The 134,942-nt window shown below is 42.3% G+C and overlaps 2 protein-coding genes across 7 annotated transcripts; one reads left to right on the forward strand and one right to left on the reverse strand.

The window, feature by feature from the left end:
• Positions 1–20,846: 20,846 nt before the first annotated feature.
• Positions 20,847–63,794, reverse strand: LOC149432715 (sialic acid-binding Ig-like lectin 12). Of its 2 annotated transcripts, XM_089664980.1 has the most exons (12): positions 63,631–63,794; positions 59,162–59,264; positions 55,044–55,394; positions 51,371–51,724; positions 47,578–47,832; positions 42,867–42,896; positions 40,648–40,920; positions 35,977–36,106; positions 31,370–31,730; positions 29,939–30,058; positions 26,080–26,196; positions 20,847–21,288 (listed from the first exon to the last, which is right to left on the reverse strand). In XM_089664980.1, the coding sequence occupies exons 2-11, from the start codon at positions 59,226–59,228 to the stop codon at positions 26,101–26,103; spliced, it is 2,037 nt and encodes a 678-aa protein (XP_089521106.1). In that variant the 5' UTR covers positions 59,229–59,264; positions 63,631–63,794; the 3' UTR covers positions 20,847–21,288; positions 26,080–26,100. The 2 variants fall into 2 exon arrangements, with proteins under 2 accessions (XP_089521106.1, XP_089521105.1); XM_089664979.1 differs by lacking the exon at positions 20,847–21,288 and having other exon boundaries at positions 26,032–26,196.
• Positions 63,795–73,648: 9,854 nt separating this feature from the next.
• On the forward strand, positions 73,649–121,443 carry LOC149432716 (sialic acid-binding Ig-like lectin 12). 5 transcript variants are annotated; one of them, XM_089665066.1, is made up of 11 exons: positions 73,649–73,713; positions 82,464–82,549; positions 88,135–88,503; positions 90,763–91,020; positions 101,987–102,028; positions 108,863–109,114; positions 109,826–109,861; positions 113,462–113,509; positions 113,676–113,798; positions 115,273–115,325; positions 121,058–121,443. In XM_089665066.1, exons 2-11 carry the CDS (start codon positions 82,486–82,488, stop codon positions 121,094–121,096), a joined length of 1,284 nt encoding a protein of 427 aa, XP_089521192.1. In that variant the 5' UTR covers positions 73,649–73,713; positions 82,464–82,485; the 3' UTR covers positions 121,097–121,443. The 5 variants fall into 5 exon arrangements, with proteins under 5 accessions (XP_089521192.1, XP_089521193.1, XP_089521188.1 ...); XM_089665067.1 differs by lacking the exon at positions 73,649–73,713 and adding an exon at positions 79,101–79,240; XM_089665062.1 differs by lacking the exon at positions 73,649–73,713 and adding an exon at positions 79,106–79,244.
• Positions 121,444–134,942: the final 13,499 nt, after the last annotated feature.

Genomic DNA, 134,942 nt, shown 5'->3' on the forward strand with positions numbered 1-134,942 from the left:
CTTCTGAGTGAAAATACATGTTTATCTAAGAGATGCAGTAAATATCAGTCAATTATTACAAAATTTATATTGATTGTACCATTTGCTATTGATTTAATGGATTGAAAATGAATGCCTGCGTGGTATTCTTTAGGTTTTCTCTTGGGTATTTGATTGGCACAATCCTGTTTTTAAAGTCTGTTATTTTTAATCACTTCAAGTCCGGATGCTGTCACCCCCTTCCAGTCCAGGCCAATTTTCAGCTTTTTGCTATGTTTTTGTTACAAAATTTTGCAAATAAATAATCTTTCTTCATAAATTAGGACAAAATGTATTCTGCTACATTTTCAGGATAAAATTAACCAAAAGTGTATATTATTTAGTATGTGTGAAAGCTATAAAGTTGAGACCCTAAAATGCCGGACGCTGGTATGACATATGGCAGTAATCAGGATGTCAGTATGAGATATGTTGTGATCAGGGTGCTGGTATGGTGTATGGCGGAGATCAGGCGCTTGTGTGGCATATGGTGGTGATCAGAATGCTGGTATGGCAATAATCAGGATGTTGGTATGAGGTATTGTGGTGATCAGGATGATGGTATGGGGTTATGTGGTGATCAGGATGATGGTATGGGGTATGGAGGAGATCAGGGCACTGGTATGACATATGGTGGTGATCAGGGTGCTGGTATTACATATGGTGGTGATAAGGGCGCTGGCATGGCATATGGTGGTGATCAGGGCACTGGTATGGCATATGGTGGTGATCAGGGTGCTGGTATGGCATATGGTGGTGATCATGGTGCTGGTATGGCATGTGGTGGTGATTAGGGCTCTGATATGGCATGTGGTGGTGATCAGGATGCTGGTATGGGGTATGGTGGAGATCAGGGCACTGGTATGGCATATGGTGGTGATCAGGGCACTGGTATGGCATATGGTGGTGATCAGGGCACTATTATGGCATATAGTGGTGATCAGGATGCTGGTATGGCATATGGTGGTGATCAGGGTAATGGTATGGCATATGGTGGTGATTAGGGCTCTGGTATGGCATATGGTGGTGATCAGGGCGCTGGTGTGGCATATGGTGGTGATAAGAATGCTGGTATGGCAATAATCAGAATGCTGGTATGAGGTATCGTGGTGATCAGGATGATGGTATGGGGTATGGAGGAGATCAGGGCACTGGTATGACATATGGTGGTGATCAGGGTCCTGGTATGACATATGGTGGTGATAAGGGCACTGGAATGGCATATGGTGGTGATCAGGACGCTGGTATGGCATATGGTGGTGATCAGAGTGCTGGTATGACAATAATCAGGATGCTGGTATGAGGTATCGTGGTGATCAGGATGCTGGTATGGGGTATGGCAGAGATCAGGGGTGTGCTACATACAGAATGCAGGGTTCAGGAGTGTGCTACATGCAGAGTGCAGAGTTCAAGAGCGTGCTATGTATAGAGTGCAGGGTTCAGGAGTGTGCTACCTACAGAGTGCAGGGTTCAGGGGTGTGCTACCTACAGAGTGCAGGGTTCAGGGGTGTGCTACCTACAGAGTGCAGGGTTCAGGGGTGTGCTACCTACAGAGTGCAGGGTTCTGGGGTGTGCAACAGACAGAGTTCAGGGTTCAGGAGTGTGCTACATACACAGTTCAGGGTTCAGGAGTGTGCTATTACAGAGTGCAGGGTTCAGGGGTGTGCTACATACACAGTTCAGGGTTCAGAGGTGTGCTACCTACAGAGTGCTGGGTTCAGGCAAACAAGGCATTTGTCTAGGGCGACATTTTTCAGGGGGGCAGCACTGTCTCCTGAAAGAAGGATAGGAAAAAGAGACACATGCACCATGGGGGCCAGGTGGGATCTGAGAGAGGCTGCGGGCTGCTTGATGGTGTAAGAGCCTGACTCTGGTTCCCGGGGATGTCTGGGGCTGTGAAGGTGAGTGTCTTAACTCTTGCCAGGGTGGGGGGGTCAACAGTGTATGGGGCAGTGGTAGTGAAAGACTCTCTCAGATGAGGGTGGGGTGTTGTTTGTCAATGTCAGGCTCTCTTCGTGGGGAAGGGGTTGTGTTAGTTGGTGTCAGAGTCTCTCCATGGGGGGGGAGGCAATTTTTGTGTTGTCTAGGGCAGCACGAAACCTAAATACGCCACTGAGTCCATCCCTAGCATAGATATATAGTATCCAGTTATATTTTGTGTATCCAAGAAACAATCCAGGACTTTTTTAAAGCAATCCATTGAGCTGGCCACAACCAACTCTTCGGGGAGTCTATTCCACATTTCACAGCTCTTATTGTGAAGAAACCTTTCCATGTTTGGAGATTAAATTTCTGTTCCTCCAGACATAAAGAGCGCCCCCTTGTCCTCTGTGATGACCTCAGGGTGAATAGCTCTACACCGAGTTCACTATGTACACTGATGTATTTATATAGCAAATTTATTATATTCCGCCATATGGCATCACTGCTCTCCAAATAAAATGTATGTACGAGGGAAGTTCAAGTCAAACCAGGTCTTTTGAGTTGATATGATATAATAAAATAACAAATTTCAAGGATTGAAAACTGCATTCATTTTTTGGCATACTCCCCTGCTACATTTATACACTTATCCCAGCTTCGGCATAGAAAGATCTGTCAGTGCGTCTGAACCATCCTAGGACAGCCGGTTTCACTTCATCATCGGTGCTGAAATCTGACCTCAGAGGAACTATTTTATGGGTGCAAACAGGTGGAAATCATATGGAACTAGGTCTGGGTTTTAAGGAGACTGTGGCAATACCTCCCAGCCAAGTTGTTGGGAGTAATAATGCCATCCAGAAAATCCTGGCTTTTCCTGTCAAAACGCTCCTTCATTGCCATGCAGCCTTCAACTCTTCTGTGCCGGTCAAAAATGGAAAGCTGCCTTGGTACCCAGCGTACGATAACTTTTCGCAAAGTCCCATGAAGGATTGTGTTCATCGTTCCCACAGAAAGATTTGTCTCTTGTGCAATTTCATGACAGGTTATGTGGCGATTATCCAGGATCAGGCGTTCTGCATGCTGAATGTTCATAGGAATGATTGCTGTAGGCTGGGAACCACCACGGTCGGGATCGTCAAGATAGTGGCCGCGTATGTGGTGGACGTACAGCCATCTTTGAAACATTTACACTATTCAAATGTCTTACTACGGCTGAGTGTCACATCACCGTACTGTGCTTGATGTCTTCTGTAGATATCCGCGGGTTTTATGCCTTCGTTCACAAGAAGCTGTTCATGCATTCACCAATACTATGGTCTGCCATCTTGATTAACCCCCCCCGGCGGTATTCCCAAGTGTAGCTCGGGGTAAAGTTTCAGCACCACAAGCGGTAACCCCGAGCTACACTCGGGCTTACCATGCAGTGTTGCTCCGTGATCCCTCGATCACTTACCTTGTCCTGCGCTCCCGCGATGTCCTCCTGCAGTGTCCCCGGCAATGTCCTCCGGCGGATGCCGGCATCTGTCTTCCGGGTTCTGTTCCCTGCGACGTCGGGACGTACGGGGGGGCGGAACCGGCGGGAAATTTGAAAATGTAAAAATTTACATTCACTAAATTCACTAAAATCACATAGTAAAACATTCCTGTATCAAACCATTTCACATTCATTTTGTCCCGAGTGCTTTGTCCGGCGCCCTGCCTGCATTTTTACCGTTCTTTCTGCCTGGAAACTGAGAAACGTCCATGGCGTCCAAAAAGCGTCCCTTTAGGTCAAAAGCGGTTTTAGACCGGCTAGAGAACAGCGATAGTAAATCAAAACCACTTGCAGAATTGAGTGATAATGATTGGTGGGGGAAATTCCTCATCAGACACTGAAAACGATTCTGCGACTTTGCTCAGCGATGTGCGAACTTGGCGCTATATTTCAAATTTCAGTGTTTTTGGTTTGATTATATTATTGAATTAAATTTAATATTATTATATTATTATTTTTTTATGTTTATTTATTATTAGTTTTCAATGTGGACTGAGAACTTTCCTGGCTTCAGATATGTCTGAAATATATAAATATTTCCAACATATCTGAAGCCAGGAAAATTCTCAGTCCACGAGGCTCCACCTATAATGACGGGAGTGAATTTGGGTGGGGGGCCCATGGAACACAGCCCCCTTTGGAGGGATGGGGAGACCCCTGTCTCAGCTCCCCATATCCCTCCTATGTGTAAGTCACCCTGTGCCTGTTAGTGGTACAGGGTGGAATGCCCTGATATTGTGTAGACATGTATAGGTGGGGTGTGGGGGGTTGTTCATTGTTTACTGCCATGTGGTGCATCCCATTGTTCTATTGTGTGTATTGCTTGGGAGCAGGGGCGGACTGACCATTTGGAAACTCGGGCACTGCCCGAGGGCCCGGGGTCAGTAGGGGGCCCCATGAGATGCCCCTGGTACCTTTTTCATAGGCTTTTTTGAGTTTGGGCAAGGACACAGGGGCCCCATGATCCCCTATTGCCTGGGGGCCCCATGAGTTGTCAGTCCGCCCCTGGCACCACACCTGTATTAGGACGCACATGCCTCTTACTACTCTGCGTGGTACCACCACGCTGGAATCCCTTTTTATATAAATTAAAAGTCCTGGTTTGACTTGAGCGCTCCTTGTAATTCTGGAGTGACATTACTTATGTCCAAGCATAAAAACATCATTGTTCTCAAAATATAACTTACTTCACTTGAATCACAGCAATGTAAATATCAGTTATATCCTTTAGTAGTGACATCACTGCTCTTCAGGTATAAACTTGGACTATTTTTTAAATCAGATATCACCATTCTCTCAAGATCTCCAGATATGTGTCAATATGTTCTATCTGACTGCTCTCCGAGTATTATTTTAGAAGAGACCCCCTCCCCCTCCCTATAGACAGAAGTGCAATCACTATTCTTTGGATACCGATTATAATTTTGTCGCAGTGACATCACTACTACTAATATATTAGATAGCTGTCACATCAATACTCACAACCCCAAAGGAATATCATCTTACTATAGTCGGTGTGATGTGGTTGCTTCTTTCCTTCGTTTGAGTAGTCACATCGCAGTGTCACCCCTACTGATAGACAATAGTTATGTCAATTTGCATGTTCACAGGAACACCCAAAATAGAGGGTGTCATGATATTCTTTGACCACTTCCCAATACTCTTTGACTTCTGAGTGAAAATACATGTTTATCTAAGAGATGCAGTAAATATCAGTCAATTATTACAAAATTTATATTGATTGTACCATTTGCTATTGATTTAATGGATTGAAAATGAATGCCTGCGTGGTATTCTTTAGGTTTTCTCTTGGGTATTTGATTGGCACAATCCTGTTTTTAAAGTCTGTTATTTTTAATCACTTCAAGTCCGGATGCTGTCACCCCCTTCCAGTCCAGGCCAATTTTCAGCTTTTTGCTATGTTTTTGTTACAAAATTTTGCAAATAAATAATCTTTCTTCATAAATTAGGACAAAATGTATTCTGCTACATTTTCAGGATAAAATTAACCAAAAGTGTATATTATTTAGTATGTGTGAAAGCTATAAAGTTGAGACCCTAAAATGCCGGACGCTGGTATGACATATGGCAGTAATCAGGATGTCAGTATGAGATATGTTGTGATCAGGGTGCTGGTATGGTGTATGGCGGAGATCAGGCGCTTGTGTGGCATATGGTGGTGATCAGAATGCTGGTATGGCAATAATCAGGATGTTGGTATGAGGTATTGTGGTGATCAGGATGATGGTATGGGGTTATGTGGTGATCAGGATGATGGTATGGGGTATGGAGGAGATCAGGGCACTGGTATGACATATGGTGGTGATCAGGGTGCTGGTATTACATATGGTGGTGATAAGGGCGCTGGCATGGCATATGGTGGTGATCAGGGCACTGGTATGGCATATGGTGGTGATCAGGGTGCTGGTATGGCATATGGTGGTGATCATGGTGCTGGTACGGCATGTGGTGGTGATTAGGGCTCTGATATGGCATGTGGTGGTGATCAGGATGCTGGTATGGGGTATGGTGGAGATCAGGGCACTGGTATGGCATATGGTGGTGATCAGGGCACTGGTATGGCATATGGTGGTGATCAGGGCACTGGTATGGCATATGGTGGTGATCAGGGCACTATTATGGCATATAGTGGTGATCAGGATGCTGGTATGGCATATGGTGGTGATCAGGGTAATGGTATGGCATATGGTGGTGATTAGGGCTCTGGTATGGCATATGGTGGTGATCAGGGCGCTGGTGTGGCATATGGTGGTGATAAGAATGCTGGTATGGCAATAATCAGAATGCTGGTATGAGGTATCGTGGTGATCAGGATGATGGTATGGGGTATGGAGGAGATCAGGGCACTGGTATGACATATGGTGGTGATCAGGGTCCTGGTATGACATATGGTGGTGATAAGGGCACTGGAATGGCATATGGTGGTGATCAGGACGCTGGTATGGCATATGGTGGTGATCAGAGTGCTGGTATGACAATAATCAGGATGCTGGTATGAGGTATCGTGGTGATCAGGATGCTGGTATGGGGTATGGCAGAGATCAGGGGTGTGCTACATACAGAATGCAGGGTTCAGGAGTGTGCTACATGCAGAGTGCAGAGTTCAAGAGCGTGCTATGTATAGAGTGCAGGGTTCAGGAGTGTGCTACCTACAGAGTGCAGGGTTCAGGGGTGTGCTACCTACAGAGTGCAGGGTTCAGGGGTGTGCTACCTACAGAGTGCAGGGTTCAGGGGTGTGCTACCTACAGAGTGCAGGGTTCTGGGGTGTGCAACAGACAGAGTTCAGGGTTCAGGAGTGTGCTACATACACAGTTCAGGGTTCAGGAGTGTGCTATTACAGAGTGCAGGGTTCAGGGGTGTGCTACATACACAGTTCAGGGTTCAGAGGTGTGCTACCTACAGAGTGCTGGGTTCAGGCAAACAAGGCATTTGTCTAGGGCGACATTTTTCAGGGGGGCAGCACTGTCTCCTGAAAGAAGGATAGGAAAAAGAGACACATGCACCATGGGGGCCAGGTGGGATCTGAGAGAGGCTGCGGGCTGCTTGATGGTGTAAGAGCCTGACTCTGGTTCCCGGGGATGTCTGGGGCTGTGAAGGTGAGTGTCTTAACTCTTGCCAGGGTGGGGGGGTCAACAGTGTATGGGGCAGTGGTAGTGAAAGACTCTCTCAGATGAGGGTGGGGTGTTGTTTGTCAATGTCAGGCTCTCTTCGTGGGGAAGGGGTTGTGTTAGTTGGTGTCAGAGTCTCTCCATGGGGGGGGAGGCAATTTGTGTGTTGTCTAGGGCAGCACGAAACCTAAATACGCCACTGAGTCCATCCCTAGCATAGATATATAGTATCCAGTTATATTTTGTGTATCCAAGAAACAATCCAGGACTTTTTTAAAGCAATCCATTGAGCTGGCCACAACCAACTCTTCGGGGAGTCTATTCCACATTTCACAGCTCTTATTGTGAAGAAACCTTTCCATGTTTGGAGATTAAATTTCTGTTCCTCCAGACATAAAGAGCGCCCCCTTGTCCTCTGTGATGACCTCAGGGTGAATAGCTCTACACCGAGTTCACTATGTACACTGATGTATTTATATAGCAAATTTATTATATTCCGCCATATGGCATCACTGCTCTCCAAATAAAATGTATGTACGAGGGAAGTTCAAGTCAAACCAGGTCTTTTGAGTTGATATGATATAATAAAATAACAAATTTCAAGGATTGAAAACTGCATTCATTTTTTGGCATACTCCCCTGCTACATTTATACACTTATCCCAGCTTCGGCATAGAAAGATCTGTCAGTGCGTCTGAACCATCCTAGGACAGCCGGTTTCACTTCATCATCGGTGCTCAAATCTGACCTCAGAGGAACTATTTTATGGGTGCAAACAGGTGGAAATCATATGGAACTAGGTCTGGGTTTTAAGGAGACTTTGGCAATACCTCCCAGCCAAGTTGTTGGGAGTAATAATGCCATCCAGAAAATCCTGGCTTTTCCTGTCAAAACGCTCCTTCATTGCCATGCAGCCTTCAACTCTTCTGTGCCGGTCAAAAATGGAAAGCTGCCTTGGTACCCAGCGTACGATAACTTTTCGCAAAGTCCCATGAAGGATTGTGTTCATCGTTCCCACAGAAAGATTTGTCTCTTGTGCAATTTCATGACAGGTTATGTGGCGATTATCCAGGATCAGGCGTTCTGCATGCTGAATGTTCATAGGAATGATTGCTGTAGGCTGGGAACCACCACGGTCGGGATCGTCAAGATAGTGGCCGCGTATGTGGTGGACGTACAGCCATCTTTGAAACATTTACACTATTCAAATGTCTTACTACGGCTGAGTGTCACATCACCGTACTGTGCTTGATGTCTTCTGTAGATATCCGCGGGTTTTATGCCTTCGTTCACAAGAAGCTGTTCATGCATTCACCAATACTATGGTCTGCCATCTTGATTAACCCCCCCCGGCGGTATTCCCAAGTGTAGCTCGGGGTAAAGTTTCAGCACCACAAGCGGTAACCCCGAGCTACACTCGGGCTTACCATGCAGTGTTGCTCCGTGATCCCTCGATCACTTACCTTGTCCTGCGCTCCCGCGATGTCCTCCTGCAGTGTCCCCGGCAATGTCCTCCGGCGGATGCCGGCATCTGTCTTCCGGGTTCTGTTCCCTGCGACGTCGGGACGTACGGGGGGGCGGAACCGGCGGGAAATTTGAAAATGTAAAAATTTACATTCACTAAATTCACTAAAATCACATAGTAAAACATTCCTGTATCAAACCATTTCACATTCATTTTGTCCCGAGTGCTTTGTCCGGCGCCCTGCCTGCATTTTTACCGTTCTTTCTGCCTGGAAACTGAGAAACGTCCATGGCGTCCAAAAAGCGTCCCTTTAGGTCAAAAGCGGTTTTAGACCGGCTAGAGAACAGCGATAGTAAATCAGAACCATTTGCAGAATTGAGTGATAATGATTCGTGGGGGAAATTCCTCATCAGACACTGAAAACGATTCTGCGACTTTGCTCAGCGATATGCGAACTTGGCGCTATATTTCAAATTTCAGTGTTTTTGGTTTGATTATATTATTGAATTAAATTTAATATTATTATATTATTTTTTTTTTATGTTTATTTATTATTAGTTTTCAATGTGGACTGAGAACTTTCCTGGCTTCAGATATGTCTGAAATATATAAATATTTCCAACATATCTGAAGCCAGGAAAATTCTCAGTCCACGAGGCTCCACCTATAATGACGGGAGTGAATTTGGGTGGGGGGCCCATGGAACACAGCCCCCTTTGGAGGGATGGGGAGACCCCTGTCTCAGCTCCCCATATCCCTCCTATGTGTAAGTCACCCTGTGCCTGTTAGTGGTACAGGGTGGAATGCCCTGATATTGTGTAGACATGTATAGGTGGGGTGTGGGGGGTTGTTCATTGTTTACTGCCATGTGGTGTATCCCATTGTTCTATTGTGTGTATTGCTTGGGAGCAGGGGCGGACTGACCATTTGGAAACTCGGGCACTGCCCGAGGGCCCGGGGTCAGTAGGGGGCCCCATGAGATGCCCCTGGTACCTTTTTCATAGGCTTTTTTGAGTTTGGGCAAGGACACAGGGGCCCCATGATCCCCTATTGCCTGGGGGCCCCATGAGTTGTCAGTCCGCCCCTGGCACCACACCTGTATTAGGACGCACATGCCTCTTACTACTCTGCGTGGTACCACCACGCTGGAATCCCTTTTTATATAAATTAAAAGTCCTGGTTTGACTTGAGCGCTCCTTGTAATTCTGGAGTGACATTACTTATGTCCAAGCATAAAAACATCATTGTTCTCAAAATATAACTTACTTCACTTGAATCACAGCAATGTAAATATCAGTTATATCCTTTAGTAGTGACATCACTGCTCTTCAGGTATAAACTTGGACTATTTTTTAAATCAGATATCACCATTCTCTCAAGATCTCCAGATATGTGTCAATATGTTCTATCTGACTGCTCTCCGAGTATTATTTTAGAAGAGACCCCCTCCCCCTCCCTATAGACAGAAGTGCAATCACTATTCTTTGGATACCGATTATAATTTTGTCGCAGTGACATCACTACTACTAATATATTAGATAGCTGTCACATCAATACTCACAACCCCAAAGGAATATCATCTTACTATAGTCGGTGTGATGTGGTTGCTTCTTTCCTTCGTTTGAGTAGTCACATCTCAGTGTCACCCCTACTGATAGACAATAGTTATGTCAATTTGCATGTTCACAGGAACACCCAAAATAGAGGGTGTCATGATATTCTTTGACCACTTCCCAATACTCTTTGACTTCTGAGTGAAAATACATGTTTATCTAAGAGATGCAGTAAATATCAGTCAATTATTACAAAATTTATATTGATTGTACCATTTGCTATTGATTTAATGGATTGAAAATGAATGCCTGCGTGGTATTCTTTAGGTTTTCTCTTGGGTATTTGATTGGCACAATCCTGTTTTTAAAGTCTGTTATTTTTAATCACTTCAAGTCCGGATGCTGTCACCCCCTTCCAGTCCAGGCCAATTTTCAGCTTTTTGCTATGTTTTTGTTACAAAATTTTGCAAATAAATAATCTTTCTTCATAAATTAGGACAAAATGTATTCTGCTACATTTTCAGGATAAAATTAACCAAAAGTGTATATTATTTAGTATGTGTGAAAGCTATAAAGTTGAGACCCTAAAATGCCGGACGCTGGTATGACATATGGCAGTAATCAGGATGTCAGTATGAGATATGTTGTGATCAGGGTGCTGGTATGGTGTATGGCGGAGATCAGGCGCTTGTGTGGCATATGGTGGTGATCAGAATGCTGGTATGGCAATAATCAGGATGTTGGTATGAGGTATTGTGGTGATCAGGATGATGGTATGGGGTTATGTGGTGATCAGGATGATGGTATGGGGTATGGAGGAGATCAGGGCACTGGTATGACATATGGTGGTGATCAGGGTGCTGGTATTACATATGGTGGTGATAAGGGCGCTGGCATGGCATATGGTGGTGATCAGGGCACTGGTATGGCATATGGTGGTGATCAGGGTGCTGGTATGGCATATGGTGGTGATCATGGTGCTGGTATGGCATGTGGTGGTGATTAGGGCTCTGATATGGCATGTGGTGGTGATCAGGATGCTGGTATGGGGTATGGTGGAGATCAGGGCACTGGTATGGCATATGGTGGTGATCAGGGCACTGGTATGGCATATGGTGGTGATCAGGGCACTGGTATGGCATATGGTGGTGATCAGGGCACTATTATGGCATATAGTGGTGATCAGGATGCTGGTATGGCATATGGTGGTGATCAGGGTAATGGTATGGCATATGGTGGTGATTAGGGCTCTGGTATGGCATATGGTGGTGATCAGGGCGCTGGTGTGGCATATGGTGGTGATAAGAATGCTGGTATGGCAATAATCAGAATGCTGGTATGAGGTATCGTGGTGATCAGGATGATGGTATGGGGTATGGAGGAGATCAGGGCACTGGTATGACATATGGTGGTGATCAGGGTCCTGGTATGACATATGGTGGTGATAAGGGCACTGGAATGGCATATGGTGGTGATCAGGACGCTGGTATGGCATATGGTGGTGATCAGAGTGCTGGTATGACAATAATCAGGATGCTGGTATGAGGTATCGTGGTGATCAGGATGCTGGTATGGGGTATGGCAGAGATCAGGGGTGTGCTACATACAGAATGCAGGGTTCAGGAGTGTGCTACATGCAGAGTGCAGAGTTCAAGAGCGTGCTATGTATAGAGTGCAGGGTTCAGGAGTGTGCTACCTACAGAGTGCAGGGTTCAGGGGTGTGCTACCTACAGAGTGCAGGGTTCAGGGGTGTGCTACCTACAGAGTGCAGGGTTCAGGGGTGTGCTACCTACAGAGTGCAGGGTTCTGGGGTGTGCAACAGACAGAGTTCAGGGTTCAGGAGTGTGCTACATACACAGTTCAGGGTTCAGGAGTGTGCTATTACAGAGTGCAGGGTTCAGGGGTGTGCTACATACACAGTTCAGGGTTCAGAGGTGTGCTACCTACAGAGTGCTGGGTTCAGGCAAACAAGGCATTTGTCTAGGGCGACATTTTTCAGGGGGGCAGCACTGTCTCCTGAAAGAAGGATAGGAAAAAGAGACACATGCACCATGGGGGCCAGGTGGGATCTGAGAGAGGCTGCGGGCTGCTTGATGGTGTAAGAGCCTGACTCTGGTTCCCGGGGATGTCTGGGGCTGTGAAGGTGAGTGTCTTAACTCTTGCCAGGGTGGGGGGGTCAACAGTGTATGGGGCAGTGGTAGTGAAAGACTCTCTCAGATGAGGGTGGGGTGTTGTTTGTCAATGTCAGACTCTCTTCGTGGGGAAGGGGTTGTGTTAGTTGGTGTCAGAGTCTCTCCATGGGGGGGGAGGCAATTTTTGTGTTGTCTAGGGCAGCACGAAACCTAAATACGCCACTGAGTCCATCCCTAGCATAGATATATAGTATCCAGTTATATTTTGTGTATCCAAGAAACAATCCAGGACTTTTTTAAAGCAATCCATTGAGCTGGCCACAACCAACTCTTCGGGGAGTCTATTCCACATTTCACAGCTCTTATTGTGAAGAAACCTTTCCATGTTTGGAGATTAAATTTCTGTTCCTCCAGACATAAAGAGCGCCCCCTTGTCCTCTGTGATGACCTCAGGGTGAATAGCTCTACACCGAGTTCACTATGTACACTGATGTATTTATATAGCAAATTTATTATATTCCGCCATATGGCATCACTGCTCTCCAAATAAAATGTATGTACGAGGGAAGTTCAAGTCAAACCAGGTCTTTTGAGTTGATATGATATAATAAAATAACAAATTTCAAGGATTGAAAACTGCATTCATTTTTTGGCATACTCCCCTGCTACATTTATACACTTATCCCAGCTTCGGCATAGAAAGATCTGTCAGTGCATCTGAACCATCCTAGGACAGCCGGTTTCACTTCATCATCGGTGCTGAAATCTGACCTCAGAGGAACTATTTTATGGGTGCAAACAGGTGGAAATCATATGGAACCAGGTCTGGGTTTTAAGGAGACTGTGGCAATACCTCCCAGCCAAGTTGTTGGGAGTAATAATGCCATCCAGAAAATCCTGGCTTTTCCTGTCAAAACGCTCCTTCATTGCCATGCAGCCTTCAACTCTTCTGTGCCGGTCAAAAATGGAAAGCTGCCTTGGTACCCAGCGTACGATAACTTTTCGCAAAGTCCCATGAAGGATTGTGTTCATCGTTCCCACAGAAAGATTTGTCTCTTGTGCAATTTCATGACAGGTTATGTGGCGATTATCCAGGATCAGGCGTTCTGCATGCTGAATGTTCATAGGAATGATTGCTGTAGGCTGGGAACCACCACGGTCGGGATCGTCAAGATAGTGGCCGCGTATGTGGTGGACGTACAGCCATCTTTGAAACATTTACACTATTCAAATGTCTTACTACGGCTGAGTGTCACATCACCGTACTGTGCTTGATGTCTTCTGTAGATATCCGCGGGTTTTATGCCTTCGTTCACAAGAAGCTGTTCATGCATTCACCAATACTATGGTCTGCCATCTTGATTAACCCCCCCCGGCGGTATTCCCAAGTGTAGCTCGGGGTAAAGTTTCAGCACCACAAGCGGTAACCCCGAGCTACACTCGGGCTTACCATGCAGTGTTGCTCCGTGATCCCTCGATCACTTACCTTGTCCTGCGCTCCCGCGATGTCCTCCTGCAGTGTCCCCGGCAATGTCCTCCGGCGGATGCCGGCATCTGTCTTCCGGGTTCTGTTCCCTGCGACGTCGGGACGTACGGGGGGGCGGAACCGGCGGGAAATTTGAAAATGTAAAAATTTACATTCACTAAATTCACTAAAATCACATAGTAAAACATTCCTGTATCAAACCATTTCACATTCATTTTGTCCCGAGTGCTTTGTCCGGCGCCCTGCCTGCATTTTTACCGTTCTTTCTGCCTGGAAACTGAGAAACGTCCATGGCGTCCAAAAAGCGTCCCTTTAGGTCAAAAGCGGTTTTAGACCGGCTAGAGAACAGCGATAGTAAATCAGAACCACTTGCAGAATTGAGTGATAATGATTCGTGGGGGAAATTCCTCATCAGACACTGAAAACGATTCTGCGACTTTGCTCAGCGATATGCGAACTTGGCGCTATATTTCAAATTTCAGTGTTTTTGGTTTGATTATATTATTGAATTAAATTTAATATTATTATATTATTATTTTTTTATGTTTATTTATTATTAGTTTTCAATGTGGACTGAGAACTTTCCTGGCTTCAGATATGTCTGAAATATATAAATATTTCCAACATATCTGAAGCCAGGAAAATTCTCAGTCCACGAGGCTCCACCTATAATGACGGGAGTGAATTTGGGTGGGGGGCCCATGGAACATGCCCCCTTTGGAGGGATGGGGAGACCCCTGTCTCAGCTCCCCATATCCCTCCTATGTGTAAGTCACCCTGTGCCTGTTAGTGGTACAGGGTGGAATGCCCTGATATTGTGTAGACATGTATAGGTGGGGTGTGGGGGGTTGTTCATTGTTTACTGCCATGTGGTGTATCCCATTGTTCTATTGTGTGTATTGCTTGGGAGCAGGGGCGGACTGACCATTTGGAAACTCGGGCACTGCCCGAGGGCCCGGGGTCAGTAGGGGGCCCCATGAGATGCCCCTGGTACCTTTTTCATAGGCTTTTTTGAGTTTGGGCAAGGACACAGGGGCCCCATGATCCCCTATTGCCTGGGGGCCCCATGAGTTGTCAGTCCGCCCCTGGCACCACACCTGTATTAGGACGCACATGCCTCTTACTACTCTCTTACTACTGGAATCCCTTTTTATATAAATTAAAAGTCCTGGTTTGACTTGAGCGCTCCTTGTAATTCTGGAGTGACATTACTTATGTCCAAGCATAAAAACATCATTGTTCTCAAAATATAACTTACTTCACTTGAATCACAGCAATGTAAATATCAGTTATATCCTTTAGTAGTGACATCACTGCTCTTCAGGTATAAACTTGGACTATTTTTTAAATCAGATATCACCATTCTCTCAAGATCTCCAGATATGTGTCAATATGTTCTATCTGACTGCTCTCCGAGTATTATTTTAGAAGAGACCCCCTCCCCCTCCCTATAGACAGAAGTGCAATCACTATTCTTTGGATACCGATTATAATTTTGTCGCAGTGACATCACTACTACTAATATATTAGATAGCTGTCACATCAATACTCACAACCCCAAAGGAATATCATCTTACTATAGTCGGTGTGATGTGGTTGCTTCTTTCCTTCGTTTGAGTAGTCACATCGCAGTGTCACCCCTACTGATAGACAATAGTTATGTCAATTTGCATGTTCACAGGAACACCCAAAATAGAGGGTGTCATGATATTCTTTGACCACTTCCCAATACTCTTTGACTTCTGAGTGAAAATACATGTTTATCTAAGAGATGCAGTAAATATCAGTCAATTATTACAAAATTTATATTGATTGTACCATTTGCTATTGATTTAATGGATTGAAAATGAATGCCTGCGTGGTATTCTTTAGGTTTTCTCTTGGGTATTTGATTGGCACAATCCTGTTTTTAAAGTCTGTTATTTTTAATCACTTCAAGTCCGGATGCTGTCACCCCCTTCCAGTCCAGGCCAATTTTCAGCTTTTTGCTATGTTTTTGTTACAAAATTTTGCAAATAAATAATCTTTCTTCATAAATTAGGACAAAATGTATTCTGCTACATTTTCAGGATAAAATTAACCAAAAGTGTATATTATTTAGTATGTGTGAAAGCTATAAAGTTGAGACCCTAAAATGCCGGACGCTGGTATGACATATGGCAGTAATCAGGATGTCAGTATGAGATATGTTGTGATCAGGGTGCTGGTATGGTGTATGGCGGAGATCAGGCGCTTGTGTGGCATATGGTGGTGATCAGAATGCTGGTATGGCAATAATCAGGATGTTGGTATGAGGTATTGTGGTGATCAGGATGATGGTATGGGGTTATGTGGTGATCAGGATGATGGTATGGGGTATGGAGGAGATCAGGGCACTGGTATGACATATGGTGGTGATCAGGGTGCTGGTATTACATATGGTGGTGATAAGGGCGCTGGCATGGCATATGGTGGTGATCAGGGCACTGGTATGGCATATGGTGGTGATCAGGGTGCTGGTATGGCATATGGTGGTGATCATGGTGCTGGTATGGCATATGGTGGTGATCATGGTGCTGGTATGGCATGTGGTGGTGATTAGGGCTCTGATATGGCATGTGGTGGTGATCAGGATGCTGGTATGGGGTATGGTGGAGATCAGGGCACTGGTATGGCATATGGTGGTGATCAGGGCACTGGTATGGCATATGGTGGTGATCAGGGCACTGGTATGGCATATGGTGGTGATCAGGGCACTATTATGGCATATAGTGGTGATCAGGATGCTGGTATGGCATATGGTGGTGATCAGGGTAATGGTATGGCATATGGTGGTGATTAGGGCTCTGGTATGGCATATGGTGGTGATCAGGGCGCTGGTGTGGCATATGGTGGTGATAAGAATGCTGGTATGGCAATAATCAGAATGCTGGTATGAGGTATCGTGGTGATCAGGATGATGGTATGGGGTATGGAGGAGATCAGGGCACTGGTATGACATATGGTGGTGATCAGGGTCCTGGTATGACATATGGTGGTGATAAGGGCACTGGAATGGCATATGGTGGTGATCAGGACGCTGGTATGGCATATGGTGGTGATCAGAGTGCTGGTATGACAATAATCAGGATGCTGGTATGAGGTATCGTGGTGATCAGGATGCTGGTATGGGGTATGGCAGAGATCAGGGGTGTGCTACATACAGAATGCAGGGTTCAGGAGTGTGCTACATGCAGAGTGCAGAGTTCAAGAGCGTGCTATGTATAGAGTGCAGGGTTCAGGAGTGTGCTACCTACAGAGTGCAGGGTTCAGGGGTGTGCTACCTACAGAGTGCAGGGTTCAGGGGTGTGCTACCTACAGAGTGCAGGGTTCAGGGGTGTGCTACCTACAGAGTGCAGGGTTCAGGGGTGTGCTACCTACAGAGTGCAGGGTTCAGGGGTGTGCTACCTACAGAGTGCAGGGTTCTGGGGTGTGCAACAGACAGAGTTCAGGGTTCAGGAGTGTGCTACATACACAGTTCAGGGTTCAGGAGTGTGCTATTACAGAGTGCAGGGTTCAGGGGTGTGCTACATACACAGTTCAGGGTTCAGAGGTGTGCTACCTACAGAGTGCTGGGTTCAGGGGTGTGCTACCTACAGAGTGCAGGGTTCCGGGGTGTGATACATACACAGTTCAGGGTTCAGGGGTGTGCTACTTACAGAGTGCAGGGTTCAGGGGTGTGCTACTTACAGAGTGCAGGGTTCAGGGGTTTGCTACATACACAGTTCAGGGTTCAGGGGTGTGCTACCTACAGAGTGCAGGGTCCCGGGGTGTGCTACCTACAGAGTGCAGGGTTCTGGGGTGTGCTACAGATTATACGGAATGGGGCTGATCAGCTTCCAGGTTTTATTGTCAAAGCTTAATTGAACAAAGTGAAGTCAGAATCTGATTGGCTACCATACACAGCTGAACCAGATTTTGCACTCTCCAGTTTTATGGATCGGTTCCATTCGGAAATCTTTTCTAAGAATTTTCGTTCGAGTTTCGCACCAGCAGTGGGCAACAGCAACGACCAATTTTCGAGCGACCATCGAGTGATCGGGCATGTTGGAAATGTTTTGAAAAACAAAAGAATTTCTAATCAATGTTTGGAGAATCGTATGAGAAATATAATCGAAAAAGAAATGAGCGTGAGCCGTGACCTGGAAAGAAAAGAAATGTCTTGGCCACGAAAATTTTTTCTGCAGCAACATGAAGAGAAATTGGAGGCTTGGTTGGCCAAATTTCGAAATCAATGGAAATCATCTGATTACAAAATGCACTAAATTTCTGATTTTCTAAAGAAAATGTTTTCAATATTCGACCCATGTATAGCCTGCAGTAGTAAATCAACACCAATGGGTTCCATCAGAAATATCACTGCCCTCCAAATTTGATGAATATTTTATAGGAAAGATCTCACTGCTACCAATACACAGCAGTACAATCACTGTTCTCCAGATACACACATCATTTTATTAAATGTTTTACCGTGCCATCTCTACTCTATGAGTATGTTATATATAACACGTAAAATATTACCAGTAATAATATCAACTTCTTATTCTCAGTGGAATCCTCGAGGTTGCTTTGTTCCTTCCTTTGTGCAGTCACACCGCTTTATCACCTCTACTGATAGAAGTTACTGATAATATCATCTGCGATTTTTACAGGAAGCACAAATGAAGATGGTGTCATGATACTCGCATTTCTTTTTAAAATATAACCCCAAGCAAAAAAAATTGAAAATTAGCGACTGGCTAGCATGACTGGGAAACCGGAGAATCAGGGAAAGATAGGGTTAATGTTGTTTGAAAAAAGGTACTTACTGCGATTGGTGGTGGTTTATGGCTGAAGGGACTTGGGGGGGTCTTCCAAGTGGGACAGTAATTTCCCGGCATCAGGAGAAGAGCCATTGAAGAAGAAAGTTCCCACCCTCCTGTGTCTTGTCCTGGATTCATTGGTTGGTCATAATGGCATGGTGGTTGGGGTCTGTCATCGGGGTGCAACTATCAGACTGCCTGGATCCTGCGTCATTTTTTTTTCTTTTTTTTTTGGTAGCAGTGGTGGGCATCGTGCTTGATGTTAGATCTTCTTCAGGGAACATATTTTTTTACTTTTATTTTTCTTTAACAATGGATTTTATTATAGAATAGACAACATCATAGTAACAGTCAGAAACAAGAGCACTGGCCAACAACAAATAAAACTTACTGATGAATAGTACAAAAAATGCACAGAAGTATAGACAAAGAAATAAACTTAGTACACAAGTGCAGTATATGAAGAGATAAAATAAAGCATTACAATTTGCAAAAACGGCGGGCAATTAGAGACCAAGGAATTAGTACGCAACGATCAAAGATCAGCACACGATCCGCCGACAAAGAGCAGGAAAGGTGGAACACAGAGCCTCACCGGATGCACATTGGCATTCCACATTCCAGGACTCCCGAGCAGGGGCGGACTGACAACTCATAAGGCCCCCGGGCAATAGGGATCATGGGGCCCCTGTGTCCTTGCCCAAACTCATAAAAGCTTATGAAAAAGGTACCAGGGGCATCTCATGAGGCCCCTACTGACCCCGGGCCCTCGGGCAGTGCCCAAGTTTCCAAATGGTCAGTCCGCCCCTGCTCCCGAGGAAGTCCAACAGATAGATACAATATTGCTGGTTCAGTTCTTTTATATAAAAAAGAAAAGAGGTTACAATCAGCGCAAATATCATGAAGACAAACAGAACAGAGAAGAGGAATGGAAAGAAAGGAACAAAGAAAATAAATTTTAAAAAAAGAGAAAAAAAAAGGGTTCCATTGGATGCGGTGAAAAAAGTCTCATATTATTTCGACAAAAGGGTCTGATTAAATCTAGACGGGTGGGCTATATCAAGCCAGGGATGCCAGATCTGTAGAAACTTCGGGTGAGTGTCCAACAACATAGCCGTCAGTTTTTCATTAACCATTATAAAATTCATCCGATTTTTGACTGCTTCGAAGCTGAGGAGGGGGGGTCTTCCAAGCCCTCGCGATCGTTAGTTTGGTAGCCATAAATAGATGCAATGCCAGCTGCCGCTCAGGACGGAGTAGGCCCACTAATGGTTTAACCTCTTGGCGTTGGCCGAATGCAAAGCCGCACATTTTCGTTCTATTAAAAAAACAATATGTGCTGAGAGCATGCGCCCTGCGCGCTCCCAGCACACATGTACGGTACTCACGGAAAAGACCCAATCTCCTCTTTCGATTGGGACCTTTTCTGATCATATGACCGTCACGGCGGTCACATGACCCTAAACCCCACCCCGCCTCCCGGCTTCTGAAACCCTTAAAGGGCCAGGAGGCGACGGCGCCAAGGGGTTAAATAGTAATGCTTCGTGTGGGTTACGCTTAATGTTTGTGTGAAACATAGTGCAAAGAAGGGTATAGACCCTAATCCACAGCCTGCAAACCTTGGGGCGTGTCCACCAAATATGGGCCATGGTGCCTATTTGCTGTTTTACTTTTATTTTTAATAAAGAACTTGTCAAAGACTGTCTCCTATCTTTGTTACACTACACCTTTTTTTGTGAATGAGTAATGATACCATGTACCCCATACTCATTCACATGGGGGGGCCAGATCTAGGGACCCCCTTGTTAAAGGGGGCTTCCAAATTCTAATAAGCCCCCTACCACGAATGCTTCAACAACCACCGGCTAGGATTGTGGGAAAGAGGCCCTTGTCCCCATCAACATCCCTATTTTGAGCACTCAATCATTCCTTACGCAAAATTTCGCTCAAAGTCTCCAGACCACGCCACCAAGTTATGAATTACTCGTGACTTCCAGTGTTGTGGAAAAATTTGACTGGCGGCTATCAGGCAATAACTCAGAATAGACTGTTTCACAGATCTCATTGTGCTCAAAATCATGTTTAACAGTGCTGCTTGAGGGGTATTGTGGTATAGATGTTAAAAATTGGGTCCCGTAGTCATTTGATGGGTGGCTAGCTCCACCAAATATGAATATAAGTGCCTCCAACACCTGCAGATATTAGGTGACACTTTAATCACAAAGTCATTCTGCAATTTTTTACAGGAAGCACAATATAGAGGGTGTCATGATATACTCATATTACTTCTTTATTTTAATAAGTTCTTTATTTGTACAGAATGCCATACAGTATACAATTATACAGAGTATAAGAGTGAGACATACAGTATATATATATATATATATATATATATATATATATATATATACTGTATGTAGAGACACATATATATATATACAAATTGCTGACAAAACACGAATAAGTCATTACTTTATCAATGTAGTATAATGTCATCACACAATACGGCTATATGCTATATATATATATATATATATATATATACGGTATATATATATACAGTGTATATATATATATATATATATATACAGTGTATATATATATATATATATATATATATATATATATATGATATATGCGTGCGGTGTAGACTTTATGGGGGGGTTCTACGTATCTTTCATGATCCTATTGACATATTTCTATAAATGGTGTCTGGTCCCTCATCAACCTATGAAGAAGAAAAAAAAAAACGTATTAACCAAATACATAAATGTTTAGCATGTAGACTCCATGCACAATAGGAACATTAAAACGACGTAAAAACGCTGGATAAAGAAAAAACACTTTTCAGTTTTTGTGCTGGTGTTTTGCCGGCGTTCAGCAGTAAATAGCAGGTTGTTAAGGAGCGGGATTCCCCGCTGACAGCTTCATGCCTGTGCGGGGGTTCTCCCTAATCCTTACCAGGCCCTTTAGGTTTGGTACGGATTTTAAAAGGAACCCCACACCATATTTTATTTTTTAAAACAGAATGGGGTCCCCCCCCCAAATCCCTACCAGACCCTTAGCTCTGGTATGGATTTTGAGGGAAACACCGCACCTATTAGGCATGGGGTCACCCCTAAAATCTATAACAGACCCTTAGGTCTGATATGGATTTTGAGGGGAACACTATGGCAAAAAAAAGCCTAGGTCCTCAAAATCTATACTAGACCCTTATTCGAGCTTGCAGCCCATCAGGCTAGGAAGGGGGGGGATGAGCGATTTTAAGGGCTTCCACAGGCCAAATTTTTTTCAAAAAACAGAGTGGGATCCCGCCCAAAATCCATACCAGACCCTTAGGTCTTTTGAGGGGAACTCCACACCAAATTTTGTTTAAATAATAGTGTGGAGTCCCCCCCAAAAGATATACCAAACCCTTAGGCCTGGTATGAAATTTGAGGGGAACCTAACATCAAAAAAAAAAAAAAATATATATATATATATATATATATATTCTTCAGATTTTTTTAAACATATAAAAAGGCATTTTAACATATATTTTTACATATATTTGCATGAACTGGATGGACTTTTTGTCTTTTTTTCAGACAGACAAACTATGTAAACTATGCATTCCAAAAATGTAGATTTGTATTTTTAAAGACATACAGCATATTTAAAATGTATTTTGAAAAATATTTTTCATATATTTTGTAATAAAAACGCATTTCAACATGCAGTGTGTATGTATATATATATATATATATATATATATATATATATATATATATGTATATAGATTTATTTATTGAAATATATTTTGAAATATATTGATTATTGCCAAAATTGTAGTATTCCAAATATATGGCAATATTTAAATATATTTCAAATATATTTTTCCTCCATGTGGGAAAGAAGGATGCCTGACCATCAGGTTACTTCCTCCTCCACTGCCTTGTGGGGGGGGGGGGGTCTCTCTTCGAAAGAGCCCTCCACCCAGTCCTCATTGGTTGGCTTTGTCTGATCATGAGGAGTGGGGTCCATTGTTGGGCCTTTTGACTAGCATGCCTTGCCCTTCTCAGGAGTCTTGTGCCCCAAGAAGATAGGGGGGGACCAAAGACAAGCACTTGTTTACTTTTTTGTGTGCGTTCATGTGCACTTTTAGGTTCATTTTTTTGCTTTTTTTGCACTGCAGTTCAGGCTTGAAAAGAACAGCAAAAAATCTTATTGACCAACTCGGTAAGATTTTAAAAGACACTCTTATGCTTTACAAGGGGTGGAAAGAAAGTGAGTAAGGGAGATCGCTTTTTACCATTCCTTAAAATCACAGTCTGTCTCCAAGTTTGAAAAGGCAATGGGGTGGCCGATATACTGCTCAAGAAAATTTATATATTGTATATCAGGGCTTGAAAAAGCCGCTCTCCCGCTCGCAAATGCGAGGAGACATTCTTTAACGGGAAGCGGTGAGCACAGACGATGGAGCGGCTGCACTCCAAGCCTCATTGTGAAGCTGAGTTCCGGTTTCCAACTTCCGGTTTCCGGCTTCTGCGGCACAGCCACTGAGGGGACAGGTGCAGGAGAGGTCCGCTCTCCTCCGCTGAGAGGAGACACCCTCTCCACCGCCGCGGGGGACTCAAGGAGTAAGTACTGTATACACTTCATATTACTATAATGGAGTACAGGGGAGGGGGATATACATTACTGTATACATGTCATATCACCATAATGGTGTACAGGGGAGGGGGATATACATTACTGTATACATGTCATATCACTATATTGGAGTACAGAGGAGGGGGATATACATTACTGTATACATGTCATATCACTATATTGGAGTACAGGGGAGGGGGATATACATTACTGTATACACGTCATATCACTATAATGGAGTACAGGGGAGGGGGGATATACATTACTGTATACATGTCATATCACTATAATGGAGTACAGGGGAGGGGGATATACATTACTGTATACACATCATATCACTATATTGGAGTACAGGGGAGGGGGATATACATTACTGTATACACGTCATATCGCTATAATGGAGTACAGGGGAGGGGGGGATATACATTACTGTATACACGTCATATCACTATAATGGAGTACAGGGGAGGGGAATATACATTACTGTATACATGTCATATCACTATAATGGAGTACAGGGGAGGGGGGATATACATTACTGTATACACATCATATCACTATAATGGAGTACAGGGGAGGGGGATATACATTACTGTATACATGTCATATCACTATAATGGAGTACAGGGGAGGGGGGGATATACATTACTGTATACATGTCATATCACTATAATGGAGTACAGGGGAGGGGGATATACATTACTGTATACACGTCATATCACTATAATGGAGTACAGGGGAGGGGGGGATATACATTACTGTATACATGTCATATCACTATAATGGAGTACAGGGGAGGGGGGATATACATTACTGTATACACATCATATTACTATAATGGAGTACAGGGGAGGGGGATATACATTACTGTATACATGTCATATCACTATAATGGAGTACAGGGGAGGGGGATATACATTACTGTATACATGTCATATCACTATATTGGAGTACAGGGGAGGGGGATATACATTACTGTATACACGTCATATCGCTATAATGGAGTACAGGGGAGGGGGATATACATTACTGTATACATGTCATATCACTATAATGGAGTACAGGGGAGGGGGGGATATACATTACTGTATACATGTCATATCACTATATTGGAGTACAGGGGAGGGGGATATACATTACTGTATACACATCATATCACTATATTGGAGTACAGGGGAGGGGGATATACATTACTGTATACACGTCATATCGCTATAATGGAGTACAGGGGAGGGGGGGATATACATTACTGTATACACGTCATATCACTATAATGGAGTACAGGGGAGGGGGATATACATTACTGTATACATGTCATATCACTATAATGGAGTACAGGGGAGGGGGAATATACATTACTGTATACACATCATATCACTATAATGGAGTACAGGGGAGGGGGGGATATACATTACTGTATACACGTCATATCACTATAATGGAGTACAGGGAGGGGGGGATATACATTACTGTATACATGTCATATCACTATAATGGAGTACAGGGGAGGGGGGATATACATTACTGTATACACATCATATCACTATAATGGAGTACAGGGGAGGGGGGGATATACATTACTGTATACATGTCATATCACTATAATGGAGTACAGGGGAGGGGGATATACATTACTGTATACACGTCATATCACTATAATGGAGTACAGGGGAGGGGGGGATATACATTACTGTATACATGTCATATCACTATAATGGAGTACAGGGGAGGGGGGATATACATTACTGTATACACATCATATCACTATAATGGAGTACAGGGGAGGGGGATATACATTACTGTATACATGTCATATCACTATAATGGAGTACAGGGGAGGGGGAATATACATTACTGTATACATGTCATATCACTATAATGGAGTACAGGGGAGGGGGATATACATTACTGTATACATGTCATATCACTATAATGGAGTACAGGGGAGGGGGATATACATTACTGTATACATGTCATATCACTATAATGGAGTACAGGGGAGGGGGGATATACATTACTGTATACACGTCATATCACTATAATGGAGTACAGGGGAGGGGGGGATATACATTACTGTATACATGTCATATCACTATAATGGAGTACAGGGGAGGGGGGATATACATTACTGTATACACATCATATTACTATAATGGAGTACAGGGGAGGGGGATATACATTACTGTATACATGTCATATCACTATAATGGAGTACAGGGGAGGGGGATATACATTACTGTATACAGTTTTATATTTTGGACTCTTTATTCCAAAGAATAATGTAATTTGATAAGCTTTAACGGGGGGTGGTTGGGGGCAGGGCTAGGGCAGGGTTGGGGGATGGGCTGGGGGTGGGGTTGGAGGCAGACCAGGGCAAGGTTGGGTGGGGCAACTGGTGGAGAGTAAGGTTTGTGCCTGGCTAGTAGGTCTAGACTCGAAATTTTAAGCCCTGCATTGTATATATATATTTTACAAAGGTGGTTGGGACCAGGGGTGGACTGACCATTTGGAAACTCAGGCACTGCCCGAGGGCCCAGGGTCAGTAGGGGGCCCCATGACATGCCCCTGGTACCTTTTTCAAAGGCTTTTTTGAGTTTGGGCAAGGACACATGGTCCCCATGATCCCCTATTGCCCGGGGGCCCCATGAGTTGTCAGTCCGCCCCTAGTTGGGACCGAGTACAAAGTTGTTCAAATGACATCAAGTTTCAGCCTTGAGGGAAGGATCCATATAGGATCCTTAACAATTGTGGATGTAGAAACCAGGTAGAGCTCCTGCTTTGACCACAAGAGTAGAGTATGTTAGCCGATAGCATCCGTGATGAATACTGAACACTACACTCTATGTATGAAGGTTTTATTGTGCATTTCCAATCCACCGAAGCATACTTGAGATATCTTCAGGAAAACTCATGTGTTGGCATAAACAGACTCTTCTTCAAAATAAACAAGCTCCTTTTCGAAATTCAAATAAAGATTCTTGGGTTCAAAACTGGACTCTTTTTCCTACCAAAAGAAAAAGAAAAGAATGTATTTCAATATACCTATCACAAATTCAAAGTAAATTGAGGTTGGGGTGACGGATGCACTCCTACTGTACAATTGTGAGCATTTTATCCTTAGTGCTGAAAAATGCACTGTGTTTGTGAGCGAATTTACTTCCAGTCCGGACACTTTTACCCTCTTCCTGACCAGGGCAATTTTCAGCTTTCAGCGCTATCACATTAAATGACAATTGCGCTGTCATGCAACACTGTACCCAAATGAATTTTTTACCATTTTTTTGAGACAGATAAAGCTTTATTTTGGTGGTATTTATTCACCGCTGGGATTTTTATTTTTTTTGCTATGTAAATGGAAAAGTCCCAAAATTTTGAAAAAAAGTGTTTTATTTTGCAAATAAATAATATTCCGTCATAAATCTTGGCCAAAATGTATTCTGTTATCTTTTTAGTAAAAAAAAAAAATCCAAATGAGTTTATAACCAAAAATTATAATTTTTAAACATTTTTTTTTTATTTTAATTTTATTTTTTTATATTATTATTTTTTATTTATTTTTTTTTTTTTTACATACTGTCACCCTAGCAGTACAGTGTCACCATGGTGACACTGCACTACTTGTGGGGGGTGATGAAGATTTTTTTTTTTTTTTTACACTATTTGCTTTTACACCTACCGTATTTTTCGCTCCATAAGACGCACCTGACCATAAGACGCACCTAGGTTTTAGAGGTGAAAAACAAGAAAAAATAATATTCTGAACCAATGGACTGCAGTCACAGTACAGGGGATGACCAGAGACTGCGGACATAGTACAGGAGATGACCAGAGACTGCGGACATAGTACAGGAGATGACCAGAGACTGCGGACACAGTACAGGAGATGACCAGAGACTGCGGACACAGTACAGGAGATGACCAGAGACTGCGGACATAGTACAGGAGATGACCAGAGACTGCGGACAGTACAGGAGATGACCAGAGACTGCAGACACAGTACAGGGGATGACCAAGAGACTGCGGACACAGTACAGGAGATGACCAGAGACTGCAGACATAGTGCAGGAGATGACCAGAGACTGCGGACATAGTACAGAAGATGACCAGAGACTGCGGACAGTACAGGAGATGACCAGAGACTGCGGACACAGTGCAGGAGATGACCAGAGACTGCAGACATAGTACAGGAGATGACCAGAGACTGCGGACACAGTACAGGAGATGACCAGAGACTGCGGACACAGTACAGGAGATGACCAGAGACTGCGGACACAGTGCAGGGGATGACCAGAGACTGCAGACACAGTGCAGGAGATGACCAGAGACTGCGGACACAGCACAGGGGATGACCAGAGACTGCGGACACAGTGCAGGAGATGACCAGAGACTGCGGACACAGTACAGGAGATGACCAGAGACTGCGGACACAGTGCAGGGGATGACCAGAGACTGCGGACACAGTGCAGGGGATGACCAGAGACTGCGGACAGTGCAGGGAATGACCAGAGACTGCGGACAGTGCAGGGGATGACCAGAGACTGCGGACAGTACAGGGATGACCAGAGACTGCTGACCTTTGGGGAGGGAGGGGGAGTGGGTACCTGAATTTGACAGGTACCCGCTCCCACTTCTGCGGAGTTGCCTTCCCTCTTCTTCCCGGGCCGGCTTCTGTGACAGCCGGGTGCCCACTGCGCATGTGCGAGAAGCGCTGCGCTTTGTGAATGGCCCGGCGCCTTCTGGGACCTGTCATGTGTCCCAGAAGACACCGGATCATTCACAAAGCGCAGCGCTTCTCGCACATGCGCAGTGGGCACCCGGCTGTCACAGAAGCCGTCGCGGGAAGACTGCAGCGCTGGAGTGAGGAACAGGTAAGGCCCTGCAGGAGAGAACAGCTGAGCGGCCGGCCCGGTATTCTGACATGGTGGTGGCAAAAATACCGGACCGGCCGCTTTATATTCGCTCCATAAGACGCACTGACATTTCCCCCCCTTTTTTTGGGGGAAAAAAGTGCGTCTTATGGAGCGAAAAATACGGTATATAGGATGTAAAAGCAATCATTTCTCTTTCTCTCTGTGTACATTCTTGCACTCATTGAAAAGTACTGAGTCAGCTGTGAGTGGTCACAGCTTGTCACATGATACAAGGCTGTTGTGAACAGCCTTGTACCATGTGACCTCTGTGATCATTCACAGATTTCACACGTAGTAAGCAATGATGTCACATGTCACATGAAGTGACATCTTGCTTACTACTTTGCCTGTGATCACTGATTGGCCAATCAGTGATCACATGATCGGGACCTCGTACAGAGGTCCCGTCCAATGATCGGTGTTTCACTGTGTCCGGAGGACACAGCGGGCACTGGATCGCGGTGCTGTGCGCTCCCGGGAAGCGCGCACAAACAGGGTGCGGGGAGGCCGTTTATAAACGGCCACCCGACCCTGCAGTGCCACCGTCCGGCCGTTTATATGCAACGGCCGGTCGGGAAGGGGTTAAACAGCTTCACGCCAACTGTACGCAAATATTCAACCCCACTGGACTGGGCATTTTTTCTGTGGGGCCACATATTTGCGTACCTGTCTTTGTGCTGGGAGCGCTCTACAGAGACTGGGGTCTCATTGAGAGCCTAGGGTCCTGTAATAATGATGGGGACCAGGAACCCATTTCTCCCATTTCTGGGTCACCTGATCGCTGTGAAAGCCTCTGATTGGCTATCATAGTGATCAGTCACTGTGTAAACTGCCCTTTTGTTTTATCTCTCTGAATGAAGGAGATAGATGTATCTCTGAAAAAAAAAAAGTGTTTGTAGAAAAAAAATAAAAATAAATACAATTTAAAAATTAAATGAAAATACCTAGATCAAGGTCAGTGCCAGGGTTAGTGTTTGGGTCAAAGTCAGGGTCAAGATCAGGGGTCAGGATCAGGGGATTTTTTATTTTTCGGGTCAGGATTTTTTTTTTTGAATTAGCATCAGTTAGTGTCTGTGTCAGAGTATTTTAGGCAGGATAAAAAAAAGAAAAATGTACACTATTGTTCTGGGCCGTACTATGGGTACAAACAACAACTAACAACTAATGTGGTATTGCTGCGATAGTCAGGAGTAGGAGAATTTATTTTGGGCTATTCTTTGGTGGTAGGTGTAGTAGCAAAAAATATACAGCTACATTAAAAAATATATTTTTTATTATTTTGTACCAGTTTTCTTTTGAGAAAAAAAAATCAGGAGAAAAGTATTACCATTTACCATCAAATTAAAGCCCAATTTGTCCTGAAAAAGTCAAAGTATAATCCACCTGGATGTACAAAGTAGTTGTAATGATATGGACGGTTTTACTAACACATGTCAATGTTTCAAAATTGTGCTTAGGCATTAGGATTTATTTTACCCAGGGGCGGACTGACCATTTGGAAACTCAGGCACTGCCCGTGGGCCCGGGGTCAGTAGGGGGCCCCATGAGATGCCCCTGGTACCTTTTTCATAGGTTTTTTTGAGTTTGGGCAAGGACACAGGGGCCCGTTGATCCCCTATTGCACAGGGGCCCCATGAGTTGTCAGTCCACCCCTAGTTTTACCCTTAAGCGCAAAGGGGGTAAAGCATTTGTAAAGGCTAGAAATGTTTACCTTAACCCCCCTGGCGGTATTCCCGAGTGTACCTCGGGGTTAACTTTCAGTACCAGAAGCGGTAACCCCGAGCTACACTCAGGAATACAATGCAGCGCTTCTCAAGTGATCCCTGTATCACTTACTTTGTCCTGCATTCCCGCGATGTCCCCCCTGCAGCGTCCCCGGCCATCTCCTCTGGCAGATGCCTTCATCTGTCTTCTGGGTTCCGTTCCCTGCGAGCTTCGGGACGTATGGGGACGGAACTGGCGGGAAATTAAAAAATGTCAAAATGTGACATTCACTAAATACACTAAAATCTGATAGTATTCCATTCCTGTATCAACCCATTTCACATACATTTTCTCCCGAGTGCTTTGTCCGGCGCCCTGCCTGCATTTTTACTGTTCTTTCTGCCTGGAAACTGAGAAACGTCCATGGCGTCCAAAAAGCGTCCCTTTAGGTCAAAAGCGGTTTTAGACCGGCTAGAGAACAGCGATAGTAAATTAGAACCACTTGCAGAATTCAGTGATAATGATTTGTGGGGGAAATTCGTCATCAGACACTGAAAAAAATTTTGCAACTGAACTCAGCGATGTGCGAACTTGGCGCTCTATTTCAAATTTCAGTGTTTTTTGTTTGATTACATTATTAAATAAATTTTTTTATTATTATTATATTATTATTTTTATGATTATTTATTATATTATAATTTATGATTTCATGTTTCAAATTTTATCATACCCGGGATGTTTACTAGACTCTTGTTCGGACAGATTTCAGTGACTTATTCCTAAAAATTACAGGCCTATAATAAAAAAACAACAAATTTCCATTGAAAATAACGTACCACTTTGAGCACAGAAATACTGACATAATCAGACCGCTAGGAAGGTTAATGCATTCCCTGCATTAAGTTAAAAAATGTCCAAGTAGCAGTATTGCCCCCTCACCTCCTACGAGTTCTCACTTGATCCAGTGCTAAGCCCATGTAGGGTGTAGATCTACTCACTCAGTCTTCTGTCTGTGAGCTGATGGGTTGGATGCTGATCTCAGGCCTTCTGCTGGTCCACTCTTTTCCTACTGAGCAGGTGGTTCTGGGAGCCGATAAGGTCCTGAGTTTTACTCCCTTCCAGCACCACTGCCTGTAGGTGAGCCCCTTCCAAACCGGGCCCCCTCCCAGGCACCTCATCCTTCTCTCTCCATTCTTCCACCCGAGCTCTCCCACATTTAAGGGCTGCCCTGGTCCCATGCCAAGCCTCCTGCTTGAGGATTGGCCAAAGTACTCTGAGTGTGCAGGCCAGCTACTCCTCACCTCTGCCCACTGCTTCTCAAATCTTTTCCAAGATGCTAGAGCAGGGGAAGGTATCAGGGAACTGACCTGCAGAGCCTCTCATCCCTGACCCAAATTTGACCCTGCTGACTATTTCTCCAGGCTTCTGCTTAGATTTTCTAACTAACAATCAGCAACCAACTCTCCTTGGTTATCTAGAGGGGTGCTACAAAAGTAAAAAAACATTTTACCCTTACAACCACTTCACATATTAAAAAATAAGATCTAATAACATTAACTTCACCTCTTTAGCAATGATGGCAAATTCAGTGCTTCCATACAAAGAGTCTGGTTCGGTGTTTCCATACAAAGAGTCTGGTTCGGTGTTTCCATACAAAGAGTCTGGTTCGGTGTTTCCATACAAAGAGTCTGGTTCGGTGTCTCCATACAAGGAGTCTGGTTCGGTGTTTCCATACAAAGAGTCTGGTTCGGTGTTTCCATACAAAGAGTCTGGTTCGGTGTTTCCATACAAAGAGTCTGGTTCGGTGTTTCCATACAAAGAGTCTGGTTCGGTGTCTCCATACAAGGAGTCTGGTTTATGTTCATACTGGTTGTTTGTAAAAGTGGAATCCTCAGTTTTAATTTTTTCCTCAGTTTTCTTCATCCTAAAAGTTTAAAAATATACTAATGAATGGTATTAAAATTATGAATTAAACTTTAGTAACCTCAAAGGAACTTGCAAGAAACCTTTCACAAGACATTGTAACATTGGTAAATGTTCATGTTGAGGGCAAGTGGTTGATGACCAGAGTGGAGAGAGAAAGGTGTGGATTAGGGACATTCTCTGTGCAGTTCTATTTCTGTAGACATGGGATGACTGCTTTGGCTCTCTGGTGGCTCCCATTTTCCATTATTTTGGCCACTCCTCCCCTCACCTTTTTCCCCTCTCTTTCTTCTTCCATCTCTTCCTATTTTCCACACAAACCTAGTAGAAGACTTCCCCACCCCATTTTGTCCCATATTTGTGGTTCCTATTATAGGGATTTTCAACCCTAGATCCTTTTTTTTAGTTTGTTCTTTCCTATTCTCTCCTTTGGTCATTTGTTTCTTGTTGTTTTTGTTGTTTAAATTAAATTTTCATTACACAAGATGGTTCTATCCAATTGATGGATATTCTCTTTTGTAGTATAGATGGATAAAAACAGCAAATTGTCTTTATTACTATAGATTTCTTTATGAAGCACATGACCAACCACAGTATATCTATGCTATGTCTCTGTAATAAGACAATGGGATTTATTTGCTAAAGCTGCATGGTGCAAAATCAGATGCAGATCTGCACAGAAACCAATCAGCTTCTAGGTTTTATTGTCAAAGCTTAATTGAACAAGCCAAAGTTAGAAGCTGATTGGCTGCCATGCTCAGCTGCACCAGATTTTGAGTGCTCTGGTTTTAGTAAATCTTCCGCAGTGTAGAATATTCTCCATGGCTGGTAATATGTTTTTTTGTCTGTGTTTTGTTTAATCTTGTTGAATTCTATAAATATATATATAAAAAAAAACTTTAGACAATTTGTTATTCTTGTTTATAGCCTTGGAGACCAATCTAGAAAACTCTGTTTATAATTTTATTTTTGTACACATGCTTCCTAACTTTCTAATGAAGGCATGAGTTGTATGAAAATCATATTTTATATCCTCCTGACTTTGAAGGCTTTTAATCAGATAGGTAAGATGTGCAACAAGATACACTATATTGCCAAAAGTATTGGACCACCTGCCTTTCCACGCACATGAACTGTAATGGCCCCCCAGTCTTAGTCCGTAGGGTTCAATGTTGAGTTGTCCCCGCCCTTTGCAGCTATAACAGCTTTAACTCTTCTGGGAAGGTTTAGGTTGTGTCTATGGGAAGTTTTGACCATTCTTCCAGAAGGGCATCTGTGAGGTCAGGCACTGATGTCGGACGAGAAGGCCCGGCTCGCAGTATCCGCTTTAATTCATCACAAAGGTGTTCTGTCGGGTTGAGGTCAGGACTCTGTGCAGGACAGTCAAGTCCCTCCACCCCAAACTGGCTCTTGTCTTTATGGACCTTGCTTTATGCACTGGTGCTCAGTCATGTTGGAACAGGAAGGGGCCATCCCCAAACTCTTCCCACAAAGTTGGGAGCATGAAATTGTCCAAAATGTCTTGGTATGTTGACTCCTTAAGATTTCTCTTCACTGGAACTAGGGGGCCAAGCCCAACCCCTGAAAAACAACCCCACACCATAATCCCCCTCCACCAAACTTTACACTTGGCACAATGCAGTCAAGCAAGTACTGTTCTCCTGGCAACTGCCAAACCCAGACACTTCCATCAGGTTGCCAGACAGAGAAGTGTGATTGGTCACTCCAGAGAACATGTCTTCACTTCTTTAGAGTCCAGTTGCGGTGTGCTCTACGCCACGGAATCCGACGCTTTGCATTGCACTTGGTGATGGAAGGCTTGGATGCAGCTGCTTGGCCATGGAAACCCATTCCATGAAGCTCTCTACGCACTGTTGTTGGGCTCATCTGAAGGCCACACAAAGTTTGGAGGTCTTTAGCTATTGACTCTGCAGACAGTTGGTGACTTCTGCGCACTGTGCGCTTCAGCATGCGCTGACCCTGCCCTGTCATGTGACGTGGCCTACCACTTGGTGGCTGAGTTGCTGTTGTTCCCAGTTGCTTCCACTTTGTTATAATCCCACTAACAGCTGAGCGTGGAATATTTAGTAGCCAGGAAATGTCACAGATGGACTTATTGCACAGGTGGCCACCTATCACGGGACCACGCTTGGAGTCACCGAGCTCCTGAGAGCGACCCATTCTTTCACCAATGTTTGTAGAAGCAGTCTGCACGCCTAGGGGCTTGATTGTATACACCTGTGTCCATGGAGGGGATTGGAACACCTGAATCACATGATTTGGAGGACTGGCCCAATACTTTTGGCAATGTAATGTATTTGACTTAATTTTATTAAAATCTTTATCCTTTTACTAAGCCCTGGTTCACACCCGTGTGATTTGTCATGCGATCTGACAGTTCGAAATCGCATGACAAGTTGCACCCTATTTGTGCCTATGGAATCGTTCAAATCAGAGAGGGTTATTTACTAAAACTGAAGAGTGTAGTGCAGCTCTTCATAAAAATCAGTCAGCTTCCAGATTTTATTGCCAAAGCTTAACAAAATGAGCTGAAGTTAGATAATTGGCTACCATGCACAGCTGCACCAGATACTGAGTGCCAGGGGCGGACTGACCATTTGGAAACTTGGGCGCTGTCCGAGGGTCCGGGGTCTACTGACCCATGAGATGCCCCTGGTACATTTTTCATAGGCTTTTTTGAGTTTGGGCAAGGACACAGGGGCCCCATGATCCCCTATTTCCGGGGGGCCCCATGAGTTGTCAGTCCGGCCCTGCTGAGTGCACCAGATTTTAGTAAATCAAAACCATTTTGACTCCAACTTTGTTTTTGAGAAAGGTTCCTGCACTTTTTGTGGCAATTTTATGTGTGACTTGTATTGGCATCTGTGCATGAAGTTGACAGAAGTCAGCAAGCCACACATAAAATTGCACTTGCCGACGGCTTTCAAATCGCGCTACTTCAGCTGAAGTAGTGAGACTTCAAAGCCGCATTTGGTGTGAACCAGGTCTAAACCAAGTAAAAAATAAATAATAATAAAAAAGAAGAAACGGTTGCCGCTTGTCAGCTTCAGTTTATTCCTACATATCTGTAAAATAACAAAAGGCGTCCCCAGGGGTGGACTGACAACTCATGGGGCCCCGGGCAATAGGGGATCATGGGGCCCCTGTGTCCTTGCCCAAACTCAAAAAAGCCTATGAAAAAGGTACCAGGGGCATCTCATGGGGCCCCCAACTGACCCTGGGCCCTCGGGCAATGCCCGAGTTTCCAAATGGTCAGTCTGCCCCTGGGCGTACCCCATTACTTCAGTGCAAATGTTTCCATGAGGTAGCTTCTGATTGGTTAACCCCCCTGGCGGTATTCCTGAGTGTAGCTCGGGGTAAAGTTTCAGTACCACAAGCAGTAACCACAAGCTACACTCGGGAATACACTGCAGCGTTGCTCCGGGATCCCTTGATCACTTACCTTGTCCTGTGCTCCCGCGATGTCCCTCCTGCAGTGTCCCCTGTAATGTCATCCGGCGGATGCCGGCATCTGTCTTCTGGGTTCCGTTCCCTGCGATGTACGGGGGACGGAACTGGTGGGAAATTTGGAAATGACAAAAAGTGACATTCACTAAAAACACTAAAATCACATAGTATAACATTCCTGTATCAAACCATTTCACATACATTTTGTCCCGAGTGCTTTGTCCGGCGCCCTGCCTGTATTTTTACTGTTCTTTCTGCCTGGAAACTGAGAAACGTCCATGGCGTCCAAAAAGCGTCCCTTTAGGTCAAAAGCGGTTTTAGACCGGCTAGAGAACAGCGATAGTAAATCAGAACCACTTGCAGAATTGAGTGATAATGATTCGTGGGGGAAATTCCTCATCAGACACTGAAAACGATTTTGCGACTGAACTCAGTGATTTGCGAACTTTGCGCTCAATTTCAAATTTCATTGTTTTTGGTTTGATTATATTATTGAATTAAATTTATTATTATATTATTATTTTTTATGATTATTTATTAAATTATAATTTATGATTTCGTGTTTCAAATTGTAACATCCCCGGGATGTTTACTAGACTCTTGTTCGGACAGATTTCAGTGAGTTGTTCCTAAAAATGGCAGGCCTACAATAAAAAAAATACATATTTCCATGCAAAAAAATGTACCGCTTTGAGCACAGAAATATGGACATAATCAGACCGCTAGGGAGGTTAAAGTAGTTTCCTTTGCCAAAAAAAAGGTGAATTATAATGGCTTACCTGCTACTCAACAGAAGCTTCAGTGTTACAGCAACCAACAAGACGACAGCAATTCCAACTGCACCAGCAATTCCAACTACAACAGCAATTCCAACTGCATCAGCAATCAGAAGATACTTTGTATTATCCGCTATATTAAAAGACATGTATGCAATTATTGAATTAATTGAGAATTCTACACTCTATATTCTGCTAAATTCTAATTTAAAAAATACTAGCCATTAAAGCACAAATAAAGGCAGATTTAAAAAAAACACCAATTTAAACAACATTCATCAAAAAGAAAACTAATTTTTTCAAAAGCCTCTAGTCTAAGGGGAAGATTCATTTTAAAAATGTGCTTTGAGAACGGCGCAACATTCGTGAAAGCTTAACAAATAGTTCCTGTAATGTCTGTAATATATGTGCAATAGTTTTCCTTGTTGCCAGGCGAAATGTAACCCATAACCTCCTAAAGCAGGAGTTCCACCCAAAAAGTGGAAACTTTGCTTGCAAAAAAGGGGGGGTGCAGCGCTAAGAAGTTAAATATCAATAAATAAATAGATCTATAAATATGTTTCCAATATAAAATGCATAAAAATGCATAAATGGAATAAAATTAGACCAGTTCAAATAGTGAGTGAGACAGTTCAAAAAGGTGACTCATGTGCTCTGGTTATTCTGGAACCGGTGTCCGTGCAATTGTAGTGTAAATAATGCGCACTCACTGGACGCGCATGTAAAATGCGCCTTATATCAATATTCCAGATGTCATCAAGGGGAGTCAGGAACTGGGTGGTCTTCCCTCTAAGGGATGGTAGGTCATCAGACAGGATCATTGGGGCTTTACAGGTGATCCACATCCCCCGGAGTTCCCCTTAAGGGGTTAAACCGGTATTGCTCCCTGGGTAGGAGATTTCCTCTATGGTTGTAAAGGTTCGTCCTGAGGCAATATATATCGAAAAATTATTTTTCGGCAACTACCCACTGAAAGGGTTGACCAGAGTTCATCCTCGCTCTCCCCGGGTTGGGATGTGCTGGGAAGGATCCAGGGACGGTCGGGTTGTTTTCCTCCTCCAGGGCGGAGATCTCCTCCCAGAGAGGTTCCAGTCCGGCGATGTCAGGCAGGCTGAGCACACAGGGCGCTCCTCTAGTGCAGCCTCATGGTGTCCCCGTTTCCCGGAGGGGGTCCCGATGGGCGGTGGGGTGTCTAGGAAGCTTTGCTTGTTTGCCTCCTCCCCACCTACACTGCCATATTTGGCACTTTTTTGGGGGGGAGCAGATACCTGTTTTTGATGGGTATCCGCTCCCAATTCCGGCTCAGATCGCCACAGCAAAGTGAGCCAGAAGTCTTCCTTCCTCAGTCTTCTGGGACACTTCACAGGTCCTAGAAGACTGGCAAACCAATCACGATGCGCAGTGCGACTTATGCATGCGCAGTGGGCACCCGACTGTGAAGCCACAAGCTGTCAGAGCCTGGTGCCCACAGTTGAGATGCCGGCGCCAGGGAGAGAAGAAGAAGAGAAGGGACGTTGCAGGTGAGCACATCGCTGGATCCTGGGACAGGCAAGTGTGTGTTATTAACCCCCCTGGCGGTATTCCTGAGTGTAGCTCCACAAGCGGTAACCCTGAGCTACACTCGGGAATACACTGCGGCGTTGCTCCGGGATCTCTTCTTCACTTACCTTGTCCTGCGCTCCCGCGATGTCCCTCCTGCAGTGTCCCCGGCAATGTCCTCCAGCCGATGCCGGCATATGTCTTCTGGGTTCCGTTCCCTGCGAGCCTCGGGACGTACGGGGGATGGAACGGCTGGAAATTTAAAAATGTGAAAAAGTGACATTCACTAAATACACTAAAATCACATAGTATAACATTCCTGTATCAAACCATTTCACATACATTTTGTCCCTACTGCTTTGTCCGGCGCCCTGCCTGCATTTTTACTGTTCTTTCTGCCTGGAAACTGAGAAACGTCCATGGCGTCCAAAAAGCGTCCCTTTAGGTCAAAAGCGGTTTTAGACCGGCTAGAGAACAGCGATAGCAAATCAGAACCACTCGCAGGATTGAGTGATAATGATTCGGGGGAAATTCGTGATCAGAGACTGAAAACGATTCTGCGACTGAGCTCAGTGATGTGCGAACTTGGCGCTATATTTCAAATTTCAGTGTTTTTGGTTTGATTATATTATTGAATTAAATGTATTATTATTATTTTTTATGATTATTTATTAAATTACAATTTATGTTTTCGTGTTTCAAATTTTATCCTACCCGGGATGTTTACTAGACTCTTGTTCGGACAGATTTCAGTGAGTTATTCCTAAAAATTACAGCCTACAATAAAAAAAATACAGAGTTCCTTGCAAAAAAATGTACCGCTTTGAGCACAGAAATATGGACATAATCAGACCGCTAGGGAGGCTACAAGTCAGCAGCTACAGTTTTTGTAGGTGCTGACTTTTAATAAACACAAAATTGACTAGAACTAAGCTTTAAGAACATTGGACCAGAAGAGTTTAATCGGCTAAAAACATTCAACCAGCAGGGGACTAAATATGAGATTTCTGCATAGGAGAGGGGGGGGTCCTTTTGCACTTCTATATGGAAGGGGTGTTCCTTGCCAGACTTCCAATTGAACAAAAACAGCAACAGCACATTTACTTACATTGCACTTTCATGGTACCACCAGAGACATTACAACGTATAGAATTTAAAACCAATATACTTTATTATAAAGAGTATATAAAATGCATAAAAATATCACGCCCAAATATCACACTGATAACTCTCTCAAAACTGGACTATTACACAACATACACAATTTTGATTTCTGCTTTAGGAACCTTAGGTTGTCACTTGTCCGTTCTTTATGGTCCTCTGGCTACTTTTATCGCACTGTTGACCCTTTGTGGCTGCTGAGAATATCATAAATGATACCATTTGAGGTGAGAACCATGTGACCCTTCGTGGACTAGCTATCTATGCCTGGGTGCGCCTTTTTCAAGGGTCCTGGGTTTAGTAACACTTTAACTTTGAGTAATAACTTGTTGGTTTTATAAAATAATGTCATGTATGTATTATGCTGTACTCAGGGGCGGACTGACAACTCATGGGGCCCCGGGCAATAGGGGATCATGGGGCCTCTGTGTTGGGGGCAGGGGCGGACTGACACCTCATGGGGCCCTCGGGCAATAGGGGATCATGGGGCCCCTGTGTCCTTGCCTACACTTAAACCACACCCAAAAAAGCCTATGAAAGGTACCAGGGGCATCTCATGGGGCCCCCTACTGACCCCGCGCCCTCGGGCAGTGCCCGAGTTCCCAAATGGTCAGTCCGCTCCTGGTTGTGGGTATCTCTAAGCTTCTCTCTGCACAGCCAGGCAACAGGTATTTCTCACACCAACTTGCATCCAGGAGATGGTAACCAGTCCATGGGCTTGGTTTTGTTGCTTTATTAGGGGTATTCAACTTGGATAGGGAAATAGAGATTATGCCCAGTTGGCTTGAATCAATGGAAGTGGGATACTTTCTTCCTATGCACATGGGCAGGGGTGGACTTAAAACTCATGGGGCCCCCGGGCAACAGGGGATCATGGGGCCCCTGTGTCAGGGCTCCCGGTAAGACCAGAGATGCGTGAACTGACACATGGAAATGCAGCCTCAAGTATGGTGTAACAATATAATTTATTAAAGGTTATACACAAATATAACGCACAATATAACAAAACCAAACCTCCAACTGATAACGGAATGTACACAGATAAGAGCAGTCAGGACTGGTGAGGTGAAGTGGTCAGGCGGGCCGGGTCAGGAATCATCGGGCAGACAAGACACAAAGGAGTAGGCAGAGGGTAGTCAGACGGACCGGGTCAGGAACAATCAGGCAGACAAGGTACCAAAGGAGCAGGCTGGAGAGTGGTCAGGAATAGCCGAGGTCAGGACAGGCGGAGTTCATTCAGGGTCAGGATCAAGCAGAATCAGGAATAAGGCAGGAAGCAGACAGGATGCAGGTACAGGGGCTCATGGAAAACATACACCAAGGCACTGACTGCAGGTCTGGCCATTCCTTAAATACACCTCCTGCAATCAGCCTCAGGTGATGGCTGACTGCAGGAGTGAGCTTCTGGTTTCTGAGAGCACCCGCTGGCCAGCCCTGGTGCTGCAGCCCACAAGGCAGGTGAGTCCCACCACCGTTGGCAAGTCCATTCCTGACACCCTGTGTCCTTGCCCAAACTCAAAAAAGCCTATGAAAAAGGTACCAGGGGCATCTCATGGGGCCCCCTACTGACCCCGGGCCCTCGGGCAGTGCCCGAGTTTCCAAATGGTCAGTCCTGGTTTCCTGTAGATAAAGTATGCTCTCAAATACTACAGGCGAAGTAGAGGAACCGCGAAACATGTTGACAAGAACTGGCTAAACACGTCTAAGAATTTACCATCTGATCTATGGTGCTCAAAAGTACCATTTTATGGCAATACTAGTCCAGTTTTGAGAGAGTTATCATTGTGATTTTTGAGCATGATATTTGTATGCATTTTATATATAATAAATTTAATGTAATACATTTTATATGTTGTAATATCTATAGTGGTACCATGAAAGTCCGTATTGCCTCAACTATATTTCTTCCTAGTCATTTTGGGACGTAGGTACCTTTTTATGAGTATACATTTTTCGGCACACTTTACTACTTACATTGCACAATGATATTGATGGTTTGATTAATGGCCGAAAGATTATTGTGAGCCAAACAGTGATAATTATCTGCCCCGCTGGATGATATATTGCTCAGATAGAGCACAAGCTCACTTCCATTGCCCTTGCTGAGCACATTCTTCTCTCCCTTCATCCAGGTCACCTGAGCTCCAGGTTTGCTGTCCACCGAACATTTCAGAGCCAGTGAGCTTCCTTCTTGTACTGTCAATTCCTGTTGTATGGTACAGTTAGTGATGGTGTGGTTTTGTATTTCTGTAGAACAGACAAAAAAGCAATTATTAAAGAGGTGCTGCCATGTCTGTGAACCCCATTCCATCCCACTGATAGTTACCTCTCCAATAATCCCCTAACGCTCCTTCATCCATCACTGCCGATACCAAGCTAACAGGTAGCAGCTAGCATCAAAGCCTATAAGAAGGAGCAATGGTGTATTTAGGTTTTGTGTTGCCCTAGGCAACACAAAAATCGGCCTCCCCCCCTACGGAGAGACCCTGACACTGACAAACACCCCCCTCCCCCATAACAAGAGACTGACATTGACCAACAACACCCCACCCTAGCCCCCCACCCAAGAGAGCCTTCCACCACCGCCCCCCATACACTGGCAACCCCCACCCCGGCGAGAGAGAAGACACTCACCTTCACAGCTCCGGACATCCCTGGGAATAAGAGTCGGGCTCTGCATACACCAACAAGCAGCCCGCAGCCTCTCTCAGATCCAACCTGACCCCCATACTGCATGTGTCCTTTCTTCCATCCCTTCTTTCGGGGGGCAGCTCTGCCCCCCTGAAAAATGCTGCAGCCCCCCTGAAAAAAATGCTGCCCCCCTGAAAAAAATGCTGCCCTAGGCAAATGCTTTGTTTGCCTTGTGGTAAATATGCCCCATGAGAAGAAGTGATGTCCTTGCTTTCATAATGTGACTATTGATTAGAATTGATTGATTAGGTCACTTGCTCCCCCGTACCTGAAAGCACCGGGTATTTTGTGCCAGTTAAGGTAGATAAAACTATGACGGGTGAATTGCTGAAGATGGGAGTGCCAGTGGTCACCCTAAACTGCCAGTGTCTTTAAACAAATTCTCCTGACAAAAAAATTAATTGTTAAAGTAAGTTTTTTGTCCCCGGGAGTCTCTGCTCTGACTTATTTACTTGTATGTAAATTGCAGCTTGAGCTACTGAATTCTGTAGGCAACTGGAACTGGCTTATGGCTACAGGAGATAAGGAGACACAGGAAAATGTGCACAAGAAATGAGAATAGCATGTGCTGGCTTCATGGAAGATACAAAATATTTATATAAGCCCTTTGTCTCTCATGCCCTCTGAGGAAGATCTAGAATGTGGAATGATTGAATCGGGTCGGGGTATTTTCATTCTTTTCTGTGTGGTTTCATATTCTTGTATTAAAAATTCTCATGTAAGAACACTGTCAGAGCAATATTCTTTTTAGAACCCATATATATTACAATGGCAATGTGTATGTTATAAAGGTGATACAAATCTCTTTTAACAAAATGTCTCTTTCTATATATGTATCATCCCATTGCTGCATTAAAGTCCCACTGGGGATTCTTTTTTTTTTTTTGCAGTTTTATTGATTTTTCATACATCAAATTTGCTAAAGAAAAAAGAGAAAGAAGCTCATCGATGGTAGAAATCTGCAAGGGTACAGAACCCACTGGGGGTTCTTTGGGTATATGCAAATATTTATATGTAATATTTCATATTTATAGTTATATTAACCCCTTCACCCCAGCCGCACACAAGTGTGCGGTCTCCCGGGCATCTGGGCCTAGACGCCGAGCGGCCGCACATTTGCGTTCATGTAACAAAAAACATATGTGCTGAGAGCGCGCGTCCTGCGCGCTCCCAGCACACATGTGCGGTACTCACAGAAAGGTCCCAGTCCGCTCTTTCGATCGGGACCTTTCCCGATCATGCGACCGCCGTGACGACGCGTCACGGCAGTCACATGATCCCTAAACCACGCCCCACGCACGTCTGAAACTCTTAAAGGGCCGGTTGGCGCCGGCGGGAAGGGGTTACAGAAAAAAAGTTAAGGTAATTATAAACCCTGACCCTAATAAAATCCAATTTAGTCTGCTAAAGCACTATGCATCATGTTGATATTATATTGGAGACAGTTGTTCTTATTACAAGATGAGTTAATGTGATAAAATATATGAAATGTACAACAATACCTAGGATGGTAATACAGATGGAAGGTGGATCTGTAATATAAACAGAAATAAAAAATAAACCAATATACATTGATACAAAGCATTCATTATTCCATCAGGTGCTCAATGTTGTGTAAGTCGATTATTCTTTGGCTACCTTAACACAATTTTAAGTAAATAAGTCACTATTTTAAAACCCAAAACCAAAGGCGTGGCTGCAGAGAAAAAGATTTATTCTTACCACTCCTCTGTAGGTGACAATTTTTTAGCATTTGCCACTTCCAGAAGTGTCGGATACCTGATACTCCTCTACAGGCTATTATTATTATTATACAGTATTTATAAAGCGCCAATAGTTCGCTCAGCGCTGTACATTACAGAGGGGGACAGAACATGTGACAGAACAATACCAATACAATGCAAAACATGAGGGGTTCGAGGGCCCTGCTCTTTCAAGCTTACAATCTAGGAGGGAGGGGATGGTGGCACAGGAGGAGATAGCTGTGGGGGATGGAGTGGTAGGAAGAGTGAAGGAGGTCGGCAAGTTAGCAGGGGGTGGGGTAGGCTTCCCTGAAGAGGTGGGTTTTCAGGGTGCGCCTAAAGGAGAGGAGAGTAGGTGATAATCTGATGGGTTGGGGCAGGGAGTTCCAGAGGATGGGTGACACCCTGGAGAAGTCCTGGAGGCGGGCATGGGAGGAGGAGACCAGGGAACTAGAGAGAAGGAGGTCTTGTGAGGAGCGGAGTGTGCGTGCTGGGTGGTACTTGGATATTAGGTCAGTGATGTAGTTCGGGGCAGTATGGTGGACGGCTTTGTACGTCAGCGTTAGGATTTTGAATTTGATCCATTGTGCAATCGGAAGCCAGTGGAGGGATTGGCAGAGGGGGGTGGCGGAGACAGAGCGGTTGGAAAGGTGAATGAGTCTGGCAGCCGTGTTCAGGATCGACTGAAGCGGGGATAGCCAGCGGCAAGGCAGGCCAGTGAGGAGGGAGTTGCAGTAGTCTATGGTTCCTTTCTCCGGCCCCTGTGTCTCTGTAGGATAAAATAATGATTTAAGGAAGGAACCAAAGAGATTTACGTATCTGACACACCTGGAAGTGTCCTGGAAGATGTTTAAGCCACCATAGCTCTTAAAGAGAATGGAAATAGGCAACAAGGACTGTACCTTTGGTTGTGGTTTTTATAATAGTGGTAGAGTTACTTTATGCCCTGAATTAGCCTTCAAGAAGTGGGGACCGGCAAAGGGCTTAACTGCCTAAATAAATGACTATTTAAAAAGCTTTTATTGCCCAACCTCTGCAGCCAATGCTGGTGTCATTCCTCTTTGTTGGAATTGTAATGTAGAATATGAAAATACACTGGAAATATAATTAAAAGAATAATATCTTTGAACTAGCAGAAGAAGAAGAGGCAATGGCTACTGTTGGGTCTCTAAGAAATAGGTGAGTGATTCAACCAAATGGTGGACACCCACAAAAAAAAGCTCTAGTGCTTTTCTTTTGTGTGCTATAACACAGAAGTAAAAATGTATCTAAAGCCAAAACTTTTTAAATAAATAAATATTTAAAAATCTTTTCTTACCAATTACAGACAGCTCAAGATATTTACAGGTTCAAAACCTTGAACACTTAATTGCCCAACTTCTGCAGCCAATGCTGGTGTCACTCCTCTTTGTTGGAATAGTAATGTAGAATATGAAAGTACACTGGAAATATAATTAAAAGAATAATATCTTTGAACTAGCAGAAGAAGAAGAGGCAATGGCTACTGTTGGGTTTCTAAGAAATAGGTGAGTGATTCAACCAATTGGTGGACACCCACAAAAAAAAAGCTCCAGTGCTTTTATTTTATGTGCTATAACACTGAAGTAAAAATGTATCTAAAGCCAAAACGTTTTATGTTTTGGATTAAGTGGGCAATGGTTTGGTTAAATCCTTTGTGGGATTTATATTGTCATAGACAAAAACATGGGCAGCACATAAAAAGAGGACCTCAAATATCAACTGAGATCTCAGTTACCTTCATTTACCCTTTTTGATGTGCTGGGCTTTTTTTTTTTTACCTTTGGATTTGAGCCATGTCTCTATTGGTCATGTATCTGAGATCAGAAGAGAAAGGTGAAGGTGCCAGGTGCCTGTATTTCCTGGGGAACATTGTCACCAAAATTGAAAGTGAAGGAAGATTTAAACATTTTGAATTGTGACCAGAACAGAAATAGAGGACAAATCCTTCCATAAGGACACTTGTTCTAGTGACAATTGTCTAAGAAGGATTTCCCCCACTTTAGAGGGGTCTTTTCAGGAACTGAAGGGTAATCTCTCTAGTGTTGTACAGACAGGAAGAAGAACCTGGAACATGTATGAGTGAGACACTGGATTTGACTCATAAATATTTTGTGGTCAACGAAGGTCACTAGCATTCAAACGGGGCTTGAACAGTGGCTTTGATGAGGCTTCTCTCACCACAAATAGGGTACCTTTCAGCTAGGGGAGCCAGAGTTTGGAAGCCAGTTATAGGTCTAATGAGAGCGCCAGACCAAGAAGCCAGGGGTCCAAAGCTCCTTAAATACTGATGAAAATTCATACAAGAAGACATCATTCTTCAATGCATTTTGGGGGCTAAATTATCTTCCTTTTTTTTCAGAGCTATAAGACAAATACAATGGTGGTTGTATGCAACTACTGTATATGAACTTCTATGCTAGTTAAACATTGAAGTTCTTCAACAATCATAATAAACCCAAAAAATTGACATCATAATAATCTGAAAACAAATATAACAAACACTATATTAAAATTAATTTGATTATTAATACATTTTGAAGAAAATAGATTGCATTAACAATTCAAAATTTATTTTGATTTCTATAAGTTGCATCAACAATGGAATTAATTATAATATAATAGTTTTTATATGTTTTCATATCTATAGTTATACATCATATGGAAATATATGAATCTGACTATGATTTGATTAACATTCAATGTCATTTTGTCTTGTAGCTCCCGATAAAGAGAGAACACTTTGAGCCCCTGACATGTGATAGCTGTTTTGACTTTTCCTTAGGGATGAGCCAATGGTTTCACCTTCTGTTCGAAAGGGCCTGAGCATCATACAGTGTATAAAAGTAGTACTTCCTGCTGTCAATGGTTCCTAAGGAAACAGTGGGTGCTGGCACCCGATGCATCCCTAGCAACTGCCACTATCACTGGTACATTGCTCACATGGCCGGAAATCCTCAGCTATGTAAGCAAAGGGATGGGAATAGCAGTGATATCCCTGCCCACATATGGTAACTGGCCATATATAAGCAATGACATTGACCAAATATGGATAGGGCCGTATTTGGTCAATGATGTCACTACTATCTTCACATATACTATATTGCTGAAAACAGCTGAGGGAGTTGTCATTTCATGAGCAGTCCCATTAGGATTTGTCATGTTCACCAACCAGGAAAAGCTGGGGTAGGATCATGGGACATTTAGTCCCCTTGGGTGAACCGCCCACTGAAAGTAATGAGGTTTGAACTGCAGCCACCTCCAGGCCCTGCAGAAGAACGAGGGTAAAGTGCATCATTTCCCAGGCTGTAGAGGACACAGCTTCCTCTTGTCATGAGGGTGCTCAGACAGTGTATTTCAATGTCCAGTGTGCACCAACACTGCTACTTAACGGTGGCCTGAGCAGGATCCGGAGTGCTGAGTGTAGGACAGCCAGAGTCACCTGGGTGCAGAGCAGAGAGTGGACTAATTGCTGTGTATGATTGGATGGTGAGCTGCAATATTACTGGGACTAGTGAGCTGCTGCTGTGGGGTTTACCATGTGCTGCTAAAGAAAAGAGTCTGAGCCCTTTAGGAACTGCCCATATAGCCATCTAGTAGCCTTGTTGCTGCCTGCAGGCATGACTGGGACTATTCTCATGTGCACCAATGGTGCAATTGGGCCCCAACGCTAGCTGGCTAGAATTAGGACTAAAGACTGCCCCTTTACAGCTGCTACACAGAGACCTTTGCTTATTGCCTATGCTAAGAGGTATCTCTCAGAGGACATTGCACCATATCATAACCATTATTCTAGAGTGCACTCTAAACTGGTTATAGTATGATCATTCACGTTGCAGTTAATGTTTATATGCGCTGTTTATTTCTAACTCTCAATCTAGTGGCTTAAAACTCTATTCAGAGTTACTTTGGCTTAGTAATTATACTGACTAGCGGACTGTGTCCGAACCTACCTTCTGTGTGTTCAGACCACCATTTATTGTAACTCATACCAATACATTGAGTTCATTTACTGCTAAATGATCTTGTATCTATTTCCTGGTGCAAATTCACAGCCGAATTAAAGGCTTATCTTTACTAGTGTTCTTATAAGTGCTTGCAGTAACTTTCATTCAATCAAGTGCGTCAGAAGGCTGAGGGTGTTCTTGGAGTCAAGGTGCAGAACAGAGAGCCCAAATTATCAAGTGGCTCCTGAAGGGGTAGTGCTACATTTACAACAGTATTAAAAAATGTTCAGACTATTAATTCTTTTGTCTGACATTCTCATTAGAGCCACATAAAAAATAACTAAAAGAGATTTTAATCCTATCCTACTATAGCTAAAACTATAAAAAGGCTTGGTTTTGGATTTATTATAATGTGTAGGTGACAGTTTGTACAATTTACAACATTTTAGTTGCTGGCATGATTTCTTTTTATATTTTCCAACCACTTGCTCATATTTTATACTCACACTGAACAGATATTGTGATTTTATTTTGGGTATAATGCTTCGATGATGAGAAGGTCATCTGACAAGTTAATGAAGTTTGATCGTGACTCCGAGTCGGGACAAATGTCAGGTTTGTAGAATTAGTCCATATTCCCGTCTGATTCTGCCATGTTATTAGTGCGTTGGGGCAGCCTCTTGGTGCATTACATGTTAGGGTCACACTTTTACCTTCAGTCAGTATTCCAGGGTCCAAGATTACAGGTTTTTCATTAAAATCTACAAGAAAAGCCACCCCAAAACATATTTAAATTAGGTTTTAATGACAAGATATAACAAAAATGTTGGTGATATTGTAACTATTTCAAATTATAGCAAATTACGTGCTTTTTTTTATTGGTGTCTTCACACCTATTAGTTACCGGGTTCATTATTCCATTGGCCTTGTCACAGGGGTTCATAGCAAAGGGAAAAGAACCTTAAGAAACACACTGCAGTCTATAAAGACAAGAGTAATGGCAGAAAAGAGGTAATTCAAGATAAAATTATATATAGCCTGTTCATTCTTTCACATAAGCACACAGCAAATGCCAAGTAGAGTAACCAGACCTTCTGCTTCTGCTAGGACTCCTATATACCCGTTATTCAATCTTGACATTACAGCAAGTACAATAGCATTGCAGTGCGAGCATAGAACCATCAAGTTACCTGGAAACCATTCTAGATTTATGAAAGATAGGATATTTTGTCTTGTTTTATAGGACATAAATGCACAACATTTGCAATTATGTTCACAAGAAAAGTTTCTATGTTGTGAAGGGGAGTATTTACCACAAAGCAAACAAGGCATTTGCCTAGGGTGGCATTTTTCAGGAGGGCAGCGCCTTGGACAGAAGAGGGGAAACACACATTGCATGGGGTCCAGGAGGGATCCGAGAGAGGCTGTGGGCTGCTTGACACTGTCAGTGTGCAATAAACCTGAGCAGGGTGTCTTATATATATATATATATATATATATATATATATATATATATATACACAGTGGGGATCGAAAGTTTGGGCACCCCAGCTAAAAATTTGTATTAATGTGCATAAAGAAGCCAAGGAAAGATGGAAAAATCTCCAAAAGGCATCAAACTACAGATTAGACATTCTTATAATATGTCAACAAAAGTTAGATTTTATTTCCATCATTTACACTTTCAAAATAACAGAAAACCAAAAAATGGCGTCTGCAAAAGTTTGGGCACCCTGCAGAATTTATAGCATGCACTGCCCCCTTTGCAAAGCTGAGACCTGCCAGTGTCATGGATTGTTCTCAATCATCGTCTGGGAAGACCAGGTGATGTCAATCTCAAAAGGTTTTAAATGCCCAGACTAATCTGACCTTGCCCCAACAATCAGCACCATGGGTTCTTCTAAGCAGAAAACTGAAACTGAAAATAGTTGATGCTCACAAAGCTGGCGAAGGCTATAAGAAGATAGCAAAGCGTTTTCAGATGTCAATATCCTTTGTTCAGAATGTAATTAAGAAATGGCAGTCATCAGGAACAGTGGAAGTTAAAGCAAGATCTGGAAGACCAAGAAAAATATCAGACAGAACAGCTCGCAGGATTGTGAGAAAAACAATTCAAAACCCACGTTTGACTGCACGATCCCTCCAGAAAGATCTGGCAGACACTGGAGTTGTGGTACACTATTCCACTATAAAGAGATACTTGTACAAATATGGTCTTCATGGAAGAGTCATCAGAAGAAAACCTCTTCTACATCCTCACCACAAAAATCATCGTTTGAACTTTGCAAATGAACATACAGACAAGCCTGATGCATTTTGGAAACAAGTTCTGTGGACCGATGAGGTTAAAATTGAACTTTTTGGCCGGAATTAGCAAAGGTACGTTTGGAGAAGAAGGGGCACAGAATTTAATGAAAAGAACCTCTGTCCAACTGTTAAGCATGGGGTTGGATCAATCATGCTTTGGGGTTGTGTTGCAGCCAGTGGCACAGGGAACATCTCATGAGTAGGAGGAAAAATGGATTCAATAAAATTTCAGCAAATTTTGGATGGTAACTTGATGCCATCTGTGTAAAAAGCTGAAGTTAAAGAGAGGATGGCTTCTACAAATGGATAATGATCCTAAACACACCTCGAAATCCACGGAGGATTACATCAAGAGGCGTAAACTGAAGGTTTTGCCATGGCCTTCACAATCTCCTGACCTCAACATAATTGAAAATCTATGGATAGACCTTAAAAGAGCAGTGCGTGACAGACAGCCCAGAAATCTCAAAGAACTGGAAGACTTTTGTAAGGAAGAATGGGCAAAGATACCTCAAACAAGAATGGAAAGACTCTTGGCTGGCTACAAAAAGTGTTTACAAGCTGTGATACTTGCCAAAGGGGGCAGTACAAGATATTAACTCTGCAGGGTGCCCAAACTTTTGCAGACGCCATTTTTTGGTTTTCTGTTATTTTGAAAGTGTAAATGATGGAAATAAAATTTAACTTTTGTTGACATATTATAAGAATGTCTAATCTGTAGTTTGATGCCTTTTGGAGATTTTTCCATCTTTCCTTGGCTTCTTTATGCACATTAATACAAATTTTTAGCTGGGGTGCCCAAACTTTCGATCCCCACTGTATATATATATTTAATTATTATGAATTTGTGCCTTTAATGTGCCATTTCTGGACATTTTGGGAGTGCCTTTTCACCTTAATATTAGTTATTTAAAGTGCAATTGATGGGAAAAAAAAGATTGTGGATACCCACTCATAACACCCACCTGAGTAATCCAAAATTGTCTGTAAGATTATTGTATTCAAATGTTTCTGGTAAGGGCACTGTTAGTGTTACAGCATACAAAGACACGTTAGACAGTTTTGGCCTTCCAACCTTGAGGTAACAGTTTGGTGAAGGTCCTTTTCGGTTCCAGCATTAATGTGCCCCAATGCACAAAGACAGCTCCATAAAGACATGGTTTGATGAGTTTGGTGTGAAGGAACTCAAGGGTCCTGCACACAGCCCTGACCTCAACTCTAATGAACTTCTCTAGGATGAATTTGAATGTTAATAATAAGCCAGATCTTCTCAACCAGCATCAGCACCTGATCTCTCAAAGGCTCTTTTGGCTGAATGGACACTAATTCCCTCAAACAGATTCCAAAATCTCATGGAAAGCCTTCCCAGAAGAGGTTGTTGTAGCTGCAAAGGTTGGGAAGAAATGGTATGTTCAGCAAGCTTTTATGGTCAATACTTTTTACATATTTAGACTTCCTCCTGAATCAAATTTCCTTCATTTGATACCTGGATTCCTGTTATATTCTAGAAATCTTCAAAAAGTATTGGCTAGTCTACTTTAATACTTTCTAAGTCACTGACCAGGCATTATTATGTTGCTTGGGAGTTCAGTTTTTCCTTACTGCATGCTTGACTCAAGTCAATCACAAAAAGTACTGAAACCTAAGACTGCCAGTCAACAAGCATTTTAATAAGGAGTTGAGCAGTGACAGGCTGCCAGGTATCAGGCAACAGCTTGTTTCCATCAAATTAACTTAGAAGGTTCAAAAGGACCTGCAAACTGTTATTCAACAGAACCCGTGATTTCTCTTCTCTAGAAATTATTTTTCTATAATACAAAGCGTGCCAAAAAGCTTCCTGTTGGATTTTAAATACAAATCATGATCTACATAATTCCCAGTGTGTGGTGTCCATTTGAACATTTAAAGTCTCCATATTTATCTCAGAACATTTAGTCTTTAGTGAGTAGACCATTAGAGGGAACTGTTGACATTTTTGGGCAGTAAACCTACCTGTGACCTGTATGGTTATCATTTTGGTTACATAGGTGTACTTCCGGTTGCCTTGCCCATCTTCAAATCTGAAGTGATACTTTCCAGAATCTTCCTCTTTGGCGTCAGTTATCATCAGTGTACAATCTCCATTATCTGGATTTCCCATCAGCTGAAAATGTGGCTTTGTACCAACAATTGACTTGTCACTAGAGGCTACAAATTCATGGCAGAGAGTCTTCCAGTGACCTCTAGAGCCGGTAAAGGATTTCATGTAATCAGCAGTAAACGTACAAGGAATTGTGACACAAAGACCCTTTTGGACAGTAACGGTCTGATCCACCTGAATAGAATAGCCATCTACTTCTCTAATATCTGAAGGAAAAAGATAAAAAGAAAAATGGTATAACATACTCCCAAAGCATTGATAAAATGTATGTAAAAGCAAAGGTTTTTCTGAGAAGGGTTAGACCATCTCTCAAGCTTTTATTGCTGTTTATTATTAATGACTAAGCCCTGCTGGTAGGGTGGAACGCCTTGGAGGCATGGCCTGGACGGAGTATGGGCTGAGGTTGCTTCTCCTACTGTTATCTATGGGATATGTAGGATGTGGATTTCTTTCCCCTGCATACATTGTCACTCTCAGCCTCAAAAAACACATAGACCCTCCTGGCGTCTCCAACTCGCAATTCAAGCTCCTTATTCAAGTTACGACGGCAGCTAAGCAGGTTATAGCGAAATCCTGGAAATCCCCCACCCTAAGTGTTGCGGCTGTCAAAACCAGAATAACACAAGCCATGATACATGCAAAGGTGGAAGCCACAATTCTAGACAAGATTCCTAAATTCTTGCGCATATGGAGCCCATGGGTAGAGCGCTTCCTCCCGCCTAACTTTGATGAATCACTCCTTCTCCCTTGATTTGTATACTGTGTGCCAAGGATACTGTCAATAGCCCTTTGCAGGCAACACGTGGGGTCTGCTGTAAATTTGATGAATGCTCATGGAGTCATCGTTTTTGTTCCTCTTCCCCTTCCCTCCCTTCCACCCCCGTCTGACCCCCATCCAAACTTCCCCCTATTTCTTTAATGCACTTGGGAGACGTTACTCTGATTGGCTGGGACAATAATGTCATCTGTTGTCAACTCTTATTTACCTGTTTCCGCTAGAAAAGTATAGACATTTGTAATGTGATCCTCATCCATTTTTTTCTATGTCCTACTGCCATTTCAATGTCCAATGTACATTACCAAATTCTCCTTGTTTGTGTTATTATGGTTTTTTGTTAATAAAAATGTTTGAACAAGAAAAAACACATAGAATTTCCAGCTGTGGGTACCACAGTCTAAGTGGCAGCTGCCCAAGAGTGGTCATCATGGGGGCTTGAGAAAATCTGCGGTAACCCCTACATACACAAATTGCTGCCACGTTTCAAGTTAGTTTGGTGGGAACATGAACTATTCACAATAATTACTCTAATAGGTCTGTCTGACCATTGTGACTGTTGTTACTGGTGGGACGATGGTGCTCTCCGCTTCACCCTGCACAGATATTTCTCAGCTCACAGGAACACAGCCTAACTGCCAACTGACTGAGAGTGATCATCACTGGGGCTCAGGTAATACTTTGATTAAAGTGGTTTTAAATTTTCAAGGTTTTTTAAAAAACATTCTCTGTGCATTACCTCCCCCCCCATGCTTACCTGAACCCAGGGGCGGACTGACAAATCAAGGGGCCCTCGGGAAATAGGGGATCATGGGGCCCCTGTGTCCTTGCCCACACTCAAAAAACAAAGTCTATAAAAGGTACCAGGGGCATTTCATGGGGCCCCCTACTGACCCCGGGCCCTCGGTCTGTGCCCGAGTTCTCGAATGGTCAGTCCGCCCCTGCCTTATGGAGGTTCAAGGAGGCAAGCAGGAGGCATTGTCTGCAGGAGCCTCACATAGCACTTGCTATCTACAGATCGTGGGTGCAATGCTCTGCAGGCTCACATAAAAAAAAAATTCCCACAAACACATGTATTTTTAATTTTTTTTTCTTAATGCAGTAGTAATCTGCAGCTTTAAAAAAAAAAATAATAATCCCTCGACAAGGTAATTTCATAATGTGCTAGTATGTATACAAAACAAACAAACAAGTTGGAGTCAAAATGGTTTAGATTTACTAAAATCTGGTGCACTCAGCAGGGGCGGACTGACAACTTATGGGGCCCCCGGGCAATAAGGGATCATGGGGCCCCTGTGTCCTTGCTCAAACTCAAAAAAACCTATGAAAAAGGTAACAGGGGCATCCCATGGGGCCCCCTACTGACCCCGGGCCCTCAGGCAGTGCCCGAGTTTCCAAATGGTCAGTCCGCCCCTGCCTGAGCCCCATCTCAGTCCAGTGATGTGCATGAAAGCAGTGGCTCTACCGGGTCTCTCTCTCCTCATTGGCTCACACAGTAGGGGGAGCCATTGGCTCCTGTTGCTGTGACTAACAGCCAGTGAGCCAATGAGCAGAGAGCAGGGGGCACTGTCGAGCCATGCTCTGTTTGTGAAAAGAGCATGCCTGCTCAGTTGCCCCTGTAGCAAGAGCCTTGCTATTGGGGGGCACTTGGCAGGAAGGAGGAGACAGGACCACCGGTGGGGGGAACCCAAAAAAGAAGAGCATCAGGGCTGCTCTGTGCAAAACTATGCACAGAGCAGGCACTGTAAGTAAAACATGTTTGTGATTTTTTTTTTCCCTTTAAAATCACTTTAACCCATTACCTACAAAAATGGCTCCCACCACACATTTGTCAGAAACATGGACCTTTCACAATGATCAACTGTGATCAAAGAACAATCACTAGGTGAAAAAAAAAAGGAAAATTTCTGGTAATTCTTCCAATAACATACATGCTGTCCTAGAGTGACAATGATCACTCTTTGTACCAAGGGCGGACTGACAACTCATGGGGCCCCCGGGCAATAGGGGATCATGGGGCCCCTGTGTCCTTGCCCAAACTCAAAAAAGCCTATGAAAAAGGTACCAGGGGCATCTCATGGGGCCCCCTACTGACCCCGGGCCCTCGGGCAGTGCCCTGTTTCCAAATGGTCAGTCCACCCCTGCTTTGTACTGTTTTCATAGAGGAAGCTACAATCTGGACTACAGAAATGTCTTCCTTTATTTGGCCAGGTAATGGGGATGGGAGAGTATAGAAGAAGATAATATTGTTTTTTTCTTTCAATTCACTGGAAGTTAAAAAATGGCAAAAAAAGTCGCACAAAATGTGAAAAATGAAAAATATGCTGCTGGCAAAACAATCAGATAAATTGTGTACAGATCTACATAAATAAATTGCCGCCCTAAACTATCATTGATTACAAATGTGCACATACGTAAGTAAAGAAAAAAGTGTAAAAAAACCATCAACAGATAGTCCCAAATCATGTCCAAATAGAGAAAAATGTAGGGAAAAGTCCCAATATTCTGATTAATTTGGTACACATATTTCTTTGGCGCTGGGGATTTATGATTATAAAATGTATTTAAGTTTATCAATTCACTGGAAGTGACAAGGAGATTTCTGACAAGATCTACAAGTTTTTACTGTGCTTGATGCAAATGTTGATAGCCTGAAATAAAACAATGAAACCACCATATCCAAGGACGAGTAAGCTGCAATAGATTACATTTATGTTACTGGATTTAGTTACTCTTTAATTTGCACTCACCCATTACTTGTACCTTTACTTGCGTATCTAAATAATTATATTGAACTATACTGTGTTTGCTCTCTTCAAATCGGAAGAAGTAAGTGCCCTCGTCTTCTTTCCTGGCGTTGGAGATTTTCAGGGTGCAGTCACCATCGTTGGGATCTCCAATTGCTTGAAAGTTTTGGTTTGTCCCTGCTGAATTGTCAGTAGAAGCCACTATCCCATTCCCTTGTTTCCAATATCCTTTTGAGTTGAGGAATTTCTCTCTACTGTCAGCCGTGAATTTACAAGGAACAATGGCACACATAGACCATGGGATTTTCACTTCTTGATTAACTTGAATGGAGTACTTATGGGATATCACAGTCTCTGCAGGGAAAGAAAATTTTGAAATATTATAGAAATGGATATTCTTCATTAAAGAGTGGGTCTGCTCAAATATTAATTATATGTGGAGCCTGGTGGACTGAGGATATTCCTAGCTTCAGATATATCTGGAATATTCAAACAGTGAAAACTCTCTTCCATATTTCCCAAATGTTCTTGCCCACCTGGGAGTTTTGGCTGTTCCAAGCCACCTTTGTGTTCCATTTCCTTATGTTACAATCTGAATAATATAAAATATATAACGATCCAGCAGGGATGGTGAAAGCCGCTCATAATGGACACACTACGTGAGGATACTATTTCACATTTGCGCCATCTAATAGATGTATAGCTTCCCATCTTTTGGGTTCCTTCCCTTTTCCTTGGCGATGTTCCATCATGTGGGTGTGGGCTTGCATTATATGCTGCAGAGAACAACACTCAGTATATGAACATGTATTAGGAAAATGGATTATTTACTGCTTTCCAGGGGGATAGGAAGGAGTGGGACTTTGGGAAAGAGGGGTCTGGAAACATAAAGATGGGCTTTCATTTTACACTTTCATTTGACTGCAATGAGATTTACCAAAATGGTGACATTTCTCAAATATAAGGGAGATGTTGATGAAATGTTGGCAATGGGAACAATACAGGCTTATATTGTAGGGTATATGTTGTAGCGTGGGAATGCAGTCCTCAACCCTACAATCTCCCCTAACAATCCCAACCTACCACCCCCACCACACAATCCCAACCGACAATCCAACCTCACAATCCTAATCTACAATCCCACCACACAATCCCACCCCTCAATTCAACTCTACAATCCCATACCTCAATCCCACCCCTTAATCCCACCCTACAATCCCACCCCTTAAATCCACCCCACTATCCCACTCCTCTATCCCACCCCTTAATTCCACCCCACTATCCCACTCCTTTATCCCACCCCTCAATCCCACCCAATAAATATACCCCTCAATCCCACCAGACAATCCTAACCTACCATCCCACCACACAATCCCAACCGACAATCCAACCTCACAGTCCCAACCTACCATCCCGCCACACAAACCCAACCGACAATCCAACCTCTGAAATCCTAACCTACAATTCCACCACACAATCCCACTCTACAATCCCACCCCTCAATCCCACCCCACTATCCCACTCCTGTATCCCACCCCTCAATCTCACCCAATAATTATACCCCTCAATCCCAACCTTCAATCCCACCAGACAATCCTAACCTACCATCCCACCACACAATCTCAACCGACAATCCAACTTCACAATCCTAACCTACAATCCCACCACACAGTCCCACCACACAATTCCAACCTACCATCCCACCACACTATCCCAACCGACAATCCAACCTCTGAAATCCTAACCTACAATTCCACCACACAATCCCACTCTACAATCCCACCCCTCAATCCCACCACACAATCCCACCCTACTATCCCACCCCACTATCCCACTCCTCTATCCCACCCCACAATCCCACCCAATAATTATACCTCTCAATCCCACCAGACAATCCTAATTTACCATCCCAGCACACAATCCCAACCGACAATCCAACCTCACAATCCTAACCTACCACACAATCCCACCCTACAATCCCACCCCTCAATCCCACCCTGCAATCCCACCCCTCAATCCTACCCCACAATCCCACCCCTCAATCCCACCCCACAATCCCACCCTACATTCCCACCCCTCAATCCCACCCCACTATTCCATTCCTCTATCCCACCCCTCAATCCCACCCCTAAATCCCACTCCACAATAACACCCAACAATACCACCCTTTTAATCCCATCACACTATCCAACCCAAACAATCCCTTTTGTCCCGTGACTCTAACAAAATTCATGAGCCCCACTGGATGCTACATACTTGGAGAATGGGCTTCTAGAGTGAAATATTGAAGGGTCCAGTAGTACCTGTCCAGCAAATCAAATCAAGGCATCCACTACAAAGTCAATCCCCAAAATAACAAATTTTACAGAGATTTCCTCACCACTGGTCCAGAACTAGCCATCTGAAGATTACTTCAGACTACTTCAAAAGCAAAGTGCAGTAACCCAACTTTTTTAAACACACAGGAATTTGCACACTTGTGCTCTTTATAAAGCTCTTAGTAGAAGAGGTAAGAATGTTACACACTGGAAATAGTCCAAAGTAATTTCTTACTATTGCAAATTTGAACAAAAAAAGAAAGCCAATGTGTCTTGAGGTTTACACCTTTCACCTAGACCAGGGCTACAATACGAATGAATATTTCTAAATTCATGAAAGATGCAAAAAATGTATACTATATGTAAAAAAAAAGCACTGCATATTCCAAAAGCCTAACAGAATCTATTTCTTAAAAATGCAAAATTGCTCATAAGTGTCATAAAGAACATATCTAATAAATATATCAGTTTCCATGAAAACTGTTGAAAGGGAAAAACCATATTCATACCCACATGGAAGAGAAATATATTTCCAATATATTTAGAAAAAAAATTATATATGTGACATATATTTACAATATATTTGCCTGCGCTAATATATTTTAACATGAATTCTAAAAAATTTTTTAATTTAAATATATTTTCTAAAGGCATACAATTAAAAATATATATTTTTTAAATATATTCTTCAGATTTTTTAACATATAAAAAAGTACTTTTAACATATAATTTTACATATATTTCTAAATGCCTTCCAAAAATGCATTTACAAATATATTATTAATATATTAAAAAAATGCATTTCAAGATAAAGTATAGATAGATAGATAGATAGATAGATAGATAGATGATAGATAGATAGATAGATAGATAGATAGATAGATAGATGATAGATAGATGATAGATGATAGATAGATATGAGATGGATAGATAGATAGATATATAGATAGATAGATAGATAGATATGAGATAGATAGATAGATAGATAGATAGATAGATAGATAGATAGATAGATAGATATGAGATAGATAGATAGATAGATAGATAGATAGATAGATAGATAGATATGAGATAGATAGATAGATAGATAGATAGATAGATAGATAGATAAATAGATAGATAATATAGAGATAGATAGATAGATAGATAGATAGATAGATAGATAGATATGAGATGGATAGATAGATAGATAGATAGATAGATAGATAGATAGATAATAGATAGATAGATAGATAGATAGATAGATAGATATAGATGGATAGATAGATAGATAGATAGATAGATAGATAGATAGATAGATAGATATAGATAGATAAATAGATAGATAGATAGATAGATAGATAGATAGATAGATAGATAGATAGATAGATAATAGATAGATAGATGGATAGATAGATAGATAGATAGATAGATAGATAGATAGATAGATATAGATGGATAGATAGATAGATAGATAGATAGATAGATAGATATAGATAGATAGATAGATAGATAGATAGATAGATAGATAGATAGATAGATAGATATTTTTTTTTAAATATATTGAATATGGTCAAAATGGTAGTATTTCAAATATATGTCAATATATTTGGGAATAATATTTTTAAACTATTTTTAAAATATATTTTTCTTCCACATGGGTACCACTGCTTGATAGCAGTAGAAATCAGAAAATAAATAATTATACTAAGAAAGTATAGAAGTAGTAAAATATACAGTAAATAAGTCATAGAAATGACAAAGTAAATGGCTAATGCTAACAAAAATTAAGTTCTCTAAATCTCTGATATGTTTCTCACAGACCCTTTGAAATGAGGAAGAGAATTGTCGCCATCTGTATCCTGAGACGTCCATCTTTTCTTGGCCACATCCTTAAACTGAGAAAAGACTGTTCAATGAGCAGGACCTGTGAACAATCACGATTCATTTAGATGCATTCACAATCAAATTTATTTCATAGGACAGTGAAAGCTTAAGTCACCTGTCCCACCGCTGCGATTTAAAATTGCGCCATTTGTGTGCGATTTCTGAAGAATTTATTGTGACTTGTGAAGATTTTCAATGATTTCTTGGGATTTGCTTTGTGATTTCTATTATATTCTATGGCCCCTTTCACACGAGTGGACCCGTCAACGGATCCTCTTGCTCAGCAGGGGATCTCTCCATTGGTCCACGCTGAGAAAGCAGATGATAGGTCCGTGCTGCAGAGCGAACACAGACACAGCTCGCTGTCCTCTATATAAAACGGCCTGTCCATTTCCATCCGACTGCCATCCGATCCGATAGACGGAAGGGGAATGATCCCCATCCGTCTCTTTTTGGCAGATCAGACCAGGTTGGATGTCGGTGCATGTAAACGTACACATATCCGTTTACACCCGCCGCTCCATAGAGGAGAATGGTTCCGATCGGGTCTGCCTGCCTGTTTTTCAGGGAGCGTCCGTGTAAGACGTTCCTAGATATGTGAAATCGCAATACACTGCAAAGAAGGTAATGCAAGAACAGGGGCGGACTGACCATTTTGAAACTCGGGCACTGCCAGAGGGCCCGGGGTCAGTAGGGGGCCCCATGAGATGCCCCTTTTTCATAGGCTTTTTTGAGTTTGGGCAAGGACACAGGGGAACCATGATCTGCTATTGCCCGAGTTGTCAGACCACCCCTGGGCGTGCCCCTTTATGAAGCGAAATCTGTCCCCCATTTATGCCCCGGCATTGCTGCGAAGATTCAGGACTATCTTCCTTATTCGGCAAGAAATTAGTTTGTACATCAGTACATCAGGATTGATTGATTTTCAGATATATATCATTGTTTGTGGACTCTGAAGAAAGGTTATTTATTTGCAAAATGCTATAACAGAAAATTAAAAACAGAAAACTCAGCAGTGATTAAATACCACCAAAAGAAAGCTCTATTTGTGTGAAAAAAAATGATAACATTTTCATGACTGCGCAACTGTCATTCAAAATGTGACAGCACTGAAAGCTGCAAATTGGCCTGGGCAGGAAGGGGGTGACAGTATCCTGTATTGACGGGGTTAAGATGTGTAACATGCACCCTGCATTTACTATATCTGGTCTCCCTGGAACCTTCATTCACTATATCCGCTCTCCCCAGACACTGCATTCACTATATCTGGTCTCCCCGGACCCTGCATTCACTATATCCGCTCTCCCCGGACCCTGCATTCACTATATCCGCTCTCCCCAGACACTGCATTCACTATATCTGCTCTCCCCGGACCCTGCATTCACTATATCCGCTCTCCCCGGACCCTGCATTCACTATATCCGCTCTCCCCGGACCCTGCATTTACTATATCCGGTCTCCCTGGACCCTACATTCACTATATCTGGTCTCCCCGGACCCTGCATTCACTATATCTGGTCTCCCCGGACCCTGCATTCACCATATTCGCTCTCCCCAGACCCTGCATTCACTATATCTGGTCTCCCAGGACCCCACATTCACTATATTTGGTCTTCCCGGACCTGCATTCACTAGATCTGGTCTCCCCGGACCCTGCATTCACTAGATCTGGTCTCCCCGGACCCTGCATTCACTATATCTGGTCTTCCCGGACTCTGCATTTACTATATCTGGTCTCCCCAGACCCTGCATTCACTATATCCTCTCTCCCCGGACCCTGCATTCACTATATCCGCTCTCCCCGGACCCTGCATTCACTATATCCGCTCTCCCCAGACACTGCATTCACTATATCCGCTCTCCCCGGACCCTGCATTCACTATATCCGCTCTCCCCGGACCCTGCATTCACTATATCCGCTCTCCCCGGACCCTGCATTTACTATATCCGGTCTCCCTGGACCCTGCATTCACTATATCTGGTCTCCCCGGACCCTGCATTCACTATATCTGGTCTCCCCGGACCCTGCATTCACCATATTCGCTCTCCCCAGACCCTGCATTCACTATATCTGGTCTCCCAGGACCCCACATTCACTATATTTGGTCTTCCCGGACCTGCATTCACTAGATCTGGTCTCCCCGGACCCTGCATTCACTAGATCTGGTCTCCCCGGACCCTGCATTCACTAGATCTGGTCTTCCCGGACTCTGCATTTACTATATCTGGTCTCCCCAGACCCTGCATTCACTATATCCTCTCTCCCCGGACCCTGCATTCATTATATCTGGTCTCCCCGGACCCTGCATTCACTACATCCGGTCTCCCCATACTCGCGTTCACTATATCTGGACTTCCCGGACCCTGCATTTACTATATCTGGTCTCCCTAGTCCCTGCATTCACTATATCCGGTCTCTCAGGACCCTGCATTCACTATATCTGGTCTCCCCAGACCCTGCATTCACTATATCTGGTCTCCCCGGACCCTGCATTTACTATATCCGGTCTCCCCAGACCCTGCATTCACTATATCCGCTCTCCCCAGACCCTGCATTCACTATATCCGCTCTCCCTGGACCCTGAATTCACTATATCCGCTCTCCCTGGACCCCGCATTCATTATATCCGGTCTCCCCGGACCCTGCATTCACTATATACCGTCTCCCTGGACCCCGCATTCATTATATCCGGTCTCCCCGGACCCTGCATTCACTATATCTGCTCTCCCCGGACCCTGCATTCACTATATCTGCTCTTCCCGGACCCCGCATTCACTATATCCGCTCTCCCTGGACCCTGCATTCACTATATCTGGTCTCTCAGGACCCTGCATTCACTATATCTGGTCTCCCCAGACCCTGCATTCACTATATCTGGTCTCCCCGGACCCTGCATTCACTATATCTGGTCTCCCCGGACCCTGCATTCACTATATCTGGTCTCCCCGGACCCTGCATTCACTATATCCGGTCTCCCTGGACCCTGCATTCACTATATCCGGTCTCCCCGGATCCTGCATTCACTATATCTGGTCTCCCCGGACCCTGCATTCACTATATCTGGTCTCCCCGGACGCTGCATTCACTATATCCGCTCTCCCCGGACCCCGCATTCACTATATCCGGTCTCCCTGGACCCTGCATTCACTATATCCGGTCTCCCTGGACCCTGCATTCACTATATCCGGTCTCCCTGGACCCCGCATTCACTATACCTGGTCTCCCACAGTACACAGAACATGGAAATTAGATTATTTTAGTAAATATAAACTGCTCAATACCTTTTCTCATCAGCAGTATACAGCAGTCTTGTGACTTCTATCAGTGACCAGCAGAGCACTGGTTAAAGCTTGTAACAGGAGTTTTCATTTTGTTCTAGGAGGATGCAGAACCCATGACCTTTGCTTGGAAAATGCTGATTGGGCCTGTGCTGATCACATGCACTCTCCCAAGATAACAAAAAAACCTGTCTAGCAACACACACCACGCTTAGCATGTGCAGAGTGTCTCCACACGATATCTCTTATCAGGTGTTAAGAGGGGGATACTGGAAGAAGGGGAGGATCAGAGAAGACAGGATCAAACAGCCTTTTTACACAATGCAGAGGATTAACCCCTTAGGTTCCACAGTGAGTATAACAAGCATGCCTTACTGCATCTACAGACTGATTGTACTGTTGTGGGTTTAGTATCACTTTAACACTTCCTCCAGCATTGTACCTGTTTGCCCTTATGGCAGGGGTGGACTGACAACTCATGGGGCCCCCGGGCAATAGGGGATCATGGGGCCCCTGTGTCCTTGCCCACACTCAAAAAAAGCCTATAAAAGGTACCAGGGGCATCTCATGGGGCCCCCTACTGACCCCGGGCCAGTTCTCCAATGGTCAGTCCGCCCCTGCCTTTTAGAGGTTCAACGAGGCAAGCAGGAGGCATTGTCTGCAGAAGCCTCACATAGCACTTGCTATCTACTGATCGTGGGTGCAATGCTCTTCAGGCTCACAAAAAAAAAAATTCCCACAAACACATGTATTTTTATTTATTTTTTCTTAAAGCAGTAGTAAACTGCAGCTTTAAAAAAAAAAAAATAATAATCCCTCGACAAGGTAATTTCATAATGTGCTAGTATGTATAAAAAACAAACAAACAAACAATATTTTTGACTTTTTGCTATAAAACATATCCAGTAAAAAAATGTAAAAAATCAAATTTCATCATAAATTTGGGCCAAAATATGTTCTTTTCCATGTCTTTGCTAAAAAAAAATCCCAATATATATAAATTAATTGGTTATAGTGTCTTTTTTTACTGGATTTTTATTTTTTTACTACAAATATACATCAATTTACTTTTACTTTATATAATACTTGACTATTTCATATTTAAATGTAATTAAATTGGCACTCACTTTTCCGATGAGTTGACCAGTCGACACTTTCTCCTGCTCCTTCGAATCTTGACATTTAAGATTTCAGCAACCTTCCTCGTGTTATAGTTTTAGAACAGTGTGACTCATTCGTGTTACTTTATTATTATTTGTCCAATCTTTGCACTTCCTGTTTTATATGAAGTTCCTTAGATCACATAATGTCTTTGAGTTTCACTTGATTTTGGGAAACTTCAAGGGGGTTTCCTAAATGTGGAAAACTGAAAACTAAATATAGGTGTAACTTGGTATAAAAAGGTAGACTTAGCCTTTAAAGCCCAAACCTTGAGCCCAGGTTCACACTGATTCCGCACCGCATCAGAATCGCACCCCATTCATGCGAACCGCTGCGGGTGTGTATGTTAACAACACCCCGAAATCAGTCCGCAAAATGCAGTGCGATGTGCAGAATCGGATCACATGGATGTGAATACCCATGCGATCCGAATCTAGTGTGGACCAAAAAAAGGGGCCCACATGGAATAAAAATATAATTTAAATATATTTTTAAACTATTCTTCCCAAATATATTGAGATATATTTGAAATACTACAATTTTGTCCGTATTCAATATATATATATATATATATATATATAGATAGATAGATAGTAGAGATGAGCGAAGTATTCAAAAATTCGATTCGGCTGATTCGTCGAATTTGAGGAATAAATTCGATTCGAGGCGAATATATTCGCTGCGAATTTAACTTATAAAAGGGTGTTTCTAGGCTTCAGAGAGCCTTTATATTAGTGCAGAACACTGTACCTTTAATTTAAATGCCCTTGGAGTCTGCTGGGGAAGAGAAATAATACTGTCAGTCAGTATGACATGCAGATGAGTGCCGTCGATCTTAGAATCACCGCACACTTCACTCATTTGGGCAGTCACGGGGCCAAAACCAGAGTGTGGAGCCACAGTGTGGCGGTGGAGGCAGCAGCAATGGGAGGCCATACAGCACCCTATGACAAAATGGAACCCACCAGCAGTGTGAGGAGACCTGAAAGTGGCACATGGCAGAGTGTGGCGATGGAGACAGCAGCAATGGGAGGCCGTACAGGGACCCATGAGACACTCTGGACCTGGCAGCAGCATGAGGAGGCGGTACAGGGGCCCATGACAGATTACGGGCCTGGCAGCAGCATGAGGAGTCGGTACGGGGGCCCATGGCAGATTACGGGCCTGGCAGCAGCAATGGGAGGCCCGTAATCTGCCAGCACCCTATGACAAAATGGAACCCACCAGCAGTGTGAGGAGACCTGAAAGTGGCACATGGCAGAGTGTGGCGATGGAGACAGCAGCAATGGGAGGCCGTACAGGGACCCATGACAGATTACGGGCCTGGCAGCAGCATGAGGAGGCGGTACAGGGGCCCATGGCAGATTACGGGCCTGGCAGCAGCAATGGGAGGCCCGTAATCTGCCAGCACCCTATGACAAAATGGAACCCACCAGCAGTGTGTGAGGAGACCTGAAAGTGGCACATGGCAGAGTGTGGCGATGGAGACAGCAGCAATGGGAGGCCGTACAGGGACCCATGACAGATTACGGGCCTGGCAGCAGCATGAGGAGGCGGTACAGGGGCCCATGACAGATTACGGGCCTGGCAGCAGCAATGGGAGGCCCGTAATCTGCCAGCACCCTATGACAAAATGGAACCCACCAGCAGTGTGAGGAGACCTGAAAGTGGCACATGGCAGAGTGTGGCGATGGAGACAGCAGCAATGGGAGGCCGTACAGGGACCCATGACAGATTACGGGCCTGGCAGCAGAATGAGGAGGCGGTACAGGGGCCCATGGCAGATTACGGGCCTGGCAGCAGCAATGGGAGGCCCGTAATCTGCCAGCACCCTATGACAAAATGGAACCCACCAGCAGTGTGAGGAGACCTGAAAGTGGCACATGGCAGAGTGTGGCGATGGAGACAGCAGCAATGGGAGGCCGTACAGGGACCCATGAGACACTCTGGACCTGGCAGCAGCATGAGGAGGCGGTACGGGGGCCCATGGCAGATTAGGGGCCTGGCAGCAGCAATGGGAGGCCCGTAATCTGCCAGCACCCTATGACAAAATGGAACCCACCAGCAGTGTGAGGAGACCTGAAAGTGGCACATGGCAGAGTGTGGCGATGGAGACAGCAGCAATGGGAGGCCGTACAGGGACCCATGACAGATTACGGGCCTGGCAGCAGCATGAGGAGGCGGTACAGGGGCCCATGGCAGATTACGGGCCTGGCAGCAGCAATGGGAGGCCCGTAATCTGCCAGCACCCTATGACAAAATGGAACCCACCAGCAGTGTGAGGAGACCTGAAAGTGGCACATGGCAGAGTGTGGCGATGGAGACAGCAGCAATGGGAGGCCGTACAGGGACCCATGACAGATTACGGGCCTGGCAGCAGCATGAGGAGGCGGTACAGGGGCCCATGACAGATTACGGGCCTGGCAGCAGCAATGGGAGGCCCGTAATCTGCCAGCACCCTATGACAAAATGGAACCCACCAGCAGTGTGAGGAGACCTGAAATTGGCACATGGCAGAGTGTGGCGATGGAGACATGGGCCCCCTGGCCACGCTTGACTTTCTGGCCACATAGTCGACATACGGCTACGTTTACTTCCTCGGGCGGCTTGACTAAAAATTGCCACACCGCCGAGTAGGAAACTTTGCCCCCGATACTCCTCACTGGCTGACTGCTACTTCCTCCGTGCACACCGGCACCACTACTGGCCGTGGTGGTAGGCTGCAGTGGAGCTGGTGCTCTACTCCGTGGCCGTTTGCCTCCACTGACACTGCTGCGACCCTGCTGCCTCCTGGGCAACCCACCGACTGTTTTGCTCGCTGCCAAGCTGGCACCCTCTTCTCCTGATGATGCGGAAGCAATAGCCTGATGACGATGAGGCTGCCAAGTGCGATCAGCCTTATCATCATCAATTAGGGTCTCCGCCTCACTACTAGCCCCCTCGGCTGCGTGTGGGTCAGGAGACAGACCTGTCTCTAGACCGGCTACCGAGCCACTCTCCTCGCCACTACTTCTTCGCCTGGCTGCTGAAGAGGCGGATGTCTCCCCCCGTTCCTGACCGCCCTCTGTTAGCTCTTCCTCACTGTACAGTGGGGCTGAGCCCACAGCATGCGATACTTCGCTTGGTGAGGGAACACCAAAGGACAGGGGCAGGTAGAGGACATGTGATTTCAGTGGGCTTGCTCCCGGGCCATGCCAACTAACAGTTGTGTCTGACGTACCCACCGACCGTTGGCTGTAGGTGTCAGAGGTGACCTGGGAAGAGGAAGACGACCGAGCCAACCAATCGATGACGGCAGGGTTGTCGGTGGAGACACGACCGCTGGATGACACCGGGAGCACTGGCCTCTGGCTGCGACTAGTGCTGCCTCGACCCCTTCCTCTGCTGCCACGTCTGCTCGCTCCTGAAACATTGCCTCCTCTGCCACTCCTCTGCGTGTTGTCTGACATACTCTTTAATTCAACGATTCTGTGTCCCTGAGTAACGATTCTGTGTCCCTGAGTAAAAATTCTGTGTCCCTGAGTAACAATTCTGTGTCTGTCCCTGAGTAACAATTCTGTGTCCCTCAATAACAATTCTGTGTCCCTCAGTAACAATTCTGTGTCTGTCCCTGAGTAACAATTCTGTGTCCCTCAGTAACAATTCTGTGTCCCTCAGTAACAATTCTGTGTCCCTCAGTAACAATTCTGTGTCCCTCAGTAACAATTCTGTGTCTGTCCCTGAGTAACAATTCTGTGTCCCTCAGTAACAATTCTGTGTCCCTCAGTAACAATTCTGTGTCCCTCAGTAACAATTCTGTGTCTGTCCCTGAGTAACAGTTCTGTGTCCCTGAGTAACAATTCTGTGTCCCTCAGTAACAATTCTGTGTCCCTCAGTAACAATTCTGTGTCTGTCCCTGAGTAACAATTCTGTGTCCCTGAGTAACAGTTCTGTGTCCCTGAGTAACAATTCTGTGTCCCTGAGTAACAGTTCTGTGTCCCTGAGTAACAATTCTGTGTCCCTGAGTAACAATTCTGTGTGCCTGAGTAACAATTCTGTGTCCCTCAGTAACAATTCTGTGTCCCTCAGTAACAATTCTGTGTCTGTCCCTGAGTAACAATTCTGTGTCCCTCAGTAACAATTCTGTGTCCCTCAGTAACAATTCTGTGTCTGTCCCTGAGTAACAATTCTGTGTCTGTCCCTGAGTAACAATTCTGTGTCCCTGAGTAACAGTTCTGTGTCCCTGAGTAACAATTCTGTGTCCCTGAGTAACAGTTCTGTGTCCCTGAGTAACAGTTCTGTGTCCCTGAGTAACAATTCTGTGTCCCTCAGTAACAATTCTGTGTCCCTCAGTAACAATTCTGTGTCCCTGAGTAACAATTCTGTGTCCCTCAGTAACAATTCTGTGTCCCTCAGTAACAATTCTGTGTCTGTCCCTGAGTAACAATTCTGTGTCCCTCAGTAACAATTCTGTGTCCCTCAGTAACAATTCTGTGTCCCTCAGTAACAATTCTGTGTCTTTCCCTGAGTAACAATTCTGTGTCCCTGAGTAACAGTTCTGTGTCCCTGAGTAACAATTCTGTGTCCCTGAGTAACAGTTCTGTGTCCCTGAGTAACAATTCTGTGTCCCTGAGTAACAATTCTGTGTCCCTCAGTAACAATTCTGTGTCCCTCAGTAACAATTCTGTGTCTGTCCCTGAGTAACAATTCTGTGTCCCTCAGTAACAATTCTGTGTCCCTGAGTAACAATTCTGTGTCCCTCAGTAACAATTCTGTGTCTGTCCCTGAGTAACAATTCTGTGTCCCTGAATAACAGTTCTGTGTCTCTGAGTAACAATTCTGTGTCCCTGAGTAACAATTCTGTGTCTCTCAGTAACAATTCTGTGTCCCTCAGTAACAATTCTGTGTCCCTCAGTAACAATTCTGTGTCTGTCCCTGAGTAACAATTCTGTGTCCCTCAGTAACAATTCTGTGTCCCTCAGTAACAATTCTGTATCTGTCCCTGAGTAACAATTCTGTGTCCCTCAGTAACAATTCTGTGTCCCTCAGTAACAATTCTGTGTCCCTCAGTAACAATTCTGTGTCTGTCCCTGAGTAACAATTCTGTGTCCCTCAGTAACAATTCTGTGTCCCTCAGTAACAATTCTGTGTCCCTCAGTAACAATTCTGTGTCTGTCCCTGAGTAACAATTCTGTGTCCCTGAGTAACAGTTCTGTGTCCCTGAGTAACAGTTCTGTGTCCCTGAGTAACAATTCTGTGTCCCTGAGTAACAATTCTGTGTCCCTCATTAACAATTCTGTGTCCCTCAGTAACAATTCTGTGTCTGTCCCTGAGTAACAATTCTGTGTCCCTGAGTAACAGTATGTGTCCCTGAGTAACAATTCTGTGTCCCTGAGTAACAATTCTGTGTCCCTAAGTAACGATTCTGTGGCCCTAAAGTCTCTTTGGCCCTAACTCTGTCCCTAATACAGAGAGGTCTGTCTCTTTTGAATGACCGGAGGCTAATGGAGAATTCTAAGATGGCCGCAATTTATAGCTCGACCATTACACAGTGCTGGCTGGCTGGCTGCTGATTGGCTAATGCGATCACATGTCATGAATGAATGCATTATGGGTCAGCACGCCTTGTCTGCGCGCCTTCCCGGAGATCCCCGCTCCGTCACCACACATGTCGCCGCCATTTTTGGAAAATTTCGATTCGCGCATCCGAAGTCTGCTAATTTTCGGATTCGGCGCAAATTTTTCCTAATCTTCGAAACGAATTCCACTTCGCCAAGTTCGATTCGCTCATCTCTAATAGATAGACAGATAGATAATAGATAGATAATATAGAGATAGATAGACAGATAGATAGACAGATAGATAGACAGACAGACAGATAGATAGACAGACAGACAGATAGATAGACAGACAGACAGATAGATAGACAGACAGATAGATAGACAGACAGATAGATAGACAGACAGATAGATAGACAGACAGATAGATAGACAGACAGATAGATAGACAGACAGATAGATAGATAGACAGACAGATAGATAGATAGACAGACAGATAGACAGACAGATAGATAGACAGACAGATAGATAGACAGACAGATAGATAGACAGACAGATAGATAGACAGATAGATAGATAGACAGACAGATAGATAGACAGACAGATAGATAGACAGACAGATAGATAGATAGACAGATAGATAGACAGATAGATAGACAGACAGATAGATAGACAGATAGATAGACAGATAGATAGACAGATAGATAGACAGATAGATAGACAGACAGACAGACAGACAGACAGACAGATAGACAGATAGACAGATAGACAGATAGACAGATAGACAGATAGACAGATAGACAGATAGACAGATAGATAGATAGACAGATAGATAGATAGATAGATAGATAGATAGATAGATAGATAATATAGAGATAGATAGATAGATAGATAGATAGATAGATAGATAGATAGATAGATAATATAGAGATAGATAGATAGATAGATAGATAGATAGATAGATAGATAGATACATAGATAGATAGATAGATACATAGATAGATAGATAGATAGATAGATAGATAGATAGATAGATAATAGATATGAGATGGATAGATAGATAGATAGATAGATAGACAAATCGATCGATCGATCGATAGATAGATAGATAGACAGACAAATAGATAATAGATATGAGATAGATAGATAGATAGATAGATAGATAGATAGATAGATAGATAGATAGATACTGTATGTTGAAATGCTTTTTTTATATATTAGAAAATATATGAAAAATATTTTTAAAAGTATATATTTTCAAAATATTCTTCCCAAATATATTGACATATATTTGAAATACTACGATTTTGGTTGTATTCAATATATTTCAAGATATATATATATATATATATATATACATATTATGTATGGTCTCCTTTGCTCTTTATTTTACCTTTTCAAAAAACATTTTGTTGCAGGAAAAAAAAAAGAAAGAAAATAGGAAATGATAACAAAAGAAAAGAAAAAAACATAAAAGATTAAAAGAAAAGAGAAAAGAAGAAAAGGAGAAAAAAAGAGAAAAGAGAATAGAGAAAAAAAGAGAAAAGAGAAAAAATAGAAAATAATAAAAGAGAAAAGAAAAAAAAAGAGAAAAGAAAAAGAAAAAAGAGAAAAGAAAAAAAGAAAAAGAAAAAAAAGAGAAAAGAAAAAAAATAAGAGAAATGAAAAAAGAAAAAAAAGAGAAAAGAAAAATAGAGAAAAGAAGAAAAAAAAAAGAAAAAAAAGAAAAGATGGAAAAATAGAGAAAAGAAGAAAAAAAGAGAAAAGAAGAAAAAAGGAGAAAAAAAGAAAAAGAAGTTGCAGACTAAAGTTTGAGCAGTAATCTGTGTGTCTCAGGCTGATTCTCTTTTTACAAGAAAGTATAACTGGTTATTAAAAAAGAGAACGAGAAATAACAAATCTCTATCGCAGGGGAAGTGTGCACTTTATATATCGGCATACCCAGTTTTATTACTGTGGTTATCCTGATCTCTAAGGCAGATATGAAACAAAACAAATAATTGTAGCATTTTATTCAATGATATTTCCTTTCCACAGGATTCCAACTTAACAAAGACTTAAAGCTGAACTCCGCACACTAAGACTTTCACCTAATATATTTCTCGAAAGCCACAAAGGATATAAATCCACATTGTAGCACCAAACGTCTTTGGAAACCCAGTTTTTACTTTGTAAAAAGCAGCAGTGACATCATCACAGAGCTGTGAGGGAGGGGCCCAGCAGGCTGCACCCACTACAGGCTGCCTATAGAAAACTACAGGAGGGGGCGTAGACAAGACCAGTCACCCTGTACAAGGAGAGAGATCAGCAGTGACTGGTCTTTATTACAGGAAGCTCCTGCACAGAGGGGACGTTACATGCTGGATTTCTGCACAGATCTGGAAGAAAAACACAAAGCGCACCGAGATTCAAGGAGAATACACAGGACTCTTGTATTTACACATTATATGCTTATCCCAGGGTTCAAATTTTAGGTGACACGAAACAATATCCTTTTTCTCCAAAAATAATCTGTACATCTCCACTACTTAATCTGATTTTCATGAAATTGTTTGTTACTGTATTTTTCTGCCTCTGCAATCTCTTGAACCTCTCCTTTTCCCTCTTACTTCCCTTTGTTTGGAACAAACAGTGTATGTTTGCGGTCACAGGCACTAATCCATGCACACTACAAGGAGTCCAACAAAAATTCGAGGAGGAGAGTAGCTAGCGTCCTACATACCGTGGAGTTATAGAGAATGAACACAGTCACCACCAATGTCTTCGGACACAAATTTCATTCTTCCTTATTAATGGGGATCGTATCAAAATACCACGACCTCCAACATTCGGAAGTGTTAAAAAGTAAAAATAAATAAATAAATACATAAATAAATAAATACATGAATCATAAATAAATAAACACACATAAATAAATAATTACATAAATGCATTCATAAATAACTAAATAAATAAATACATAAATAAATAAACAAACACACACAAACACACACAAATAAACAAACAAATAAATAAATAAATAAATAGATAGATAATTACATAAATACATACATAAATAACTAACTAAATAACTAAATACATACATACATACATACATAATATATAAATAAATAAATACATACATAAATAAAAAAATACACACATACATAAATAAATACATGCATACATACATAATACATGAATAACTAAATAAATACATACATACATACATAAATAACTAACTAATTACATACATACATATATAAATAAATAAATACATACATAAATAACTAAATACATACATACATTCATAAATAAATAAACACACACACACACAAATAAACAAACAAACAAATAAATAGATAATTACATAAATACATACATAAATAACTAACTAATTACTTACATACATATATATATAACTAAATAAATACATACATAAATAACTAAATACATACATACATACATACATAATACATAAATAAATACATACATACATAAAAAATACACACATACATGCATAATTAAATAAATACATGCATACATACATAATACATGAATAACTAAATAAATACATACATACATACATAAATAACTAACTAATTACATACATACATATATAAGTAAATAAATACATACATAATAACTAAATACATACATACATATATAATACATAAATAAATAAATAAATAAATACATACATACATACATAAATAAATACACACATACATACATAAATACATGCATACATACATACATAATACATGAATAACTAAATAAATACATACATACATAATACATGAATAAATACATACATAAATAAATAAATACACACATACATAATACATGAATAACTAAATACATACATACATAAATAAATAAAAATACTAGAATTGTTTTATTTTTTTAAAATTTATTCATATATATATTATTATAAATAATTGTTTGTGGATAGTGATACGCACAGTTACTTTGTTATAACTTAGATCACAGTCTAACAGAACTAATTGTTAAAACAATGTTGATATAATATAGATCTCCGGGTTTGTTTTATGCAGGTATATCATGAAAATACAAAAAAACAAACTTTTAGGGCCGGTTGACACTATAGAAACTCAGTCCAGATGCGTTCTGCATGCATATTTTTGATGCGTTCCGGTGCATTTATGATGCATTTTACCGCGTTCCAGTACAGTTCTATGCAGGAAAAATGCAGCCTTTTTTAATTCTTTTTGTCTGAAACCGGAACGCACTGGAACTGCAAGCACTGATATGATCTATGACATTGAAAACCATATCACCTACTTTCTGTGCATTTTGGATGCAGAAAAAAAGCAACTAAAACGCATGTAGTGTGAACTGGCCCTTAAAGTGAACACCCTTTATAACAGTCAGTTTTTATACCACGTGCTATACCTACTATCTATCACTAGGTGTCCCATACCCCACTTCTGTTGATGTTTATTTACTCTGTTGCCGCCTACTAAGTTTTATTTTAAGCTTTGAACTCTGGAGGATCTGGGAGTGCTGAGGGTAAGGTCGACTTTATTTCTTCATTTCTCTCTGTGCCCCATGCTATGTTTTCTTATGATAATTATGAAGGGTTTCTGTGAAATGTTAGAGATGTGTTTCATTTTATTTTAATGTAATTATCAATATATATATATTAGTAATATACAAAAAAAGTATATATATATATATATATATATATATATATATATATATCCATTCAGTCGTATCCGACCCTTGGCGATTGCATGGACCGACTTTTTCCATGAATTTTTTCTTAGCAATTATTTTACAGGGTAAGTTGCCAGGTCTTTCCCCAACCCCCACCATGCAGGAGATCCTGTGTGGCCAGGAATATATATATATATAATATTATTTTTATTATTAATATTATTATTATTATACAGAATTTATATAGCGCCAACAGTTTGCGCAGCGCCTTAAAAAAATGAAGGTAGACATTACACTTACAATAATCCCCCCATAATTCTTTACAATGACCATTGAAAGCAGCACAAAAAAATCAAGAATAACACAGTGACACAAATTAATATACAGTTAAATAACGTGCTATAGCAAAAAAATATAAATAAATTAAATTAACTCATTAAAGGTCCATATTGTCAAAAATACTTCAAATGGGTCCACCAAGAAAAAAATTGTAAAAAATGTGTAATTTTTTCTTGGTGGACTTATTTGAAGTATTAGACTTTTACTGATTTAATTTTATTTATTTTTATATATTTATATTTATTTGCTATAGCACATTATTTAATTGTATATTAATTTGTGTCACTGTGATATACTTGATTTTTTGCACTGCTTTCACTGGTCATTGTAAAGATTTTTTTGGGGTGATTATTGATTTATTCACTATTTAAGACAGCAGCACTATATATGTTCTACTTATTGATTGATTTATGTGATTTCTTTGCTAATCACTTATTATGTTGTTAGGCAATTTAAAATTATATATATATATTTTTTGGTGAGTGGTTTGCACGATGAACATACTATTGATATATTTATTATTACAGTTACAATACAATTTGGTACAAAAGGAATCAGAGGGCTTACAATCTAAGATATATATATATATATATATATATATATATATATATATATACACAAATGTTGTATATATGTGTATATATATATACACACACATATATACAGCATTTGTTAAAGACATTCCCCTTCTGAATTCACTTGGTCAGGTTACTGTTCCTTCGCTAGGCGAACATCTGGACTTTCCATTCTTCACCGGCCTTAGGAATTTCTGTGGTATTCCTAATACTAGTCTACATGGATAGGTGGGTTTATGAGATCACTCATGGTCAATTGAAGACCAGTTAGTGCTTTGCTTTCATTGCTACATACCAGATTGCTTGTATATACAGGCGTACCTCGGTTTACGGACGCCGCGGTTAACGTAATTTTTGGTTTACGAATAAAAATCTATTAATAATAATACCTCGGTTTACGAATATTTTTCGCAATACAAAGGGATTAATTGGTTTTCAATGCATTTACGAATGAATGTTTAATGATGTCCCTGTACAGTATTTTTGCCTTTAAAGTGCACTTTATAAAGAGTTTTGAACAGATAAAAGACTTTCTTTTTTACTTTTTTCTGATCTCCGGAATGGATTAATTGGTTTACAAATGAAAATCCATTGCGATACGAACAGATTAATTGGTTTTCAATGCATTTACAATTTTTTTTTAATCATGTCCCTGTACAGTATTTATACTTTTAAAGTGCACTTTATAAAGAGTTTTGAGCAGATAAAACTTTTTTTAAAATGTTTCTGACCTCCGGAACAGATCAATTGGTTTTCAATGCATTTACGAATTCATTTTTAATCATGTCCCTGTACAGTATTTATGCCTTTAAAGTGCACTTTATAAAGAATTTTGAACAGATAAAAGACTTTTTTTTGCTTTTTTCTGACCTCCTGAATGGATTAATTGGTTTTCAATGCATTTCCAATTTTTTTTTTAATCATGTCCCTGTACAGTATTTATGCCTCTAAAGTGCACTTTATAAAGAGTTATGATCAGATAAAACTTTTTTTTTACTTTTTTCTGACCTCCGAAACAGATTAATTGGATTTCAATGCATTTACGAATTAATGTTTAATGATGTCCCTGTACAGTATTTATGCCTTTAAAGTGGACTTTATAAAGAGTTATGAACAGATAAAACTTTTTTTTTACTTTTTTCTGACCTCCTGAATGGATTAATTGGTTTTCAATGCATTTACTAATTCGTTTTTAATCATGTCCCTGTACAGTATTTATGCCTTTAAAGTGCACTTTATAAAGAGTTTTGAACAGATAAAATACTTTTTTTTACTTTTTTCTGATCTCCGGAATGGATTCATTGGTTTTCAAAGCATTCCTATGGGAAATCCCAACCATGGCACCACCTGCCTGGAGTTTGCATGTTCTCCCTGTGCCTGTGTGGGTTCTCCCTGTGCATGTGTGAGCCCACACTCCAAACATTCCTGTCTAAATTGTCCCTAGTATGTGTATGTATGAATGTAAGTTAGGGACCTTAGATTGTGCGCTCCTCAGGATTGGGAACTGATGTGAATGTACAATATATATGTAAAGCACTGCATAAATTGACAGCACTATATAAGTAAATAAATATGCATGCAGCCAGTACCAGGACAAGGTCATCCAATGCCCAGGATAAAGAAGCTCCCCCCTTCATTGTATACACGTTTAGGGAGTGCCAGGGGCAGACTGACCATTAGGGCCCTCGGGGTCAGTAGGGGGCCCCATGAGATGCCTCTGGTACTTTTCATAGGCTTTTTTGGGTGTGGTTTGAGTGTGGGCAAGGACACAAGGACCCTATGATCCCCTATTGCCCGGGGGCCCCTTGAGTTGTCAGTCCGCCCCTGGGGGGGTGCTGCCCCTAGCTGTTATCCGCTTGTATCAGAAAGAGCTCACTGCCACCCCCATCAATGCACTGTGCCCAGGGCAGCTGCCCCTCCTGCCCACCCTTGTCCCAGCCCTGCATGCAGCTCCCCCCAATACTTTCCTGCTGATGGCTCTCCCTCCTCATTGGTTCAGACACAGCAGTGGAAACCATTGCTGCTGTCAATCACAGTCAGTGAGAAGGAAGCAAGGGGGTGGGGCCAAGCAGTGCTCTGTGTGTCTTATAGACACACAAAGCGGGGCTTGGGAGTGAGCACGTGTGAGTGAGCAAGCAGCTTACTGTGGAGGGAGGAGGAGCCAGGAGCGCTGGCGGGGAATCCAAGAATAGGAGGATCAGGGCTGCTCTGTGCAAAACCATTACACAGAGCAGGTAAGTGTGACATATTTGTAATTTTTAAAAAAATTAAAAAAAGAGCCTTTAATATCAATACAAAGCTGAAGTCTGCTTATATTTTGCCTTCCCTGGTTCCTCCTTTCCTTCCTCATTAACATTCTAATGTCATTTTTAAAGAAAACCTTTCCATTTTTATTGCACGCTTTATTTTGGACCTGGCGATGTCATCACTGGGTCTCTGTGCTTTTCTATGCAACACAGGCAGATTGTGGCTGGTGGGAGGGGCTGGCAGAATGCTGGACATGGCCTCCTGAGAACATTCCAGCATCCTGCCTCAGTACTCTTTTGAATATTTCCTAGCCCTGGTGCTAGCAGTGGGCTGGATCTTGGGAGGAGTTGTGCAAATATTTATTACTATTTATTTATTACAAATACTTATATAGCGCCGTCAATTTGCGCAGCACTTTACATATATATTGTACATTCACATCAGTCCCCGCCCCCGAGGAGCGTACAATCTAAGGTCTCTAACCCTCAAGGGGCGTACAATCTAAGGTCCCTAACTTACATTCATACACATACTAGGGATAATTTAGACAGGATCCAATTCACCTACCGGCATGTCTTTGGAGTGTGGGAGGAAACCGGAGTTCCCGGAGGAAACCCACGCAGGCACAGGGAGAACATGCAAACTCCAGGCAGGTGGTGCCGTGGTTGGGATTCGAACCGATGACCCTAGTACTGCCAGGTGGATAGCAAAATGTATGGGAGCCGGGAGAGGACTGACAACTCATGGGGCCCCCAGGCAATAGGGGATCATGGGGCCCCTGTGTCCTTGCCCACACTCAAAGCACACCCAAAAAAGCCTATAAACAGGTACCAGGGGCATTTCATGGGACCCCTACTGACCCCGGGCCCTCGGGCAGTGCCCAAGTGCTCAAATGGTCAGTCCGCCCCTGATGGGAGCATGTCAGTCTGCAGGAGTGGATGTTGCTGGGCCAGCTAAACGTCTACACCCACATGTGATGCTAAGCCTCCATGATTGAAACCCAGGGACAGGCAGGTGAGGGAAAGAGCTAGATGATACCGGATGTCCTCCAGCCAGTAAAGCAGTGACTTCCTGCCGCTTCCAATGAACACTATGAGAAGCTCACAGTGTGCAGCAAAATCAATTTCAGTCCTGGAGAGGAGCCCATACAACTGGGCCAGACTGAAGGGGCGGCTCATATACATAAAAAAAAAAGAAAGAAAAATTAAAATAAAACAGATTTTTTTATACTTTGTTTCTTTATAACTGAGACTGAGAGTTGATCATTGCAGGGGCGGACTGACCATTTGGAAACTCAGGCACTGCCCGAGGGCCCGGGGTCAGTAGGGGGCCCCATGAGATGCCACTGGTACCTTTTTCATAGGCATTTTTTGATTTTGGGCAAAGACACAGGGGCCCCATGATCCCCTATTGCCCGGGGGCCCCATGAGTTGTCAGTCTGCCCCTGCAGGGGCCCCATGATCCCCTATTGCCCGGGGGCCCCATGAGTTGTCAGTCTGCCCCTGCAGGGGCCCCATGATCCCCTATTGCCCGGGGGCCCCATGAGTTGTCAGTCCGCCCCTGCAGGGGCCCCATGATCCCCTATTGCCCGGGGGCCCCATGAGTTGTCAGTCCGCCCCTGCAGGGGCCCCATGATCCCCTATTGCCCAGGGGCCTCATGAGTTGTCGGTTCGCCCCTGCAGGGGCCCCATGATCACCTATTGCCCGGGGGCTCCGTGGGTTGTCGGTCCGCCCCTGCAGGGGCCCCATGATCCCCTTTTGCCTGGGGGCCCCATGAGTTGTCGGTCCGCCCCTGCAGGGGCCCCATGATCCCCTTTTGCCTGGGGGCCCCATGAGTTGTCGGTCCGCCCCTGCAGGGGCCCCATGATCCCCTTTTGCCTGGGGGCCCCATGAGTTGTCAGTCCGCCCCTGCAGGGGCCCCATGATCCCCTATTGCCTGGGGGGCCCCATGAGTTGTCCGCCCCTGGATCATTGCTGAGGGAATTGCACTTTCCTGTATTGGCAGATGTCACTTCTGAGAGGTGACAACATCTGTTATAAATATCATGTGAGTACATTTATAAATAGACAGTAAAGGACAGCAGTTACAACTTACTACACTGTTGTGGCTGCTTCATATCCATTTTATTTATTATCCAATGACCCAATATTGTGGCTTTTTATGTTTTATGGACTACAAAGCATTACAGAACTGAAGACAGATAATTGGATTTTAACAAGCAAGTATAAAAATTTTATTAACAATTTTTTTTATTATTGGCAAATTTCAATATTTGTACTAGCACTGTAGGACAATTGTGCCTTGATAGCAGACAGTTTTAAAGTTAGGGGTTTGATTGCCTTTTACATTTTTTTTAACATTTTAATTGAAAGTTATTTTTTTTTATTTTTTCACAAATATTCTGCAACAGAAAAAAGTGCAACTGACAACTTTTTATTTTTAGTATAAACATTTTGACAGGTTTTTTTTTTTTATTATTGGCATTCAATATTTGTACTAATAACAGCACTATGGTACAATGCAGGGGCGGACTGACCATTCGAGCACTCGGGCACTGCCCTAGGGCCCAGGGTCAGTAGGGGGCCCCATGAAATGCCCCTGTTACCTTCTTTTTAGGCTTTTTTGGGTGTGCTTTGAGTGTGGGCAAAGACACGGGCCCCATGATCCCCTATTGCCCAGGGGCCCCATGAGTTGTCAGTCTGCCCCTGGTACAATGTGTGTCTTAATAGCAGACAGTTTTAAAGTTAGGGGTTTGGTTGACTTTTGAAATTTTTTAAAATGTAAGTTGAAAGTTATTTTTTCTTTTTTTCACAAATATTGTGCAACATAAAAAATTGCAACTGTCAACTTTTTATTTTTTAGTATAAACATTTTATTGACAGGTTTTTTTTTTATTTATTGGCATTCAATATTTGTACTAATAACAGCACTATGGTACAATGTGTGTCTTAATAGCAGAAAGGTTTAAAGTCTGGGGTTAGGTAGACTTTTTAATTTTTTTTTTATTTAAAATAAATTTTTTTTTTTTTACAAACTCTATATAAACAAAAAGAAAATCAGCATGCGGTGGAGTTTGAAATGTAAGTAGGTCTAGGTAGACCAAGAGGTAGACAAAATATTGTGCAACATAAAAATTGCAACTGACAACTTTTTACTTTTAGTATAAACATTTTATTGACAGGTTTTTTTTTTAAATTATTGTCATTCAATATTTGTACTAATAACAGCACTATGGTACAATGTGTGTCTTTAATAGCAGAAAGGTTTAAAGTCTGGGGTTGGGTAGGATTTTTTTTTTTTTTTTTTTTATTTGAATTGAAAGTTGTTTTTTACAAACTCTATATAAACAAAAAGAAAATCAGCATGTGGTGGAGTTTGAAATGTAAGTAGGCCTAGGTAGACCAAGAGTTGTTTGCCTCTGTCAAGAACCTTCCACCCTAGGAGGTTTGGGAATGCAGACCCATACTCTTCAGAGATCGGTCCTATTCTGTACCTTCATGCATTGCAGAGCTTCGACTTAGGTAGACCAAGAGTTCCTTGCCCCGTCAGGAACCTTGCACCTGGAGAGGTTCGGGAATGCCATCCCTTCTTCAGAGGTTGGTCCTAATCTGTGCCTTTGTGCACTGCAGGACTCTATAAACAAAAAGAAAATCAGCATGTGGTGGAGTTTGAAATGTAAGTAGGCCTAGGTAGACTCAGCGTTCTTTATCTCTGTCAAGAACCTTGCACCCTAGGAGGTTCGGGAATGAAGGCCCATATTCTTCAGAGATCGGTCCTATTGTATACCTTTGTGCATTGCAGGACTCTATAAACAAAAAGAAAATAAGCATGTGGTGGAGTTTGAAATGTAAGTAGGTCTAGGTAGACAAAAAGGTCTTTGTTGCTGTCAAGAACCTTGCATCATAGGAAGTTCGGGAATGCAGGCCCATCCTCTTCAGAGATCGGTCCTATTCTGTACCTTCCTGCATTGCAGGACTCTATAAACAAAAAGAAAATCAGCATGTGGTGGAGTTTGAATTGTAAGTAGGCCTAGGCAGACCAAGAGTTCATTGCTACTGTCAAGAACCTTGCACCCTAGGAGGTTTGGGAATGCAGGCCCATCCTCTTCGGAGATCGGTTCTTTTCTGTACCTTCATGCATTGCGGAGCTTCGACTTTGGTAGACCAAGAGTTCTTTGCCCTGTCAGGAACCTTGCACCTGGGGAGGTTTGGGAATGCCTTCCCTTCTTCAGAGGTTGGTCCTAATCTGTGCCTTTGTACAAGGCAGAACTCATCACTATAAACAAAAAGAAAGGCAGCATGTGGTGCAGTTTGAAATGTAAGTAGGCCTAGGTAGACCCAGCGTTCTTTATCTCTGTCAAGAACCTTGCACCCTAGGAGGTTCGGGAATGAAGGCCCCTATTCTTCAGAGATCGGTCCTATTCTGTACCTTCGTGCACTGCGGAACTCTATAAACAAAAAGAAAATCAGCATGTGGTGGAGTTTGAAATGCAAGTAGGTCTACAGTAGGTACACCAAGAGTTCTTTTCCTGTCAAGAACCTTGCACCCTAGGAGGTTCAAGAATGCAGGCCGATCCTCTTCAGAGATCAGTCTTATTCTATACCTTCGTGCACTGTGGAGCTCAGTAAACAAAAAGAAAATCAGGCATTTCTCTTTACAGCGTGGGCATAGCTGGACCCTGTAGTCTATAGAAAGCATGGGGCTCCTGTGTCCTTGCCCAAACTAAAAAAAGCCTATGAAAAAGGTTCCAGGGGCATCTCATGGGGCCCCCTACTGACCCTGGGCCCTCGGGCAGTGCCGGAGTTTCCAAATGGTCAGTCCGCCCCTGATAGAAAGGGTCACTTTACGGGGATCCCTTAAAAATGTAGGGCTAGTGATGGGTTAAGGTGAACTTCTATACTTAGCATTCATTTTTTAATATTCTACTACTTTTTCCTTCCAGTAAACTGATGCCTCCCCCCAAAGATGGCGCCAGATCATTTACATAAAGCAGCTTTCAATTCACGCCAAAACATCAATTTGCACAAAATGTGAATCTTTGTAAAAGACAAACATTTCTAGATCTAATGCAAAGTGAAAACCATGGAAACTTTTATATTCTTTTTAAAGCATGCTTTAAAAAAATTAGTTTTGCAAATGAGTTTGTATGATTAAAATACGGTGCTTTTTGTTATACTGCAGTGTATATAATTATCATAATTACATATATTTTGTACCAAAAGTTGCCAGATTTCAGGTTTTCCAAGTATTTTCATTTTCTTTTATTTATTTTCTTTTAACACCAATGAGAACATCATGACATCAAACCATTTACGTGGACACAAACGCTGGGTCTTCAGTAAGGGTCTAGATATGACCATGGTTTCATTAGTGGTCAGGGCCAGGTGAAAATGATAATAAATAGCATAAATACATTTATAACATGTTCATATAATCCACAGATCTCTTGTACTCTGTGTCAGGATGGAATTTGGCTCCGGGATCTGGATGTACTTTGTGATCACAGTGCTGTCTCAGGTTTGGATGGGTAAGCAAAATTAACTTCAGCCTAACTTTGGTTCAAGGGTTCCCGAAAAGGGTTCTATGGGAAGAGCTGCTCATTAACTCACAGCAACTATTAGCATTTTATAAATTGATTTCTTATTGGCTACTAAGGCCTACTGCATACAATATCTCTTTGTGTATAGTTTTGGGGGTTTTTTTTGCTGTCACATTATGGAAAGCCAACCTTCTGTGGTACGGTGTCACTTATAGGACACCATCCTTCATCCAACATCCAAGCCCATCTTAATCTTCTATCTGATTTTTATTATTATCGGGGCTTTTCTTCGCGACGAATAGGTGCAGGAACTCCCCCTTTGAGTCACTTCTTGTCTTTCCCTCCCTCTACCCACTTTCAAGCACAGTTCCTTGGTTCCACCCCTTACCCACCTCCCAGTACTGCTCCTTATACAGAATTCAGAGCCAAGTATCATTTAGTGGTGCTAAGAAACTTGTATGGAATTTGTTAACAATAAAATCAATAATCCCCCCAATTCTCCAGCAACAGTAGATTCCCCCAGCAACAACAGACCCCCGGCAACTATAGACTGCCACACAAAAATTGATCACCTCCAATGAAAACAGATCCCATAGAATCCAGCAGACATACAACTCCAGCAACAATAGGCCCCCAGCAGTAACAACAGATGTCCTGGCAATTAGCATCAATAGACTCCAGTAGCCAGAAACAATAGGACCCTGCCTCAACAGTAGATCCCTTCCAGCAACAATAGACCCCAGCAGCAATAGACTGCCACACAAAAATAGATCACCTCCAATGAAAATAGAGCCCCCAGGATCCAGCAGAAATACCATTCCAGCAACAATAGACCCCCAGCAGCAACAACAGATGTCCCGGCAGCCAGCATCAAAAGACTCTCCAGTAGCCAGAAACAATAGAACCCTCCCTCAACAGTAGATCCCTTCCAGCAACAATAGAGCCCCCAGAAACAATAGACTGCCACACAAAAATAGATCACCTCCAATGAAAATAGATCCCCCCCAGGATCCAGCAGAACAGACCTTCCAGCACACCCCAGCACCCCTTGCCATTACATATATTCAGTGATGGAGTTGCCGAAATCCCCCACGTTCCTGCTGAAAAATTCCCTGATTATTATTATTATTATAGAGTGGCAACAGTTTACGCAGCGCTTTACAACATAAGGGCAGACGATACAATTACAATACAAATTAATACAGGAGGATTCAGAGGGACCTGCTCATTGGAGGGTGGAGAGATACAAAAGATAATAACTGTGGGGGATGGGCTGATGGACAAAAAACATGTACAGTTGTTAGGTGGGTGCAGGATAGGCCTCTCTGAGGAGATGGGCTTCCAGGGATCGTCTAAAAGCGGAGAGAGATGGAGATAGTCAGACACACTGGGGAAGGGAGTTCCAAAGGATAGGAGAGGCTCTGGAGAAATCCTGGAGGTGAGCATGGGAGAAGGTGACAAGGGAGCTAGAGAGCAGGAGATCTTGGGAGAAACGAAGAGAGTCTATCAACTGACTCCAGCAATAGGACATAATCCCACACAACTACACCAATGATATGGCACAATTCCTCCCACTGATACCAACGATGGGGCACTACTCCTCCCACTGATACCAACGATGGGGCACTACTCCTCCCAGTGATACCAATGATGGGGCACTATTCCTCCCACTGATACCAATGATGGGGCACTATTCCTCCCACTGATACCAATGATGGGGCACTATTCCTCCCACTGATACCAACGATGGGGCACTATTCCTCCCACTGATACCAACGATGGGGCACTATTCCTCCCACTGATACCAACGATGGGGCACTATTCCTCCCACTGATACCAACGATGGGGCACTATTCCTCCCACTGATACCAACGATGGGGCACTATTCCTCCCACTGATACCAACGATGGGGCACTATTCCTCCCACTGATACCAACGATGGGGCACTATTCCTCCCACTGATACCAACGATGGGGCACTATTCCTCCCACTGATACCAACGATGGGGCACTATTCCTCCCACTGATACCAACGATGGGGCACTATTCCTCCCACTGATACCAATGATGGGGCACTATTCCTCCCACTGATACTAATGATGGGGCACTATTCCTCCCACTGATACTAATGATGGGGCACTATTTCTCCCACTGATACCAATGATGGGGGACTATTTCTCCCACTGATACCAATGATGGGGCACTATTTCTCCCAATGACACTAATGATGGGGCACTATTCCTCCCCGAAGACATCATAAATGGGGCACTATTCCTCCCACTGATACCAATGATGGGGCACTATTCCTCCCACTGACACCAATGATGGGGCACTATTCCTCCCATTAATACCAATGATGGGGCACTATTCCTCCCACTGATACCAATGATGGGGCACTATTCCTCCCAATGACACCAATGATGGGGCACTATTCCTCCCACTGATACCAATGATGGGGCACTATTCCTCCCAATGACACCAATGATGGGGCACTATTCCTCCCACTGATACCAATGATGGGGCATTATTCCTCCCACTGATACCAATGATGGGGCACTATTCCTCCTAGTGATACCAATGATGTGGCACTATTCCTCCCAATGACACTAATGATGGGGCACTATTCCTCCCACTGATACCAATGATGGGGCACTATTCCTCCTAGTGATACCAATGATGTGGCACTATTCCTCCCAATGACACTAATGATAGGGTACAATTCCTCCTGAAGATACCATAAATGGGGCACTATTCCTCCCCCAATTACCAAAGATGGAGTCTTATTTACCCTCCCTGTCACCAATACATTTTCTACTTCTATTCTCCCGAGTCCGACCACATACACTTTGAAAAAAACAGATACCGTATTAAAACACCTAATCTTTCTACTGAGTAAGTATCTTTTTTTTTCTTAAGTGATATGGAAAGTTTTTCATTTCAACGTATTTTCTCAAGGAGGCTGCCTTCATGTTAAATTCATTAAATGAGAATGAGAGTTTGATATTTTAAGAAGAATAATTCCTATTGGGTTAGATCACAAATCGGACCTCAGTCTGCAAGCATGGTCTTTGTGTCCACACCATATTTAGCTTTTAAATCCAACCATGATTCATTGTATTCCAATCTAGGAGCTCCACAAATACTTTGAAACACAAGTGTTTCCTTTGCGGACTTCTGAGGCTTAGTCATGCCCTGATAAATTGGGTATTTTTAAAGCCTTTGAGTTTTGCTGTGCACAGTGCATATTATATATTGTACCTGCATCTTTGACATACATTTGCCTGGTTTTGTTTTTCATCCTGTTTTGAAATTGTATTCATATATCTATATATAAATGTATAATATATGTATGAGATGACTGATGTCTGATCAGCTGCACAGTCAGGACAAACATCTGCCCCTCTACAGCACGAGGATCTGGAGATGCCGACCATTCCCCACGACCAACTCTGAGAGCCCCGTAACAGAGCACTTTGATTGGTTATGCTTATGTTCGTTTTGTGCTATGACACTTGGATTAGTTTTATTCTCATCTAAGAGCCAATGGAAGTTTAGTTCAGTTGAAAACAGTATTGATCTCTGTCACTTGAACTTATAGCTTGTGTGACCAGATTTGAAAAAGTTGAAACCTAATGGCATTGCCATCAATGCAAATTTCCAGATACTACAGAAATACTAAATAATTATTATTATTATACCGTATTTATATAGCGACAAAAGAGGATGCAGCGCTATGAAATTCTCAACAATATTATAAATCAAAATTAAAATTAAAAAATTAAAAAGAAAACACAGTGACAATGTGCACACAAAAAAGGCCACTATGCAGTGGCTATGAAGTGAAGGAAGTGTTGATAAAAATCAATAAGTCCAAACAGGAGTGCTCATGAGATCTCAGACGATCTTCAGACGTCTAATATGTGGAACCATAAAAAGGTGATGGATAATGTAAAGATTGCGCACTCACCAGATACGCAATCTTAATGCGCATTTGTATAGAGACCACTGAGCATCTGGTGTCATCCAACTGGTCTGGTCAGATCTGGTCATGTTACTCTCACTGCCTGGTGCCGTCACGCTAGAGTTTAGGTAGACGTGGCTGCTCTGTAAACCTGATTGGTTCTCAAAAGAACTCAAACAAACAGAGAGAGCCACATAGTGTAATATTCTTAAGGTATTTATTCAGTAAACAGGCATACATAGTAGCAGAGGTAACAAGAGATCCAATGTACTGACCAAGTGTATAATCAAGATGGCTGCCGGGGGGCCCCTCGTGGTGCAGGTGGCGTAGCGTCCCACCTGCTGTAGCTCCCTCTGACGCGTTTCGAGCGACTGCTCGTAGTCATAGGGGTGCAGCTTACAGTGGCGGACACTGATGTGACATTTAAAGCCACGTCTACCTAAACCAGCAATGGGCAAACTACGGCCCGCGGGCCGTATACGGCCTGGTGGACCTTTTAATCCGGCCCGCGGAGCGTGATTAAAAAAAAAAAACAGCCAGGGCAGGCAAACATTGGCTGTCAGGATGTGTGTAGGCGGGGCAGCGTGACGAACGTGAGGGGAGCTAGGCTCCTCTCACAGTCCGCCCTGAAGACCGGAACGGCGCGGGAACACGGCGAGAGGAACGCGCGGAGCAAAGGTAAGTAAATTGACACAGGGGGGGCTTGGCTTACTACTTGGGGGGGAATAGTACTATGGGGGATGAAATACTATATGAGGGATGAATTACAATATGGGGGATGAATTACTATATGGGGGATGAATTACTATGCTTACTATGGGGGAATATTACTATACTTACTATGGATGGCATGGTAGTGGCTGGGCCGGCCAGCAGCTAGTGGGGGGCATAAAAGTTTTGTAAAATAACTTTTTATGCTTTTCTACCTTAAATTAATCTAAACATTTAATGTTACAAATTTTAATTTAATTTATATTAATTCACACATACACATCAATCATCTACTCTTGGTCCGGCCCCCGGGTCCAATATATGAACCCATTGCGGCCCTCAAGTCAAAAAGTTTGTCCACCCTTGACCTAAACTCTTTACATTATCCATCACCTTTTTACAGTTCCACATATTAGACGTCTGAAGATCGTCTGAGATCTCATGAGCACTTCTGTTTGGATTTATTGATTTTATCAACACTTCCTTCACTTCATAGCCACTGCATAGTGGCCTTTTTTGTGTGCACATTGTCACTGTGTTTTCTTTTTAATATTTTAAATTTTAATTTTGATTTATAATATTGTTGAGAATTTCATAGCGCTGCATCCTCTTTTGTCTGTGTTTTTGAAGGTTTTATATGGTGCCTTTTGGTGTACAGCTGCTATTTTACTTTTATATGAATTTAAGCGCTCACTTATTTTGTTTTTACAGTATTTATATAGCGCCAAAGGGTTTGCTTCACGCTGTACAATAGCAAGAGGGACAGAACATGAGACAAGACAGAAACAATACAATACACGAGGGGTTCGAGGGCCCTGCTCTTTCGGGCTTACAATCTAGGAGTTGAGTGTTTGTAGAGACCCTACGTTCATCTGTCACTCATGTGGTTCCTCTTTCTCTAGGCAGCCAAGGTCAGAACGCTCAGGATGGGTATTCTCTCCAGGTGGACTCCAGTGTCATGGTCATACAAGAGGGTCTATGTGTTTCCATTCCATGCCAATTTACTGCTAATAACAGGAGGAAGTTCATGAATAGCATCGGCTTCTGGAAGGTGGATTTGGAAACTACTGTGGCCTCCAATGATAAGTCCATAGCGGTAACAAAACAAAACTTTCACCTCGAAGGAGACCCAAATGTTGGGGACTGCACGCTGCGCATAGCTGATGCCACAAAACAAGATTCCGGGATGTACTTTTTCCGATTTGAAGAGAGCAAAGACAGTATCAACAAGTTTAATTATATGGCTAACAAAATAACTGTCCAGGTGACAGGTGAGCCCTTCTCTATCCTAGATGTTTGATCACTAATTGTATCTCAAAACTTGCCCATACAAAATACATTTGATTATGCTGCATGCTATGACCCCAGCCCTGTCTCAAAAATTATATCAAAGGCTGTGCCTGTAAAAGAAGGTCGTAATTCCTCACCTCACCAACCATATGGATGTCCATTGCAGATATATTGTCTGTTGAAGTCTGTTCAGAGTCTGGCACTTCTAGAAATTCTAGAATCTTCTGGTCCTTAAGGAACTCAGTGATTCCTCCCACTAACCTTTAGCATCACTAGTGGATACAGTACAGGATACAATAGTGACTTGGAGGTCAGCAAAAGGAAGTGCAGGAGACCAACACCACCAGTTTCAGGACGTACGTCAACAGGCAACATATCTTCAACAAAATGGTGTTTGATGGCATGGGCAGTGGTAGAGGTAAGTATTTACTCTTTTTGTTTTACAGGAAAAGCATTTGGGGCAATTTTAGCTTTGCTACAGAAATTTGTTGGTGGCCATTACAAACCTTCTGAAAACTACCAGTTACCGGTTTTTCTCTGTCTTCAATACTTTGTTACCAAATCTGATCTTCAAACCCAGAAAGTGCCGAAGAATTTTGAGATGACATCTCCAGAAAGAGTTCACCAATGGCTATCAGCTTATGTCTCTATGTACAGGGTAGGGAACAGGGGTGGACTGACAACTCATGGGGCCCCTGTGTCCTTGCCCAAACTCAAAAAAGCCTATGAAAAAGGTACCAGGGGCATCTCATGGGGCCCCCTACTGACCCCAGGCCCTCAGGCAGTGCCCAAGTTTCCAAATGGTCAGTCCGCCCCTGGTAGGGAATGTTAGAACCCCTGTGAGGTTTTTACTGCTATGCTGGGATCTGATAAAGAGATTTACCCTCACTTTCTGTCAGTGTGACAACAGTTTCATGAGACAGGAAATGAGGGAACGTGTGCCACAGACAGCAATACGAAGGTTAACCAAGTGTTGATAACCTGTCTCTGGCTGTCATCTTTCGATGAGACCCTTTTATTGTGAGAAATAAAACTTCAGACCTGGATTGATTCCTAAAGTAGATGGGTAGTATTTTGAATGAAAATTTTTAGGAAAAGAAGGTTCAAAGAAAATTTGTTCATTTTTTTTAATCCTTAGTGGGTCAAATCAACATTTGTTATCAAGCATCATGAAGGGAAAAATCGAAGGAGCAAGAAGGAAAAGGTTTCCTTGAAAGAACAAATTTCTAACAGTGTATATTTTTAAACTTTATTGGGTCAAATCAACATTTGTTTTCAATCATCATGACGGGAAAATTCGAAGGAGCAAGAAGAAAAATGTTTCCTTGAATGAACAAATTTCTAACAGTGTATATGGTTTTTCGTCTGGTAAAGTCCATTCATTCCAATGTCAAATGATAAAAGCAAACAAAAGCTTTCAACTGACAAAGGAATGTTCTGAGAATTTTTATAAAATTTTCTTAAACTGTTTGTAAAGGCTCAAGTTTTTTTTACCTTCATGCATTCTATGCATGAAGGTAATAAACCTTCTCTGCTGTCAATCACAGCCAGTGAGCCAATGAGAAGAGAGAGGAGGCAGGCTGAGCTGCTGCTTCATGAGTGAACGGACACATGGAGCAGCGGGTGCCCCCATAGCAAGCTGCTTGCTGTGGGGGCACCCAACAGGAGTTAGGGGCCAGGAACGCTGACGGGGGACCCGAGAAGAGGAGGATCCAGGCTGCATTGTGCAAAACCACTGCACACAGCAGGTAAGTATAGACATGTTTGTTATTTTTAGAAAAAAAATCTAAGCCTTTAGTAACTCTTTATGACTTTTCCTAAGAACCTTTGTTCAAAATTCTATCTATCTTTGGCCAGATTAAGGATGGAGCTCTCATTTATTTAGTCCATACTAGCGGATTCTCACAGGAACCCCAATGGGGCACCAAGGGGTAACAAAGAGCTGTCACACTACAGCAATAATTTGATTTATTCAGAATCTCCACCAAGCTTGGAGACCAGGGCTCCACCTTGCAAATTTAATAATAAAAAGATTACAGGGGTTTTAGATTTTTCCTACTCTCCTGAAAATAATATTTTTTTTATTTCCACATGCCTTAATTTTAAAGTTTTTTCTTATTTGCTTCTGCTGAAATCCTTGTTACCACTCTACCCATTATATACAAAAAAATCTTTATTCCATGAGATCCATTATTTGTTATTATATTGCCTGTACATTGTATATGCTTTTTCCAAGGCAGATCTCACTCAGAAACCTGAGATCATTGTCATTGGGGAGATGGTCGCCAAAGAGGAAGTGAGATTGACCTGTATCCTTCCTGGAATCTGCTCAGCGCCAATAGTAAAATGGTGGAGGGACAATTCGGATGAAGTTTTGGAAAGCACATCTATGTCATTAACTCCAAGTCTGTGGGACCATGGATTGTCAATTACCTGCGAGGTGTCCTTACCAAAGGTGGACTCTTCTACTAGACAGACCCTTATCTTGGATGTTCAGTGTAAGTAGACCACAGTGGTTTTCCTTCTGCATACGTACCAAAAATTGATGGATTTCAATTGATTGTAACAATTTTGAGTTTAACCATTTGCTGCCCGCCCTATGGCCGAATGGCAGCCGGCAAATGTCATCAGCGTTCTTGGTGGACGCCACATGGCGTCCTCCCGCACATGCGCAGATTGCACTCCTGCAGAGCCGCGCAGAGGCGCGATCTGTCACCGGCCGTGTACCTCGGACACGGCCGATGACAGATCTGAGTATCAGCCCCCGTTGCCGGTACCATGTGACCTGCTGTGACCAATCACAGCAGGTCACATGACAGTTGTATACAATGGATGGCTTCATTCATGCCATCCATTGTATACTAGTGTCTAGCTGTGAATGGTCCCAGAGATCACATGCACATGTCATGTGATTAGCTGTGGCCAAATCACAGCTAAGCACAAAAAAAAAAAAAAAGCCCTGAATGAATCGATGTCATTCAGGTAAATGCTTGCTTACAGCAAAGCAATTCTTTGCTATAAGCAAATTGTGTAAAAAAAAAAATACTGATCACTTCCCCAAAGTAGTACAATGTTACTACTTTAGTCATAGTGAAATATGAAAAAAAATCTTAAAAAAAAAGAAAAAAATGTAATAAAAAAAATATATATATATTTTTTTTATACTGTCACCAGTCAGTGTCCATGATCACCGCCATGCCAGTTATATGATGACGCTGTACTGCACTGGTGACAATGTGTAAAAAAAAAAAATAGTGAAACTAATTTTTTTAATTTTTTCATTTTCCGAAAAATTATGACAAAACAAATACAACTTCAAAAAACTCGCCATTCCTCTTATGAAAGGGGTCATTTGGGGGATATCTGTACTGTCCTGACATTTGGGGGATATCTGTACTGTCCTGACATTTGGGGGATATCTGTACTGTCCTGACATTTGGGGGATATCTGTACTGTCCTGACATTTGGGGGATATCTGTACTGTCCTGACATTTGGGGGATATCTGTACTGTCCTGACATTCGGGGGATATCTGTACTGTCCTGACATTCTTGGACCTCAAGAAATTAGATTGGTCGTCAGTACTTCAGGATTGATCAATATTCAGATCTATCCCATAGTTTGTGAACTCTATAACTTTCCTACAAACTAAAAAATACATCCTAATTTGGGTTATTTTCACCAAATACATGTAGTAGAATACATCTCAGCCTAAATTTATGAAGAACTATTATTTATTTGCAAACTTTTATAACAGAAACTAAGAAAAACGTGTTTTTTTCAGAATTTTTGGTCTTTTTTGTTACTTTAGTAAAAAAATAAAAACCCCAGCAGTGATTAAATACCACCAAAAGAAAGCTCTAATTGTGTGAAGAAAATAATAAAACTTTAGTTTGGGTACAATGTTGTATGACCGCGCAATTGTCATTCAAAGTGTGAGAGCGCTGAAACCTGACAACTGGCCTGGGCAGGAAGGTGTAAAATTGCCCGGTATTGAATTGGTTAAGAGTTGGGATTCAACTGATGAAGTACTTTTTCAACCACTTCTGTGCTGTGAAGTTAGGTGCATATGAGCATTCATTCCCATTTTAAAGCTGATTGTGTATGGGGATTATACAGTAGAGCTATTAAGAAGAATCTTGACAATTTGCATCAATGTAGAATCAAGGATGCACACGTCTAGGAAACTATCCTTGCAGTAAGGTAGAACTGGAGCTTAAGTTTGGATTGGAGCTCTGTGTTCTACTGGGTCAATTTATCTTTACTTCTTATCCAAAAGACACAATTGGAAATTAGAGGAAATCCCTCCAAAGTAAGGGAAATCCTCTCCTAGAATGTTGTCAAGGTCTGTCCCCATTAGAAGACCTCTATTCCTCCTCAAGTGACAACTCATAATTTTTCATTTTCTTTCACTTTTAGTTCCTGTGAAAATAGTCAACAGGACAGATAGAAAAGGTGAATTTCTCTAGCAGGGATACAGAGAACCATAAAAACCCAACAGAGTTTCTTACCCCTCTCTACTTCAAAATTAAAAGTGGAAGTCCGATCAAAACCTAACTAAGTTTAACCTCCTTAGAGGTTTTCCAGAGTGTAGCTCGGGGTAAAATTTCTATACCACAAGCGGTAACCCCAAGCTACACTCGGGCTTACCATGCGGCGCTGCTCTGGGGGTCCCTGCAGCACTTACCTTGTCCTTCGCTCCCGCGATGTGTCCCCTGCAGCGTCCCCGGCCATCTCCTCCGGCCGATGCCGGCATCCGTGTTCCGGTCCCTGTGACGTCGGGACGTACGGGCGCCGGGACCGGCAAGAAATTTAAAATTTTTTAAAAATGTCATTTTTGCTGTTGTTACTGTTTCAATGCATTTCACATATATTTTGTCCCTACTGCTTTGTCCGGCGCCCTGCCTGCATTTTGATTGTTCTTTCTGCCTGGAAACTTAGAAAAGTCCATGGCGTCCAAAAAGCGTCCCTTTACATCAAAACCGGTTTTAGAACAGCGATAGTAAATCAGAACCACTTGCAGAATTGAGTGATGATGATTCGTGGGGAAAATTCGTCATCAGACACTGAAAACGATTGTGCGACTTTGCTCAGTGATGTGAGAACTTGGCGCTCTATTTCAAATTTCAGTGTTTTTGGTTTGATTATATTATTGAATTAAATTTATTATTATATTATTATTTTTTATGATTATTTATTCAATTATAATTTATGATTTCGGGTTTCAAATTTTATCCTACCCGGGATGTTTACTAGACTCTTGTTCGGACAGATTTCAGTGAGTTATTCCTAAAAATTACAGGCCTACAATAAAAAACTACATATTTCCATGCAACAAACTGGTACTGCTTTCAGCACAAAAAAAATTGGAAAGAACCATACCGCCAGGGAGGTTAAACGTGCTCCCATTCCCATTCTAAGGCCTATACCAAGTACCCTGTAAGGGAAAGATGTCTATTCTTAGCTAATCTTAGGGCGCTCTGGTCCGGTCATGTAGTTTCGCCAACATCCGGATTCAAGGTAGAGAAGAGAACAGCAACAACGGGTGCAGAGCTACCGCAACGACGTCACCCATAGACTTACTACAGTTGTCCATTGTCCCTCCTCTTCCCTGAAGCCTGTGCACCAGACCAGAGTGCCCTTAGATTGGGTAAGTATATACATCTTCCTTTACAGGATAGTTAGTATAGGGCAGTGTTTCTCAACTCCAGTCCTCATGGACCCCCAACAGGTCATGTTTTCAGGATTTCCCTCAGATGAAACAGCTGTGGTAATTACTAAGGCAGTGAAACTGATCAAATCACCTGTGCAAAATAATGGAAATCCTGAAAACATGACCTGTTGGGGGTCCATGAGGACTGGAGTTGAGAAACACTGGTATAGGGCCAGTGGCATATTTCGGTTTTGTGCTGCCCTAGGCAAAACAAAAATCATTTGCCCCCCATGGACACCGACCAACACAACCCCCCCCTTTTTCCTCCCGCGGAGAGAGCCTAACCAACAACACCCCTGCTGCCCCCCACCCGGAAAAGCCTTCCAGTACCCCCCCTTCCCCAGCAATAGAGAGACACTCATCTTCACAGCTCCACACATCCCCAGGATTGAGAGCCAGGCTCTACATACACCATCAAGCAGCCCGCAGCTTCTCTTGGATCCCACCTGGTTCCCATGTTGGCTTGTCCCTTCTTTCATCCCTTCTTCTGGGGAGATGTGCTGCCCCCCTGCAAAATGCCGCCCTAGGCAAGTGCCTTGTTTGCCTTGTGGTAAATACGCCCCTGAATAGGGCATAGAATAGGGGTGGAAGCAGGTTAAAGCTAGGTTTTGACTGGACTTGCACTTTAAAATAAGACTTTGAATGTAGAAACACTTCAACATCTTCCCAACCCCGATCATGAATTAACATCCTCCCAGCAAGTTCCCCCTCACAGGGGACCCTGTCTGATCTATCTGTAACTACTGTGAGTGGCAATGACAAACAGATTATGGGGTTTGAAAAAGATGGTCTGTGCCAAAGAACAACATTTCCTGCTGCCTGTTACATTGTAGTAGCTTCCCTTTGCTTGCTGCAGCCTAAGCTGGGAAAAGAGAAGGAGAGCTTTGTGACAGGCAGTATAGTGTGAAAAAGGGAAACAAAATACAATAAATGTACTACAAATAATATAATAACATAAACAGCATAACCTAATATAATTAACATAGCAATAAATAATATACCAACATAATAATATAAATAATAATTTTACTTATTGAAATCATCCATGAACTACAGGTATTAAAATGGTTTTAAATCTTCCCATTTTTTTATTATCAAAATAACAAACATGTCATACTTACCAGCCCCAATCCTCCATTTTTCTGGGCCCCTGTTCCTGGCTCCTTCCCCTCCAAGTGCATACTCTGCTCTGGGGGCACTCCTGCATGCTTGCTATGTATGTCGATACAGAGCGTGGCTTGGCCCCTCCCCCGATCCCTTATTACTGACTGGGATTGACAGCTGCGGGACCCAATTGACTCCCTCTGCTGTGTCTGAGCCAATGAGGAGAGGGAGACCAGGGAGAGCCTCGACTGCCATGCACATCGCTGGATCGAGATGGGGCTTATGTAAGTATTAGGGTGGCTGAGAAGGGAGCTGCACATTGAAGGTTATTTACCTAGAATTCATGACGGTAAAAAAACTTTAGCCTTTAGAACCACTTTAAATTGAGAGCACAGAATTGGAAAATACCTAATATTTTGAAATCTAAAACATATTTTTTGATTGACTATATAGCGTTGACAGATGTATCAAAACCTACATATGTCTGCAGTTCCTGTACTTAGAATAAATGGGAAAAAATATTTTGATGAAAATATTTTAAATAATTTTAAGTGTATAAAAAGCATTACAGATATAACAAACTAAAGTTGCATTTTTTAGCAAGTTTGCCCATTTCCGTCATATATTATGCAAAAAAAAAATTTATAATTTAGTAATTTTTTAAAAAAATGTATGTAAATAATATAAACTTTGGTAAATTATATTAATAGCAAATCAATATATTCCAAAGCCTACATCATCGCGCCTTAAGAATGTAGTATTGAGAAAGAATTAATTCTTTGAAATAGGAGCTGCTATTATACAGCAATAACCCAGAGATATATAACAAATATGTGAAAATAAATTTATTTATTTCAGGTACTTATACAGCGCCGTCAATTTACGCCGCGCTTTACATATATATTGTACATTCACATCAGTCCCTAACCCTCAAGGGGTGTACAATCTAAGGTCCCTAACTCACATTCATACATACACATACTAGGGCCAATTTAGACAGGAGCCAATTCACCTACCTGCATGTCTTTGAAGTGTGGGAGGAAACCCATGCAGGCACAGAGAGAACATGCAAACTCCAGGCAGGTGGTGCCATGGCTGGGATTTGAACCAATGACCCTAGTGCTGCTAGGTGGAAGTGCTAACCATTTAGCCACTGCGCTGCCCATGTGAAAATAAATATAACCACAATATTAGCGCTATTATTGCTGTTATATTTAGTAATTTTTTTTTGTTTAAATAATGAATTAATAATTAATTATACACAAAGTCTCACTGTTTGAACAAACAAAAACTGCTTTTTTTAAAAAAAAAATGTTATTTAACAAAAAAAAAAACCTATACTAAATAAACAAAATAAAAACATTGAGGCTATTTTTAAACACAAACCACCAAATGATGGTGCTTCATGTGGAACTCCTGTTGGTATGCAAAGCAGTTACGAAAATTATTGTTGCGTAAATCAGCTCATACCACCGAAACCTTAAAATTTGGTCTTCTCAGAAATTTTTTGATGACCCCGGGACTTATTTATTTATTTCAGGTACTTATATAGCGCCATCAATTTCTGCAGCACTTTACATATATATTGTACATTCACATCAGTCCCTAACCCTCAAGGGGTGTACAATCTAAGGTCCCTAACTCACATTCATACATACACATACTAGGGACAATTTAGACAGGAGCCAATTCACCTACCAGCATGTCTTTGGAGTGTGGTTGGAAACCCACACAGGCACAGGTCTCTAACCCTCAAGGAGCGTACAATCTAAGGTCCCTAACCCTCAAGGGGCGTACAATCTAAGGTCCTTAACCCTCAAGGGGCGTACAATCTAAGGTCCCTAACCCTCAAGGAGCGTACAATCTAAGGTCCCTAACCCTCAAGGAGCGTACAATCTAAGGTCCCTAACCCTCAAGGAGCGTACAATCTAAGGTCCCTAACCCTCAAGGGGCGTACAATCTAAGGTCCCTAACCCTCAAGGGGCGTACAATCTAAGGTCCCTAACCCTCAAGGGGCGTACAATCTAAGGTCCCTAACCCTCAAGGAGCTTACAATCTAAGGTCCCTAACCCTCAAGGAGCGTACAATCTAAGGACCCTAACCCTCAAGGAGCGTACAATCTAAGGACCCTAACCCTCAAGGAGCGTACAATCTAAGGACCCTAACCCTCAAGGAGAAAAAAATCTAAGGTCCCTAACCCTCAAGGAGAAAAAAATCTAAGGTCCCTAACCCTCAAGGGGCATACAATCTAAGGACCCTAACCCTCAAGGAGCTTACAATCTAAGGTCCCTAACCCTCAAGGGGAGTACAATCTAAGGTCCCTAACCCTCAAGGAGCGTACAATCTAAGGTTCCTATCTCACATTCATACATACACATACTAGGGACAATTTAGACAGGAGCCAGTTCACCTACCACCATGTCTTTAGAGTGTGGGAGGAAACCGGAGTACCCGGAGGAAACCCACACAGGCACAGGGAGAAAATGCAAACTCCAGGCAGGTGGTGCCATGGTTGGGATTTGAACAAACAACCCCTAGCACTGCCAGGCAGAAGTGCTAACCATTCCGCCACTGTGACTTGAATGGGTTAGCCGGTTTCTGTAGATAAAACCTGTTTTCTGTAAATATAATATGTGACAGCTTTTGTTTGATTTCTCCGCATTCTGTTCAGCATAAGATCCATTTACCAGCATGTTCAGAACTCTATACCAGATTCTAATCTTAGTATACGCTCATCTGCTTGCTGTTGCCAAACAGCCGTGTCTTAGGCAGCGAGCCATAGCTCAGCACATCTGTTATTGTCAATTACGAAGCGTGTTCTACGTAGCTCTATTATTGCCTTGTGCTGTATGTGTGTGCTTTGCCGTTGTAGATTATACTGCACACAATTCAAAACATAAAAAATTAAAAACGTGCATGCTAGAACTGTCCATAGAAAATCGCAGCTTCTATGTGTTTGCTGCTACAGATTTGAGAATAAAAGCTAAATTCTGATTGGTTGCTAATGATAAATAATGATAAGGACAGAAAGATACAAACTTTAAAATTACAGAAACTGGATCAGCTTGTGTTAACAGATAGAAAACAGAAAAGAGCAAACAGGTGGAGCAAACATCTAGTGCATTATCCAAGGTGTATTAAAAAGTAAAAATGATGAAAACATTATTATTATACAGGATTTATATATTATTATTATTATACAGAATTTATATATTATTATTATTATACAGAATTTATATATTATTATTATACAGGATTTATATATTATTATTATTATACAGAATTTATATATTATTATTATTATACAGGATTTATATAGCGCCAACAGTTTGCGCAGCGCTGTACAATATAACGGGAGACAATACAATTACAATACATGTCAGTACAGAAGGAATAGGAGGGCCTGGCTCGTGGAGCTTACAATCTAAAGGAAGGTGGAGGTGATACAAAAGGTGATAGCTGGGGGGGATGATCTGGTGGAGGTGATTCAAGTACAGTTCTTAGGTGGAGGTGGGGTAGGCTTCCCTGAATAAGCAAGTTTTCAAAGACAGAGTGCGGGCTGACCGGACATACTGTGGTAAGGAGTTCCAGAGGATGGAAGAGGCTCTGGAGAAGTCCTGGAGGCGAGCGTGGGAGGAGGTGATGAGGGAGCTAGAGAGGAAGATGTCTTGGGAGGAGTGGAGTAGGCGATTTGGGCGATTTTAATAATAATTGGAGGTGGGGTAGGCTTCCCTGAAGAAGTGAGTTTTCAAAGATCGCCTAAAGGCAGACAGGGTGGGGGCTGACCGGAGATACTGTGGTAAGGAGTTCCAGAGAATGGGAGAGGCTCTGGAGAAGTCCTGGAGGAGAGCGTGGGAGTAGGTGATGAGGGAGCTAGAGAGGAAGATATCTTGGGAGGGGCGTAGTGGACGATTTGAGCGATATCTGCAGATGAGGTTGGTGATGTAGCTAGGGGCAGTGTTGTGGATGGCTTTGTAAGCTGTGGTTAGTATTTTGAATTTTATACATTGGGTTAGTGGAAGCCAGTGAAGAGATTGGCAGAGAGGGTCAGCAGTCGCTGATCGGTTGGTAAGGTGGATGAGTCTGGCAGCAGTCGCTGATCAGTTGGTAAGGTGTATGAGTCTGGCAGCAGTCGCTGATCGGTTGGTAAGGTGTATGAGTCTGGCAGCAGTCGCTGATCGGTTGGTAAGGTGTATGAGTCTGGCAGCAGTCCCTGATTGGTTGGCAAGGTGTATGAGTCTAGCAGCAGTCCCTGATCGGTTGGCAAGGTGTATGAGTCTAGCAGCAGTCGCTGATCGGTTGGTAAGGTGTATGAGTCTGACAGCAGTCGCTGATCGGTTGGTAAGGTGTATGAGTCTGACAGCAGTCGCTGATCGGTTGGTAAGGTGTATGAGTCTGACAGCAGTCGCTGATCGGTTGGTAAGGTGTATGAGTCTGGCAGCAGTCCCTGATCGGTTGGTAAGGTGTATGTGTCTGGCAGCAGTCGCTGATCGGTTGGTAAGGTGTATGTGTCTGGCAGCAGTCGCTGATCGGTTGGTAAGGCGTATGAGTCTGGCAGCAGTCGCTGATCAGTTGGTAAAGTGTATGAGTCTGGCAGCAGTCGCTGATCGGTTGGTAAGGCGTATGAGTCTAGCAGCAGCATTCATAACAGACTGAAGGGGGGATAGCCTGTGTAACGGTAAACCAGTGAGGAGGGAGTTGCAGTAATCCAAGCGGGATAAAACCAAGGCGTGGATAAGTTTTTTTATGGTGTCATTGGTCAAAAACATACTCACAAACATAGCATGTATGTAAAGCTTATGACCAGCCTGGATGTAAGTCATGCTATAAATAGCTAAGGCCGATGCCAAGCTCTGAGGAAAGGGACTCATCTCCGAATCGCGTCAGTAACCGACCACATTGACAGTCGGACACCCTGCCCATTGCTGTGGTCATCTCCATTGTCTTACAAAGCTTTACATACATGCTATGTTTGTGAGTATGTTTTCGTCCATTTTACTTTTTAATAAACCTTGGAAAATGCACTAGGTGTCACCCGTTTGCTCTTTTCTAGTTGTTGATTTCCCCATCTGAGGAGGGCTGCATCTCTGAAACACTATCCATAGGCCACCTTTTGTACTGGTTCCCCTGGCCGTCCTTTGGCATTTGACTCCTGGAGTGCTGGCGAGTATACACTGTTGCCCATTTTAGATACAAAACAGAACGTAACCAAGTCTATACATGCCTACTGATATCAAGTGTTTATCTTCTGCAAGGAGTACACCCCCTGTTTTGGATTTAAGGGGCTATACTGATAGTATTGCAAAACTGGGCTTAACTTTTTATCAACTTACATGGGTCATTCAAATTTCACATGTTGGTAGAGTAACTCTTCCAGTAACTAGTCCAGAGCTACCAAAAACCTAAAAGAAAACAGAAATTGTAATTTCACATTTTTAAGTAGATCCTGCCAAATAAAATTATATATATTAGAATATAAATAGTCTGTCAATTATTTAAAAGATTCAAACATGTAAAACTCCAGCCTTCTATAAGATATCCACTTTTAGAACTTTTTCGGTGTGCCCCCCTGTTCCTGGCTTCACCTCTTTTTTACTAAGGGTGTTGGGTTTTGATTTCTAAGCTAAGCCCAACCTATCTGCAAGTTCCCTTGTCCAGTGAACAAAAATGACCGACACACTACAAATTAAAGACCTCAATTCTGTGTTAGGTCGTGAAATGAAACATACACTCAACGGCCGCTTTATTAGGTCCACCTGTTCAATTGCTTGGTGACACAAATTTCTAATCAGCCAATCACATGGGAGCGGCTCAATGCATTTAGGCATGTAGACGTGGTGAAGATGACTTGCTGAAGTTCAAACCGAGCATCAGAATGGGGAAGAAAGGGGATTTAAGTGACTTTGAACGTGGCATGGTTGTTGGTGCCAGACGGGCTGGTCTGAGTATTTCTAAAACTGCTGATCTACTGGGATTTTCACGCACAACCATTTCTAGGGTTTACAGAGAATGGTCTGAAAAAGAGAAATGTTCCAACAGTAACTCAAATAACCACTCGTTACAATCAAGGTATGCAGAATACCATCTATGAAAGCGCAACATGTCGAACCTTGAAGCAGATGGGCTACAGCAGCAGCAAGCCACACTGGGTAGCAAGGTGTACCTAATAAAGTGGCTGGTGAGTGTTTATTGAACAGAAAAAAACATAACTCTTGGCATACTGAAATTTTAGCTATATAGATTCTCATGCTATTGCCATTAGCCGTGGTCCCTTCTCAAGGTGTAAAAGGTAAAGGTGTGCGGTTGATTTTGGTCCAGGCCCTGTACAATGAGACTCCCCTCATTAGGTAATTTGGCACTCTCAGTGGACAAGGGTATAGTCTGAGAGCAATATTAGCTTCCAGAGTCATAGATTAGCTCAAAAATGATCTAAATTATTCATTAAAAGTACATTAGAATCATTCAGAGGCCAATTTGTATGCAAAATTCTGATATATAAAAAGCCTGTTGCTGAGCCTTAATGAAAATTTAAAGGCACATCAATTATGGTTGAATCAAAAATGTCTAGACTGTTAATTTCAATTTGAAACACAAAGCTACAATATTCTTCCTCAAAACCTCTACTAATCTAGGTTTCCTTCTTTTCAGATCCCCCAACTGTCAAAGTCAATACTGTTATTGAACCTTCAGGTAATGTGTTTCCTATCTTCAGTTTCCTGCCCATCCATTGTCTACTAAGTCTTTACGTATTTGTTTAATGTGCAGTTCAGTAAGAGTGTCCTCTACTATATGGCCAAAAGCTTGCAGACGCCTCACCATCGCATCTACGTAAATGAGTTTGCCGGACATTTCATTCCATTCCAAAACCATGAGAATTTGTTTGGAGTTTCACCTTGCAGCTGTAACAGCCTCCACTTTTCTAGGAGGGCTTTTCTCAAGATTTTGGAGTGTGTCTGTCACGATCCGCCTGGCAGCGTCTCTATTAGTCCACAGCACGGATTTCCTCAGGGCGCGGGGTCTAAGTCCCAATCTGCTTATTCACCAGGGCCCCTGATGGTGGGGATGGACTTGGAGCAGACTGAGACCAGGTCGCGACCCCTGAGCAGGGGCGGACTGACAACTCATAGGGCCCCTGGGCAATAGGGGATCATGGGGCCCCTGTATCCTTGCCCAAACTCAAAAAACCTATGAAAAAGGTACCAGAGGCATCTCATGGGGCCCCCTACTGACCCCGGGCCCTCGGGCAGTGCCCGAGTTTCCAAATGGTCAGTCCGCCCCTGCCCCTGAGTACGTCCGACAATGGTAGAGAGTACCATCAGAGGAGTGCAGGGTAAGGACTCTGCTGTGAAGAGGCTGGCAGACCTGGTAACCAGGGACGATCCCTGCGGGATGGATAGATGGATCGTCTGGGTGGCTGGAAGCGTAGTCAGGCGGGCCAGGTCAGCAACGTGCGGGCAGCGAGGTACCGGAGGAGAAGGCAGAGAATGGTCGAGGTCACAAGCCGGGTTCAGTAACTAGCGGACAGCGCGGTACAAGGGGTCAGGCAGAAGGATGGTCAGGCAAGCCAAGGGTTAAGCAGGATACAATCAGCAGGGTCAGGTACAATGCAGAGGTCGGCAACGGAGTAGCACAGGATCAGGTATCAGGACAGAGCACAAAAGACCAAATGGCAATTGACATACCTCTAATCCAGTTTAAATAGCCCGCCCTGCGCTGTCATTGGTGCCAGGCGCGTGTCCGCGATCGCGAGTGCGCGGCCATCGCGATCGCCCGCTGATTCGAACGCATTGGTGTCCTGCGCATGCGCCACTTGGCGTATCGCGGCAGGGACACCGATCTCTGACAGTGTCTATGGGAATTTGTTCCCATCCAGCCCAAAAAAAACATTTGTGCCACCAGGAACTGAGGTTGGATGAGAAGACTTGGCTTGCAATTGGGGTTCCAACATATCTCAAAGGTGTTTAAAAGGCGTTTGTGTAAGTGACTTGAGTGGCCTTTGCCATGTCTTCATGGAGCTGGCTTTGAGTATATGGACATAGTCATGTTAGAAAAGAAAAGTGCTTTCACCAAATGTTGCCACAAGGTTGGAAATTCAAATTCCAATTGTCCAAAATGTGTTTATATGCTGAAGCATTAACAATGCCTTTTACTGGAAAAATGGACGGGTGTCTACAGAATTTTGTTTGTGTACTAAATAAAAGCCATATGTGTCCCTAAAAAAAATGATAACAATTTTCTAGGTATGAAAATCAGTAATATAGTTATTGTCAACTTAGCTGATGTTTGCTAAATTCGGTCTGGGCCTCTTGGCATTAACAAAACCCGTAACACTTATTGCACGAAAAGTTACGTCTTATTTTTTTTTACGAGCAATTTGAGCTGCATCACTAAACCACATTCATCTCTTTTGTTTCTTCCCCAATTTTTGTTTTTACAAAAATTTGCAGACAGCTATGTAAATCAAAAAATACATCCTGCACCTGTATTTTTAACACCTTGTGGTGGTGGAGTGCTCAGCCAATGGTGATGCTGTAATAACTTTGTGACAAAATGGCAGCGCTCCAAAGATTAAACCTCAATATTTGACTGGGGTCATATACAGTATGCAAAAAAAATGGTTAGAAGTAGAGAAAGATACATAGTTAACTCTATGTTTCAGAAGCAAGGAGTTCTCCTTTGGTCTGCCAACTTAAAGTGGTTGTAAACGTCAGACAATAAATAGGAACAAAGCATATCCTTCTGTAGTGTGTACTTGTCCCAATTCAGAGCACTAAGTGCCATTTCCATCTGCTGCTTTGTTCCTTTTGGCATTAACAAAACCCGTAACACTTATTGCACGAAAAGTTACGTCTTATTTTTTTTTACGAGCAATTTGAGCTGCATCACTAAACCACATTCTTCTCTTTTGTTTCTTCCCCAATTTTTGTTTTTACAAAAATTTGCAGACAGCTATGTAAATCAAAAAATATATCCTGCACCTGTATTTCTAACACCTTGTGGTGGTGGTGGTGGAGTGCTCAGCCAATGGTGATGCTGTAATAACTTTGTGACAAAATGGCAGCGCTCCAAAGATTAAACCTCAATATTTGACTGGGGTCATATACAGTATGCAAAAAAAAAAGGTTAGAAGTAGAGAAAGATACATAGTTAACCGTAGGTTTCAGAAGCAAGGAGTTCCCCTTTGGTCTGCCAACTTAAAGTGGTTGTAAACCTCAGACAATAAATAGGAACAAAGCATATCCTTCTGTAGTGTGTACTTGTCCCAATCCAGAGCACTAAGTGCCATTTCCATCTGCTGCTTTGTTCCTTTTGGCATTAACAAAACCCGTAACACTTATTGCACGAAAAGTTACGTCTTATTTTTTTTACGAGCAATTTAAGCTGCATCACTATACCACATTCTTCTCTTTTGTTTCTTCCCCTTTTTTTTGTTTTCACAAAAATTTGCAGACAGCTATGTAAATCAAAAAAGACATCCTGCACCTGTATTTTTAACACCTTGTGGTGGTGGTGGTGGTGGAGTGCTCAGCCAATGGTGATGCCGTGATAACTTTGTGACAAAATGGCAGCACTCCAAAGATTAAACCTCAATATTTGACTGGGGTCATATACAGTATGCAAAAAAAAAAAGGTTAGAAGTAGAGAAAGATACATAGTTAGGGTTAACTATGTATCTTTCTCTACTTCTAACCTTTTTTTTTTTTGCATACTGTATATGACCCCAGTCAAATATTGAGGTTTAATCTTAGGTTTGAGGTTTAAACATAGGGTTATGTTTCAGAAGCAAGGAGTTCCCCTTTGGTCTGCCAACTTAAAGTGGTTGTAAACCTCGGACAATAAATAGGAACAAAGCGTATCCTTCTATAGTGTGTACTTGTCCCAATCCAGAGCACTAAGTGCCATTTCCATCTGCTGCTTTGTTCCTTTTGGCATTAACAAAACCCGTAACACTTATTGCACGAAAAGTTACATGTCTTATTTTTTATGCAAGCAATTTGAGCTGCATCACTAAACCACATTCTTCTCTTTTGTTTCTTCCCCAATTTTTGTTTTCACAAAAATTTGCAGACAGCTATGTAAATCAAAAAATACATCCTGCACCTGTATTTTTAACACCTTGGTCTGCCAACTTAAAGTGGTTGTAAACCTCAGACAATAAATAGGAACAAAGCGTATCCTTCTATAGTGTGTACTTGTCCCAATCCTGAGCACTAAGTGCCATTTCCATCTGCTGCTTTGTTCCTCTGCTATCAGCTGACACCAAGAGAAAAATGGTGACAGGGGAGGGACCTCCAGCAGATTGACAGCCTCAGCTCTCTTCCTGTGAGCTTTGTGGATAGGGGTGTCTCTTCAATCCAAACTGCTCTCAGAGCTCTCATCTCTATGCTCTGCAGAATGTAACTTCAGTTCTCCGCCCAATTTTTTTAAACTCTCAGACAAGCTTTATAAATTCAGCACTTTGAACAGATATAGAGAAGAGAAGACTGCAGATAAAAAGGTACAGCTTATGTAGGATGAATTGTTTCATCTCTGTGTATCATTTGAGGCTAGTAACTTCACTGGATATGTAAGGGCTTACAACCACTTTAAGAAAGGGGTAGGAAAGAAATCTGGAAGGGTAGCACTCAAACCTTATGGTAATCCTAATGTTATAGGGAGTACAGAGCTATTCAGCTGAGATATCTGGATTCTTCAGCCTCTCCAGTCCAAAAGACCTCTACTGTCTCTTCGGTTCGTACCTTAGGGAATCCAAGATTGAAGAACCACACCAAAATGTGAACGCACAGATATAGATTTATTCTAAGGTACTTTATGATATAGACTTTAGCACAAAATCATTGTATTTGGGGAGCCAGTTTGAAGTGAAAGGTACTAAATACTAGACTGAATACAAATTATCCAGTTTTAACCAAATTGTTGAAGATCAAGAGTTTGTCAGCAGCTGGTCTGGTTCAGGCAGCCTTGGGGCTTCAAGCCCTGATGAGGTGTTATTTCCTGACGAAATGCGTTGGATTGTGGTAAAGTCTTTCACCTTACCCAGGAATAAATCTGTATCTGGATGATCAAATGTTGGTGTGGTGCTTCAATTTCAAATTTACTTTGAGAAAGAGGACTTCTGTGTCTCCAACACAGCCTTGTAACTATGTATCTTTCTGTACTTCCAAGCTCTTTTTTTGCATACATGATCTCAATAAAATAAAAAGGTTTCACCATTGGAGCGCTGGCTTTGTTTTCACGAAGCTGTGTAAACAAGCCCTGAGTTTGTTCGCCCAGATATAGATTCATTGTAAGGTAAGATAAATACATCAAAAGATATTCAACACATTATGGGGGGGGGTTTGTCAGCAGCTGGTCTGGTTCAGGCAGCCTTGGGGCTTCAAGCCCTGAAGAGGTGGTATTTCCTGACGAAATGCGTTGGATTGTGGTAAAGTATTTTACTTTACCCAGGAAAAATCTGTATGTGGACGATCAAATGTTGGTGTGGTGCTTCAATCTCAAATTTAGTTTCAGAAAGAGGACTTCTGTGTCTCCAACACAGCCTTGTAACTATGTATCTTTCTGTACTTCCAAGCTCTTTCTTGCATACCTGATTTCAGTAAAATAAAAAGGTTTCACCATTGGAGCGCTGGCTTTGTTGTCATGAATCTGTGTAAACAAGCCCTGAGTTTGATCGCCCAGATATAGGTTCATTATAAGGTAAGATAAATACGTTAAAAGATATTCAACACATTTTGAGGGTTTGTCAGCAGCTGGTCTGGTTCAGGCAGCCTTGGGGCTTCAAGCCTTGAAGAGGTGGTATTTCCTGATGAAATGCGTTGGATTGTGGTAAAGTCTTTTACCTTACCCAGGAATAAATCTGTATCTGGACGATCAAATGTTGATGTGGTGCTTCAATCTCAAATTTAGTTTCAGAAAGAGGACTTCTCTGTCTCAAACACAGTCTTGTAACTATGTATCTTTCTGTACTTCCAAGCTTGTTCTTGCATACGTGATCTCAGTAAAATAAGGAGGTTTCATCATTGGAGCGCTGGCTTTGTTGTCATGAATCTGTGTAAACAAGCCCTGAGTTTGATCGCCCAGATATAGATTCTTCTTAAGGTAAGATATAGACGTTAAAAGATATTCAACACATTTTGGGAGTTTGTCAGCAGCTGGTCTGGTTCAGGCAGCCTTGGGGCTTCAAACCCTGATGAGGTGGTATTTCCTGACGAAATGCGTTGGATTGTGGTAAAGTCTTTTACCTTACCCAGGAATAAATCTGTATCTGCACGATCTAATGTTGGTGTGGTGCTTCAATTTCAAATTTACTTTGAGAAAAAGGACTTCTGTGTCTCCAACATGGCCTTGTAACTATGTATCTTTCTGTACTTGTTCTTGCATACATGATCTCAGTAAAATAAAGAGGTTTCATCATTGGAGTGCTGGCTTTGTTGTCATGAATCTGTGTAAACAAGCCCTGAGTTTGATCGCCCAGATATAGATTCTTTTTAAGGTAAGATATAGACGTTATATCATGTACCTGGTGATGGAGGCCAATGGAGAGAGGGCTTCCCTTGCGGCTAAGTTCCGGACTCCCCTGAGAGTGGGACAGCGGGAGTCTGGCCCAAAGTTGCACAGGTCGCCTGTAGGAGTGCTGGTTGGTGGTCCACTCAGGAGCACAGGTGGTGCATGGAGACAGGTCTGCAGACAGGAGGCGCCTGTGCGTGGTATGCAAGCCCTTCCGGGATTTGGATGTTTACTGGATAGTCGGTTCAAGCCAAGGTCAGGTACCAGGTGGGAATCAGAGTGGTCGTGACCAGATGGGATAGCTGAGGTGATTCACAGAGAAGCGGGAGAGAGAGAGTATCTGTAAGCAGAGCCGAGGTCAGATCAGGGGTAAAGCAGAGTAGACAGGTCCAGGAGCAAGCCGAGTCGGTAACAGGAAATCACAGGTCAGAATCACAGGAAACAGGAACCAGGAACAGGGCACGAGAAGCTAGAGATCATCCAGCAACCAGAGGAAGTGATGAGCCTCCTTATAAAGGCCATCTGGCACCAGACTGAGGCTGATTTGTACTTCTGCGGCCATGTAAAGTACTGGCAGAAATGCCAGATCTTCCAGAACTCCTGCCGTGGACAGGACCCTGACACGTTAAAAGATATTCAACACATTTTGGGAGTTTGTCAGCAGCTGGTCTGGTTCAGGCAGCCTTGGGGCTTCAAGTCCTGATGAGGTGGTATTCCCTGACGAAATGCGTTGGATTTGTATTAAAGTCTTTAACCTTACCCAGGAATAAATTTGTATCTGGACGATCAAATGTTGGCACAGTGCTTCAATCTAAATTTACCTTGGGAAAGAGAACTTCTGTGTCTCCAACACAACCTTGTAACTAGGTATCTTTCTGTACTTCCAAGCTCTGTTTTGCATTTATGAGCTCCATAAAACGAAAAGGTTTCATCTTCGGAGTTGTGGCTCTTTTGTCACAAAGCTGTGTAATACAAACCCCGAGTTGTATGATCATCTCATAATTTTGCTATTTGTAGAAATTACTTTAGAGAACCATACGGTGGCCGTGAAGGAAGGACAGTCTTTGATTCTGAAGTGTTTGGTGGACAGTAATCCAGCCTCTGAAGTGACCTGGACCAAAGGAGAGAAGACCGTAGCCAGCAGTGTGACCGGACAGAAATTGGAGCTGTACCTGGACAATGTAAAGTCCAGCGACGCCAACACATACAGCTGTACAGCGCAGAACAAACATGGAGACACAAGTGACTTTGTTGATATTGAAGTGGAAGGTAAGTGACGGAATAAAGAGAACCTGTCATGTAAAGAGTACTTGAGTTTGATCAGCTATCATTCTCCATGAGGCACTGCTGGAGTGTGAGAAGAAGAAGCAGAACAAGAAGCCAATCAGTCCATGTGCTGACATAAAGCATGCTGATAGGAGGAGACAACAGAATGACAGAGAGATGAGTTAATCCCTATGCTGCTTCTCATTTCATTGACCAGCCATAGGCTGAGGTTGGGTTCAGGATGACCTGGGCTCAGAGGAAGTGGGTTGAATGATGCCGGTTATCAGACTGAGGGCATCTTGTGAAATAAAAAAGAGGGAAATCTGTGGATTGATGGTGAATAATGCAACAAAAGCTATTTTTGTTATTTTATCCCTTTAATTGGTGATTTATAAAGAGTATGCATTAACAGACCCCTAAATGTATATATGCTGAGGGGAGCTCAGAGCAAAGTGACAGCAAGATGATTTTATCAATCTGCTTCTTCTCCTTCACTGTCCAGTCACAGGTATGTGTGGGCCCAACGATCTCTTAGAGAACTTTTAAGTAAAAGTTATTTATTTATTTTTTTATGGGTATCATATGTTATTTTTTCTAGTGCAAGTTAGACTAATAAAGACAACATTTTAGTGGTTGATACATTCTCTGCATTAATGTTTTATGTCATTCTCAGTCCCATCATTAATACTGAACTGTAATGTCCCTTTCTTGCAGCTGGCAAAGTAGAAACTAGTGACAACCTCTATCCTGGTAAGAAATTATTTACCTTTTATATTACATTTGTGTATTTTTTTAGTACAACTAATAGATGTTCTGTAGATAGAGGGACAAGAGTTGCCCAACCATACCTCACCATACCATACCATGCCATATCATACCATACTGTACCTCCCTGTACCATACCATAGCATACCACACCATACCATGCTGTACTATATTATACCATGCCATACAGCAGCGTTTTTCAACCACTGTGCCGCGGCACACTAGTGTGCCGTGAGATATTGTCTGGTGTGCCGTGGGAAAAATTCCAATTTCATCTGTAACATGTGGCTTCGGCTCACAAATAGACCAATCATTAGAATCTAATGATTCAGTGGTCGGCAAGCCGCGGCTCGCGAGCCACATGCGGCTCTTTACCCAGTCTAATGCGGCTCTTCTGTGTGCCGGGCGCCTGCTCCCCTCCCTCCTCTCGGTCGGCCGCTCCCCTGCCTCCTCTCGGTTGGCAGCCCCAAAAGTCCGCGCGGACCTTTTAATCCGGCTTGCGGATGTGGCTGTCAGGATGTGTGTAGGCGGGGCAGCGTGCCGAACGTGAGGGGAGGGGAGCTAGGCTCCTCTCACAGTCCGCCCTGAAGACCCGAACGGCGCGGGAAGACAGCGAGAGGAACGCAAAAGGTAAGTGAATTGACACGGGGGACTTGGCTTACTAGAAGGGGGGGGGGGGAATAGTACTGTGGGGGATGAAATACTATATGAGGGATGAATTACTTTATGAGGGATGAAATACTATATGGGGGGATGAAATACTATATGGGGGATGAATTACTATATCAGGGATGAATTACTATATGAGGGATGAAATACTATATGGGGGGATGAAATACTATATGGGGGGATGAAATACTATATGGGGGGATGAATTACTATATGAGGGATGAAATACTATATGGGGGGATGAAATACTATATGAGGGATGAAATACTATATGGGGGATGAATTACTATATGAGGGATGAATTACTGTATGAGGGATGAAATACTATATGGGGGGATGAAATACTATATGAGGGATGAAATACTATATGAGGGGATGAAATACTATATGGGGGGATGAAATACTATATGGGGGATGAAATACTATATGAGGGATGAAATACTATATGAGGGATGAAATACTATATGAGGGATGAATTACTATATGAGGGATGAAATACTATATGGGGGGATGAAATACTATATGGGGGGATGAAATACTATATGGGGGGATGAAATACTATATGAGGGATGAATTACTATGGGGGATGAATTACTATATGGGGGATTAATTACTATGGGGGATGAATTACTATATGGGGGATTAATTACTATGCTTACTATGGGGGAATATTACTATACTTACTATGGATGACACATACACATCATTCATCTACTCTTGGTCCGGCCCCCGGGTCCAATTATAAAATACTTTATTATTTCATAATAAAGTAATTATAAAATAATTTCTTTGTGTTTGATTCCTATTCAAGAGAATTACTTTATATATAGTCAATATAGGCACAGAGGTAAATTTTTTTAACATTTTCTAATGGTGGTGTGCCTCGTGATTTTTTTCATGAAAAAAGTGTGCCTTTGCACAAAAAAGGTTGAAAAACACTGCCATACAGTACCATACTATAGCATACCACCCTACACAATGCCATACCATACCATATTGTACTATGCCGTACCATACCATGCCATACCATAGCGTACCACACCACACCACACCACACAATGCCATACCATACCATATTATACTATGCCGTACCATACCATGCCATACCACACTATACCATACCATACCACACCATACCATACCACACCATACCACACCATACCATACCACACCATAGCATACCACACAACACCACACAATGCCATACCATACCATATTATAATATGCCGTACCATGCCATACCAAACCATGTCATGTCATACCATACCACACCATACCACACTATACCATACCATACCACACCATACCATACATACCATACCACACCATACCATACCATACCACACCACACCATACCACACCATACCACACCATAGCGTACCACACAACACCACACAATGCCATACCATACCATATTATAATATGCCGTACCATGCCATACCAAACCATGTCATGTCATACCATACCACACCATACCATACCATACCACACCATGCCATACCACACCATACCATACCACACCATACCATACCACACCACACCATGCCACACCACACCATGCCACACCACACCACACCACACCATACCACACCATACCATACCACACCATGCCATACCACACCATACCATACCACACCATACCATACCACACCATGCCATACCACACCATGCCATACCACACCATACCACGCCATACCACACCATGCCATACCACACCATACCATACCACACCACACCATACCACACCATACCACACCATACCATACCATACCACACCATACCATACCACACCATACCATACCATAACATAGCGTACCACACCACACAATGCCATACCATACCATATTATACTATGCCATACCATACAATGTCATGCCATACCATACCATAGAATGCCATAAAATACCATAACATAGCATACCACACCACACAATGTCATACCAAATTATACTATGCCGTACCATACCATACCATACCATACCATGCCATACCATACCATATTATACCATGCCATACTATACCATACCATGCCATATCATACCATACCATGCCATATCATATTATATCATGCCTTGCCATACCATACCGTACTGTACCAGATTGTACCATACCATAGAGTACCACACTATACCATACTGTACCATAACATAGCGTGCCACACCATACAATGCCATACCATATTATATCATGCCATATCATACCTTACCACACCATATCATGCCATACCATAATATACCATACCATACCATATTGTACCATACCATACTGTACCATATTGTACCATACTATATTATACCATACCGTACCATACCATAGGGTACTAAACTATACCACACTGCACCATACCATACCATACCGTACCATATACTACCATTCCATGCTATTACATACAATACCATACCATAACATACCATACCATACTGTACCATATAATACCATTCCATACTATTCCATACAATACCATACTATTCCATACCATACTATACCATACCAATTCAATTAACCATACTGTACAGGTGTTATTAGCAGATACATGTGAAGAGGTTCCATAGCAAACCATCAAGGGCCCCCTAGCCTTTATCTTCATCAAAAAGACAATTCCTTTAACATAAATAATTTCCATAGACATTCTTTACATGTTCCCAAACTATATCCATGTATTTATTTGTTTATGTGCCAAATGCTATTGCTACATGACACTGTGTAACAAGACAGTGCTGGGCCCCCCTGTACTTCTGGGCCCCATAGCAGTTGCATGGCCCTCTATGGCTATAGTTACACTCTTATAAGTATGCTGCTATGATTAAGAATATTATTCCACATTATTAGCAAAACATAGACAGCAAAATAATGATTTGGTTAGAATTAGAGTCTTGCCCATGTGAGGTGACAATCTAAAAGACGATTCTATTACAGATGCATCTCCAGATTTAGAAGAAGTCACTGCAGCTTCGCCTCAGCAAGGTAAGCAGAATATTTAGCAATTTAATGTCTTCTATTTAGAGTTTAGACCTATTTTAAATTGATTGGATGGTGTGATGATGATGATGATGATGATGATGATGAATGAAGAGCATGCATCTCCCTACCATACCAGAACATCAGGAAATTAAAATGGTTGTTTTATCAGCTTCCAGTGACATCGATTACAAACTCCTTGCTGGGCTGATAGCAGGAAATGTCCTGGTCCTGTCGCTGATCGCTCTGGTGCTTTTCTGCTTTGTGAGAAGGAATATGAAGAGAAGACAGCAAGGTATTAACCGAGATGCTCTCAACACTAAATATTATAATATGTGCCATATAGTAAGCCAACCAATTGGCGTACATATTTTATTTTGTTATATTATTATTAATATAACTGTGATTCGTTTTTATATTGCATTCCATATATGGAATGTGTGCCATATAGAAACTCGTCATACATTTTTATATTGGTATAATATATTATTGTAATTATATTATAATATTTATTTAGTATATTATTGTTAATATTACTGTACTTTCTATACCTGGTTGGGGAGGGGTATAGGTTTGCCCCAATTTTTTTTTTTACAGTGTACGCAGAAATTTTTCTGGTGTTTCCAATAGTACAAAAATGACCTCAACAGTATAATGCGTCATATAAAAATGCAAAATAATAATAATAATAACAATAATAATATTTATTGTTTTTGTTCTTGTTATTATTATTATTTTGCATTTTTATGTGACACATTATACTGTTGAGGTCATTTTTGTACTATTGGGAACACCAATCAAAAATTGCTCATACATTGTAAAAAAAAATAGGCACATGCAGAAACTCTTCTTGGAGAGCTCTCCAGCCTCTCCTGGTGTACCTCCCCAGACCGTAGATAATCCTCTTCTTATCCAGCTGCCTGAGGGAATCCCTGGGCAAGGGTATCCAGTGCCTGCCACTTTAAAATGAAAACAGTCCCGGATAAGGAGCTAATCAGGTTTCCCCAAAGAGTGCTCTCTCTTCCCTTGTTTGGCCCAGGAGGTGTAGGATTACTCACTCAGTCTCAGTCCTGCAAGCAGATTTAGGTAGGTAGCTGCCTTCATGCTTTCCGCTGGGCTGGCTCCTTTCCTGGCTCTACAGGTGGTCCTCTGGGGACCAATGAGGCTGAATGATCCTCCTTTCCAGTACCCTGCCTGTAGGTAGGCTCTTTTCCAGTGGGCCCCCTCCCAAGCTCCTGCATCTCAGCTTCCTCACATCCTCCACTCCTGCTACTTAACAGGATCTAGCACATTTAAGGGCTGCCTTGGCCCTATGCCAGGCCTTCTGCTTGGGGATTTGCAAAGGTCAGCCCCTCCTCATCCCCCTCAGTGCTTCTAGAATCTTCTCCAAGACTCTAGAGCAGGAGGAGGTATCTGGGAACTGACCTGCAGAGCCTCTCAGCCCTGATCCAAATTTAACCCTGCTAACCATTATACCCAGGCTGCTACTCAGCCCTCCTTACTAAAAATTGAACACTAGCTCCCCCTGGCTATCTAGAGGGGTTCTACAAATGGGATTCTGAGTGTCCCAAGTGAGAATTAACAACAGGATCCCAGCCCAGCAGACAAAGAGCACTAAGCATTCAGTTATTCTTCTACATATGATTGGTTGCTGTAGTATATTGCACTCAGTAAGTTTGTTATTTTGTTTTTCTGGTATGTATTATATAATGAATATGGCCAATACCTGCCCATTGAGAATATCTCGGAAACTTGTCTTCCTTTTCTAGCTATTATCAACAATGGTCAAGAGCTCAGTTCACAGGGAACATCGGCCTACAAGGTATGACTCTGCATGGTTATTGGTGGGATGCGTTCCTATTCTTCAGCTGGTGAATGCGTACCTATTCTTCTACTGGTGAATGCGTTCCTATTCTTCTACTGGTGAATGCGTACCTATTCTTCAACTGGTGAATGCGTACCTATTCTTCAACTGGTGAATGCGTACCTATTCTTCTACTGGTGAATGCGTTCCTATTCTTCTACTGGTGAATGCGTTCCTATTCTTCAACTGGTGAATGCGTACCTATTCTTCAACTGGTGAATGCGTACCTATTCTTCTACTGGTGAATGCGTACCTATTCTTCAACTGGTGAATGCGTACCTATTCTTCTACTGGTGAATGCGTACCTATTCTTCAACTGGTGAATGCGTACCTATTCTTCATCTGGGGAATGCGTACCTATTCTTCAAATGGTGAATGCGTACCTATTCTTCAACTGGTGAATGCGTACCTATTCTTCAAATGGTGAATGCGTACCTATTCTTCAACTGGTGAATGCGTACCTATTCTTCTACTGGTGAATGCGTACCTATTCTTCAACTGGTGAATGCGTACCTATTCTTCATCTGGGGAATGCGTACCTATTCTTCAAATGGTGAATGCGTACCTATTCTTCAACTGGTGAATGCGTACCTATTCTTCAAATGGTGAATGCGTACCTATTCTTCAATTGGTGAATGCGTACCTATTCTTCAACTGGTGAATGCGTACCTATTCTTCAACTGGTGAATGCGTACCTATTCTTCAACTGGTGAATGCGTACCTATTCTTCAAATGGTGAATGCGTACCTATTCTTCTACTGGTGAATGTGTACCTATTCTTCAACTGGTGAATGCGTACCTATTCTTCAAATGGTGAATGCGTACCTATTCTTCTACTGGTGAATGTGTACCTATTCTTCTACTGGTGAATGCGTACCTATTCTTCAAATGGTGAATGCGTACCTATTCTTCAAATGGTGAATGTGTACCTATTCTTCAACTGGTGAATGCGTACCCATTCTTCTACTGGTGAATGCGTACCTATTCTTCTACTGGTGAATGCGTACCTATTCTTCAAATGGTGAATGCGAACCTATTCTTCAAATGGTGAATGCGTACCTATTCTTCAAATGGTGAATGCGTACCTATTCTTCTCTTGGTGAATGCGTACCTATTCTTCAAATGGTGAATGCGTTCCTATTCTTCTACTGGTGAATGCGTTCCTATTCTTCAACTGGTGAATGCGTACCTATTCTTCAACTGGTAAATGCATACCTATTCTTCAACTGGTGAATGCGTTCCTATTCTTCAACTGGTGAACGTGTACCTATTCTTCAAATGGTGAATGCGTACCTATTCTTCAACTGGTAAATGAGTTCCTATTCTTCAAATTGTGAATGCGTACCTATTCTTCTACTGGTGAATGTGTACCTATTCTTCTACTGGTAAATGCGTTCCTATTCTTCTACTGGTGAATGCGTACCTATTCTTCTACTGGTGAATGTGTTCCTATTCTTCAACTGGTAAATGGGTACCTATTCTTCAACTGGTGAATGTGTACCTATTCTTCTACTGGTGAATGCGTTCCTATTCTTCAACTGGTGAATGCGTTCCTATTCTTCAACTGGTGAATGCGTACCTATTCTTCAACTGGTGAATGCGTACCTATTCTTCTACTGGTTAATACGTACCTATTCCTCAACTGGTGAATGCGTACCTATTCCTCAACTGGTTAATACGTACCTATTCTTCAACTGGTGAATGCGTACCTATTCTTCAACTGGTGAACGCGTACCTATTCTTCAACTGGTGAACGCGTACCTATTCTTCTACTGGTGAACGCGTACCTATTCTTCAACTGGTGAATGCGTACCTATTCTTCTACTGGTGAATGCGTACCTATTCTTCAACTGGTGAATGCGTACCTATTCTTCTACTGGGGAATGCGTACCTATTCTTCAACTGGTGAATGCGTACCTATTCTTCAAATGGTGAATGCGTACCTATTCTTCTCTTGGTGAATGCGTACCTATTCTTCAACTGGTGAATGCGTACCTATTCTTCTCTTGGTGAATGCGTACCTATTCTTCAAATGGTGAATGCGTACCTATTCTTCTCTTGGTGAATGCGTACCTATTCTTCAACTGGTGAATGCGTACCTATTCTTCAACTGTTAAACCCAACACCAAAAATTTAATATATTGCAGAATACCAATCCTTAGATGTGATGGTTGCATTAGTTTTTTTTTTTAACCTTTTTTCTCTCTGTTTTCCCCTTGTGATCTGGCCAATAAAGCACCTCTTGTATTAGAGCGTCCTCACTCTGGATGAAGGATCACAGGAGACACAGCAGACAGCAGCATTGTCAGTCTGGGGAGGAGAGGACTGTCCAATGTATTGGCAGATTTAAATGCACTAACAAATTGAAGTCAAACTCCAGCTCATGCTTTATAAACAGTTACAGTAAAGTTTTTGTTTTTCCTTTTTGGGGGGAAAGGTTTTACATGAATGAATAAAAAGTGATCATTGTAAGCACCCCTGTCAGTGTTAAATGGTTTGTCTCATCCCTGTAAAATAATATATTTATAGATCTGTTTTGAAAACAAAAACAGACTTACTGGCCAGATCACCGGATTAAAATAAATGAAATAAAGCTTAAAAATAGTGGGCACCAGTGACAGCCGTTCTTAACACCATATATTAAACATGCCTGAATGACTCTACTAACATGTGAGTCTTCCTACTTTTTATGCTGTATTAAGTGGTCTGCTGCACTTAGAGGCGCTTCTTCTCTCTTTACTCTCTGGGATCTGGCTGTAGAAAAAAACATCAAAAGCCAAAAACAGCCGCTGCAAAAATGGTCCAATGTGCATGAGGACTAAAGTGGGAGAGAAGACATCTCGGCATGTAGTTACGAGAAGTAAAGCTGATTTTTGAGGGGCTGCTTGTTCCTCGCCCATAATGGGCTGTTGCTGCTGATCTGCAATGACTGACAGCTTTCAGGAGAAGAACAGTCCAGGATCTGCCCATATACATAGGAAGAAACCAGATATAGTGAATGCGGGGTCCAGGGAGACCAGATATAGTGAATGCAGGGTCCTGGGAGAGCGGATATAGTGAATGCAGGGTCCGGGGAGACCAGATATAGTGAATGCAGGGTCCGGGGAGACCAGATATAGTGAATGCAGGGTCCGGGGAGACCAGATATAGTGAATGCAGGGTCCGGGGAGACCGGATATAGTGAATGCAGGTTCCGGGGAGAGCGGATATAGTGAATGCAGGGTCCGGAGAGACCAGATATAGTGAATGCAGGGTCCGGGAGAGCGAATATAATGAATGCAGGGTCCGGGGAGACCAGATATAGTGAATGCAGGGTCCGGGGAGAGCGGATATAGTGAATGCAGGGTCCGGGGAGAGCGGATATAGTGAATGCAGGGTCCGGGGAGGCCAGATATAGTGAATGCAGGGTCCTGGGAGACCACATATAGTGAATGCAGGGTCCGGGGAGACTGGATATAGTGAATGCAGGGTCCGGGGGACCAGATATAGTGAATGCAGGGTCCGGAGAGACCGGATATAGTGAATGCAAGGTCCGGAGAGACCGGATATAGTGAATGCAGGATCCAGGAGAGCGAATATAAGGAATGCAGGATCTGGGGAGACCAGATATAGTGAATGCAGGGTCCGGGAGACCAGATATAGTGAATGCAGGGTCCGGGGAGACCAGATATAGTGAATACAGGGTCCGGGGAGAGCGAATATAATGAATGCAGGGTCCGGGGAGACAAGATATAGTGAATACAGGGTCCAGGGAGAGCGAATATAATGAATGGAGGGTCCGGGGAGACAAGATATAGTGAATACAGGGTCCGGGGAGAGCGAATATAATGAATGCAGGGTCCTACTTCCATTGATTCAAGCCAACTGGGCATCCCATAATCTCTATTTCCCTATCCAAGTTGAATTCCCCTAATAAAACAACAAAACCAAGCCCATGGACTGGTCACCATCTCCTGGATGCAAGTCTGTGCAAGAAATACCTGTTGCCTGGCTGTGCAGAGAGAAGCTTAGACATACCCACAACACAGAGGCTCTCACGAGGGTAGCCACCTAGGAAATGGTAAACTGCAATATAAAATTGTTTGTTTTTGGGTTTATTATACAGCTTGAAGGCATATCTTCTTCTGGAAATCCTAGTAGCCCGGCTATTGTGTTGACAAAGCGGTTTTACCTTTACTTGCCTGATATAATGTTAATAGACTGGTTTGCGTATTTTACACCTGAATAGCTTTATATTTTTATGGTTTTCTTTTCTTTTCAAGGGCTTCAATAATTAAGTTTGGATTTATGGACATTATACATTTTGACATCATCATCTCTCCAAACTGCTATGATGGAATGCTCATTATTTATGGTGTTGGAGGACTTTATTCCTTTCCTTTCTGCTACTCGCCACCATTCCCCTTCCCATATCATCCCAATTCCTTGTCATCCCCTTCAGTCTGTTCTCCCATACCCAACCCATATAAAGACGGGTCATTGCCTTCCAACCCCAATACCAGCACTCTGTTTGCAGCTCCTACCCATCCTTCTTACCATCCCCTTCCCATATCATCCCAATTCCTTGTCATCCCCTTCAGTCTGTTCTCCCGTACCCAACCCATATATAGACGGGTCATTGCCTTCAACACCTCAATACCAGCACTCTGTTTGCAGCTCCTACCCATCCCCTTCCCATATCATCCCAATTCCTTGTCATCCCCTTCAGTCTGTTCTCCCGTACCCAACCCATATATAGACGGGTCATTGCCTTCCACACCCCAATACCAGCACTCTTTTTGCAGCTCCTACCCGTCCTTCTTACCATCCCCTTCCCATATCATCCCAATTCCTTGTCATCCCCTTCAGTCTGTTCTCCCGTACCCAACCCATATATAGACAGGTCATTGCCTTCCACACCCCAATACCAGCACTCTGTTTGCAGCTCCTACCCATCCTTCTTACCATCCCCTTCCCATATCATCCCAATTCCTTGTCATCCCCTTCAGTCTGTTCTCCTGTACCCAACCCATATATAGACGGGTCATTGCCTTCCAACCCCAATACCAGCACTCTGTTTGCAGCCCCTACCCATCCTTCTTACCATCCCCTTCCCATATCATCCCAATTCTTTGTCATCCCCTTCAGTCTGTTCTCCCGTACTCAACCCATATATGGACGGGTCATTGCCTTCCACACCCCAATACCAGCACTCTTTTTGCAGCTCCTACCCATCCTTCTTACCATCCTCTTCCCATATCATCCCAATTCCTTGTCATCCCCTTCAGTCTGTTCTCCTGTACCCAACCCATATATAGACGGGTCATTGCCTTCCACACCCCAATACCAGCACTCTGTTTGCAGCCCCTACCCATCCTTCTTACCATCCCCTTCCCATATCATCCCAATTCTTTGTCATCCCCTTCAGTCTGTTCTCCCATACCCAACCCATATATAGACGGGTCATTGCCTTCCACACCCCAATACCAGCACTCTGTTTGCAGCCCCTACCCATCCTTCTTACCATCCCCTTCCCATATCATCCCAATTTCTTGTCATCCCCTTCAGTCTGTTCTCTCATACCCAACCCATATATAGATGGGTCATTGCCTTCCACACCCCAATACCAGCACTGTGTTTGCAGCTCCTACCCATCCTTCTTACCATCGGCTATTCTAGTGACTCCATTGTCTCCGTCTGCTTTATCCCAGAAGGTTTTACAACTAGGTGTGCCGGATATGAAGAGCTGAATCTGGAAGATCCTCTGATCCTGGATAAACACATCTAGAAACTCTTGTGCTACAATGCTTCTAGTTCTAGGATGACTACCAGTAACACTTTAATTGAACAAGATGAAGTTAGAAGCTGATTGGCTACCAAGTACAGCTGCACCAGAGTTTGCGCTCTTCAGCTTTAGTAAATCAATTTTTTCACAATCATGAGATAAAACAAGTCGTGGTGTTATAATAACTGTTTGCGTAGCATCATATTTTATGGTTGTATGTTAATAGAATGCTTTTGATTTTGGCAATTATTTATCTGTTACAGAATTGATATAAATGAATAAGAATAAATAAATAAACCCGTATTTATTACACTTTTCTGGGATGATCATTCTTATGCTTTGCTTACACAGTGTATTTAAACCCTACTTTTCCTACTGCTACTAAATCTCATATTGTATTTTAAATCTGCAGCTTTCATTAGAGTAGAATTTCATGCTGCACCTCGCCAATCAAAAAGTATTACTAAACCCAGGACCCTGCATTCACTAAGGTCCCTTTCAGATGGGATGGATCCATCAGTGTGTTCCACCCCGTTCAACGGGGGGATCTATCCGCTGATTTCCACTGAGCCGGCGAATGATAGGATTCTGTCTGCTCTGCTGCTGTACAACAGACACTGACCACTGATTTCAATGGGACGGTCGGATGGAAATGGACCGTCTGTCTATTTCCACCCGATGGTCATCTGATCCAATCCGCTGAACAGATGGGGGAATGATCCCCATCCATCAGTTTTTGGCATAGAGGATCGAATCGGATGCCAGCGGGTGTCAGTGGACTATTGCCTGCTGACACCGGTCCATAGAAGTCTATGGATAGACTGATCGGGTCCACCTAAAAAATGAACAGGTGGACCCCATCGGTCTGCTCATGTGAAAGGAACCTATATCTAGTCTCCCCGGACCCTGCATTCACTATATCTGCTCTCCCCAGACCCTGCATTCACTATATCTGGTCTCCCCGCATCCTGCATTCACTATATCCGGTCTCCCCGGACCCTGCATTCACTATATCCGGTCTCCCCGGACCCTGCATTCACTATATCTGGTCTCCCCGCATCCTGGATTCACTATATCTGGTCTCCCGGACCCTGCATTCACTATATTTGGTCTCCCCGGACCCTGTATTCACTGTATCTGATCTCCCCGGACCCTGAATTCACTATATCTGCTCTCCCCGGACCCTGCATTCACTATATCTGGTCTCCCCGGACCCTGAATTCACTATATCTGCTCTCCCCGGACCCTGAATTCACTATATCTGCTCTCCCCGGACCCTGCATTCACTATATCCGGTCTCCCCGGACCCTGCATTCACTATATCCGGTCTCCCAGGACCCTGCATTCACTATATCCGGTCTCCCTGGACCCTGCATTCCCTATATCCGGTCTCCCCGAACCCTGCATTCACTATATGTGGTCTCCCCGGACCCTGCATTCACTATATACGGTCTCCCCGAACCCTGCATTCACTATATGTGGTCTCCCCGGACCCTGCATTCACTATATCCGGTCTCCCCGGACCCTGCATTCACTATATACGGTCTCCCCGGACCCTGCATTCACTATATACGGTCTCCCCGGACCCTGCATTCACTATACACGGTCTCCCCGGACCCTGCATTCACTATACACGGTCTCCCCGGACCCTGCATTCACTATATCCGGTCTCCCCGGACCCTGCATTCACTATATGTGGTCTCCCCGGACCCTGCATTCACTATATCTGGTCTCCCCGGACCCTGCATTTACTATATCCGGTCTCCCCGGACCCTGCATTCACTATACCTGGTCTCCCCGGACCCTGCATTCACTATATCTGGTCTCCCCGCATCCTGCATTCACTATATCCGGTCTCCCCGGACCCTGCATTCACTATACCTGGTCTCCCCGGACCCTGCATTCACTATATCCGGTCTCCCTGGACCCTGCATTCACTACATCCGGTCTCCCTGGACCCTGCATTCACTATATCTGGTCTCCCCGGACCCTGGATGCACTATATCTGGTCTCACACAGTACACACAACATGGAAATGCGATTATTTTAGTAATTATAAACTGCTAAATCCCTTTTCTCATCAACAGTATACAGCAGTCTTGTGACCTCTATCAGTGTCCAGCAGAGCACTGGTTAAAGCTTCAGGAGGAGTTTTCATTCTCCTCTGACTGTCCTATGGGACTGCATGACCCCTGACCCTCTGTCTGGATAGTGCTGATTGGCCCTGTGCTGGTCACATGCACTCCCTCAAGAAAAATAAAAACCTCTCTAGAAATATACACCAAACTGAGCATGTGCAGACTTCCCCCCAAGGCTCTGTTCTATCACCAAATGGATAGAGGACTGTAGAAGAAGGGGAGGTTTAGAGAAGACAGGATCAAACAGCCTTTTTACATAATGCGAGGGATCAACCCTTTAGGTTCCACAGTGAGTATAACAAGCATGCTTTACTGTATATACAGACTGATTTTACTATTTTGGTTAAAGCTTGTGGGAGGAGTTTTCATACCCCTCTGACTGTCCTATGAGGCTGCATGACCCCTGTGCACAGCCATCCAAAGCAGTGTGCATGAGCTGACAGGGAGGAGAACTGTTTTGTTTATAAACAGTTCTCCTCGCCGTAGAAAGATGCTCGGCAATCACTGGGCACCAGCAAGTAATCACTGGCCGGTGATTGATATCTGCGGCCGCGAATGGCGACGCGGGTAGGGCGTGCGAGCGCCTCGCGTGCGCCCCCTACCTGGGAATGCAAAAATCGTGTATATATATATATGTGATTTTGCGCACCCGTGCCGCCCTGTAGCAGTATTTATACAGGGTGGTTGTATATCCTCGGGACAGAAAACTTTCACACATTGGATGTATAAAAAATCTAGAATTTTATTAGCTGTAGTAAAGTAGAACATACACACCCTGCCATAAAATCAGGTAAGAAAATAAAGCCTTCAGTACAGTGAACCCCATTTGACACCTTCCCTCTTGTACCAATGCCCAACCATGACCAAAAGGTCACCCAAAAATCAAGCATGAATATGGGAAGGTGCCAGAGGCGGACTGACTATTTGGAAACTCGGACACTGCCCAAGGGCCCGGGTTTAGTGGGGGGCCCCATGAGATGCCCCTGGTACCTTTTTCATAGGCTTTTTTGAGTTTGGGCAAGGACACAAGGGCCCCATGATCCCCTATTGCCCGAGGGCCCCATGAGTTGTCAGTCCGCCCCTGGGTAAAGCCCAACGCGTTTCGCTGAGTTGGCTTCTTCAGGGGTTCAGAGGGGGGGGGGGAACACCATACTGACGGTTGCTCAAACCAAGGATCGACCCCGAGAGAGAGAGAGAGAGGCAAGCACAATGGGACCGAATATTGCCGAGAGCTTCCAGACCAAGGAACACAAGAACCCCCAAACCGCACTACCTGAGGAAGGGGAGATTCCTAGTCCATGGCTATCCTCCTCCAAATTATAGGAACAAGTAGCCCACAAAGAAATGGCAAAATAATATATAGCTTGATAGATGGCAAATACCTGCAGTAACTGGAACCCCAAGAAATTCATCCACCCCTCGTAGGAAGATAGGAAGCCAAATTCAGGCAGGCAAAGTAGCTCTCTGTCTTTCTTACAAGAAACTCTCTCCAGGGGATCAGCATCACAGCTGCCTTCCTGTACCTTGTATGGGCAGGCAGTGACTGAATGACAGGAGGAATCGATGGCCTACAAATGCGCTTATCAGCCCCCTTCATCCTGGGGATTTGCCATCATCCCCTAGTGCAAGGGAAAGGAAGGGGGAGGAATTGGAGGGGGGGGAGTGACTTTCATTGCCACTGACTACCCGAAAAATGTTGATAGTACTGACCTCAAAGCTGGGGGTTATTATTGCATTCACTGACACCAATGCCGGGGGTTATTATTGCATCCACTGACACCAGTGCTAGGGGTTGTTTTTGCATCCACTGACACCAATGCTGGGTGTTATAATTTCATCAACGGACACCAATGCTTGGGGTTATTATTGCATCCACTGACACTAATGTTAGGAGTTATCACTACAGCCACTGACACCAATGCTGGAGGTTATTACTGTAGCCACTGACACCAATGTTGGGGGTAATTATTGCATCTCCTGATTCTAATGCTGGGGGTTATTATTGCATCCACTGACACTAATGTTGGGGGTTATTATTGCATCCACTGACACTAATGTTGGGGGTTATTATTGCATCCACTGAAACTAATGCTGGGAGTTATTAATGCATCCACTGACACTAATGCTGTGAATTATTATTGCATCCACTGACACCAATGTTGGGGGTTATTATTCCATCCACTTACACTAATTTTGGGGGTTATTATTATGGCCACTGACACCAGTTTTTGTGGTTTTGTTGCACTCACTGACACCAATTCTGGGTATTATTTTTTCACCCACTGATATTAATGCTGAAGGTTATTATTGCATCCACTGACACTAATGTTGGGGGTTATTATTGTGGCCACTGACACCAATGTCGGTGTTATTGTTGCACTCACTGACACCAATTCTGGGTATTATTTTTTCACCCACTGATATTAATGCTGAAGGTTATTATTGCATCCACTGACACTAATGTTGGGGGTTATTATTGTGGCCACTGACACCAATGTCGGTGTTATTGTTGCACTCACTGACACCAATTCTGGGTATTATTTTTTCATTTTTCATCCACTGCTATCAAAGCTGGGGGTTATTTCACTCCACCTTTTTCAGCATGCATTGAGATACACTGCAAAAATATTAGCTAGACCAAACCTTTGGGGCATTGAAATGTGAAAATACTGTGTGACCCTCTGAAAGTGTTTGGGGCCCTCTATAATTTTCCTGCTTTAAGGAAAAAGTGTTCATATTTTCACTTGCAGTATTCTCTGATTTACAACCACTAGAGGTCAGCAAATCACCACTGTCACTGCCTTATACAAACCTGAAGCTATTCCCAGGAGGCAATACTTATATGTGTCCACTAGATGTCAGCAGAGTACAACTTTTACCAAAAATTCATCCAAATGCCCTTGAAACCCTTCCTACATTCCAATATTGTGTTTGTGTCACCCCTACAACATGGTGGAGGCACAAAAGAGAGAACAGCAATTTAAATGAGGTCACGCTGCTAGCATTCTCTGGAATTTATTTCAGTTCTCCATTGCTTGATAAATGCAGACTGACATTAAAACATTTATACATTCAAGGTTAATCTACTTCTCATGAGCGTGGTGTTTTTTTGTTTTGTTTTTTAACCAAGAATACAATAATAAGACTAGGATGATTATTTTATGTAATATCTGCGTGCGCAGTACTCCCAAAATATCACAAGATGGCAGCAAAAAAGAATGTAGAATGTAAAATATTAGAAAATAGGATCTAAAATGTTACATTGTTTCATCTTTTTTAAAGACACAGTCCACTTAAAAAAAAAAAAAAAAAAAGAAAAGAAACATCAATGTATCCAAATTAATTAAAAAATAGGCATTGAATTTTTTAGAATGTAAAATATTAAAAAATAGGAACTAAAATGTTACATTGTTTCATCTTTTTTAAAGGCACAGTCCACTTTAAAAAAAAAAAAAAAAAAGAAACATTAATGTATCCAAATTAATTAAAAAATAGGCATTTAATTTTTTATTTTCTTTGCTTTCAGGCCTGCAAAGCATTGCAATCACGATCAACGTTGCAGATGGAATGCACATGCTTAGGTTGGCCTTACACTATACATTTTTCTTTCCAATTTTTGCCCAATTTCCTTTAGAGTGGCAGCAAAAAAGAATGTAGAATGTAAAATATTAGAAAATAGGATCTAAAATGTTACATTGTTTCATCATTTTTAAAGACACAGTCCACTTTAAAAAAAAAAAAAGAAAAAAAAAGAAACATCAATGTATCCAAATTAATTAAAAAATAGGCATTGAATTTTTTAGAATGTAAAATATTAAAAAATAGGATCTAAAATGTTACATTGTTTCATCTTTTTTAAAGGCACAGTCCACTTTAAAAAAAAAAAAAAAAAAAAAGAAACATCAATGTATCCAAATTAATTAAAAAATAGGCATTTAATTTTTTATTTTCTTTGCTTTCAGGCCTGCAAAGCATTGCAATCACGATCAACGTTGCAGATGGAATGCACATGCTTAGGTTGGCCTTACACTATACATTTTTCTTTCCAATTTTTTCCCAATTTCCTTTAGAGTGGCAGCAAAAAAGAATGTAGAATGTAAAATATTAGAAAATAGGATCTAAAATGTTACATTGTTTCATCATTTTTAAAGACACAGTCCACTTTAAAAAAAAAAGAAAAAAAAAGAAACATCAATGTATCCAAATTAATTAAAAAATAGGCATTGAATTTTTTAGAATGTAAAATATTAAAAAATAGGATCTAAAATGTTACATTGTTTCATCTTTCTTAAAGGCACAGTCCACTTAAAAAAAAAAAAAACCCATCAATGTATCCAAATTAATTAAAAAATAGGCATTGAATTTTTTTTTTTTTTTTTTTGCTTTCAGGCCTGCAAAGCGTTGCAATCACGATTAACGTTGAATACAATAATAAGACTAGGATGATTATATTGTGTAATATCTGTGTGCGCAGTACTCTCAAAATATCACAAGGTGGCAGCAAAAAAGAATGTAGAATGTAAAATGTTAGAAAATAGGATATAAAATGTTACATTGTTTCATCTTTTTTAAAGCCACAGTTCACTTTAAAAAAAAAAAAAAAAAAAAAAAAAAAAGAAACATCAATGTATCCAAATTAATTAAAAAATAGGCATTTAATTTTTTTTCAGGCTTTCAGGCCTGCAAAGCATTGCAATCACGATCAATGTTGCAGATGGAATGCACATGCTTAGGCTGGCCATACACTATACAATTTTTTGGTCATACGCCATACAATTTTCTTTCCAATTTCTGCCCAATTTCCTTTAGAGTGGCAGCAAAAAAGAATGTAGAATGTAAAATATTAGAAAAGAGGATCTAAAATGTTACATTGTTTCATCTTTTTTAAAGGCACAGTCCACTTAAAAAAAAAAAAAAAGAAACATCAATGTATCTAAATTAATTAAAAAATAGACATTGAATTTTTTAGAATGTAAAATATTAGAAAATAGGATCTAAAATGTTACATTGTTTCATCTTTTTTAAAGGCACGGTCCACTTTAAAAAAAAAAAAAAACATCAATGTATCCAAATTAGTTAAAAAATAGGCATTGAATATTTTTTTTTGCTTTCAGGCCTGCAAAACATTGCAATCACGATCAATGTTGCAGATGGAATGCACATGCTTAGGCTGGCCATACACTATACAATTTTTTGGCCATACACTATACAATTTTCTTTCCAATTTCTGCCCAATTTCCTTTAAAGTGGCAGTAAAAAAGAATGTAGAATGTAAAATGTTAGAAAATAGAATCGAAAATGTTACATTGTTTCATCTTTTTTAAAGACACAGTCCACTTAAAAAAAAAAGAAAAAGAAAGAAACATCAATGTATCCAAATTAATTAAAAAATAGGCATTGAATTTTTTAGAATGTAAAATATTAAAAAATAGGATCTAAAATGTTACATTGTTTCATCTTTCTTAAAGGCACAGTCCACTTTAAAAAAAAAATCAATGTATCCAAATGAATTAAAAAATAGGCATTGAATTTTTTTTTTTTTTTGCTTTCAGTCCTGCAACACTTTGCAATCACAATCAACGTTGAATACAATAATAAGACTAGGATGATTATATTGGGTAATATCTGCGTGCGCAGTACTCCCAAAATATCACAAGGTGGCAGCAAAAAAGAATGTAAAATGTTAGAAAATAGGATCTAAAATGTTACATTGTTTCATCTTTTTTAAAGGCACAGTCCACTTTAAAAAAAAAAAAAATCAATGTATCCAAATTAATTAAAAAATAGGCATTTAATTTTTTTTCTTTCTTTCAGGCCTGCAAAGCATTGCAATCACAATCAACGTTGAAGGTGGAATGCACATGCTTAGGCTGGCCATACACTATACAATTTTCTTTCCAATTTCTTCCCAATTTCCTTTAGAGTGGCAGCAAAAAAGAATGTAGAATGTAAAATATTAGAAAAGAGGATCTAAAATGTTACATTGTTTCATCTTTTTTAAAGGCACAGTCCACTTAAAAAAAAAAAAGAAACATCAATGTATCCAAATTAATTAAAAAATAGACATTGAATTTTTTAGAATGTAAAATATTAGAAAATAGGATCTAAAATGTTACATTGTTTCATCTTTTTTAAAGGCACGGTCCACTTTAAAAAAAAAAAAAAAACATCAATGTATCCAAATTAGTTAAAAAATAGGTATTGAATATTTTTTTTTGCTTTCAGGCCTGCAAAACATTGCAATCACGATCAATGTTGCAGATGGAATGCACATGCTTAGGCTGGCCATACACTATACAATTTTTTGGCCATACACTATACAATTTTTTGGCCATACACTATACAATTTTCTTTCCAATTTCTGCCCAATTTCCTTTAAAGTGGCAGTAAAAAAGAATGTAGAATGTAAAATGTTAGAAAATAGAATCGAAAATGTTACATTGTTTCATCTTTTTTAAAGACACAGTCCACTTAAAAAAAAAGAAAAAGAAAGAAACATCAATGTATCCAAATTAATTAAAAAATAGGCATTGAATTTTTTAGAATGTAAAATATTAAAAAATAGGATCTAAAATGTTACATTGTTTCATCTTTCTTAAAGGCACAGTCCACTTTAAAAAAAAAATCAATGTATCCAAATGAATTAAAAAATAGGCATTGAATTTTTTTTTTTTTTGCTTTCAGGCCTGCAAAACATTGCAATCACAATCAACGTTGAATACAATAATAAGACTAGGATGATTATATTGGGTAATATCTGCGTGCGCAGTACTCCCAAAATATCACAAGGTGGCAGCAAAAAAGAATGTAAAATGTTAGAAAATAGGATCTAAAATGTTACATTGTTTCATCTTTTTTAAAGGCACAGTCCACTTTAAAAAAAAAAAAAAATCAATGTATCCAAATTAATTAAAAAATAGGCATTTAATTTTTTTTCTTTCTTTCAGGCCTGCAAAGCATTGCAATCACAATCAACATTGAAGGAGGAATGCACATGCTTAGGCTGGCCATACACTATACAATTTTTTGGCCATACACTATACAATTTTCTTTCCAATTTCTGCCCAATTTCCTTTAGAGTGGCAGCAAAAAAGAATGTAGAATGTAAAATATTAGAAAAGAGGATCTAAAATGTTACATTGTTTCATCTTTTTTAAAGGCACAGTCCACTTAAAAAAAAAAAAGAAACATCAATGTATCCAAATTAATTAAAAAATAGACATTGAATTTTTTAGAATGTAAAATATTAGAAAATAGGATCTAAAATGTTACATTGTTTCATCTTTTTTAAAGGCACGGTCCACTTTAAAAAAAAAACAAAACATCAATGTATCCAAATTAGTTAAAAAATAGGCATTGAATATTTTTTTTTGCTTTCAGGCCTGCAAAACATTGCAATCACGATCAATGTTGCAGATGGAATGCACATGCTTAGGCTGGCCATACACTATACAATTTTTTGGCCATACACTATACAATTTTCTTTCCAATTTCTGCCCAATTTCCTTTAAAGTGGCAGTAAAAAAGAATGTAGAATGTAAAATGTTAGAAAATAGAATCGAAAATGTTACATTGTTTCATCTTTTTTAAAGACACAGTCCACTTAAAAAAAAAGAAAAAGAAAGAAACATCAATGTATCCAAATTAATTAAAAAATAGGCATTGAATTTTTTAGAATGTAAAATATTAAAAAATAGGATCTAAAATGTTACATTGTTTCATCTTTCTTAAAGGCACAGTCCACTTTAAAAAAAAAATCAATGTATCCAAATGAATTAAAAAATAGGCATTGAATTTTTTTTTTTTTTTGCTTTCAGTCCTGCAACACTTTGCAATCACAATCAACGTTGAATACAATAATAAGACTAGGATGATTATATTGGGTAATATCTGCGTGCGCAGTACTTCCAAAATATCACAAGGTGGCAGCAAAAAAGAATGTAAAATGTTAGAAAATAGGATCTAAAATGTTACATTGTTTCATCTTTTTTAAAGCCACAGTTCACTTTAAAAAAAAAAAAAAAAAAAGAAACATCAATGTATCCAAATTAATTAAAAAATAGGCATTTAATTTTTTTTCAGGCTTTCAGGCCTGCAAAACATTGCAATCACGATCAATGTTGCAGATGAAATGCACATGCTTAGGCTGGCCATACACTATACAATTTTTTGGCCATACACTATACAATTTTCTTTCCAATTTCTTCCCAATTTCCTTTAGAGTGGCAGCAAAAAAGAATGTAGAATGTAAAATATTAGAAAAGAGGATCTAAAATGTTACATTGTTTCATCTTTTTTAAAGGCACAGTCCACTTTAAAAAAAAAAAAGAAACATCAATGTATCCAAATTAATTAAAAAATAGACATTGAATTTTTTAGAATGTAAAATATTAGAAAATAGGATCTAAAATGTTACATTGTTTCATCTTTTTTAAAGGCACGGTCCACTTTAAAAAAAAAAACAAAACATCAATGTATCCAAATTAGTTAAAAAATAGGCATTGAATATTTTTTTTTGCTTTCAGGCCTGCAAAACATTGCAATCACGATCAATGTTGCAGATGGAATGCACATGCTTAGGCTGGCCATACACTATACAATTTTTTGGCCATACACTATACAATTTTCTTTCCAATTTCTGCCCAATTTCCTTTAAAGTGGCAGTAAAAAAGAATTTAGAATGTAAAATGTTAGAAAATAGAATCGAAAATGTTACATGGTTTCATCTTTTTTTTAAAGGCACAGTCCACTTTAAAAAAAAAGAAGAAAGAAACATCAATGTATCCAAATGAATTAAAATATAGGCATTGAATTTTTTATTTTTTGCTTTCAAGCCTGCAAAGCATTGCAATCACGATTAACGTTGCTTAGGCTGGCCATACACTCTACAATTACACCATACAATTTTCTTTCCAATTTCTGCCCAATTTGCTTTAGATTTACCTTCAATTATGTAGTGCAAGAGCCTTCCTAATTGGATACAACTGAAAGTGTTGTTAGGTTTGACCTCCTATTATATGGTTTTTGCAGGGGCGGACTGACCATTTGGAAACACGGGCACTGCCCGAGGGCCCAGGGTCAGTAGGGGGCACCATGAGATGCCCCTGGTACCTTTTTCATAGGCTTTTTTGAGTTTGAGCAAGGACACAGGGGCCCCATGATCCCCTATTGTCCGGGGGCCCCATGAGTTGTCAGTCTGCCCCTGGTCCAGCCTTATGCAAACTCTTCCCCCAGCCTCAGGTCCATGCAGAGGTACTGGAGGAAGTAATAATTGGACCGCAAGTGCGGTGGCATCACTGTTTTTGCGCTCCATTGAGATCTATGAGTTCCTGGTGACAGATGGGAATTGTAGTCATTCCTGTGAATGGAGGAGGCAGCTATGGGGGAGATCCACACACAGCCACACCAAATGCCAACACAGGCTGATGGCTGCAGGGAGACGCACTCTTCAATTTTAATTAGGTGGCGAAGGGGAGCTGTTTGGGGGTGGGGGATGGGGAATGTGACCATGCTTCATGCTATATCCTAAATATGGATGAAACCTGGTCACAAAGGTGGACTAACCCTTTAAGAAATTTTTTTTTTTATATTATTATTATACAGGATTTATATAGCGCCAACAGTTTGCGCAGCACTTTACAATATAAGGGAGACAGTACAATTACAATACATTTCAGTACAAAAGGAATGTGAGGGCCTGGCTCGTGGAGCTTACAATCTAAAGGAAGGGGCAGGGGCGGACTGACAACTCATGGGGCCCCCGGGCAATAGAGGATCATGGGGCCCCTGTGTCCTTGCCCAAAAAAGCCTATGAAAAAGGTACCAGGATCATCTTATGGGGCCCCCTACCAACCCCGGGCCCTCGGGCAGTGCCCAAGTTTCCAAATGGTCAGTCCGCCCCTGGGAAGGGGGAGGTGATACAAAAGGTGATAGCTGCGGGGGATGATCTGGTGGAGGTGATTCAAGTGCAGATTTTAGGTGAAGGTGGGGTAGGCTTCCCTGAATAAGCGAGTTTTCAAAGACAGAGTGCAGGCTGACCGGACATACTGTGGTAAGGAGTTCCATAGGATGGGAGAGGCTCTGGAGAAGTCCTGGAGGCGAGCATGGGAGGAGGTGATGAGGAAGATGTCTTGGGAGGAGCGGAGTGGGTGATTTGGGTGATTTTAATAATAATTTTAAGTTGAATTCCAGGTATTTTTGCATAGTTACATTGGCCCAGATTGCACCAATTTACGCATGCATATATCATAGCTCTGGGATCCCCATGGAAGTGGATAATCGCTGTAGAAGCCACTACAGTAACGCTCACTGTCTTCCGGGTCCCAAGCCAAGCTGCTGCCTTGCTGCATAGTCAACACAAGTGGTCGCTTGCTTGGCACAGACACCATTCAAGAATGCCTTATCTTTTATATTATTTTTTTTTTTTTTTTAGTAAATACAAAGGGTTCTCTGAATGGACAAGGTGGAGAGGCAGGGTGGTGACATCCCCTCATCCAATCAGGGAATGCTTACAAGATAATAAAAATAAAAATGTAATAAAAATACAAGACATTCTCTGAATGGTGCCCCCTCCCCACCTTTGCCAACCATGTTCACTATGTGTGACTGTGATGGGGGGGGGGGGGGGTGGGGGGCTGTGAGCCCTTCCTTAAATAATATTCTTCGACTTTATACAAGTGGTGGTGAGAAATTATTATCATCCAGGGATGGTGACATCCCCTCATCCAATCAGGGAATGCTTTGTAAAAATACAAGGCATTCTCTGAATGGTGCCGCCTCCCCACGTTTCTCAACCGCGTTCACTATGTATGATGGTGATGGCGGGGCTGTGAGCCCTTCTTTAAATAATATTCTCCGATTTTATACATAGTGGTGGCGAGATCTGATTATTGTCCAGGGATGGTGGCATCCCCTCATCCAATCAGGGAATGCTTTGTAAAAATACACGGCATTCTCTGAATGGTGCCCCCTCCCCACCTTTCCCAACCATGTTCACTAAGTATGACGGTGACGGGGGGACTGTGAGCCCTCCTTTAAATTATATTCTCTGATTTTATACATAGTGGTGGTGAGAACTGATTATCGTCCAAATATACTTTATTGATCTAATAATTGGCAGAATACGTTCCGGCAGAATATATTACAATACGGTGCGTTTTTCTATTTTTTATTGTTTCATACGGTATGTTCTTCGTTGTATAAGCTATCTGTATACAAAGTGCATTTCTTTTATAAGAATGTATATATATGCATTGCTGATGTTTCCATAGAGATGTATTTGGCAATTCTCCCACGCAATGTGCGCTGCACTTCCGGCAAAGCCTGACACGTCTCTAGACCTGCGTCTTCCGGCTTGCTAGTCCTGCGTTCTGGGCGCTCACAACCATGAAGTTGTCTGCACATCAGTGTGGGCGAGAGGCGAAGATTTTTCTCAGATTTAGATCCATTTTCTTTTTTAAATCTACACACAAACCAGGCTGCTCTGACAGAATCCCTTGGAGCAAAACGCGTCAGTGGAACATCTACATTGGGTGTACAGACCCGGAAGCACCAGTTGAATCCTGTTTGAGCCTTGATAAAGAACAACCTCTGCTCATGAGGAACTGGGATTTTTTTTTAGCTTTTTTAGTTTTTTTAGCTTTTTTAAATGTATTTAAAAAATATTTTTTATAT

This window comes from Staurois parvus, unplaced genomic scaffold (assembly GCF_062004578.1).
Source record: "Staurois parvus isolate SC_StPar_1 unplaced genomic scaffold, SC_StPar_1.0 ptg002113l, whole genome shotgun sequence".
Taxonomy (NCBI): domain Eukaryota; kingdom Metazoa; phylum Chordata; class Amphibia; order Anura; family Ranidae; genus Staurois; species Staurois parvus.

Coding starts and splice junctions, on each gene's coding strand:
- LOC149432715 (XM_089664980.1), bottom strand. CDS start 59,228: ATGTGGCCAAGAAAAGATGGACGTCTCAGGATACAGATGGCGACAATT. Junction 40,921..42,866: donor CATCTGTATTACCATCCTAG/GTATTGTTGTAC, acceptor TCTGTTCTACAG/AAATACAAAACCACACCATC. Junction 31,731..35,976: donor AAGCTTCTGTTGAGTAGCAG/GTAAGCCATTAT, acceptor TTAAACTTTTAG/GATGAAGAAAACTGAGGAAA.
- LOC149432716 (XM_089665062.1), top strand. CDS start 79,183: ATGTTTTATGGACTACAAAGCATTACAGAACTGAAGACAGATAATTGG. Junction 91,021..101,986: donor CCTTATCTTGGATGTTCAGT/GTAAGTAGACCA, acceptor CCTTCTTTTCAG/ATCCCCCAACTGTCAAAGTC. Junction 102,029..108,862: donor TACTGTTATTGAACCTTCAG/GTAATGTGTTTC, acceptor TGCTATTTGTAG/AAATTACTTTAGAGAACCAT.